At 47.2% G+C, this 144,179-nt stretch overlaps 1 long non-coding RNA gene and 1 pseudogene across 1 annotated transcript; both read right to left on the minus strand.

Annotated features, from left to right (window-relative positions):
• Positions 1–2,389: 2,389 nt before the first annotated feature.
• Positions 2,390–79,588, minus strand: LOC142295411 (uncharacterized). Its single transcript, XR_012751451.1, has 3 exons — positions 79,386–79,588; positions 44,671–44,812; positions 2,390–2,472 (listed from the first exon to the last, which is right to left on the minus strand). It is a non-coding gene; the product is annotated as an uncharacterized LOC142295411 (long non-coding RNA).
• Positions 7,705–8,617, minus strand: LOC142295410 (coatomer subunit epsilon-like; annotated as a pseudogene).
• Positions 79,589–144,179: the final 64,591 nt, after the last annotated feature.

Raw genomic sequence — 144,179 nt, forward strand, 5'->3', positions numbered from 1 at the left:
CTTCAACTCAGGGTAAAACGCGAGTGGGCACTAAAGCGAATCTGTGATCCATAATACACTGTGACTTTCTCATCCCAAGATCACATCAGGCAGCGCCACACTAGTGACACAAAGTTTATAATTTTTTTTAGCATGAAAATTTACAGTACTGTACAGTATATTAAAAAAAAGCCCTAATAAGTATGGTATTGTGGTACTAATATTGACCAGAAGAATCATATTGACAGTTCAATTTCATCACATAATGAATGCTGCAAATATGAAAACCCAAAACATTGTCAAAATTGTGTTTTTAATCTCCATTTTACCACACTTGGTATTTTTTTCTATTTTTTATTACATTATATGGTATGGTTAATAATGTGATGCAAAACTAAAACTTGTCCCACAAAAAGCAAACCCTCATTTGGCTATGTTCATGGTCAAATAAAAACGTTATGGCTTTTGGAAGAAAGAGTAAAAAGTGAAAGAGCAAACATAGAAAATGTCCCAGTCCTGAAGGTGTTAAACAAGAAATAAAATACAGTAAAAGCTGAGAGATTGAGTATGACTTCTAGTATACTCCACATATGTGTCCTTGCACATTAGCTAAGATACATGGGTGAAACATATTTTACACATCACAACAACAGAAAGAATCTTGGAAGAATTCCAGGAATGTAGAAAGGGATGTCTGCCTGTTTACATTGAAAGCTCTATAGAATAATTCACCATCTATGTTTTGCCAGCATTAGCAAAACATACATAAACCCAGAGACTGATCCAGAAACCAAAAAATATGTGACTGTGCTGATGTTGTATGGGCTTCTTTGCACATACAGAATTAAAAAAAAAGACATAATGAGAGTCACCCTTGTTTACGTCCCTCTTCCTGCGTAGGCCGCCCGTGCCTATAGGAAAATATGTATCAGCCTGGAGGCATAGCGCAAACAAGCACATCAGATTGAATAAACAGAATTCCTAGTTTTAACCTAGAGATGTTGATGCTTTTCAGCAAGACTTCTCAATCTGTCATACTACAGTATATTTCCTTGGAGTACACTCTTTGTTTAATAAAATTTGAGTGTTCTTAACCTTTTAAGGCCACGTCCACACGCTGAGTATTTGGTGAGTATTTTACCTCAGTATCTGTAAGACGAAACCAGGTGTGGAACAATCAGAGGAAAAGTAGAATAGAAACACGGCACCACTGCTGTATTTATTACCAACTCCTGGTTGTCACTTACAAACACTGAGGTAAAAAACTCCCCAAATACTCAATGTGTGACATGGCCTAAGGAGCCATTCTACTTTTGTTTTTGAGGTTTGTCTTTTCTTTTTCTTCTTCTTCCAAAAGCCATAACTTTTTTTTATTTTCTATCAATACACTGTGTGCAGAATTATTAGGCAAGTGAGAATTTTGACCATACCACCATTTTTATGCATATGCTACAACTCAAAGCTATATAAGGCCCCATTCACATGTCCTCTGAAAAAACAAACGTGTTTCACGGTCCGTTTTGTCCATCTCGGTGGCCATCCGTTTGTATCATCGATGTGCTATCCATGTGCCATCTTTGGGTCACTAGTGTGACACGTGCCAGAAAAAAAACGCATGATACTGAAATTAATGGTTTCAGAAAGCTTCAGTTGGAACCGAAACGTTGTCAGTCACATCATGGGCCAATAAAGGTTTTATTTTTCAGCTTTAATATTGGAGTGCTGCCTTCCTTCTCTTTTTTTCTAGATAGATAGATAGATAGCTTGTACAGCTATTTAGGCAGATAAATAGTTAAAGGAAAATAATGTCTTGTGATTCAGCTATTTTTGATAACCTGCTCAGGTAAAGCAACAGCTGCGGGCTGCAACTCACAGCTGTCTGCTGTACCAGCTTCATTTGTGAATATCGGTCCTTGTGCTGTGGTGATCTAGTTCTAGAGATTTAATGTGCATTATTTGGTGTTTTGTGGAAATATCCTCGTTGTTTGTTATTTGCTCACTGATTATTTATTTCCTTCTCAGCACTTATTGTCTTACCTCTGTGTATGTGTACAGTGAGTTAGAGTTTTGAGTCTGTCTATCCGTGTGGAATAACGCACTCCTGTGCTGACCGTCCTCGGGGGGTGGAGGAGAGGAGGTATAGACCAGGGCTATTCAGCAGCTGGGCTTGGGAAGGTGGCCCAAACATCGTCACCATTAGATATATCTTTGGGAACAGGGACAACTAGGGCCCCTTAGCCCCAGCACCAGTGTAAGTGCCCCTATGCCAAGTTACCTCATCACACCTCATGACAGATAATACTTGTGGGGTTGAAATTAGCTATCAGACACCGCCATTACTAACCCAGTGGATGTAAAAAGAAAAAAACACATAAACATATTTTATTTTAAAAAACACCCCTCGACTCTAATCTTCATTCACCAGTTTATTGAAAAAAAGTCATGAAGTTCCGATGTAATCCTTGGAATGCAAAGTAGTCCACAAAAGCAAACCTGAAAGACATAAAAGAGAGAATTAAAGAAATACTTGTACAAACAGGACACAGTCCCTAATTCTCCAATTTATTCCCAAAAGAACTTCCAGGCAGCTCCGATGTAATCCACATGGCCAACTCAGTCACCCAGTGTTTGGAGAACGTTCAGAGAATGAGCCACATAGGCTGGAACAGTAGCTACTGCCTGGTCTTATTTTGCCCTCTATGTGTAAAAGCAGACAACACAAGTACCAGGGACACAGATGTGTGAAGGAGGCCAAAACTTGAATCCTTATTGGATGCAGCATATAAGGTGATGTGTATTTGTGTAATGAGGGATCCTATCACCTAAAGGAGTCAACACTTTTATCAAGGTGTGCAGATATCATTATAAGAAACGAAGGGCAAACTTGGACTGTAAAAATCCGAATGCGCGCGGAATACCTAATATCTGTGCACCGACCCTGCGCCTGGAGTTTTCAGGGAAATCTGGGTAACTATACAGATCTGTCCATCAGGATAATTAAAAAAAAATACAGGGAAAAGAAAGAAAATTGGGATAACAAGGAACATTATACCTAGCGAGTCTCCTGCTCCGTTGTAACACTAATTCTGGGGCCACTCATTACCCTCATTGAATCACAGCAGTCAGACACGCTGTCACACAGAGTGGGGGCGTGGTCTGACTACAACCAATCACAGATGCTGGGACTGCCGTTGGGTAGGGGAAGCAGTGCATATGCATGAGGGTAAGGAGCGGCCCCAGAAGGAGTGTTACCGTCGCACAGGTGACTCGTTAAGTATAATGAAAAAACTTTATAACTCCAGCGGACAAATTTGAGGATGCAGATATATATTAAAAAAATTTTTGCATTTGCAAATCTTTATTTTGAAAAACTTCCATAAAATTGGAGCCACACTTCTGGGCGGTGAAGGAAAGAGATTAGGATTGGTAGCCTGCTTGGACTACGCATTTCGGCGTACAAGCGCCTTCTACATGGTCTGAGTTTGAAAGTTTTTTCATTTGGATTTCCCGTGGCTGGCTCCTGCTCTGGTTTTCCGTGCGGACTATCTTTTGGATTGATACTGGAATCCACACACAGGAGTGTACGGGTAAGCTGGCTTTGAAAACTATTTAGTTTTTTGTTAAGTATAATGCACCTGCTCTACCACCATTTTAAAGAGCATGATAGACTTATATGGGGATTGGCATCTGGGCAGATATCCAGAAGTTAATTTTGGTCTTAAATCAGGTTTTGGTTTTTTTTTTTAAATCCGGTTGGACCCTTTTATTACGGATATCTGCAGGTTTGCCCATCACTATCACTAATTATAAGTAGTTTGTTTTCCTCTGGAAGATAAAGCTGGTGTCACACACAGCGACAACGACAACGACGTCGCTGCTACGTCACCATTTTCTGTGACGTTGCAGCGACGTCCCGTCGCTGTCGCTGTGTGTGACATCCAGCAACGACCTGGCCCCTGCTGTGAGGTCGCCGGTCGTTGCTGAATGTCCAGCTTCATTTTTTGGTCGTCACTCTCCCGCTGTGACACACACATCGCTGTGTGTGACAGCGAGAGAGCGACGAAATGAAGCGAGCATGGAGCAGGAGCCGGCGTCTGGCAGCTGTCGTAAGCTGTAACCAGCGTAAACATCGGGTAACCAAGGGAAGACCTTTCCCTGGTTACCCGATATTTACCTTAGTTACCAGCCTCCGCTCTTGCTGCCAGTGCCGGCTCCTCCTGTCTGCACATGTGGCTGCAGTACACATCAGGTAATTAACCCGATGTATACTGTAGCAAGGAGAGCAAGGAGCCAGCGCTAAGCAGTGCGCGCGGCTCCCTGCTCTCTGCACTGTGACATGTAGCTGCAGCACACATCGGGTTAATTAACCCGTTGTGTACTGTACCTAGGAGAGCAAGGAGCCAGCGCTAAGCGCGGCTCCCTGCTCTCTGCCCTGTGAGGGCTCCGCCACACATCCGTGAAAACCACGTCCGTGTAAAACGGGCCGTTTTTCGGGTCCGTTTTCCGTTTTTTAGGTCCGTTTTTATGGTATGTGTGGCCTGCGTGTGTATCCCGTATGCTAGCCGTATGTGCGTGTGGAATGTCCGTGTGTGCGTGAGTGAAATAACTGACATGTGTATGCGTTGTCCGTGTGAAATGTACGTGTGTGATGCAAAATGTCGTTACTACATGTCGGAAGACAGAGTAGCGGGATGAGAATGAACTCGGGTGAACTTCACCCGACTTCATTGTCATGCCGCGGCTCTGTCTTTGTGCCGTGCACTGATTAGCAGTCACCTGTGAAGGATTCACCGGTGACCGCTAATCCCCCGAGTGACTGAAGTGTCCCCCCTCTCTCATACTCACCGATCCCCGATCAACGGCGCTGCACGGCATTCACACTGCTCCGGCGGCTTTTACTATTTTGAAAAAGCCGGCCGCTCATTAATCAATCTCGTATTCCCTGCTTTCCCCGCCCACCGGCGCCTGTGATTGGTTGCAGTCACACACGCCCACCACGCTGAGTGACAGCTGTCTAACTGTACCCAATCACAGCAGCCGGTGGGCGTGTCTATACTGTGCAGTGAAATAAATAAATAAATAATTAAAAAAAACGGCGTGCGGTCCCCCCCTATTTTAATACCAGCCAGATAAAGCCATACGGCTGAAGGCTGGTATTCTCAGGATGTGTGACTGTGCCATCTGCATGTGAACAGCGCTCTATGCAAGCCACTTGTGTGCAGTTTTATCATCTAGCATTCGCTTCCCCTCCATTCCATGGAGGTGTGTGTGTGATCTGCGTCTCCTGCACCTGTGATGCTTCCACATTAGTGGGGGTTTAGCTGTGACCTGGTAGAGCATTAGCTTTTGGCCTGGGCGATGTACACACTGCAGCCCAACTTGCTGTGAGTAATACTTAATTTTTGGAAGACATTGTCCTCTTTTTGTTGCTATTTTTATATTTAGTGTAGGGACCTACAGACATGAGGTCCCGTGACGAGGGTGTAGGCTTACGTTTTATGGCCATAAATACCAACAAAAACCTCATATTTTTTTGTTTGTACAGGATACAGCCAGGCCCCTTTCTGTTGGGCCTTGCATTGTAGAGTGTCTGTCCGTGCATGATACACAGTGGGGTACGGCTTGGCAGTCCGCCTGATCTAATAGAAGGGCGTCACCTAATAGGCTGCGGGTTTGTGACTGTGCCATCTGCATGTGAACAGCGCTCTATGCAAGCCACTTGTGTGCAGTTTTATCATCTAGCATTCGCCTCCCCTCCATTCCATGGAGGTGTGTGTGTGATCCGCTTCCAGCTCTGCTGCATGGAGGTGACAGGAGCTGCAGAATACACCGCCGCTCCGGTCACCTCCACGCAGCTAATGAGGTGAGTAGCGCGATCAGCTGCTGTCAGTCAGGTTACCCGCGGCCACGGCTGGATCCAACGGTGGCCGCGGGTAACCTCAGTGACAGCAGCTGATCGCGCTACTCATCTCATTAGCTGCGTGGAGGTGACCGGAGCGGCGGTGTATTCTGCAGCTCCTGTTACCTCCATGCAGCAGCGCTGGAAGCGACGCTGGAGTCCGTGGATTACGCCGGACATGGAGGGTTTGTCGGGGTTAATAAATTGGTAATGAGGGAATTTGTTTGTGGTTTTTATTTCTAATAAAGGATTTTTCGGGTGTGTGTGTTTTTTAACTGTCACTTACAGATTAATCATGGAGGGTGTCTCATAGACGCCTGACATGATTAATCTAGGACTTATTGGCAGCTATGGGCTGCCAATAACTCCTTATTACCCCGATTTGCCAACGCACCAGGGTAAATCGGGAAGAGCCGGGTACAGCCCCAGAACTGTAGCATCTAATGTATGCGGCAATTCTGGGCGGCTGCTGACTGATATTGTTAGGCTGGGGGGCTCCCCATAACGTGGGGCTCCCCATCCTGAGAATACCAGCCTTCAGCCGTATGGCTTTATCTGGCTGGTATTAAAATAGGGGGGGACCGCACGCCATTTTTTTTAATTATTTATTTATTTATTTCACTGCACAGTATAGACACGCCCACCGGCTGCTGTGATTGGGTACAGTTAGACAGCTGTCACTCAGCGAGGTGGGCGTGTGTGACTGCAACCAATCACAGGCGCCGGTGGGCGGGGAAAGCAGGGAATACGAGATTGATTAATGGGCGGCCGGCTTTTTCAAAATAGTAAAAGCCGCCGGAGTTTTTATAACAGCCGTGCAGCACCGCGCCGGAGATCGGGGAACGGTAAGTATGAGAGAGGGGGGGGAACTGACCGACAGACAGCTAGAGGGACAGATAAGACAGAGAGACCGACCGACAGACATAGAGCCCGACCGACGGACTGAGGGAGAGAACGAAACAGAAAAAGAAAAAAGACCGACATCACATGAAAAAAGCACAAAATGTACAGGGAGCAAACAGATATGCGTCCGTGTCACTCGGACGTGCGCACAGACCCATTGACTTTCATTGGGTCCGCGCTGCGTGTTGCGTGCAGAAAACGGACATGCTGGCGTGAGACATGGACCAAAAAACGCATCACGGAGACGGACTCACGGACATAACCAAAAACGCAATTGTAACCGCAGAGATATAGTAACATTGGTGCACGTTTGGCCGTGTCTCCAGTATACACGGAAACGGACCAAACACGCACGTGTTTCACGGATGTGTGTTTCAGGCCTGACATGTAGCTGCAGCACACATCGGGTTAATTAACCCGATGTGTACTGTACCTAGGAGAGCAAGGAGCCAGCGCTAAGCGCGGCTCCCTGCTCTCTGCACATGTAGCGACGTTATGATCGCTGCTGCGTCGCTGTGTTTGACAGCTAAGCAGCGATCATAACAGCGACTTACAAGGTCGCTGTTACGTCACCGAAAATGGTGACATAACAGCGACGTCGTTGTCGCTGTCGCTTAGTGTGAACCCAGCCTAACTGTTTTAGTGAGAATGTCCATATTAGACATAATGAACTTATGTTGAGAACATGTGAACATATCATAATGAATATTCCACTCATGAAAAACTGGCAATCCAAGAAAATCATTAAACAAGTATATTACATTCCAATACAGATGCCAGGGTGCAGGAATTTTCCCCGTTCCCCACTCTTGCATTAACTTCACTTGTTGGACTTGGAATTCTGCCTGACTTGAAACACTTATTTTCACTTGAAAAGCTATAACTTGGGTCATCGAGCAAAATATAAATGAATCAGGTCCAAGTCATGCGCTGGGAGCGTACTGCAGCACAAGGCAATCAAATTCATTCTCCTTTGCTTGAAATTCTCTGATAAACGGTGATTTCAATGATCATCCTTCAACTGAGACTGATAGGAAAACCTCCAGAAGTCACAAATCGCTATGTGTTGAGTTAATACAATGAAATGAATCAGTGTTCCTGGGTGGCTGTTGTCCTTGTCTAAAGTCTCGCTTAAGACTCCTTCATCGTCCTCCTCCCACTTGCTCTGTCCCATGTAACAAGTACACAGTGGAAAAGAATTCATCAGACATCTCGTGGAAGATACAATACCACCAATTCAGGTCTAGATATGGACCACTGGCATGAGGCAAACACCAAAAATAAAATATATAATTTTTATTAAATAGTTTAAAACAGCTGTGTCAGTGTTGTGTGCTCATCTATGTCCACCGTCTTCTTTTGTTCTTTTTGAGTTCTATTGTCTGTCTATTTCTAGAGGTACCTGGATAACTGCATTCCAGGCTGTCTCCCTGGTGAATAGGATGAAGAGCAGCATCAGCATTGCCATCATGAAAATGTATTGCAGCTGCCATTAACAGGAAAGTTGTATTGGTGACATCAATAGTTTTAGCCATCATCTTATCAAACTCAGAGTCAATAGCATCCCTGTGGCTGTCATTGGACAAATACTCTGCAAACATGCAAACAATCTGCAGCTCGGTACTGGAATTAGGACAAATTTAAACCAAAACAACTCCATTCTTCCTCTGTACTATATGTGCCCGATACTGGAACATACTGTACATCTCTCTCCACCTCTTTCTCTGGACCGGACGTCTTCACTTTCTGCACCTCATTGATGCTCTGTAGGTAGCTGCCACTATACAACTATTTTTTGACATTGAATAGTTCGTCAAACTCTTTCTGAGCATTCATTTCTAAACCAAACACATCACTTGGCAGTATTCTTGAAGTTGGTTAAATATTGGGGTGTGAGCCAGGGGCTTTGCTAGCATGATCCAGCCCTGGACTTCTTGCCCTGAGCCCCAGATCTCCTGCAACCACCACATTGAACTGTGTCAGCATCAACTTTAGGCTGATAAAGTTCAGAGCAGTGAGCCACAAGATCCCTGTTCTATCTCTATCCAACATCTAAACCATAGAACGCTTTAGGAATGCAGCTTACGAGATGCCTCTTTAAAAGCTAGAAGAGGAGCTGGAGGCTACGGTGCCTGGCATAAGGATTATGTGAGTATAATCTGTATTGTTTTTTATATTATCAGATTTTAGGGGCCATCATACCATATATAGGGGGACAGAGGGAGACTTAATGCAGTATATAAGTTAGTTTTAAGGTGAAAAACGTCCATGGAGTTCTGCTTATAACCAGACATGTAGATCCAGAAGAATGAAAAAAACCCATGAAGCACATGCTATTTGCCCTATATTAGGGGAAAAAATTCTTCCTAACTCCATATAAGACAATCAGACTTGTTCCTTGGAGAAATGTCCCATCACAGAATTTAGTGCACATAATCAGTATTATATTTTGCAAAAATGTCATCCAGCCCATACTTGAACTTTTGTAGTGAATCAACAATTACATTATGATGTAGCATTGAGTTCCATAATGTCACTGCTCTTACAGAAAAGAATTATGATTAGACCTTCTTTCCTCTAGAAAAAAGGAATGACCCATTGCTATGACTGCAGGCCCAGGTGAAAAAAATCATTAGAAAGATCTCTGTACTGTACCTTCATATATTTTTACTTTCTAATGAGATTGCCCCTAAGCCTTCATTTTATAAAAAAACAAAGTAACTCCAAGTCTGTAACCTTGGTCACTCTTTTCTGCACTAAAGGTACTGTCACACTAAGCAACATCGCTAGCAACATCGCTGCTGAGGCACAACTTGCTAGCGATGTTGCTTAGTGTGACATCCAGCAACAACCTGGCCCCTGCTGTGAGGTCGCTGGTTGTTGCTGGATGTCCTGGACCATTTTTTAGTTGTTGCTCTCCCGCTGTGAAGCACACATTGCTGTGTGTGACAGCGACAGAGCAACAACTAAATGTGCAGGCAGCAGGAGCCGGCTTCTGCGGACGCTGGTAACCACGGTAAACAGCGGGTAACCAAGAAGCCCTTACCTTGGTTACCCGATATTTACCTTCGTTACCAGCGTCCGCCGCTCTCAGCTGTCAGTGCCGGCTCCCTGCTCTCTGCACACGTAGCCGGAGTACACATCTGGTAATTAACCCGATGTGTACTGTGACTAGGAGTGCAGGGAACAGGGAGCCGGCACTGGCAGTGTGAAAGCGGCGAACGCTGGTAACGAAGGTAAATATCGGGTAACCAAGGGAAGGACTTCTTGGTTACCCGATGTTTACCGTGGTTACCAGCGTCCGCAGAAGCCAGCTCCCTGCTGCCTGCACACGTAGCAGAGTACACATCGGGTAATTAACCCAATGTGTACTGTGGCTAGGTGTGCAGGGAACCAGCGCTAAGCGGTGTGCGCTGGTAACCAAGGTAAATATTGGGTTGGTTACCCGATATTTACCTTAGTTACCAAGCGCAGCATGCTTCCACGTGTAGCGATGCTCCAGCGATCCCTGCCAGGTTAGGTTGCTGGTGGGATCGCTGGAGCGTCGCTTAGTGTGACATCTCACTAGCGACCTCCTAGCAACTTACCAGCGATCCCTATCAGGTTATATTGTTGTTGGGATCGCTGGTAAGTTGTTTAGTTTGACTGGGCCTTAACTCTAGTTCAGCTAAGAGCTTCTTATACACTAGAGTTCAAAGTTGTACACAGTATTCTAGATATGACTTCACTAGTGACTTGTATAGAGGCAAAATATGTTATTGTCATGAGCATCTATGCATGTTATAACTCATTGTATGGTTTTATTTGCCTTGGCAGCAGCTCCTTGGCACCGGTCAAAGTTGAGATTGCCATCCACCCTTAATATTTTTCAGTAACAGTTTTACCCAGTATTTTACTTTTAATACACAATTTTATATTTTATTTCCTCAGTAAGTGACCTTGAATTTATGTATGTAAAAATTAAATTGTCATTTCTCGTCCCAAGCATCCAGTTTACATAAATCCCTCTGTAATTTAAAATTTTCCTCTTATGTGTCTTTTACCTTAGAGAGAATAGTATCACCTGGAAAAATTTAATTTTACTTTGTATGCCCTTCACAAAGTCATTAATAAATATCTTAAAAAGAAGAGAGCCCAATACTGATCCCTGGGGTAGACTGTTAACTAACTGTTACAAAACCAGAGTGTGTTCTATTAACAACTAACATCTGTTTCCTATCACTGGGCCAGCTGTTAACTCAATTACAATTATTTTCCTCTAGTCAAATTGTTCTTATTATATGTTCCAACCTTTTATGTGCTACCATATTGAATGTCTTTGAAAAGTCTAAATAGAGAACATCAGCAGCTTCATCCTTGTTCAGTCTGGAACAAACCTCCTTATTGAAGTTTATTAGTTCACTTTGACTACAAATAATGATGTTCTATTAACACCAGTCTACGGCTAGACTTCACAGGAGCATTAAGTTGACTTTACCAGGGTTTTTCAACAGAACATCAGCTGTCATGGCAACCCATCAGCAACTGACAATGAGGTTGTAGGGAAAGTCAATGGGTGCCAGAATACATGTCCGATCAGTACTGTTCCAATTAAATGCTACTGTTAGTGATGACACAGCTGGGATCCACCCTATATGAAGCAGGTTCAGCTCCTCAGCCTGCTATATTCACATTGACTCACTCCAAGACTTACTACTATTAGAGATGAGTGAAATTGAACTTCAGTGTTCAGTACAAATTCAGACTTTTCCAAGAAAACAAAGTTTGGTTTTGGAGTTCGGGTGGTTTATGAATGCAAACCATGTCCACAAACATCGCTGTGCTCGGGTTTGCACAGTGGTTAGCCCAGTGCAAACCGCTTGCAGTGTTTGAATGGCTTGCACTGGGGAAAAGAACACCATGATCAGATATAGTGTGTGCAAACAAAATAAAATGGAAAAATTCACCCTCCCCTGGATGTGTTCTGTTTATGGCTGGCTGCATGTGAGCGGAGACCTGAACTGTCAATCAGTGACTTCAAATGAAGTTCGGGTCAAGTCCGGGTCTAGAACTGAACTTTATAAAAAGTTCAGCTGAACCAACAGAACCCGACCTTCTACGGGTCCGTCCGCTCATCTCTAACTATAATGTCATGAAGCAGGAAGGGGGTAAGAGAATTTTCTGCTTAGGACTCCTTTTTCATTCGAAGGGTCCCTGACAATAGACTAATCAAAAGCTGTCCCTGTATTGTAACCCTGAACAAACATCTAGAATCTCTAAAGGCCCAGTCACACTAAACAACTTACCAGCGATCCCAACAACGATACAACTTGATAGGGATCGCTGGTAAGTTGCTAGGAGGTCACTGGTGAGATGTCACACTAAGCGATGCTCCAGCGATCCCACCAGCAACCTGACCTGGCAGGGATTGCTGGAGCATCGCTACACGTGGAAGCATGCTGCGCTTGGTAACTAAGGTAAATATTGGGTAACCAACCCGATATTTACCTTGGTTACCAGCGCACACCGCTTAGCGCTGGCTCCCTGCACACCTAGCCACAGTACACATCGGGTTAATTACCAGCACTGACAGTGTGAGAGCGGCGGACGCTAGTAACGAAGGTAAATATTGGGTAACCAAGGAAAGGGCTTCTTGGTTACCCGCTGTTTACCGTGGTTACCAGCGTCCGCAGAAGCCAGCTCCTGCTGCCTGCACATTTAGTTGTTGCTCTGTCGCTGTCACACACAGCGATGTGTGCTTCACAGCGGGAGAGCAACAACTAAACAATGGTCCAGGACATTCAGCAACAACCAGCGACCTCACAGCAGGGGCCAGGTTGTTGCTGGATGTCACACTAAGCAACATTGCTAGCAAGTTGTGCCTCAGCAGCGATGTTGCTAGCGATGTTGCTTAGTGTGACGGTACCTTAAGGAAACACAAGAGCAAGATTTCCCTGCAGCAACTGCACAGTGAAAATAAAGTATTAGACAGCCAGAAATTAAAGATAATTTCATGTAATGTATAAATGTATTGGGAATATAGATTGAGATGCGTTTTGTAGCCATGCTTCACTGTGGCTAATAGATGAGTGTCTTCAACAGGTAATCCACTCTTAAACTCAAATTTTCCCACAAAAAAGTGGATATGAAAATGGATGTGAAAATGGATTTTTTTAAACCTTTAATTTAGTACTGTGCTCTTTACCAAAATTCCTATAACCATAGGACACCACCTTCATCTTAAAGTGAACCAATCACCAAGATTTTCCTATATAAGCTAAAGCCAGTGCTACACTGGCACTATCAGGCCGATTCTATACATACCTGTAGTGCTCAGCTCGGATGTATAGGTTTTGAAACCCAAGAAAGTGAAGTTTATAAAATCAGCAGCTTCTTGAGTGACAGCAGGATCAGATAATATCTGGGGAGAGGTATTCAGAGTTATCCCCTCCCCCAATTAGAATCAGCATAAGTATTATACGAATGATTCACTTTTCACTTGCAGGACCTTTGTGAGGTCATATACCCGTGTGACCAGAAAGCGCCAACAAAGCTGATACCACCAAGCTACATTTTTCCGTTGGCTGAGGTACCGCCCCTTCTGGTCACATAGGTATGACCTCACACAGGTCCTGCAAGGGAAAAAGTGAACTATTTGTATAATACTTATGCTATATCTAACAGGGGAAGGAGATAACTAAGAATACCCCCCCAGATATTATCTGATCCTCAGCTGCTGTCACTCAAGAAGCTGCCAATTTTATAAACTTTACTTTCTTGGATTTCAAATGAAAACATCTGAGCTGACCACTACAGGTATGTATAGACTCAGCATGATAGTGCCAGTATAGCACTGGCTTTAGGTTATATACGAAAATCCTGGTGATTGGTTCCCTTTAAAAGCTTCATATTATTTGCAGGTCTCTAATTGGTACTGAATGTTATAAACATTATTCATATTTCCATGAACAACATGCACGCAGCATCTCATGCACACTATTGTATGCAATAGAATCAGTCGGGATTCCATCACTGTGGCCATCATTTGACTGGAGAATACAACGTAGCATCTTGTGTGATTTTGGGAAGTATTTTTAGTAGAACCTCTTAGCAGAACCTCCAGTGCACACATGAAAAAAATGATATAAAATAATTTGATATCCGATCAGCCAAAATTTGACTTTGTTCTTGGTTTGCATTACAAGCTGGAAAGAAGAGCTGTGTTTATTTGGCGACAACAGTAGTGAACATTTCATTGCAAAAGAACACAGCATTACAAAGTTCAACCAAAGGCTACATTGACAAAAACATCGTAAGGCATCATTTCTATTATGTCCATTAATACATACAGCATGATGGCCATGTTGATGGCTGGATTAACAAATAATGCTATTTAGTAGAGCATTGATTATGCTATTTACCTCAACTACCTGGGAGATGAAACGTACATAAACAGGCTTCTCTGTAGCATATCAGGCAAAATGGTTTTAGTTTAGAGGAAGTAATAACCTTCACCTCATACAATTGTCATGTACCGCGGACTATGTGGCCTGCAGTAGTTACCACGCCACCATAGCAGTGACAAAAAGAAGAAAGCAAATAAAAAGAAAAGAGCTTGTGACACCAGGGTGCACTCAATTTACCCCTGTTCCCTGGCACTGTGGTGTAACATGGTGCACTCTGATTAGTCCAGAAAACAGGGAAGCCAGTGGAACAGCAGAAAACAACACATTTACTTGCTGTAAGTTGACATAGGTACATCAAGATGAATGATGCTGGCGTACAGGCTCATTTCTTATTTTTCATTTATCACTCCCTATGGGTCCACCTGATGGATAGCATGCAGTGCCTCTTGCAAGGTAAGAGCAAGCTGCTGTTTTCTGCGAAATTACCACATTTTTTATTCTGGGACTATTTGGCTATCAAATGTGGCACTCAGTCTCTCAAAAATTTGTTAAACAGTTCTAAGAATGGGCCTAAGACTTCACCTCCCATAGAGCTGCTCCACTCAATTGCCCAATAAATATTACCAATTTCTGCTCTGTGGACACTGGATAAAGCCTAAACATAGCCTGCATCTTTTCTCTGTAGTTTCTTAGTTCACAAACATCCCCTTATAGCTTGGGAGCCATGGTGCTCCAAAATAATATGGCATATTTAGAAGCATCACGGCTATGCTAGAAGCTCCACCGCAGTCTGGAATGTTGCATTCTCTCAGACATTTCATACAGTCTGTTATAAGTTGGTGCTGGTAATGTTTGCTTACCCTCTTCCAGGGATACTGTCCCTGTATTTGCAGCTGTGATCCCATTTTTTTGCTGCAGGAATCACTGATGCTGCACTGCATTCCAATAGCTGTTGGTAACGGTGGTGCTTGCTTTGCACAGTTCCATTGGACTCGACTGTAGTGGAGGTGAGATTTCATCATCTTTGGTGACTGTGCTGCGATTGTCTACAGCACGATTGAAAAAGGTGGGGGTTTGTTTACAGTGCTATTGTGGCGCCCTGGACTAGCCAGGTCGTCACAGATAACACTCAAACACCTCCACCCCCATTAGACAGTGACACCAGCCAAACAAGAACCCTTGTTGCCTCCTTCCAGAGTCTGATGTCCACACCAGGTGGGGCGGAGCCCCACCCACCGAGGAGTTCACAGGTCTGGAGGCGGGAAAAGTGTCAGAACAGTTTAGGAGTTTGAAGTGAGAGGAGCAAGCACTTGAGTGTCTGGGTTTGTGGCCCAGGCACTGACAGCAAGGTTGGCAGACGGTGGTGGCCGTCTGCAGGAGTGGTGAAGCAACGCGGAACCGTAGGACCGGGGTCGGGTGTTGGCCCGCCGGTACCGACCGGGGAGTGAAGTGAAGCCAGCACACACAGGCAGGGCCATCGGACCCCGACCAGGCTTGGAGCCGCCGACAATAGTCAAATCCGAGTGTGACCGGAACGCCAGGGGTTTCCTAACAACTAAAGACCCGATAGAAGGCAACCGCCCACACCGTGAGGGTATACAGCTACCGCCTAAGGCTAGAGACCCTAGGGCCAGCGCCTGCGGGCAAACGGGCTCCTCCGGCATCCATACACCGGGGAGCGGACTACTGTTGGGGATCCATAGTAGTCAACTAAGTACATCAAGATGCAGGGAAAGACAGCCGCCATCACCTGTCCGGGGAGAGACACTGCAGTCGGCTGCGGGACCCGTCCATCCAGCCGTTTGGTTTACCGAGGACTTTGTGCATCTCTTACTGAGTGAGTACACCCGTGCCATCCGGCACCGCGCCGCGCTGTCCCTGCAACCCTGCACCTCACCAACTCAGCCTCCCCGTCACATCACCGGGCCCCGGGACCACCGACCCCTACCCACGGAGGGGGAAAACAACATCCCAGCTGCTCCCTACCATCGCTCCCGGGATCCCCGTCACCAGCAGCGGTGGTGCCCATCTTCACCACGACCCGTGGGTGGCGTCACGGACTAAATCCCCCAAACCAACCACCCTTTTCACTCACGGGCGAGGAGCGCTGCTCGAGTCCCCGGATCCGGCCCACCGCTTGAGCCACCGAGCAACAGCCGCAGCAGCGCTGGACCCGAGCGTTAGCGAGCGCGCAGCGGCGACGTCCCCCTGCCCGCGACAACTTGGCGTCACGAACAGGATTGAACCCATCTACTTACCAGTAGAAGTGCGCCTTGTGATCTCCGCCAGCGGTGTCCGGCCGAAAATTTTGAAGCGCCACCATCTTGGCGCGAAAATCTCCCGCTCGAGCGTCTTCTCCGAGCAGGGAAGGCGCGAAAGCGAAGCACCGCCCCCAACAAACGGAAGTGCTGATGAGAACCAAGGGGGGATGGGAAAAAGATGTCTGCGCCCGACGGAGCTGTCGGAGGAGCGGCGGGCGCAGCCGCGGCGGCATGTAACTAGCGCTGCAGCGTGCAGGGATGCCAGGACTCTGCTGAGACACGTTCCTGGATCCAGCCGCAAGATGCGCCAGGAGCTCCAGGCCCAAGTCCACTTCATGCTGGTGAAGTGGACGTCAGAGATGAAGGGCCTGGCCACAACCGTTTGGGCATCCAAAGTGGAGGTGGTCTCAGAGGAGCGGGTAAGCGACCCACGCCCCTATGTCCCCAAGGGACCGGTCGATACGGCTGAGGGGCCCGGCCTGCTGCCGTCCACCATGCTACCTCCCTCACTGCCCATGCCCGCGGCCAACACCCCGACCGACCCGTTACCCCTGCCACCAGTAGTGGAGCCCGCAGCGTCTGTGGGAGAGGGCCCAGACCTGGGGCTCCCAGGCCTTACCTTTGTCACCGCCCTGGCACCCGTCCTGGCTTCCATCCCGGCCACGACGGAGATGACGACGGCCCAGTCAGTCCGTCCGGCCGCAACGGAGGCGACACTTGCCCAGAAGTCCAGACACCAGGCCTCAGCTGAAGCACGGCGGGGACACAGCTGCCAAGCGGCAGAGCAGGCCACGTCACAGCGGGGTCCCTCATTACTGAAGATGCCGGTCGTAGCTGGCACGGAGGGACTCCAGCTGGGCCCGTCCCCCACGCAAGCTGATCAGGAGCAAGCCACTGATCGTGGGGCCCATGGCAGTGTGAGAGGCCAGTCTTAGGGGCAGCATCAGGGCTAGGTTGCTTGGGTGGGAGAGCGGAAGACATCCGTCCATCCGTCAGTATTAAAAATGTTTTTATATGTGCAACGTTTAAGTGACCTAACAAAAATGCTTATATGTTTGAAATGTTTACATGTTATTTACGTTTTACAGTTTTGAAAAAAAAAAATAAAACCGGTGATGGACGGGCAGCCCACGGACGGTCTGCATTTCACCAAGGGGGAATGTGGCGCCCTGGACTAGCCAGGTCGTCACAGATAACACTCAAACACCCCCACCCCCATTAGACAGTGACACCAGCCAAACAAAAACCCTTGTTGCCTCCCTCCAGAGTCTGATGTCCACACCAGGTGCGGCGTAGCCAAGCGGTTGGCCCCACCCACTAGGAGTTCACAGGCCTGGAGGCGGGAAAAGTGTCAGAAAAGTTTAGGAGTTTGAAGTGAGAGGAGCAAGCACTTGAGTGTCTGGGTTTGTGGCCCAGGCACTGACAGCAAGGTTGGCAGACGGTGGTGGCCGTCTGCAGGAGTAGTGAAGCAACGCGGAACCGTAGGACCGGGGTCAGGCGTTGGCCCGCCGGTACCGACCGGGGAGCGAAGTGAAGTCAGTACACACAGGCAGGGCCATCGGACCCCGTCCATGCTTGGAGCCGCCAACAATAGTCAAATCCGAATGTGACTGGAACCCCAGGGGTTTCCTAACAACCAAAGACCCGATAGAAGGCAACCGCCCACACCGGGAGGCTATACAGCTACCGCCTAAGGCTAGAGACCCAAGGGCCAGCGCCTGCAGGCAAACGGGCTCCTCCGGCATCCATACACCGGGGAGCAGACTACCGTTGGGGATCCATAGTAGTCAACTAAGTACATCAAGGTGCAGGGAAAGACAGCCGCCATCACCTGTCCGGGGAGAGACACTGCAGCCGGCTGCGGGACCCGTCCATCCAGCCGTTTGGTTTACCGAGGACTTTGTGCATCTCTTACTGAGTGAGTACACCCGTGCCATCTGGCACCGCGCCGCGCTGTCCCTGCAACCCTGCACCTCACCAACCCAGCCTCCCCGTCACATCACCGGGCCCCCGGATCATCGACCCCTACCCACGGAGGGGGAAAACAACATCCAAGCTGCTCCCTACCATTGCTCCCGGGATCCCCGTCACCAGCAGCGGTGGTGCCCATCTTCACCACAACCCGTGGGTGGCGTCACAGACTAAATCCCCCAAACCAACCACCCTTTTCACTCACGGGCGAGGAGCGTCGCTCGAGTCCCCGGACCGGCCCACCGCTTGAGCCACCGAGCAGCAGCCGCAGCAGCGCCGGACCCGAGCGTTAGCGAGCGCGCAGCGGCGGCATCCTCCCCGCCCGCGACACTATGATCTTCCTCACTGCAGCCATAGACATATAACAGTCCAATAATTAAGCTCTGCGGTCACAACTGTCTAGGGTTCTTAGCGAACCTTTAATTTAGTAGGATGCTGTTTGTGACGCCAAAAATTGTCAGGTACCATGGGTCATGTGGTCTCTGGTAACTGCCCCTGAGGGTCTGGGTTCTTTTATATAGACTATGGCTGCTCCCTATGTGTGGTGTAATGACATTGAAATTGCCAAACTTTTGAAGCATGATCACCGAACAATCAAGCGTTTAAAGGCAAATTGCCAACAGAGTTGCAAGAAGCGTGTTGGGCAAAAAAGGCGCAAAATAACTGCCCATGAATTGAAGAAAATCAAGCCTGAAGCTGCCAAGATGCCATTTGCCACCAGTTTGGCTATATTTCAGAGCTGCAACGTTACTGGAGTATCAAAAAGCACAAGGTGTGCCATACTCAGGGACATGGGCAAGGTAAGGAAGACGGAAAAGCGACCACCTTTGAACAAGAAACATAAGATAAAACTTCAAAACTGGGCCAAGAAATATCTTAAGAATGATTTTTCAAAGGTTTCATGGACTGATGAAATGAGAGTGACTCTTGATGGGCCAGATGAATGGGCCAAAGGCTGGATCAGTAAAGGGCAGAGAGCTCCACTCCAACTCAGACGTCAGCAAGGTGGAGATCGGGTACTGGTATGGGCTGGTATCATCAAAGATGAACTTGTGGGACCTTTTCGGGTTGAGGATGGAGTGAAGCTCAACTCCCAGACCTACTGCCAGTTTCTGGAAGATAACTCCTTCAAGCAGTGGTACAGGAAGAAGTCGGTATCGTTTAAGAAAAACATGATTTTCATGCAGGACAATGCTCCATCACATGCATCCAACTACTCCACAGCGTGGCTGGCCAGTAAAGGTCTGAAGGGTGCTTTACATGCTGCGACACCGCTAGCGATCGCGTTAGCAATGTGACACGCCAGATCACAGATGCGATCTGCCGAGATCGCACATGTGGCCGGCGCTACAAAAACAACCCATGTGCGATCTCGGCAGATCGCATCTGCGATCTGGCGTGTCACATCGCTAACGAGATCGCTAGCGATGTCGCAGCGTGTAAAGCACCCTTAAAAGATGAAAAAATAATGACATGGCCCCCTTGTTCACCTGATCTGAGCCCCATAGAGAACCTGTGGTCCCTCATAAAATGTAATATCTACAGGGAGAGAAAACAGTACACCTCTCGGAACAGTGTCTGGGAGGCTATGGTGGCTGCTGCATGCAATGTTGATCGTAAACAGATCAAGCAAATGACAGAATCTATGGATGGTAGGCTGTTGAGTGTCATCATAAAGAAAGGTGGCTAAATTGGTCACTAATATTATGGGGTTTTGTTTTTGCATGTTAGAAATGTTTATTTCTAAATTTTGTGCAGTTATATTGGTTTACCTGGTGAAAATAAACAAGTGAGATGGAAATATATTTGGTTTTCATTAAGTTGCCTAATAATTCTGCACAGTAATAGTTACCTGCACAAACAGATATCCTCCTAAGATAGCCAAATCTAAAAAAAAAAAACACTCCAACTTTCAAAAAGATTAAGCTTTGATATTTAAGAGTCTTTTGGGTTGATTGAGAACATAGTTGTTGATCAATAAAAAAAAATCCTCTAAAATACAACTTGCCTAATAATTCTACACACGGTGAAAAAAAGAGGCAAGAATAAAGCAATTTTTGAAAACCAGCCTTAAGAAGTCCCATTTGTAGTTTGCAAAAAAGCTATGTAGGCATGAGCGTAACGATCGCAGTCTCAGTGACCTCGACCGGGCCCTCGGGTGCAGAGGGCCCCCCAGCCCCTGCTTCAGCTGGATGTGCATCCAAGGTTGCACATCCAGCTGAAATACAATGCAGTGCACAGACCCATCGGGTCCTTGTACTGTGATCAGGGCCGCCATCAGGATATGACAACCATGACTAGTGTATGGGGCCAGGTGAAGAGGGGGGCCCACCTCTTCACCGGAGCCTGGTCATAACAGCAGCAGAGGGCGCCGGCGCATCATCCTGCAGCCCAGTGTGCGGTAGAGTGATGATGTCATCACTCTGCGACCTCATCACATTGCTGCATGCAATGCAGAACTGCGGAGGTGGCATGGATGCAGAGTCTGGTGGGGAAAGGTAGTCACTCCGTGAGCTGAAGATCGACGGGGGTGGTTGGGGCCCACTGACCCCAGTCCCTGCCTTGCTTCAAGCTGGATGTGTATCAATGGGCACTCATCCAGCTGAAATGCATCGCTGCTCAGAGAGGACGCCGTGCGACGTGGGAGTCAGGGAGGGTGAGTAAAATGTTTTGGGGTTTTATTTTCCCCTTTTTGTGGCAGATAAATATACCAGGAGAGGTCCAGGAAGGAGACATATATACAAGAAGGATGACATATATGGAAGGAAAGGGACAAAAATCAGGATGCCGACATATATACCAGAATGTGACCAGGAGGGTGATATATATACACCAGGAGGGGGATATATACACCAGGAGGGGCCCAGGATGGGAACATACAGTGCCTACAAGTAGTATTCAACCCCCTGCAGATTTAGCAGGTTTGATAAGATGCAAATAAGTTAGAGCCTGCAAAAACTTCAAACAAGAGCAGGATTTACCCCCGGAAGAAGCCCACGCGAAACGCGCGTAGGGGTCTTGGTGGGACTCTTATCGCTGGACACACAGGGAACTATGGGTAAGTTTTCAACCATATGATGCAAACTTTGCTCTTGGTTGAATTCTATCTTTTTGCACTTTACTTCCAGCGGTGGTTGGCAGTACCTTTCTTCATTACAATTACTATATACCCTGCTGCTATATGTTGTTGCTGCTATTTGCATGTGCACTTTATACCCACCCTACTGATATATATATATGTGTCCTGCGCTATCATGTCCCCCTAATCTTGGACTCCTCTTTGAGCACCCTTTTGTTGTTGTTGTTGTTTATATTAATATGTATTTAATAAATTACAATTTTTGCATTCAATTTTTGGTGGATTTCTGACTCACTCTCTATAGGTTTATAAACCAACAAGTTATGTTGCTCAGTTAAATTTTAATAAATTTTCAACATAAAAGTGTGGGTCAATTATTATTCAACCCCTAGGTTTAATATTTTGTAGAATAACCCTTGTTTGCAATTACAGCTAATAATCGTCTTTTATAAGACCTGATCAGGCCGGCACAGGTCTCTGGAGTTATCTTGGCCCACTCCTCCATGCAGATCGTCTCCAAGTTATCTAGGTTCTTTGGGTGTCTCATGTGAACTTTAATCTTGAGCTCCTTCCACAAGTTTTCAAATGGGTTAAGGTCAGGAGACTGACTAGGCCACTGCAACACCTTGATTTTTTCCCTCTTGAACCAGGCCTTGGTTTTCTTGGCTGTGTGCTTTGGGTCGTTGTCTTGTTGGAAGATGAAATGACGACCCATCTTAAGATCCTTGATGGAGGAGCAGAGGTTCTTGGCCAAAATCTCCAGGTAGGCCGTGCTATCCATCTTCCCATGGATGCGGACCAGATGGCCAGGCCCCATGGCTGAGAAACAGCCCCACAGCATGATGCTGCCACCACCATGCTTGACTGTAGGGATGGTATTCTTGGGGTCGTATGCAGTGCCATCCAGTCTCCAAACGTCACGCGTGTGGTTGGCACCAAAGATCTCGATCTTGGTCTCATCAGACCAGAGAACCTTGAACCAGTCTGTCTCAGAGTCCTCCAAGTGATCATGAGCAAACTATAGACGAGCCTTGACATGACGTTTTGAAAGTAAAGGTACCTTACGGGCTCGTCTGGTACGGAGACCATTGCGGTGGAGTACGTTACTTATGGTATTGACTGAAACCAATGTCCCAACTGCCATGAGATCTTCCCAGAGCTCCTTCCTTGTTGTCCTTGGGTTAGCCTTGACTCTTCGGACTAGCCTGGCCTCGGCACGGGTGGAAACTTTCAAAGGCTGTCCAGGCCGTGGAAGGCTAACAGTAGTTCCATAAGCCTTCCACTTCCGGATGATGCTCCCAACAGTGGAGACAGGTAGGCCCAACTCCTTGGAAAGGGTTTTGTACCCCTTGCCAGGCTTGTGACCCTCCACGATCTTGTCTCTGATGGTCTTGGAATGCTTCTTTGTCTTTCCCATGTTGACCAAGTATGAGTGCTGTTCACAAGTTTGGGGAGGGTCTTAATTAGTCAGAAAAGGCTGGAAAAAGAGATAATTAATCCAAACATGTGAAGCTCATTGTTCTTTGTGCCTGAAATACTTCTTAATACTTTAGGGGAACCAAACAGAATTCTTGTGGTTTGAGGGGTTGAATAATAAATGACCCTCTGAATAAACTTTTCACAATTTAAAAAAAAAATAAAAAAAGAAATAACATTCTTTTTTGCTGCAGTGCATTTCACACTTCCAGGCTGATCTACAGTCCAAATGTCACAATGCCAAGTTAATTCCGAATGTGTAAACCTGCTAAATCTGCAGGGGGTTGAATACTACTTGTAGGCACTGTATACTCGTTGGCTCGAGGGGTCTCCAGACCCGGGGGTTCGCACGGTCACTCGAGTTTGAAAAGGGTGATATATACAGGGGAGTTAGAAGTTTGTGCGCTACCCACGGTGCGTGGCAAGGTGGAGTACCACCGCTGCTGTTAGTGGGGGAGCCCGCTGGCGGTGGTATGGCAGCAAGGTGTTTAACCCCTCTGTGGGTAGGGGGTTTGTGCCCCGGGGCCCGGTGGTGGTGCAGGGGGGTGCCGTTGGGAAAAGGAAGGGTCACTGCGTACTCACTCAGTCTAAGAATACTGACACCGACAGCTTGTAAACCAGAATTCTGAGCACCACTGCAGCAAGGAGCACGCTTGGATCTGTGTCCTTGGTGTTGCTTGTTAGCCTGTGACATTTTTTGTGGCAACTTCTCACTTGTTGGACCCTATAGTCTGGAACTAATCGGGTCCCGCTCACCAGTATGGCAGACGGAGTGAGCTTGCTCTCAGGGTTCACGCTTGGGATTTGGTGGACTGTACTTTGGGAAACATCCTATCCCCTCGTTGCGCTAGTACCCTAACTTTGGAGCGGGTGAGGGATGAATCCTGTAGACTTCACCCCCGTCAGGTAAATTACCAGGACGCTTGAAACTACTTCCCGGCCTAGGGTCCACGTACCCCATTGTGAACTGGCCCCTGCCCAGAGATGGCTCCAGGATGCCGGCTGCCCTCCTCGGCAAGTCCGTGCCCCTTGACACGATCCCCTGCGACCGGGGTTCCAGCTCCTCCCAGGCCCAGACCAATGTCTGCCACCTAGGATTCTACTCGGAGCCCAGCTCCTCACCCTTCGCTCTCCACTTCACACTCTGCTCCTCTTTGACACTTCTCACCTCCCCTTACTAACACCCCAAGTGGGCGGCCCTATTACCATCAGGCCCCCAATGGTGTGTCTGGTGGGTATAATGTAAAGTGTTCCTAGGGTTTTGACTGGCTCTGATCTTAGCAACACCAAAGAACAGGGATCCGTAACCAAGGAGGATGCGGATACTGTGCAGAAGGGCAGATTGCACAATACCCTGTGACGACTTGATAGGCCAGGGCGTCACATATACAAGAATGTGCCAAGGAGGAGGATATACATACACCAGGAGGGGCCAAGGATGGGGACATATATAACTGGAGGAGGACATATATGCTCGGAAGGGGACAAATAAACTAGGATGGTGACATATATACCAGGAGGAAAAATTCTCAGGCATGATTGCTTATTCAATTCAATGTATCTCTGAATTTAAATGACTTTGTTAGGCTACCCCCTTTTGACCATAGCTCCCTTTTGAATTTTAGGCCAGATACTGGCCACATTGTTACTTGTGGTTTAAATGAATATATTTGGTCTACAATATTAATTAAGTTGATACATGTAAAGGTAACAGTCACACAAATGCTAGGACCCAATGTTTTTTATTAGAGCATCATGTTACCATGTCTTCTATAGGTAAGTGACACAAATGTTCCTGATGCTCCATAGTTCAGTATTGTAGACTCTTGCAGTGGTTGGACAGAGTCAGCATATGAACTCTTACCAGTCTGCTGCTATGTAGACCTATATACAGTTAGGTCCAGAAATATTTGGACAGTGACACAATTTTCGCGAGTTGGGCTCTGCATGCCACCACATTGGATTTGAAATGAAACCTCTACAACAGAATTCAAGTGCAGATTGTAACGTTTAATTTGAAGGTTTGAACAAAAATATCTGATAGAAATTGTAGGAATTGTACACATTTCTTTACAAACACTCCACATTTTAGGAGGTCAAAAGTAATTGGACAAATAAACCAAACCCAAACAAAATATTTTTAGTTTCAATATTTTGTTGCGAATCCTTTGGAGGCAATCACTGCTTTAAGTCTGGAACCCATGGACATCACCAAACGCTGGGTTTCCTCCTTCTTAATGCTTTGCCAGGCCTTTACAGCCGCAGCCTTCAGGTCTTGCTTGTTTGTGGGTCTTTCCGTCTTAAGTCTGGATTTGAGCAAGTGAAATGCATGCTCAATTGGGTTAAGATCTGGTGATTGACTTGGCCATTGCAGAATGTTCCACTTTTTTGCACTCATGAACTCCTGGGTAGCTTTGGCTGTATGCTTGGGGTCATTGTCCATCTGTACTATGAAGCGCCATCCCATCAACTTTGCGGCATTTGGCTGAATCTGGGCTGAAAGTATATCCCGGTACACTTCATAATTCATCCGGCTACTCTTGTCTGCTGTTATCTCATCAATAAACACAAGTGACCCAGTGCCATTGAAAGCCATGCATGCCCATGCCATCACGTTGCCTCCACCATGTTTTACAGAGGATGTGGTGTGCCTTGGATCATGTGCCATTCCCTTTCTTCTCCAAACTTTTTTCTTCCCATCATTCTGGTACAGGTTGATCTTGGTCTCATCTGTCCATAGAATACTTTTCCAGAACTGAGCTGGCTTCATGAGGTGTTTTTCAGCAAATTTAACTCTGGCCTGTCTATTTTTGGAATTGATGAATGGTTTACATCTAGATGTGAACCCTTTGTATTTACTTTCATGGAGTCTTCTCTTTACTGTTGACTTAGAGACAGATACACCTACTTCACTGAGAGTGTTCTGTACTTCAGTTGATGTTGTGAACGGGTTCTTCTTCACCAAAGAAAGTGTGCGGCGATCATCCACCACTGTTGTCATCCGTGGACGCCCAGGCCTTTTTGAGTTCCCAAGCTCACCAGTCAATTCCTTTTTTCTCAGAATGTACCCGACTGTTGATTTTGCTACTCCAAGCATGTCTGCTATCTCTCTGATGGATTTTTTCTTTTTTTTCAGCCTCAGGATGTTCTGCTTCACCTCAATTGAGAGTTCCTTAGACCGCATGTTGTCTGGTCACAGCAACAGCTTCCAAATGCAAAACCACACACCTGTAATCAACCCCAGACCTTTTAACTACTTCATTGATTACAGGTTAACGAGGGAGACGCCTTCAGAGTTAATTGCAGCCCTTAGAGTCCCTTGTCCAATTACTTTTGGTCCCTTGAAAAAGAGGAGGCTATGCATTACAGAGCTATGATTCCTAAACCCTTTCTCCGATTTGGATGTGAAAACTCTCATATTGCAGCTGGGAGTGTGCACTTTCAGCCCATATTATATATATAATTGTATTTCTGAACATGTTTTTGTAAACAGCTAAAATAACAAAACTTGTGTCACTGTCCAAATATTTCTGGACCTAACTGTACATCACTGACAAAGTGAACAGTCTATAATTTTAAGGGTATGTTAAGATAGAATACTCAAAATAAAATCCAGAAAATCACATTGTATATATATATATCTATATATACATACACTGGGTGCAGACTTATTAGGCAAGTTGTATTTTAGAAGATTTTTTTTTATTATTGATCAACAACCATGTTCTCAATCAACCCAAAAGACTCATAAATATCAAAGCTTAATAATTTTGCAAGTTGGAGTGTTTTTTTAGATTTGGCTATCTTAGGAGGATATCTGTTTGTGCAGGTAACTATTAATGTGCAGAATTATTAGGCAACTTAATGAAAACCAAATATATTCCCATCTCACTTGTTTATTTTCACCAGGTAAATCAATATAACTGCACAAAATTTAGAAATAAACAATTCTGACATGCAAAACCAAACCCCCAAAAAATTAGTGACCAATATAGCCACCTTTGTTTATGATGAAACTCAACAGCTTACCATCCATAGATTCTGTCAGATTCTTGATCTGTTTAAGATCAACATTGCATGTAGCAGCCACTACAGCCTCCCAGACACTGTTCTGAGAGGTGTACTGTTTTCCCTCTCTGTAGATCTTAAATTTTATGAGGGACCACAGGTTCTCTATGGGGTTCAGCTCAGATGACCAAGGGGGCGATGTCATTATTTTTTCATCTTTTAGACCTTTACAGGCCAGCCACACTGTGGGGAAGTTGGATGTATGTGATGGAGCATTGTCCTGCATGAAAATCATGCTTTTTTGAACGATACCGATTTCTTCCTGTACCACTGCTTGAAGAAGTTGTCTTCCAGAAACTGGCAGTAGGTCTGAGAGTTGAGCTTCACTCCATCCTCAACCCAAAAAGGTCCCACAAGTTCATCTTTGATGATACCAGCTCATACCAGTACCCCACCTCCATCTTGCTGGCGTCTTAGTCGGAGTGGAGCTCTCTGCCCTTTACTGATCCAGCCTCTGGCCCATTCATCTGGCCCATCAAAAGTCACTCTCATTTGATTAGTCTATAAAACCTTTGAAAAATCATTCTTAAGATATTTCTTGGCCCAGTCTTGACGTTTTATCTTATGTTTCTTGTTCAAAGGTGGTCGCTTTTTAGCCTTCCTTACCTTGGCCATGTCCTTGAGTATGGCACACCTTGTGCTTTTTGATACTCCAGTAACATTGCAGCTCTGAAATATGGCCAAACTGGTGGCAAATGGCATCTTGGCAGCTTCACGCTTGATTTTCCTCAATTCATGGGCAGTTATTTTGCGCCTTTTTTGCCCAACACACTTCTTGCGACCCTGTTGGCTATTTGCCATGAAACGCTTGATTGTTCGTTGATCACGCTTCAAACGTTTGGCAATTTCAAGACTGCTGCATCCCTCTGCAAGACATCTCACAATTTTGGATTTTTCAGAGCCCGTCAAATCTCTCTTCTGACCCATTTTGCCAAAGGAAAGGATGTAGCCTAATAAGTATGCACCCCTTATATAGGGTGTTGGTGTCATTACACCACACCCCTTCTCATTACAGAGATGCACATCACCTTATTTACTTAATTAGTAGTTGGCTCTATACAGCTGGAGAAGCTCAACATGCATAAAAAATGTCATATGATCAAAATACTAATTTACCTACTAAGTCTGCACACAGTATTTATATATATATATATGTATATATATATTTATATATATATATGTATATATATATATATATATATATAAAAAAAAAAATATATATATATATATATATATATATATGTCTATCAGAAGCTCCCTTCCCACATGTATGAACTTCACATGTCTACTGGGGGGGAAGGTGGACGAAGGAGTACAAAGTTGATAATAAACTAGCCGACAGCCATCTTAGCCCTTTGCCAGGATGGGGGGGAGGAGTCTTGGTCAGTGGATGGGGAAGGGTAAAAAGTTACATTATAGCCCTCAGCCAAGAATAGGGGGAATGAATCTTAGCACATTGCCCTGTTTCTGTGGATTTATAAGCCAAGGAGCCCACACAAACTATCTTTCTGACCAGCAGACCACCAGGAGAGGACAATAAACACCCTTTCCCCCTGCATCTTCTTTCTATACCAAACCTTAGACCCCTGCATTAACCCTCCTACATCTTCTTGCTCTGAGACGCCAGAATTAACCCCCATAATAACCTTATCCTCCCTTGAAGAGGACCAACCACCAGGATTTTGCAATATCAACTAAAGGCAGTGCCTTACTGTCACTAAGTACCTTAATTCAGGCATACCTGTTGTAGAAAGATTTTACGCTTCATTGCAGAAATATATTTAATCAAAGGTGCAGAAATGCACTGCACTTTGATTGAAAACTGCAACGGTTGCCGGACTATGTGGGTCAGATCCTCGCTGTAAAGTCCTCCTCCAGCATCCACTGTGATGTGCCCCCCTTTTTTTATTTGAATCTCGTGCAGTGCTGCCACTGCTGTTGTTAGCAGTGTGTGCGCATTGACACAGCGATTCTGTTTTCATTAAAATGGCGCCGGAGTCTAATGCACAAACCGCAAACTCCGGAGCGGCAAGGGGGCATGCGCAGATGTAAAAAAAAAAAATCTGCTCATGCGCTTATGCCTTTGATAGTCTTCACCGCAGTGTTTTCAATAAAATGGCGCTGGAGATCCCGTTTCATGCATGTGCGGACTCCAGTGCCATTTTAATGAAGATAGAATCACTGTGTCAATGCGCAAGTGCCGCCAACAATGCCAGCACAGCACGAGATTCAAATGAAGACAAGGGGGCATGTCATAGAGGAAGCTGGAGAAGGACTTTACAGCGAGGACACGCCCCACAAAGACCAACCCCTGTTGCACTTGTTAATCAAAGTGCAGTGCATTTCTGCAACTTTGATTAAAGATATTTCTGCAACCAACCATCCGATCTTTCTACAACAGGTATGCTGGTTTCAATATCTTTGTGCCTGTATGGCGCTGCCGTTACTTCATATTGCAAAATCCTGGTGATTGGTCCTCTTTAAGGGAGGTTAAGTTTTGGTTTATGGGGGTTGACTGGTACCATATGTGTATGTGTAAAAAGAAATGTAAAAAGAAATGTAAAATATACCCAAGTGAAGACATACAAAACAACACACAGCCTAGTAAGTGACACATCCCTGAAATCACGCTCTCAGACTTAGGCCAGAGTCACACTTGCGAGAGACTCATGCGAGTCTCGCATCGCATCAGCCGATATGGCCTGCCGCCCTCCGGACAGGAGTGTCTCAGCTGCATAGAAATACATGCAGCCGACCCGCTCCTGTCAGGAGAGTGTGCGGCCGTGCCGGGTGATGTGATGCGAGACGCATGAATTTCTGGCAAGTGTGACTCCAGCCTAAATAGCAATACCTGCTGATAGTTTCCCTTTAAAATTGTTACTGCCGGAAACTGCGGTATATTATTTACTTTAAAATATAAGTAAACTATATCTAAATTATTAGAAAACAAATGTTTATTATACATGCATTAAATAAGTATATACATTGGAAATTTATGCTACTTTAATCACAGATGTAGTGTGAAATACGAACAGTATAAAAAAATGAAGAAAACAATATCACTCCCCAAAAATGTTTTCTTTGCAAAAAAAAAAATCATATATAGATTACACAGTGATAAACCCCCAAACAGTGCTGAGAAATAATAAAGTTTCTCCCATTTAAAACAAAGGCTCAATCAGCTACAAGCACACAGGTGAGTAAAGTTAGAGCCGGTGAAATGAGTGGAGGCCAAAACGCAAAAAAAATTGGTATGTTATTAAAGGGAGCCTGTCATGTGAAATAAAACTGGGTTAATCTGCAGGTTAATAGTGTTCTGACCCTGCTAATGTTCTAATGCTTTCCGGGTGTCATCAGTGCAGGGGAGCAGTTACAGACACCGCTCACTGTGCACACGGCGGTGACTAAACATATGCTATCTCTACTTATTGTAATGCCTTTTTATATACAAATGAGTTTTACTCTGGCTTCAAACAAAACATAGTAGTAGTTGTCCCAGAAAATGAAATTGTATGAGCAATTCATGAGAAGAAAGGAACAAAACATGAGAAAATTAGTGCAAGGTTATGGAGAAAAAAAACTAGAACATTTAGAGAACAATCTGCTGCTATTATTCTCTGTTGCTGTTGTTAAAAATAGATTTTGTGTTTAGTGATTATTACTATGTTTCCCAACTTATTGCCTACCAAATGTGAAGGACAAACTAGTAACTGCATAATTATCTAAATGCTATTTTCTGCTTGCCTTTGACTTCCAAATATTAGAGCGGGTACATATGTAATGTATGCAGAACTACTGGCTATGCACACCTTTGCCATCCACTGGCATTTGGCCCAAAGGATCGAAAATGAAGTTAGGGGAGAAGAAGTGGCTCATAAATGGTGAAAAAAGAAAAAAAATCTGACTGTTCCTTCTTTCAGTGTTGGAGTGTGTAGATCGATAAAGTGGTGTTAAAAAGTGTTTGACCCCCTTCCTGATTTTTTATTCTTTTGCATGTTTGTCACCAAACAAATTTAAATATTAGACAAAGATCACACAAGTAATCACAAAAAGCAGTTGATAAATGGAAGTCTTTATTATTAAGGGAAAAAGAAATCCAAACCTAAGAAGTGATTCTTGCTTCTGCTTAAAACAAATGAACTATGGTTTATCACATCTTTGGGAAGTTCAATTTCCCTAGCTTTTCCAGGCCTCATTACTGCCACACCTGTTTTCAATCAAGAAATCACTTAAATAGGACCTGCCTGACAAAGTGAAGTAGACCAAAGATCCTCAAAAGCCAGATATCATGCCATGATTCAAAGGAATTCAGGAACAAATGAAAAGCAAAGTAATTGAGATCTATCAGTCTGGAAAAGGTTATTGTCACTCTAGGTACAAGGAAGTATCAAGTGAATGGCAAAAGGGAAGCGAACCCTGTGTGTATGGAAGTGGGAAAGGTGACCCCTGACCAAGCCTGCCGCCGGTCCCTGGGTTCCCTCACCATCCTAGATAGGTTCTGCACCAATGCGCCGAGCTGGATACCTGACTCTTGGCTGACCCTGTACTGGGTCCTAGGTAGGGAGTGGATGGGATGAGCTCTTCGTCAACCCCACTAGACACTAAGAGACACACAGGCATAACAAACAAGGGAAATCAACAAACAACTTACTCTAGACGACTCAGGAAAAAGTTCAGTAAAGAGCAGCAATGATTTTACTAATGAGTGCAAGCTGCCTGCTTGCATCCCAAGCTTGTGAAGGAACTGAAAATTACCAGCACAAGTGCAGGGAAAATTAGAGTATTTAAACCCAAAGGGAAATACATCATGATTAGCAGCTGAAGTCAAGAGGATCTCCACTGGGTCCTAAAGGAAAAAGCATTTAATCCCAGAAGAAGAAATAAATCATATACTGAATACTAACAGCAGGAATAATAGAAAGTCAGGGAGCATTTTGGGCAGCGAAACGCTGTGACCTTCTATTACTGGACACCACAGGAATGTCGGTCACCTGTGACACCCTTGACAGTTATAAAGCCATTTCTAAAGCTTTGGGACTCCAGCAAACCACAGTGAGAGCTATTATCCACAAATGGAGAAAACATGGAACAAGACTCCTGTCTGCAAAGATAGGGCGATTTCCTTGGCTTGTATAGATGTAGTTAAATTTGTAATTTGGTGCATCCCGGTGTGATATCACTGCGCTATCACTATACTGTACACAGGAAACTGACTTTAACCAATCTAAATGAAATAACAGCTGCATTATTGCTTTGCTATGCTGTTACAATATAAATATCATGATTGCAGTATACCGTATGTGAACTTGTGATAAGAAGAAAAGAGGAAACATTTAAATAATTTTCCAGAATTAGCAATACTTTCAAATGCGATAGCTGCAGTGGGTGAGGCCCCGAGGCTTTCCATATACCAAGGATGACTGTGACTCATGCAAGCGTTACAGTTCACTGAATCAAAACTGACATGTAAGACACATTAGATTAACCTATTTGGCCTATTTAGTGTGACCAGTATAGGGTTTCAGTCCACTGTGATAGCCTGTTCCATAATACAATAGGACTTTCCCTTCCAGCAGCCACTCACTGATGTCTCTGAAGTTATATTATTTCATACTGTAAATCAGACATTCACCAGGAGGGACAGTCACAATACACAGCATGTATGTCTTGTCTTATATTGTCTGCTAATGGCAAGGCCTATAGCCCACAGACCAAGTCCCAACCATAAATTGAGAACTCTAAGATCCTATATCTTGCAAACCAATTGACTAGCTTTTTCATATTTATGCCTATTGATTTTCTGTTTATAAAGATGCAAATATTGCTTTAGCTTTTGTAGATTCAAGCTGCGTTCAACTAATAAATGCAACTAAAAGGCAATCAACTAATATCTGCAGACTCTTAAGGCCCTGTTACACGCAACGACATATCTAACGATATGTTGTCAGGGTGTTACGGGGGGACCGGCAGATTAGGACCAGGGGTATATATCCCAATCGCCAGTCGGGGTCCACCGCGCTCCAGATGGTAATGGAGCTGCTGGCACCCTGTGGGTTAGGCGGAGACTATAGAGCTGGATGGCTCTGAGAACTCACGGACAACAATAAATCCCCAAAACCAATCCCCTTTTCACTCACGGGCGAGGAGCGCCGCTCGAGTCCCCGGGATCCGGCCCATCGCTCGAGCCACCGAGCAGCAGAGGCCGCAGCAGCAGCGGCAGCCGGACCTGAGCAGTGGGAGAGCGCGGCGTCCCCTCCTCCGCCCGCGACAACTTGGCGTCACAAACAGGATCTTACCGCTCTGCCGTTGGGTAGAGGTGCGCCTTGTTACCGCCGGAGGTGTCCGGCCGAAAAATTTCAGAAGCCACCATCTTTGGCGCGAAAAGTTCCCGCTCGAGCGTCTTCCCGAGTAGTGGAGGCGCGAAGGCCAAAACCCCACCCCGATAGAGGAGGGGCCGGAAAGAGGCCAAGGGGAACGGAAACAAGATGTCTGCGCCCGACGGAGCCGCTGGGGGAGCGGTGGTCGCAGCCGCAGTGGCACCCGTGGATGGGAATTGGCCTGCCCAGGTCCCGGCCGCGCTGGCAGGAGGTGCCGCGGTCCCCGCTCTCGCTCAGGTAATGCCGTTCTCCTTGCCCTATGTGCCCGGAGCTACCTGGCTACCGCAGTACGATGGGAAACCTGATGCGTTACAGGTCTTCCGGAAAAAGCTTAACCCGCTCCTGGAATTGTACCCCCTGACTGATAAGCAACGTGCAGCGGTAGTGCTGGGCCAGCTAACCGGCGCGGCTGAACAGGAGGCGGAGACCTGGGCCGAGGGGGACCGGTTCTCTGTAGCCACCATCTTTGAGAAACTACAGACTGCCTTTGAGGATGCAGTTTTACCAATGCCGGCAACGGTCTGTGGATAGCATTCGGGACTACGCTTTACGTCTGCAAACCGCCCTCCGCACACTGAAGCGGGTGGACACCATCAATGAGGCGGACAGCAACAAAATGTTAGTGGAGCAATTTGTGCCGGGGATGAGGTCCTCTGAGGATCGCAAACAACTCCGGCTGTGGGCCCTGGAACACCCTGATGTAGGCTTTGCTGTGTTAAAGGAACGGGCCATTAAAGCTCTGCAACCCCCAACTTCGGAAGTCTTGGAGCCAGCCCCGTGTCCAGTTGAGACGGCCCCCATCGTGGTGGCCTCTGCTCTACCAGCCTCTCCAGTACCTACAGCTCCAAGCAGCACGATGGAAGAACTGGCTGCCCAGGTCCGCCGCATGGACGGAGACCTCGCCAAGATTCTCGCTGCACTCCAACCTCTGACCAGATCCCAACCTCCAACCAAGATACAGCTCGCCGACAGCCCTGAGGATGTTCCCTGGATGCAGCGGAGAAGTGCTAACAACTCGCGGAACAGACCTCCAACCTGCTACAGGTGCAGCAAGCCTGGCCATTACTTCCGACAGTGCCCATTAAACGAGCAACCCCTGGGGACACGGGCCAATCCTCAGGAGTAGAACCCCGTGGCCCCCCAGACTGGCGGGACCGGTATATCGGGGCCCGGCCCATCATCCCCGTGGCTGTGGATGGCATACCGGTGATGGCTCTCTTGGAAACTGGATCACAGGTAACCACCATACCATACACATTGTACCAACGGTATTGGGGGACAGACGAGCTGGCTCCCCCAGATACTAGTATAACACTGATTGCTGCTGATGGACTCCCACTGACCCAAGTGGGGTATAAACAAGTGGCCATGACAGTGGGGCGAGCTGAACTGCAACACCAGGGTATGATTGTGATCATGAATGAACCCAGTGATCATAACCCGAAGATAGTGCTGGGAACCAATGTGATGGAGCACTGTATGAGTGATGTGTTGGTCCTACTGCAGCAGCTGGCCGCCACGGCGGCGGGGAGCCGACAGAGAGCTGTGCAGCGTGAGATCAGAGCCTTGATGTACCGCCAGCATGTAAACTCAACAGGAGGAGAGATTGGTGGGGTGAGAGTGATGGATGCTGCTCCGTTGATTGTACCCCCTAGGAGTGAGATGATGATTTGGTGTAGAGCAGCAGTAGGGCCTCAGGGGCGTGACTACCCTGCCATGATATAGCCCATGCCCTCCGAGCACTGGCCCACAGTAATGGCCGCCTGAGGGGTGGTAGATGTAAAGAAGGGGAGAGTGCCCGTGAGGGTGCTGAACTGTGGGGAGGAAGAAGTCAGGCTTCCCCGGTATGCTACCCTTGCCAAGTTGCTCACCCTGGATCCCCACACCATCCTCGGGGCAGCTCCTCCAGTTTCCCCACCTGCTACCAGCACTCACCCGCCCCAAGGGGAGTTAGACGAGTGGCACCAACAGCTACACGTGGGCACTGACGATACCCCTACACATCACAAAGAAGGGGTATACAGGGTGGTACAGGAGTATGAGCAAGTTTTTAGCAAACATCCACTAGACTTCGGGCAGATCAAAGGGATCCAACACCACATCCCCACCGGTGAGCACCCCCCTATCAAAGAGAGGTACAGGCCTATTCCCCCTGCGCATTACCAATGTGCCAAAGACATGTTGAGGAACATGAAAGAGGCAGGGGTTATTAGGGACAGCTGTAGTCCCTGGGCCGCCCCGTTGGTACTGGTCAAGAAGAAGGATGGCACCATGCGGATGTGTGTGGATTACCGGAAGATTAACCAGATAACGCATAAAGATGCTTACCCACTGCCCCGTATTGAAGAGTCTTTGGCTGCACTGAGAATTACTTCTCTACCCTTGACTAGTGATGAGCGAGTATGCTTGTTACTACTCAGTACTCGCACGAGTATCAATGTACTCGGGCTACTCGGCGGGGACCGAGTAATCTCGCGATACTCGTGCTGTACTCGTGGTCTTCATGTTGGCGCTCTTTTTACAGCCATCCCTTATGCAGGGATTGGCTGGCAGACCACTGCAATGCCACAGCCCTGTTGTGGAATTGCAGTGATTGGCCAGCCCGCACAGCGTGACCGTGCCTTTAGCCCGACACTTCCCCGCTCGGCTACGGCCCCTCCCGCACTCCACTCCGCGTGTATATATATATATGCACGCTTACACACACACGCACGTTTTTTTTTTTAATTTACAGTTTTATGGTTTCTACATGCTGCCGGGGGTCATTTCAGAATAATACTCGGGTCTCCCATAGGATAACATTGGGCTCGGTGCTCGGGCCGAGTACACGAGTATTTTGAGATGCTCGGCCCGAGCCTCGAGCTCCCGAGCATTTTAGTACTCGCTCATCACTACCCTTGACCTCACCAGCGGGTACTGGCAAGTGGTGGTGGCACCGGAGGACCGGGAGAAAACTGCCTTCACCACCCCAATGGGGCTCTGTGAATTCAATAGTATGCCGTTCGGGCTGTGCAACGCCCCTGGGACCTTCCAACGGCTGATGGAGTGCTGTCTGGGGCATCTAAACTTCGAAACCGTCCTGTTATACCTGGATGATGTGATTGTGTACTCCCAGACGTATGAAGCCCATCTGGAGCACCTGGCAGAGGTGTTCGCGTGCCTTGCCAAATACGGGATGAAGCTGAAGCCCTCTAAGTGTCACTTGCTGAAACCCAGAGTGCAGTACCTGGGGCATGTGGTGGGTGCAGAAGGTGTCGCCCCCGACCCCGAGAAGATTACTGCCATCCAAGACTGGCCGAGACCAACCACAGTGAGAGAAGTAAGGCAGTTTCTGGGTCTGGTGGGGTACTACTGACGTTTCATCAAGGGGTACACGAAGATGGCTGCCCCCATGCAAGACCTCCTCGTGGGACAGACCAAAGGTGGTAGACCCATCGGAGCCCCACTGGTGTGGGAAGAAAGGCATGAGGAATCCTTCCGCCAGCTGAAAGCGGCCTTGACCGGAGAGGAGGTCCTAGCGTACCCTGATTACAGCTGCCCATTCATCCTCTACACTGATGCCAGCAATGTGGGTTTAGGGGCAGTCCTATCCCAGGTCCAGGACGGGAAGGAAAAAGTGATTGCTTATGCTAGTCGAAAGCTCCGGCCGACTGAAAGGAACCCTGAGAACTACAGCTCCTTCAAGCTCGAGCTCCTGGCACTGGTATGGGCTATCACCGAGCGGTTCCGCCACTACTTGGCCGCAGCAAAATTCACCGCTTTCACGGATAACAATCCACTGACTCACCTGGACATGGCCAAGTTGGGCGCGTTGGAGCAGCGGTGGGTGGCCAGGCTAGCCAACTATGACTTCACAATCAAATACAGGGCCGGTCGTGTCAACATTAATGCTGATGCACTCTCTCGGATGCCCCATTTGTCAGAAGAAGGGTGCGAAGATGACGACCTTAAAGAGATCGAGTTGCCTGCATTTCACCAGCCGCCAACGGAGAAGGTACATGTCCACCAACAACGGGCGAACCTGGACCCGCTGCCAAGTCAGGAGTGGCAGGAAGCTCAAAACCAGGCGCCCGCTGTCCGCCTAGTCAAGACCCTGGTGGAGCGAGGCGCTGCTGGAATAGACCCTGCCGCCCCGGCTGAAGCCCAACGCTTGTGGAAGGAACGGACCCGGCTGTGCTTACACCAAGGGAAGTTGTACCGTGAGCTGATTAACCCAAAGACTCATGAGAAAATCCACCAGTTGGTGATTCCCCAGGCTAATGTACCCACCGTTCTACAAGTATACCACGATGGTGCCGGACACTTCGGATGGAAGAAGCTGGAGATGCTGTTGAGAGAGCGGTTCTATTGGAGTGGGATGCGGGAGTCTGTGGAGGCCTGGTGTGGAGAGTGCGGTCCTTGCACGCTGAGGAGGAAGGATGAAGCTAGCCAGAATGCCCCCCTACACCCGATCGTTACACATCAGCTGCTGGAGCTGGTCGCCTTTGACCATGTAAAGCTCACCCCCAGTCGAAGTGGGTACACCTACGCTCTGACCATAGTAGATCATTATTCAAGGTTCATGGTGGTTGTTCCGGTCAAAGACCTAACCGGCCGTACCGCCACTAGAGCGTTCCAAGCTTACTTCTGTCGACCACATGGATACCCTGAGAAGGTGCTTACTGACCAAGGCCCAGCCTTTGAAGCAGACAGAGGTGTTCCATGAGTTCTGTCAGCTGTACGGCTGCAAGAAGATCCGGACCACGCCTTACCATGCCCAAACCAACGGTATGTGTGAGAAGATGAACCATTTGATCCTTGGCCTCCTCAAGACGTTGCCGCTAGAAGAGCGGAACCTGTGGCCGGAGAAGCTGCCTGACTTGGTCGATATGTATAACAATATCCCGTCCAGCTCAACGAAGTGCACTCCAGCATATCTGATGAGGGCTCGCCCCGGCCGACTGCCGGTGGACCTGGAAATGGGACTGGAAGCCCCAGAAACACTCCCCTCGACGGCTGAATGGGACACCCGGCGGAGGGTGCAGTACCGACAGATTCAGGAATATGTGGAGAAGAATTTAAGTCGGAGTCGGGAACAACAGGAGCGGCGCTTCAACCAGAAGGCATCTGCTGGCCCTTTCCAGCCTGGAGATGTGGTGTTGAAGCGGAAGAGGAAAACCCACAAGCTGGATGATCAATGGGAACAAACCCCATACGTCATACAGCCCACAGGATGGGAAGATGGGAAGGCCTACCAGATCAGTCGTGACCAAGGGGGCACTTTGGCCACGGTTTCCCGGGACCATCTGAAAAGGTGGCCACCAGCATTGAGGGCAACGGCTGAAGTACCGGTTCCTCCACCAGCAGAGAAGGCAAAAGAGGTAATCCACACCGTGATGGGTGACTTCCCAGCGGACTGGCCTACACAGAATGGTGCGGTGATTCTTCCAGTGATACTATTCCCACAACCCGTGGATGAAGAAACGATGGAGGTGGTCAACCGTGAGCCAGAACCAGTGCCAGTGCCCAGGGATGAACCTGTGCCCAGCTCCCCTATGCCTCCGCCTGCCCCACACGATAACAGGGAAGAGAGACTGATTGTTCTCTCTTCCCCGCTGCCTGTCACCACTGATACCGGACCCCGGAGGTCCACCCGTCCCAACCTAGGTAGACCCCCACTTAGGTACAGGGAAACTGTTCTTTAAAAAAAGGGGGGAGAGTGAGTATGTGTTTAAAAGTTTGCAAGTTTATGAGAAAATGAAAATGATCACCGAAGTCTCATCTGATTGTCAGCAACCGTGATAAAACCGGTCGTTGCTGGCACCGTTGTCCCCGAGGGGACCGTTTGAAGTTGCGTAAGGGACTCCTTACGGACAAGCCCGTGAACTTGCAGGGCAACCACAAACTTGTGGGATGTAAATAATAATGTTTTGTTGCAGCTTACCGTTGCCGCCTCCGGAGAGGCAGATTGGAGGGAGGGCCCGCAGTGGAGCAGGCTGGGGCCCAGCCACCACCGGAACCGGTGGCTACCCTCTGGGGGTTCCAGGGGCTCCCCATGGATGTGGGTCCCCTGGAAAGGACAGATCCCGCTCGGGTAACTTGGTGCAGGACTGGGGTCAAGGGGTGCTGCCTGTTTTCTTAGGGGCAGCATCAGGGCCAGGTTACTTGGGTGGGTGAGAGCAGAAGCCGTAACCGTTAACCGTTTGAAACCATTTGCAACGTTTAAGAAAAGTGTCTCCCGTTGTGGGATGATGTTATTTTATTTGTATTATGCTTTATCTTTTTTTTCAGAAAATAAAACCGGTGTTGGACAGGCAGCCCGCGGACGGTCTGCATTTTGCTAAGGGGGAATGTGATGCCCTGGGCAAGCCAGGGGTCACAGGTAATGACACCACCACACGCTACACCCCGGATAGGTACACCAAAGCTACACCAGAAACCTTGTTACTTTCCTCCAGGGGCTGATGTCCACACCAGGGGGTGGGCCAGGCGGCTAGCTCCGCCCACCGAGGAGATCACAGTCCTGGAGGCGGGAAAACCAGGCAGTTGCAGTTGAAGTGAGATAGAGTTTGAAGTGAGAGGGAAGTGGTAGAGGAGCAAGTGAGAGGAGTTGAAGTGAAGGAGAAAGTGACATAAGTAGAGCCTGAAGTTGGTCCGGGTGTGTGCCCCGGACTGAGACAGCAAGGTTAGCAGACAGTGGTGACCGTCTGCAGGAGAGGCTGATCGGAGGTTGCCGAAAGGACCGTGGACGGGTGGTGGCCCGACGGTACCGTACCGGTATACAAGGAGAAGCCAGCACCATTGGCAGGGGCCTTTCGGATCCCGGCAAGGCTAGGAGTCGCCGTGAATTTGCCAAATCCATCAGTGAAGGGGACCTCCGGGTCTCCAAACAACTAAGTCCCGATTGAAGGCAACAGTCCAACCGTAAGAGAGAGACACCGCCACCGCCAAGGCACCAGTTTCTCAGGGCCAGCGCCTGCGGGCACAGAGGGGCTCCTTCGGCCCATATCCAAGTCAGGGAGCGGGTTACCGGTGGGAACCCATCGCTACCAACATTACACTAGGTGCAGGGACAGAGACCGTCACTGCCAACTACCGGGGAAAAGCAACAGCAGCCGTCCGTGGGAACCGTCTTTCCAGCCGTGTGTTTTACCGAGAACTGTGTCAACGTCTCAGGCTGAGTGAGTACCACCGTGCCGTGCGGCACAGCGCTGCCCCCGCGACCCTGCACCTCACCAGGCCCCACACCTGGCCTGCCATCCATCCCTACCCCATCACCGGGCCCCGGGACAACCAACCCCCTACCCACGGAGGGGAGGAATAACAACAAAGCTGCTCCCTGTCACCGCTCTCGGGATCCACGGACAACAATAAATCCCCAAAACCAATCCCCTTTTCACTCACGGGCGAGGAGCGCCGCTCGAGTCCCCGGGATCCGGCCCATTGCTCGAGCCACCGAGCAGCAGAGGCCGCAGCAGCAGCGGCAGCCGGACCCGAGCAGTGGGAGAGCGCGGCGTCCCCTCCTCCGCCCGCGACATTAGCGTTGACCGAGAAGACCGCTACGACAGCGCCCTGTCGGCCACATGTGTAAGACACGTCAGGCCGAGCGGTCCTCCGATTAGCGTTTCTGGCCACCACTCGACTGGCCACGTGTGTAAAGGACACGTCAGACCAGGTAGTCACACCAGTAGCATTCGACTGGGAAGCCAAGGAGGATAATAGGGTTCACACACCCAATCCAGGAACACCCTGTTAACTTCACAGGGGTTCTGGGGTGCGCTGTCCGTGCGCGTAGAGGGCACTCTCGGACAGGTGACGCAACAGGTATTCTGTCCGTGTGCGTAGGAGGCACAACTGAACAGGTGATGCAGCAGCCGCAGCCCAGTTAACGCCACTGGACTGCTCTAGCACAACAGGAACGGTAGCAAGGAAGCACGGCGCCTGACCCTCATGTGCTGAGCCACGAATCTTGGCGTGACAGGCACCGTTCGCCTAGCCCTACCTATCGCTTCCAACAAGGCTTATACCACCAAGAACTCTAAATGAAGACTGCGCACCTCCATGTTGTCTCCAGCCCCTTTTATAACCTGGGTCCGCCCCAAACCCAGGGTGGAACCACCAAGGTCCAATAGCAGAGTGCCATGTCATCAGTGACGTCACGTGCGACCTATCCGGAACCGCCACATCATTGATGACCTCATGGCAGCCACGCCCCAAACACTTCACCAGTCATCGTCTGACGACCAATGGTGAGGTGCCAGATCATAGGGGTGGGCCTCTGCGAGCCAGTCCGGAGTTGACACGTCATCAGGACACCTGACACCCTCTGCCCTATCAGGGCCTGCCACCTCACGGACATGCTCAGTGAGGTCCTTACCGGACCTAGCCTCTGATGCACTAAGTGCCTGAGCATGCTCAGTAGCCTGAGCAACAGGCTCAGAAAGCAGACTATCAGTTTGAGCATGCTCAGTAGGCACATCCCAGAACTTAGACACAGCACGAAGTCCAAGTACCTGTGTAAAGAGGCTATTAGGGTTAATTGTGGGAGCATGCTCAGTAGCCTGAACTGAGGACTTAGTCTCAGACATAACACAATCAGGCTGAGCATGCTCACCAGGCAAAACACCGGGCTTAGACTCTGGCTGGGGTAAATCGGCGCACGCATGCGCACTAGCCACCTCTCCACACTTAGACGTGGTGGAAGGAGCAGCCAACTGGACGACCCGAGGCACGACAAAGAACGGCAGCCGGCGCCTGGGCGCAACAGGAACCGCAGCAGGCTGCTTGCGGCTATGGCGGCACCGGTTCGTAACACGGGGTCACGGATTTCGTGACGCACATCCGGTGTCGTTAGCTCCAAGCGAGTGTTAACGATCAAAAATACTCACCTAATCGTTGATCATTGACACGTCGTTCATTTTCAAAATCTCGCTGATCACTGTGGACACAGGTTGTTCAACGTTCCTGAGGCGGCACACATCGCTACGTGTGACATCCCGGGACCGACGAACAACAGCTTACATGCGTCCTCCAGCAACGAGGTGGGCGTGTCGTTAATGCGGCTGTTCTCCGCCCCTCCGCTTCTATTGGTCGGCAGCTGTGTGACAGCGCTGTGACGGCGCACAAACCGCTCCCTTAATGAAGAAGTTGTTCGCCACCCACAGCGACGTCGCTAGGAAGGTAAGTACGTGTGAAGGCTGTTAGCAATATTGTGCGCCACGGGCAGCAATTTGCCTGTGACGCACAAACGACAGGGGTGGGTATGCTCGCTAGCGATATCGTAGCGTGTAAAGCCCCATTTAGATTAAGGGAGTTGTATATAATGATGTAACCCACTAAAGGTGTTTATCTGTACATGAACATAAAACTAGTGTAACTGTAGAGTGGCGTGGGACGGTAGTCGTGGGTGAGGGACTGACTTCAGATGCCCCTGCATGCTACATGAAATACCTGGTCATGGTATTTCATGTAACATGCAGTAGTATTAGTGTAGACTTCTGCCGTGTGGGCTGGGAACCAATTGAGGCTGCATACTACCACTGATGTCAGCTGACATGATGACTCACCCTCACAAGGAGACCAACAGTTCACTTTAAACCACAACCAGTAACTTGGCCCGAATCTCAGTGCAACCCAGTCCAGCGTTACAGCACAAACCCTGACAGTCACGTTCCATTCCTGCAGTCCCACGTCCACTTTCCTTAGGGGATCTCATAATGACCAGAATAAAGTTTTGCACTCCCGTATGTTTAGCAGGAAATAGCTTGGTTGGTTGATTACGTTCACTCACCATTTGAGGGTAACTTGGTACCTTGAGGGATAAGGGTCAACCAAAAAAATGTCCCAGAGAAACACAAAAACACCAATAACAGTAAATATTACATCTTTATTGATAGCTACAGATTTTATTTAAAAACAAAATCACATCAGACACGTTTAAAACCATAAAACCATATGACTCCCTGAGGAAGCGTTAGTGAAACGCGCGTTGGAGTGCGTGCAGGGGAACAGCATCACACTCTGGCTCTAAACATGACATCAGGTAATTGTTAGGGATTCTCCCTGCACAGCCGATGCTTTTCTGTTATTGCAGCCACAATCATTGTGTAATACAAGGAGTATTTTTAATTGATGGGGTTGCGGTATTTTGGTCACTGAGCTGAGGAGATTAAAATATGTATAATTGAATTGATTTAACTCCTTACTTCCCCCGTTACCTTAATATGTATACATACATTTAATTGGGGGCATGAGTGTGACCTGTTCTCTTGCCATATGTTTTTATAGTTTTAAACGTGTCTGATGTAATTTTATTTTTAAATGGAATCTGTTGCTATCAATAAAGATGTAATATTTACTGTTAATGGTGTTTTGGGGTTTTTCTGGGACTTTTTTTGGTTGATCTATATACAGTGTACCTTCTGGATTGGTTATATTGAGAAATCTGGTATTCTTCTCTGATATATGGTTTTTGAGAGATAAGGGCCCCGGCCTCTAGGGTCCTGAACCAGTAGAAGTCACCTATTATCTTGATGGTTTAAGGGGTCTGGTTCCAAGGGTTCCGTCCTCCGGCTCCTTTTGTCTGGGGACATTCTGTTCTATGATTGGTCTCTAGCCACAATGCTGTTCACACCGTATGTCTTCCGACACAATTGAGGTTCATGCTTTCTTGCCTCCCATCTCCATTCCTTTGTTGCCATAAACCACTCACTGTATGCGACCTTCACAGCCAACTGACTATACGTCGGTCATGTTTGCTAACTAGTCCTTCCCTGACTCCTAGAATGAACTGTCACTTTCCCTTTCAGCTGACCCCACCCAGTGTGAACTAGTCCTAACTTTAAACTGCTTTTGACCCTGCTGTTTGTTGCTGGGCAGAACTTCCTTACAAAGCATTTTAATATAAGTGCTGTACATTATACATTACACCATCTACATTACATATTACAGGCACATATCCCAATATACCACATTACATTAGAATTCACATAACACAATATTTACAAAAGATGCAAGAATGTATTCACATTACAATACCTCACAACACATTGACGCAATTGGTGACTGTTCTAGAGCTGATGGATCAATCAGCAGAGGGTAGATAAAGTTTCAGTGAAATTTCCTGAAATTTGCAGTTTCAAACATATATTTTGAGATTCAATTAATTGTGCGCAAAAACTTCCTCAGCACCATTTCCAATACTGATGAAACATCACAGAGTGGGCTAATGTGTGCCTGCTTATAATGCCCTGCAGCTCTGACAACTAGTGGATTACCATAAACATTACCATACCTTGTACAGTGGAGGTCTGTACCTCGGCCAACACAGATCAGCATTCCCAGAGTCATTTTGCATCTCCAGATTCACTTGGTAAGTCTCTCTCTTGCATAGTGTATAAGCTCTTATGGTCAGCAGGGTTTGCTTTATCTCTCGCCTGTAAAGTGTAAGATCTTATGGTTAACAGGATTTTCTCTCTCTTCTCTCCACTATATGTATTTAACGAGCACTTACAAGCTTTCTAGATTGAGACTTTTGCTAAGAACATTTTTAGGGAAAAGTAGGTGATATTAGTGAATTTGAATTTTAAAGATGAACTCATCTTCAGTCAGTTCACGTCAGCCGAAAAATGGAATTATCCCCTTCCTGACATTAGTCAAATCGGTGCATCCTATATTGCAGTGCAAACCCGCAAATGGAAGTACTCGTTCGTCCTGGCAATTGTGCCGGCACGGGAGCTTTGCTTACATGACAGCAGAGACCCGGCTCTCACAACGATCGCAGCATTTAGGGACCTGAGAGAGAGAGTAAGTTGCCTCTCCCACCCACTCGGGATCTCCATGACAAGATCACAGGGGCCCAAACATTGCCATGTCAACCAGAGGTCAAATGATGACCTCCAGGTTAACTGGCCATGGTGGCCTATTAGACCACGCTTCTAAAGGTAGCTTTACACGCTGCGACATCGCTAGCGATGTGACACGCCAGATTGCAGATAAGGTTTGCCTAGATCGCACATAGGTCATTTTTTTTTTTTTAGCGCCGGTCACATGTGCGATCTCGGCAAATCGTATGTGCGATCTGGCGTGTTACATCGCTAACGAGATCGCTAGTGATGTCGCAGCGTGTAAAGCACCCTTTAGAGGCGATCTGTCAGTGTCACGCTGACATGTATAATGTATGGCAATGATGCTGTATTGTAAATTTGGTACATCAACTATCAAACTAATAAAACTTAATGTCCCATATAGGGAGTAGGTAAACTGCTGTTGAGTTGTTTATTTTGCCTCCCAAAGATCGCAGGCAGGCTCAGTTCAAATTTATCCCGCACTCTACGCTGAGTGTTCATGTGCTGCCCCCGTGCCAGCACCCGGGCTGCTGCTCTGATCTGGATCAACGGTGGCTCGAGGGGTCTCCGGACCTGGGGGTCGAGCGGCCACTTGATTTAAATGGGGGGTAAACTATATACAGGGGGAACTGGAAGTTCGTGACACCACCCACGGTGCGTTGTAATGTGGAATACCACCACTTCTGTTGGGGAGAGGGGAGCCCGGTGGCGATGGTGTAGCAGCAGGATGTTTAACCCCTCCGTGGGTAGGGGGTTTCTGCCCCAGGGCCCATTAGATGTCAGTGACAGGGTGCCGTTGGGAAGAGGCAAAGGGGTTTTTCAGCGTACTCACTCAGTCCAAGAATAATAACACCAACAGCTTGTAAACCAGAATTCTGAGCACCACTGCAGCATGGAGGGAGCACACCTGGATCTGTGTCCTTGGTGTTGCTGTTAGCCTGTGGCCTTTTCCGTGGCACCTTCTCACTATTGGACCCTCAAGTTTGGAACTATTCGGGTCCCGCTCACCCGTATGGCTAACGGAGTGAGCTTGCTCTCAGGGTTCACACGTATTATTTCTTTGGACTGTAGTTTGGGAAAGTCCTATCCCATCAGTGTGCTAGTACCCCGATTTTGGAGTGGGTTGGGGATGAATCTTGAAGTCTTCACCCCCGTCGGGTAAATTATCAGGACGCGTGAAGCTACTTCCTGGCCTAGGGTCCACGTACCCCGTTGTGCCCTGGCCCCTGCCCGGTGATGGCTCAAGGCCGCTGGCTGCCCTCCTCGGCAGCCAATGCCCCTTGACACGATCCCCTGCGACCGGGGTTTCAGCTCCAACCAGGCCCAGACCAATGTCCGCCACCTAGTACTCAATGAGCCCAGCTCCTAACCTGTGACCTCTCCTCTCGAGTCACCACACAACTCTCCTTTACTCCTTTTCCACCTTGTCACTTTCTCCTACCAACCCCCATATGGGCGGCCCTATTCCTTTCAGACCCCCAATGGTGTGTCTGGTGGGTGCCGTGCAAAGTGTTCCTAGGATTTTGACTGCCTAAGCTGTTAGCAACACCAAAGGACCAGGATCCGTAACCAAGGAGGAGTGGATACCGTGCAGAAGGGCAGATTGCACAATACCCTGTGATAACCTGATAGGCCAGGGCGTCACATTTACATCGGAGCTTAATTGCAAATCTTTGAAAAAAGTTATTCAGACAAAAGTCCCAATGAAAAATTTAGTGTAATGAGAGAGAAGAACTCTCGTCTGGACTGTGGTCCAGCTATGTCTTTCTTTTTACATGTCTTTTTAAGTGTGCACAAAAGTACAGTCAACAACAGTATTGTGCACCTTTCAAAAGAAGGGCACCACAGAACAGAGGCCAAGTGGAGCTCAGAGTTACTCTGCTGCCTCATTATAGTGAATTAATTCATCTGGGGTTTCACCTGAATCACATATTTTGGAGATGTAGATGAAACCCTAATGTAAGTGCTCAGCATAAAGCACAAGGAAAATGTGAACTGATCCAAAAAGTTCTGCACCCAAAATTTCCACTAATAGCATTCAACTCAAGCCACAAAAAAGTCATCCACATTACTGGTAGAACAAATTATTGAATGTTCTCAGTGAGGAACAAAATTATAATCTTGTGATACCTTTTGGTAGAACAAAGGCTCTCTCCCAAAAGGAAATCCCTTAAAATCTGCACTTTAAAATTCAAATGCCCCCCTCCCTTCTGAGCAACACAATGTGTATAAACCACAGTTAATGTCCATGTATTATTGTAGTGAGGAAAGACTGCTTAATTTTCAGGGTGTGTGTCTCCAGAAGCATGAGCTGGGTACAATACATGGACACTACAATGCACTGGGCATTACAAGGGCTTATTTGCAATTTTTAATTCTGCAGCATTCACTGTGTTTGACTCCATGTGTATTTTCCAGAGACAAAATTGTCACTACTCCCGTAGATGAATTCCCAGAGGGGTGTAATTTCTGATATGTGGTCACTTGAAGGTTCTGGAACTTAGGGGCTCTGCAATTGGAGTCTGCTATCTATTATAAGGAAATCTGTGCTTCAAAAGACAAATGGCGCTCCTTCCCTCCCGAGCCCTGTGGTGGGGCCAAACAATACTTTGTAGTCACATGTGAGTATTGCCACGTTCAGGAAAAATTGTGTAAGACATTATGGGGCCTTTTTTTACCTTTTCCCCTTGTGAGCATTAGGAATTTGGGTCTAAAACAACATTTTAGTGGTACAAATGTCATTATTCTTTCTTCACTGCCCAATAGTATAAAATTTTGTGACACACCCATGATGTCAATAAGCTCACTGCACCCCTAGATGAATTCAATTTCCACCACATATAGAGTATCAGCATACTCAAGTGAAATTACAAAACAAATGGTATGTCCATTTTCTCCTATTACCCTTGTGAATCTGCAAAATTTGGGATTAAAGTAACATTTCTTTGGGAAAAAAATACAATGTTTATTTTAATACTTCCACGTTGTTTTAGTTCCTTTAAAACACCTAAAGGGTTAATAAACTTCTTAAATGTGATTTTGAGCACTTTGAAGGGTGCAGATTTTAGAATGGTGTCACTTTTTGGTATTTTCTGTCAAATAGGCCCCTCAAAGTCACTTCAAATGTGATGTGGTGCCGAAAAAAATTGGTTGGACATTTTGTTGAAAAAATGAGAAATTGCTGATAATCTTTTAACCCTTATAAGTTCCTAACAAAAAATAATTATGTTGCAAAAATAGTGCTTATGTAATGTATAAATGTTATTTATTAACTATATTGTGTGACATAACTCTGATCTAAAGGCATAAAAATGATGTTTGGAAATTGAAAATGTTCAATATTTCACAAATAAACATAAAAAATCTACCTAAATCTACCAATAACATGATGTATATAATGTGTGATGAAAAAACAGTTACAGAATCACTGGGATCCATTGAAGCGTTCTAGAATTATTAAAACGTAAAGTGACACTGTTCAGAATTGAAAAAATGGCTCTACCAGGAAGGTGAAAGCAGGCTTCGGTGGTAAGGGGTTAAATAAAATGTACTCTCCATGTAAATTGCTCTATCTATTGGTATGTGTGTCTGTTTACATACATATGTCTTGTGGATGCCTTAAAGGGAACCTGTCAGCAGAAATTTTGCAATAAACCTAAAAGATTCCCCTTCTGCAGCTCCTGGGCTGCATTCTAGCAAGGTTCCTGTTGTTATTGTGCCCCCTTTGAGACCAAAATAAATACTTTATAAAGTCTTACCTTTTTGCATGCTAATCTTTTTTTATGTACACGGGGGCGGGCTCTCTTGCGTCCGTTATTCTCCCTCCTGCCGCTTTACGCTGTCCCCCATCGCTCATTTCCATAACTGAGGACGCCGCACAGTGCTACAGAGGTCCCCACGCATGCCCAGTGCCACTCTCGCGGGAGTGAGCACTGTGCAGTGTGACCGCTGGTGACGTGATTGCGCAGGCGTGAGATTATGGGCGGCGCTGTGATTGTCATCAGCAAGTACCCGCCCATAATCTCGTGCTCGTGCTTTTAATTCTGCCTCCACCGTTATGCTGCTCCGCTCCTCCCATCTATTTCCTGCTCCAGGGAAAGATGGGTAAGAGGTGATGTGGGTTCATCTGGCCAGCGCTTGCGCAGAACGGTGGAGGCAGAGGGGAAAGCGCGGGCACGAGATTATGGGTGGGTACTTGCTGATGACAATAACAGCGCCGCCCATAATCTCACGCCTGCGCAATCACGTCACCAGCGGTCACACTGTGCACAGTGCTCAGTCCCACAACAGTGGCACGGCGCATGCGCGAGACCTCGGGAGCACTGGGCGGCGTCCTTAGTTATGGAAATGAGCGATGTGGGACGGCGTAAAGCGGCAGGAGGGCGACTAATGGACGCAAGAGAGTCCGCCCCTGTGTACATAAAAAAAGATTAGCATACAAAAAGATAAGACTTTATAAAGTCTTTATTTTGGTCAGAAAGGGGGCACAATAACAACAGGAACCTTGCTAGAATGCAGCCCAGGAGCTGCAGAGGGGGAATCTTTTAGGTTTATTGCAAAATTTCTGCTGACAGGTTCCCTTTAAGTATAAAGACTTTTGACAGTTGATATGTTAATATGATACAATGGTACAAAGTGGTGGTTCCAGCAGTCCCATAGATAACAACTGGAGCTATAGTGTGCATGATTGACCTCCACTCCATTCTGATGGGATGTCGTTCTTAGGATTATAACATTTCATTGAAGGGGCTATATACAGCTAGTCTAAAAACAGTAAATTATTAATGGCTGATACAACAATATATTCCCATAGGTTGAATAACAACCTCCTCTGTATATGTATATCCAGGACCATAAACAAATATTATGACTTACCTTTTGATGTGGAATAAGTCAGCTATAGGTCAGGGTAAGAGGGTAAGTAGTAAGAACCGCTGCAGCAGAGTTAGATAGGCTGGGCAGCATGCTGAAAAGTGAAGATCAGTAGAAATAAGAAGGTGATTAATAGAGGGAAGGTAGTGGGGAAAGGTCAAAGGACCGGCGGTCTTTTTATTTTCTTCTTAACTTTATGTGTGGATGTTCCAGCAGCCAATCAGGGCACAGAAAACATTCACAACGTTCAGACACAAGGGCTTGTGTCATTGGCTGCCTAAGTCACATGTCCCTCTGCATATAAAATGCGGACATGGGGTGTCGGTGCCATTTTGTGACTGCTACACCTTAGGGATGGTGCTGCCGCCGTTGCTGTTGCTAAACAGATAGCTTAGCTAGTGGGTTTAATTCTAGGTAGTTGAGATAGGTAGGAGGGCAATAGTGTAGAATAAGGAAGTGCAGGGGCATGCAGTGAAGGGACTGTTGTGCATCGCAAATTGCCATTTCATTTAAATAGTGGTAATTGTGTGGTCCAGCCCGAAATTGCTATTTCATCATATAAATAGTGCAAAATCTGTGATTCATCCAAACATTGCCATTTAATCATCCAAATAGTGGTAATTGTGTGGTCCAGCCTAAAATTGATATGTCATCATCTCAATAGTGCAAAATCTGCAGTCCAGCTCAAAATTCCGTGCATAACATAAAGTGACCAGTGCTGCATGAGGATGAAAACTGTATCAAAGTCACTAGGGCACAGTTCAAATTGCTTTTGTGCAGATTAATAAAGTGACATGAGAAAAAGTTTTGTAAATCCAAATCTCTTCTCATACTTTTTCTCCAAAGAATGTATACTCCATGATATGTAGCAGCAAGTATACTGTTTCCACCTACGGACAGAAACAAATACAATCCCATTGTGATCGTGTACGATTAGAAAAAAGAGTTAAGCATTGGACCCCTCACATCATCTATTAGGGCAGATACATAGATCAGATCCTTATTTTTTGGTCACGGGTCTATGCAGGAATTTTTCAACTTTGTTATTGCCTTTAACAGAAACAAATTAGGTTTCCAATTCACCATGGAGATAGGGGGCTCAACCCCTTCATTTCTTGCCATCCTCATCACTAAGGGATGGAATGGAACCTTGTCCACCTGCACTTAGAAGAAGCCAACCTCCACCAATAGCCTCCTCAAATAGAAAAGCTATCATCTATCACCACTTAAAAGAGGTATACCAAAGGGACAATATCTCAGAACTAGAATAAACTGTGCAGGCTTACAAGATTTTTAGCAACAATCAGGAGAATTAAGGAACAGACTTGTACAAAAAGGCTAAATCGGGGCAGAACCACCCCATTGAGACCTAGACCTGAAGATGACACTGACAACTAGAGATGGGCAAACACGCAGATTTTCGGATTTGGCAGGTCCCACCGGACGTAATAAAAAGTCTTGACCGGACTTGAACCCGAAAATGAGCTCGGATTCCGACCGACATATAAGTCTATGGGGACCCGAACGTAAATGGAATAAAATGATGCTAGTAAGGGCTAGGGTGCTGTAAAGCAGGAGAATTGTGCTTACCGATTCTCCTGTGAGGCTGTCACACTTCTTCTAGGTCCACTCATTACCCATGCATATTCACTGCTTCCCCGCCCACCCTCTGTGACAATCTCTGTAATTGGTTGCAGTTAGACTGCCAGGTGACTGTGATTGGTTGTGAAGTGGAAAAATAAATAATTGGAAAAAATGGCGGATGGTCCTTAGTTTTTGATACCCAGCGCAGATAAAACAGACAGCTACAGGTCACAGCCATAGCTGTCCATGTTATCTTGGCTGTGTTTTGTGTTTATTTTATTAATAGCAGCTGTGGGCTGCTATTTTTAGGTTGTGGGGCCCAATAACCATAGGCCCCCCTGACCTGAGAATACCAGCCTCCAGCTGTTCTCTTTATCTTGGCTGGGTATCAAAATTGGGGAGGCACGGTGGCTCAGTGATTAGCACTGCAGTCTTGCAGCGCTGGGGTCCTGGGTTCAAATCCCACCAAGGACACCATCTGCAAGGAGTTTGTATGTTCTCCCTGTGTTTGCGTGGGTTTCCTCCGGGTTCTCCGGTTTCCTCCCACACTCCAAAAACATACTGATAGAGAACTTAGATTGTGAGCCCCAATGGGGACAGTGTTGCCATTGTATGTAAAGCGCTGTGGAATTAATAGCGCTATATAAATTAATAAATATTATTATTATTTTTTAAAATTATTTATTTATATAATTAAAAAGGTTGCATGGGGTCCCCATATATTTATACACAGCCAAGATATGGGCACAGCTGGGGGCTGCAGCCTGTAGCCGTCTGCTTTATCTGTACTGGTCATCAATATATGGGAACCATACGTAATTTTTTTCAATTATTTATGTTTCCACTCCACAACCAATCACAGACGCCAGTATTACGGCAATCTGACCAATCACAGACGCTGTCACAGAGGGTGGGTGGGAGAAGCAGTGACTATGCAAGAGAGGTAATGGGCGTACCCGGAAGTTGTGTGACAGCTGCACAGGAGACTCGGTAAGTATAATTCTCCTCCTTTAATCTCTATTTTGCTTCCTTTTAACGTTTTAATTTTTCTTTTATCTGGGTCACCGAACCAGGGAAGTCCGTATTCGGGGTCCATGTACGGACACTAGGTGTCCAGTATAGATCCTGAACTTTCCAGTTTGGACCATCACTACTGACAACCCAATAATGAGGGTAATAAGTACATATGACAATCAAATAAAACAATTGGTATTCATGTCCAGTAAAGTTCACCCATTTCCGTTATGGTTGAAAGAGCCTGGCTCTGAATGCACTCCGGCTCCAATTACCTTGTACCATTCTATCCGAGGGTCAATCTTTATGTCTCTCAATGTTCTCGTCTATTCTCAACTCACTACCAGGGTTTGTGCTATCTCTCGTCCAGTCTGCCTCACCTCCTGCCAATGCTCGCAGCCTCGACAGCAGCAGACTATTCGTCTGACGTTACTTTACACTAGGTCACTTTATAGCTACTACTCCCAACTACACTGTCTAGCAGGAACTGTCACCTTTTTTTTTGCTTGACCCTTCCTAACGTGGGCTGGTGCCAACATTAACAGAGGTAGGACCACAACCACCACAATCCATCCTCTTACATATACATTAGAAAATTGTCAAGGATTGAGTAAACATACTTTTTATACAGAAAAGTTTTTTCCAAGAAATCCCCATTAATAATATGTAAATGAATACTTTCTATAATTAAAGGTTTAGAATTAAGTTAAGTGTAACTACTGGTCACAGCCCGATAATGAATACAAGCATCAGGATGGATGATGTAGCAAACTAATTAACTGAGTTTCATGTATAGTCTTGGATATATTGTTTATAAATTATATAAATAAAAAAAAAGAAATAGAGACTAACATTACTGTAGTCAGTACCTTTTCCCTGGGACATACAGTATAACTTGTGCTTTTTGAATGAAATGTATTGGAAATATCTGAGCACTCTACTTGCCTTTCTCCCGCAGTTCTGTAAACAATGGAGAAGAGATGTAAGTGCACGACGTTCACGCTATTCACATGGGGCTCTACAGAGCCCGGCTCTCAGGATTGCCGATAGCCCCAGCGGTCAGTCCCTCCGTAATCAGTATATATTTACTATCAGTACGTTATCTCATAATATATGAGAAGGCTATTATATTCAAGGGTGTAGGGTTGCCAATTTAAAAAATTATTAGATTTTAGCTGAAAAAGTTGGATTAATGAAATTATTATTTCACTATGTTCTGTTAATAGGTGTCCGTAAAATTGATAGACACAAGACAATTTCTACTATGTATTATAGATACCATGAAGTATAAAACACGCCATAACCAGTGATCCACTGGTATCCTACTTTTAGTTGGTAATCCTCCTGGACTACTATGATATGATTAGTTACCAGGATTCTCCCTTCTTAAATACACATAGTGGTGCTGTGTCTGGTGTAGCAAATAAATTCTCCCATCATTCACGCAACACGTTTCCCCCCAATAGTAACTGAGGTTCATCAGGGGAAATGAACTGTGGACAGCTGTTGCATTTAAAAATTCATCCGATGCAACCTTAGAACAAATGAATGCTCGGTCACAATATCCCGTAGGGCTGATTCCCATAAGTGCAGGAGATAAGGAGTTCCCTGCTGACCCCTTGCTGGTCAGCAATAGCAGCAACAAGGAACCCCTTATTTCCTGCACTTATCTGGACCAGCCCTACGGGATATCGTGACCAGGCATTCAATTGTTTTAAGTAGCAGCACCAGCAGGGAACTCCTTATCTCCTGCACTTATGGGAATCAGCCCTACGGGATATTGTGACCGGGCATTCATTTTTTTTCTAAGGTTGCATCGCATGAATTTTTAAATGCAAGAACTGTCCACAGTTCATTTCCCCTTATGAACCCCAGTTACTAGTGGGGGGAAACGCATTGGGTGAACGATGGGAGAATTTATTTGCTACACCAGACACAGCACCACTATGTGTATTTAAGAAGGGAGAATCCTGGTAACTAATCATATCATAGTAGTCCAGGAGGATTACCAACTAAAAGTAGGATACCAGTGGATCACTGGTTATGGCGTGTTTTATACCACATGGTATCTATGATACATAGTAGAAATTGTCCTGTTGTGTCTATCAACTTTACGGACATTATAAATATTTTTTCTAACCCCTCCTACTATTGATATACGGTTAGAGGAGGTATGGTGTTTTATAAGGATATTATACCCTGTGGAGCACTGTCTATTGTCTATATTTGCTCCTTATGATATTTCTAAACACACAGTAACAACTGCTTTTGTGTGTGGATCATATATACGGACAATATAGTTGGTCCTTAGTACCGTTGCAGTGGGTGAGCAGACCCCCTGCAAAAGAAAGTTAAGATAACCCGGAATTGTAATTAATAAAAATGTTTGACTTTTATTATTGTATATGGTGATAGGGCACCCCTAGTGGCCGGGTGGGACGGCTGTCGCCACTGGGGAGGAGGAGCCGGCTGAATCACAGGGGAGTGTGTGTGTGTGTGCGAGGAGTCGGATCCGGGATGGAAGAGTGAGAACATCGAGGGGCAGAGTGTGTGAGCGAGACCAGCAGGGGGCGCCGGAGAGTAAGGAGGGGAACGTAACCTCAGGGTGTGAAGCAACTGGTGTGGGTCCGGTGTGCGTGAAACCAAAGAGTGGGAGCCCGGCGAAGTGGAGTACTCCGGGCATATCCCCACAAGAGGGTGCGTTAGGGCAGGCTGCCCCCGGCTCCACCGAAAGTGCCTGATTTTACTGCCGGATTGCTCTGTACAATAAAAGATGTCGTTTGTTACCAGCAACCTTTGCCTGAAGATCGTTTGTACATCGTCCGGCAAATGCACCATCACACTCTGCCCCCCCAAGTCAGTTCCCGACCGTGAAGTAGTGGTGAAGCCAGGGAAGAGCCTGAAGAATACAGCCACGACTACAAGGCCAGAGGCTCCCCTGGCTCATCACTTCATGTGGCGTAGTCGGCAGGATGCGAATTCCCTGCCAGGGACCCGAGAAGCCGGGGACCAAGTGGTGCCGAGTGCACCGTATCCGGGCTATGAGAGAAGATTTCCAGTCCCATGGTGGGAGGAAGAAGTGCCCAAGGCGTTGGACCGGGCACAAGATGGCGGCAAAATGGCCGCCGTCTGTGAAGCTGAGGAAGAAAGGGGGCGGAAAATTGGCGCCAAAAGAAGAGCCTGGGGCTGGCCGGTACCGAAGAAGAAGTACGGAGTACTCCGCCCAAAGAGGGGAGGCGCCAGTCCCAGGGCACGAAGAAAGAAAAAGAAGAACCACCGCGGAGGAGTCAAGATGATGTGTGAGGCTGGGGGTGGAGCATGCCCAAGAGCGGGAAACATAGGCCCGCCTCCACTTCCTCCAGTCTCAGCATCGACCCCGCCGCCATTACTAGCGACACTGCAAGATAAAGAGATGGAGACCTCCGGCCAACAGCAGGAACTCGCCACCGCCATGGCCCTGACTAGCCTAGGCCGGGAGCGTCCCAAGCACGCTGCCGCAGCAAAAGCGTCCCTGCTGGATGTTCCGACCATGCCAGGAGGCCCAGCACGTCCGGAGAAGGTGACCTGGCTGACCACCTGGGACGCGGCAACCGGAGGCACTACCACGGAGGTACGGGCAACTTATGCCACCCAGCTACCGGTGGGGAACCGGCCCCTGGGGATTACTTATTCCCCCTTGGAGACACCTCAGGCCGTCGCCACAGCCGCAGCACCATCTGTCCCCGTGCGAGAGCCGGCCGAAGTGCTTGCCGAGAGGCTGGAACAAGATCACCGGGGCTTCTTTTGGGACCCTGTAACCCCGTCTCCCATATCGTACCCAAGGGCTCCGTCTCCGGTACCAGACCCCGTCCAAGAGCGGCTGCTTGCGGAGACCATCGTCCGGGAAATGATGTCCGGTCCCGGCGGTGAAGAGCTGGCCCTGCAATTCACCACTGGTATAGTGGTGAAATTCAACCAGCAGGAAGGCTATGGGTTTATCCGGGAAGCGAGTACCGGAGATGACTATTTTTACAACCGGGTACACCTGGACGTGGAGGGTCTACCGAAGCGGCTTCACACACTTTATCCGGGTGAGAAAGTGCAGTTTTTACCCGACGCGGGAAGCCGCGGCCTTTTCGAGGTCGGAGTGACCCGGATGCCGACCGCCCGGGAAGCGGCTCAATGGCAACAGGAGCTGGAATGGGAGGAGCACCAGGAGCGGCGACAGAACCAGCCAAAACCGATGTCGACCGATGCCTCCCATTCCAGGCGCACTTTGGCGGTCACACCGGAGGTGCAGTCTGGCCCGACCGCTGACCCGGAAAAGAGTACCCCGGTGGTGGCGGTTAATCAGAGCGTTACCAATCGACCGGTAATCGTCCTGGATGTGCCGCAACCCGTGCCTCAACCACCACGGGTAGTGACTCCACCACTCCCGCTGGGAACCGAGGAGGCCACGTCATCGGAGCCCCCTTACGCTCCTGTATCTTTCCAGAGGGTACGCCGCCAACCTGGGCAGTCCCTGGGCGCCTACATCCAGGCCCAGGCGGCAGAATGAAAGCGGTCATGGCCTCCGGAGTAGATCGCCTTAGAAGGCTTTCATGAAGACCGGTATTGTTGATTGACTGGCAGAAGTTTGTGTTTCAGTTGCTAAAGCCTGGAGAGAGTTCGCTGTCAGACTGAGCCAGGAACTCCTACGCAGGGCGAAGAGTTTGCAGTGTGTTACAAGTTTTACATGCCTGTTGCTCGCCATCAAAGACCGGGAGCGCTACTAAGCCTCCGGGCACCAGCAAAGACCGGGAGCACTGTTAAGCCTCCGGGCGCCATCAAAGACCGGGAGCGCTGTTAAGCCTCCGGGCGCCAGCAAAGACCGGGAGCGCTGCTAAGCCGCCGGCCGCTGCCGAGGACCGGGCGCTGGACTGGTGCCCTTTTTCCCTGTACGGGCCGACTGTTGTGGACTGGGCTGAAGGTTATCACCCTGTGATGTTTGTTTTTACTGTTGTATGGTTATAGTTGGAGCCTTGCCGGGAGGCTCGGATTTTAAGAGGGGAGGTATGCAGTGGGTGAGCAGACCCCCTGCAAAAGAAAGTTAAGATAACCCGGAATTGTAATTAATAAAAATGTTTGACTTTTATTATTGTATATGGTGATAGGGCACCCCTAGTGGCCGGGTGGGACGGCTGTCGCCACCGGGGAGGAGGAGCCGGCTGAATCACAGGGGAGTGTGTGTGTGTGTGCGAGAAGTCGGATCCGGGATGGAAGAGTGAGAACATCGAGGGGCAGAGTGTGTGAGCAAGACCAGCAGGGGGCGCCGGAGAGTAAGGAGGGGAACGTAACCTCAGGGTGTGAAGCAACTGGTGTGGGTCCGGTGTGCGTGAAACCAAAGAGTGGGTGCCCGGCGAAGTGGAGTACCCCGGGCATATCCCCACAAGAGGGTGCGTTAGGGCAGGCTGCCCCCGGCTCCACCGAAAGTGCCTGATTTTACTGCCGGATTGATCTGTACAATAAAAGATGTCGTTTGTTACCAGCAACCTTTGCCTGAAGATCGTTTGTACATCGTCCGGCAAATGCACCATCACACTCTGCCCCCCCAAGTCAGTTCCCGACCGTGAAGTAGTGGTGAAGCCAGGGAAGAGCCTGAAGAATACAGCCACGACTACAAGGCCAGAGGCTCCCCTGGCTCATCACTTCACCGTTTACCTCTTCTACTATAGCTATTCAATACTTGAATAGGGGGGGATGCTGCCGGTACGGACTCATTGATACTGTATATTGTCCCAAAACTGGGGACATAACCATTGATCCTTCCTACATACTGTGGCTTGAAATCTTCGTTTTTTGTCTGTATAAATGTTGCTGTGTCTGGCAATAATGTGCTGATTTTATTGCACTTTGCACTTTTGTATCTTGGTGGTGGCTATTCAAGGTAGTTAGGAACAGTGAGGGCGAGCCGCCGTGGAATGGGGGCACCACAAATCTAGGGTGCTTAAAGCCCCATTGGTAGGTAGGACACAGATCAGGGACAGATATAACCCTTCCTGGTCTATATTATCAATACTTCATCTATACCACCCTCAGACCCCTCTATAAGCTTTCCTACACCTGGCCACTCAGTGTGCCCCTTCACACTACATGCACTTCTGTATGTTTGATGTTTTGGTTGATTGAAAATCTTTTAACTGATTACTAATAAAGTTATTATTTTTATGGGTATAAACGTCTGGTCTGTATAAATAGACTGATCTGTGTATGGCACAGCAATGCCACCTGGTTATTAGAACAAACTGTCGCAAAGCTGGCAAATGTGCACTTTTATACCAAGGTTCCTGATGAGAGGAAATCTGTTGGTTTATTGAGAAAACAGATTTCTGTAGTTTGCAGGTGTCAGGAGCCCAGCTGTAATACTCTGTCAATTGTTACACATGCTGTACATCTACTATCCATAGCATGCGTTACACTAGCTAATGCTTTAACTATGTTTATACTGGAAATACCAACCATTCAAGGCAAACTCTAGGGGATCTGGTTTCCTCTACATTTAACACCAAGATCTGCTGGTAACTGTATATTAAAGGAAACGTTTCCTTTTGCTGATGTTTGCCAAATAACTAAAATGATCAAAACCGAAAAACTGCGACTTGGTATGCATGTACTGTTACTATGAGAGCGGCTGTTTGCGTCTATCACTAAGAAGCAACTGGCAGAAAATCTCAGTACAAGGAAAGCTTATTTTTTAAACCTATGGGGAGAATTTATCAAAACTGGCATTTTATAAGCCAGTCTTGAACCTTGAGCTTGTGTGCCAAGACAGATTCACTCCTTTTAATAATTTGGTGTATCCTTTTGGGCCCCGGAAAAAGAAATCTATACTAGCTATCTGATTTCAGCTACAATGCACCAGTTTTCTGGCATATATTACAGTAAATTTGTTACGCGCTCACAGATTACGTTCTACTTTACTATTCCCACCTACTTTTAGAAAAGTGCTGAGGCCAATGTGACAAGGTAAAATAACACAAAATTTTGAGCACATACCAGTTGCAAAACAATTTGCAACTATTTGCTAGCAGAAAGCTGCCCTAGAAGGGATAATGCATTTCTCACTTCTTTTTAATTTTCACTTGGGAAATGTCTTGATCAAAATCATGATCTAGACCAGGGGTCTCAAACACGCATCCTATGGGCCACATGCGACCCCAGAGGCTGCTTCTTGCGGCCCGCAGCCACATTGACCCTTTGACGATTGTGGTCATAGCACGGGGCCGGTGCAGAAGGCTGCCACAGTCAGTGGTTTATTGTGGTTAAATGTTTTGCTGTCACCGCACAGAGAAGCTCTCTGCACAGTTGTACCAATGGCAATCACCGACCAATCAGAGACAAGCAGCTGACTTCATGATTGGCCAGTGGCCATGATTGATATGGTGTTGAGAGCTTCTCTGTGTGATGCTGGCAAATCATTCAAGTGCAATAAAGCACTGACATCCCTCTGCATATGTCCCCTGCTCCGGCATGGCTCATCAAGTAGACTACATGCCTGCGGGCAACAAGAAGCAATAAGGAGGACACCGAGGAAATGGAGGAGAGATGAGAAGAATATTTTGTGGTATATGTGTATGTGAAGAATGGCATAATATGGCACTATATTACAGGATGGGACATTGCTACAGGAAGGGAACTAAGAAAGGGGACATTACAACAAGAAGAGAACAAGCATGGACACATTACTACAGGATGGGGACAATGGTGGGCATATTACTACAGGATAGGGAAAAGGATGGGCCCATTACTGCTTACTACAGGATGGGGACAAAGATGGGCATATTACTACAGGATAGAGACAAGGATGGGCACATTACTACTTACTACAGGATGGGGACAGGGATGGACATAATACTACAGTCTGTGGACAAGGATGGGCACAATACTAAGGGATGGGAACAAGATAGGGCACATTACTACAAGAAGGGGACAAGGATGGACATATTACTACAGGATGGGAACTACGATGGTGCACATTACTACAAGGGGACAAGGATGGGCAAATTACAACAGGATAGGTCACATTACTACAGGACAGGGATAATCTGTTGAGTTTTCTGATGTATATTGTTTTGTGCATTGTTTAGGCTGAAAAGCTGCATTATCTGCCTGAATTACCAGAGCACTGAATGCACAGATTAACACAACACTGCACCGTGTCTCAATGTTATCTGTCCGAGTCTCTCCGATCTGGTCAGTTCACAGAGGATAACCAGAGATTTCAACAGAGCAAAATACGAAAAACAATATTTCAAACTGCGGGGTTGACTCATCAATAATGTTACAGGGTTAACACCCAATATTTATTATTATTGTCAGCTTTGACTAAATAATTAATATACAATATAAAATACACTTAATGCTATCTATTCCATTGCAAAATAAATATATATGTTACCTGCAACTACCTGAGACAAAACTGTGTAGTAATAAACAATATTTATTATACACACCCAAAAGTCTACAGTATACATATTTGCTACTAAATAGCAAACAAAAAGCACAATATTTGTAATATAAACTCACAATGACTTAATATTTCCCACACACATCACTTAAATATACACCCACACTATTATCCCACCCGCCTATCACTCGCTATCTCTATGAAAATTAAGGGGTTAATACAGGCAACAGCAGGGGTTAACACAGCAATGAAGTTGTTAGCAATGCATTGGTTAATACAGCAATGCAAGGGTAAACAACAAACTATGCAGGGGTTAATTATATTTAGCACAGCTTGATGCTTAATGCTTGATGAAGGCTGTCTTCAGAGGCTTCTTGCTGCTTATGGTCAGTTGGGGAGCAGAGAGCTGCTGGATGTGGAGAGGCCACTGATAGTGATGAAGGGACACTGAGGGACTGCTTCCTTTGGATACAAAGGAGGACAGAGAGAAGAAGAGGGGACACAGAGGACCAGGCTGAGGGACTGGTGACATGGAGAAAGCAGTGAACAAAGTAAAGAGCCAGGCGGTGATGGATGAGAGAGGGAAGGAGAGGGGACACTGAGGGAGTGACAGTAAGGATGTGGGCTAATGAGAGAGCTGAGGACATGGCTGTGCTGAGGGGTGAGTGGAAAGAGCGCGACCGAGAGAGGAGCAGGGCAGTGACAAAGAGGGGCCAAGAAAGAGCTACTGAGCACCATCCTCGCCAGGATATTTAAACCAAGCAGGGCACACTCTGTTGTCCATCCATGTCCCCTGCACATGTGTTTGCAGGAGACGAGTGCCAACATGGTGAAGCCTAGGCGGTAGGATGCTTTGAAGTGCTGCGTGCCTGTTGTGATATATAGATCACTGCAGACACCTTTTGTTTTGATATCCTGTGGACATCTTCTGACATGGTAATTGACCATGTCAGAAGATGGCCTCTTATCTGATGGACGTTTGTACATCTCTTTTGATATGTCCAGACTGATCATTACTGTATCTCTTGGCAAAAAAACCCCGTGGTTTTCTGGCAGGAGATGCAGGGCTTTGAACTCAGTCACCTCACGTGAGGTGAGGTCACTAAGTTTAATGAGGTCACCTGAGGTTAGTTTATCTGCAGTCAAAGCTTTGGTGCCATAGGAACCTCCAGCTGTGACTACACATAAACTGATATAAGCAGAAGGGTCTTCACTCACAAAAAAAATCTTTATAGTTGCAGAATTTTTTCCATATCTTTCAATCAATTTTCTTTGAAAAATTAAATGCAAGATCTTGCATTTAATTTTTGAAAGAAAAGTGGGTGTTGTTAAGAGGGTTTTCTTCACCATGGAAAAGATTCTGCGATCATGCACAATTGTTGTCTTCTGTGGACATCCAGGACTTTTTGAGTTCCCAGCTTTTGTTTTTGCAGAATGTACCAAACTATTGATTTACCCACTCCTAATATTTCTGCTATCTTTTTATTAAGCCTAATAATGGTCTGATCCTCTTTCATTGAGATCTCCTTTGACATTATGTTGTGGGCTCACAGCAAAAGCATCCAGATGCAAATGCCACACCTGGAATCAGATCCAGACCTTTCGCCTATTTCCCTGATGATGGATTAACAAGGAAATGGCCCATTTAGTCCACTAAAGAACTAAAGAGCTCTTAAGATTATTTTCTAATTACTTTTGGTCCCTTGAAAAAAAGGTAGCTACATTTTAAAGAACTGCAATTCCTAAATCCTTTTTTCAATTAGGATGTCAAATCAAATTAAAGTTGAGAGTCTGCACTTTAAGCCCATACTGATTATACAGTAATGGCTGAAAGTGTTGGCACCATCGAACTTGTTCCAGAGGGTGAAGTTTTTCTCCCAGAAAATTATTACAATTACACATTTTTGTACACATTTATTTCCTTTGTGTGTGTATTGAAACGACACAAAAAAAAAAAACCAGAAAAAAAGTCAAGTTGGACATAAGTTTACACAACCTCAAAAATAGGCAGGACAAAATTGTTGGTACCTTTTCAAAATGCTGGGTAAACAACTTTGTTTCAAGTAAGTGATGCTCATTCAGACTTACCTGTGGCAAGTAACAGGTGTGGGCAATATGTAAATTACACCTTAAACCAGATTAAAAAGGGAGAAGACTCAATCTTTGCATTGTGTGTCTGTATGTGCCACACTAAGCATGGAGAACAGAAAGAGAAAAGAATTGTCTGAGGACTTGGGAATTAATATTGTTGAAAATTATCAACCATTGCATGGTTACAAGTCCATTGCTAGAGATCTTGATATTACTTTGTCTATGGAGCTCAACATTATTAAGACATTTTCAACCCATGGCGCTGTAGTGAATCTCCCTGCCCATGGATGGCAGAGAAAAATTGATGAAAGTTGCCACACGGGATATTCCAGATGGTAGATAAGCAGCCCTAATCAATTTCCAAAGAAATTCAAGCTCTCTTGCAGGGTCAGGGTGCATCAGTGTCAGCACGAACTATCAACATTTTGAATTAAATTAAATGCTATGTCAGGAGACCCAGGAGGACCTCACTGCTGACACAGCTATGAAAAAAGTTAGACTGCAGTTTGCCAAATTGTATGTGAGGAAGCCAAAATCATTCTGTGAAAGCGCCTTGTGGAGAGATGAGGCCAAGATAGAGCTTTTTAGTAAAGCACATCATTCTACAATTTACTGAAAACAGAATGAATAATACAAAGAAATAACACAGTACCTGCAGTCAAATATGGTGGAGGTTCAGAGACGTTTGGGTTTGTTTTGCTGCCTCTGGCTCTGGGTGTCTTGACTGTGTGCAAGGTATCATGAAATCTGAAGATTACCAAAGGATTTTGGGTAGCAATATAGTACCCAGTGACAGAAAGCTGGGTTTGCGTCCTAGGTCATGGGTCTTCCAGCAGGACAATGACCCACAAACATACTTCAAGAAGAACCCAGAAATGGATAGAAACAAAGCGCTGGATAATTCTGACATGCCAGTAGAGTTGAGCGAGTACCTAACTATTCGTACTCGCTATAATCATACTAATACTCGAGTATTCGATCCGAATAGCATGTGCAATGCAAGTCAATGGGGAAAAACTTGCATGGTAATGAGTAACCTGAATGCCGTACTTTTCGTGCGAGTATTGAATAGTGCGGAATTCGGGTTACTCGTTACATTACGAGTTTTTTCCCATTGACTTGCATTGCACATGATATTCAGAACTAATACGCGAGTATTAGACAGTACTCATTATGAGTATAGCGAGTACGAATAGTTAGGTACTCACTCAACTCTAGTGGCCAGCAATGAGTCCAGGTCTAAATCACATTGAACACCTGTGGAGAGATCTTAAAATTGATGTTGGGAGAATACACCCCTCAAATATGACAGACCTGGAGCAGTTTGATTTATTAATGAAACAAATTTTATTGAACAAATTTAAGTTATTACATGTCATGACATTAACTTGCTCTTCACTCTTTTCACCTAAATGACCAGACCATTTTTTTGAAATTCAGACCAGTATCACTTTGACAGGTTATAACTCTTGAAAGCTTCAATGTATTCCAGTGATTCTGAGATTTTTTTCGTAACATATTGTACTTCATGATAATTGTAAATTTAGGCCGATAATGTTTGCGTTATTTGTGAAAATATCAGAAATTTGGCAAACATTTTCAAACTTTGAATTTTTGAAACATAATTTTTTAACCCCTTCAGCCCCCAGCCTGTTTTCACCTTAAAGACCCGGCCATTTTTTACATTTCTGACCAGTGTCACTTTGACAGGTTATAACTCTGGAACACTTCAACGGATCCTGGCGATTCTGAGATTGTTTTTTCGTGACATATTGTACTTCATGTCAGTGGTAAATTTAGGCCGATATGTTTTGCGTTTATTTGTGAAAATTTTGGAAATTTAGCGAAAATTTTGAAAATTTTGCAATTTTCAAAATTTGAAATTTTATGCCCATAAATCTGAGAGATATGTCACACAAAAAAGTTACTAAATAACATTTCCCACATGTCTACTTTACACCAGCGCAATTTTTGAAAAAAAAAAAATTTCCGTTAGGAAGTTAGAAGGGTTCAAAGTTCATCACCAATTTCTCATTTTTCCAACAAAATTTACAAAAAAAAATTGTTTAGGTACCACATCACATTTGGAGTGATTTGAGAAACCTAGGCGACAGAAAATACCCAAAAGTGACCCAATTCTAAAATCTGCACCCCTCACTCTGCTCAAAACCACATCCAAGAAGTTTATTAACCCTTTAGGAGCTTCACAGCAACCAAAGCAATGTAGACGAAAAAATGAAAATTTTACTTTTTTAACACAAAAATGTTACTTTAGCCATAAAAATTAGTATTTTCACAAGGGTATCAGGAAAAATGCATCATAAAATGTATCGTGCATTTTCTCCTGAGTACGCAGATACCCCATATGTGGTGGTAATCAAATGTTTGGGCACACAGCAGGACTCGGAAGGCAAGGAGCGCCATTTGAATTTTTGAGTGCAAAATTAGCTGCACTCATTAGCAGACGCCATGTCGGGTTTGAAGACTCCCCGAGGTGCCTAAACAATGGAGCTCCCCCACAAATGACCCCATTTTGGAAACTAGAGCCCTCAAATATTTTTTCTAGATGTTTGATGTGCACTTTGAACCCCTGGGGGCTTCACAGAAGTTTATAACGTTGAGCCGTGAAAAGAAAAAAAATTTTTTTTACCACAAAACTGTTGCTTCAACCAGGTAGCTTTTTTATCACAAGGGTATCAGGAAAAAATGCACCATAAAATTTATGGTGCATTTTCTCCTGAGTACGCAGATACCCCATATGTGGTGGAAATCAAATGTTTGGGCGCACGGCAGGACTCGGAAGGCAAGGAGCGCCATTTCACAGCAAAATTGGTTGGAATTATTAGCGGACGCCATGTTTCATTTGGAGACCCCCCTGAAGTGCCTAAACAATGGAGCTCCCCCACAATTGACCCCATTTTAGAAACTAGACCCCTCATGGAATTTATCTAGCTGTTTAGTGAGCACTTTGAACCACTGGAGGCTTCACAAACGTTTGTAATGTTCAGCCGTGAAAATATTTTATTCTTTTTTTTACCACAAAATTGTTTTTTCAAACAGGTAGCTTTTTTTATACAAGGGTATCAGGAAAAAATGCACCATAAAATGTATTGTGCAATTTCTCCTGAGTACGACGATACCTCATATGTGGTGGAAATCAATTGTTTGGGCGTACGGCGGGGCTCAGAAGAGAAGGAGCGCCATTTCACAGTAAAATTGATTGGAATTATTAGCAGACGCCATGTTTCATTTGGAGACCCCCTGAGGTGCCTAAACAATGGAGCTTCCCCACATGTGATCCCATTTTGGAAACTAGACCCCCCCCATACAAAAAAAATTAGTTTGGCGAAATAAAAAATACAGACATCAGTAAAAAAAAAAAAAAAAAAAAGAGCGCCTGCCAAGACCAGTGCCAAACGTGAGAGCAATGCACGAGTCTCGCATCGCATCATCCACTGCAGTCTGGAAGCGAGCAACTGCGCTGGATAATGCGATGCGAGAGGGCGGGGCGGCAGATGAGAAAGGGCGCAGCGGATGGAAGATGGGAAAGGGCGCAGCGGATGGAGGAGCGGCAGAGGATGGGAAAGGGCGCAGCGGATGGATGATGGGAAATGGCGCAGCGGATGGATGGGAAATGGCGCAGCGGATGGAGGAGCGGCAGAGGATGGGAAAGGGCGCAGCGGATGGATGATGGGAAATGGCGCAGCGGATGGATGGGAAATGGCGCAGCGGATGGAGGAGCGGCAGAGGATGGGGGGGTGAGATGGGGATACCTACCTTACAGGATGGATCTAGGCAGCAGGATCACAGCAGACAGAAGAGGCAGCAGATGAAGGAGGCAACAGATCGAGGAGGGTGAGAGGGGGCAGTAGATGGAAAATGGGAGAGAGCAGGCAGCAGATCGGGGAGGGGGGCAGAGTCTGATGCGAGAGAGATGGCACATGTAGGGGAAGGGAGGGGGGCTTGCAGCACATGTAGGGGGAGGGAGGGGGGCTTGCAGCACATGTAGGGGGAGGGAGGGGGGCTTGCAGCACATGTAGGGGGAGGGTGGCTGGCTTGCAGCACATGTAGGGGGAGGGTGGCTTGCAGCACATGTGCTGCAAGCCAGCCACCCTCCCCCCACATGTGCTGCAAGCCAGCCACCCTCCCCCCACATGTGCTGCAAGCCAGCCACCCTCCCCCCACATGTGCTGCAAGCCAGCCACCCTCCCCCCACATGTGCTGCAAGCCAGCCACCCTCCCCCCACGTGGGGGGAGGGTGGCTTGCAGCACATGGAGGGATAGGTGGTGTGGCGATGGAGAAGGGGCAGCCGATGAAGGATGCGGCGGCGGCGGCCGCCGCCGATCGGGGGCAGCAGCGGCTGAAAAAGGTGGGTGCGACGGCGGCGGGGACAGTGGCGAGCATGGCGGCGGGGACGGCGGTGGATCGGGAGCGGCGGCGGGGACAGCGGTGCAGCGGGAGCATGGCGGCGGGGACGGCGGTGGATCGGGAGCGGCGGCGGGGACAGCGGTGCAGCGGGAGCATGGCGGCGGGGACGGCGGTGGATCGGGAGCGGCGGCGGGGACAGCGGTGCAGCGGGAGCATGGCGGCGGAGACAGCGGTGCAGCGGGAGCATGGCGGCGGGGACGGCGGTGGATCGGGAGCGGCGGCGGGGACAGCGGTGCAGCGGGAGCATGGCGGCGGAGACAGCGGTGCAGCGGGAGCATGGCGGCGGGGACGGCGGTGGATCGGGAGCGGCGGCGGGGACAGTGGTGCAGCGGGAGCATGGCGGCGGAGACAGCGGTGCAGCGGGAGCATGGCGGCGGGGACGGCGGTGGATCGGGAGCGGCGGCGGGGACAGCGGGAGCATGGCGGCGGAGACAGCGGTGCAGCGGGAGCATGGCGGCGGGGACGGCGGTGGATCGGGAGCGGCGGCGGGGACAACGGTGGAGCGGGAGCATGGCGGCGGAGACAGCGGTGCAGCGGGAGCATGGCGGCGGGGACGGCGGTGGATCGGGAGCGGCGGCGGGGACAGCGGTGCAGCGGGAGCATGGCGGCGGAGACAGCGGTGCAGCGGGAGCATGGCGGCGGGGACGGCGGTGGATCGGGAGCGGCGACGGGGACAGCGGTGCAGCGGGAGCATGGCGGCGGAGACAGCGGTGCAGCGGGAGCATGGCGGCGGGGACGGCGGTGGATCGGGAGCGGCGGCGGGGACATCGGTGGAGCGGGAGCATGGCGGCGGAGACAGCGGTGCAGCGGGAGCATGGCGGCGGGGACGGCGGTGGATCGGGAGCGGCGGCGGGGACAGCGGTGAAGCGGGAGCAGCGGCGGGGACAGCGGTGAAGCGGGAGCAGCGGCGGGGCGATCGGGGACAGGGGCGAGCGGCGGGGCGATCGGGGACAGGGGCGGGCGGCGGGGACAACAACTTACCGCTCTCCTCGGCTTCTAGGGACGATCACAGGCCGCAGATCCACATTGATTGGAGAGAGCGGTCACAAGACCGGTCTCTCCAATCAGAGCTGGGGGCGGGTGAAGCATCGATCACCCAGCTCCAGCCAATGGCCAGTGCTACAGCAGCACTGATCAGGGCTGGATTTCAATGTTCCAGCCATTTTCAATGGCTGGAACATTACAGTGGCTGTAATTGGCTGAGCGGCGTTCGTCAGCCAATCACAGCCTCTGTAGGTTCGGGGAGGAGGCACCACCCCTCCTGAGGTCAGGCAGAGGTCCCCTCCTTCCCGAATCTACCGTTTAAGTAAATAAATTTCACTCCCCGGGGCTCCAGGACCGCGATTTCGCCATGACGTACTGAGTACGTCATGGGTCGTTTAGCACCATGTCACCATGACGTACTCAGTACGTCCAAGGTCGTTAAGGGGTTAATTGTTAGGAAGTTAGAAGGGTTCAAAGTTTATCAGCAATTTCTCATTTTTCCAACAAAATATACAAAACCTTTTTTTTGGGACCAAATCACATTTGAAGTGACTTTGAGAGGTCTAGGTGACAGAAAATACCCAAAAGTGACACAATTCTAAAAACTGCAACCCTCAAACTGCTCAAAACCACATTCAAGAAGTTTATTAACCCTTTATGTGCTTCACAGGAACTAAAGCAATGTGGAAGAAAAAATGAAATTTTACTTTTTTCCCACAAATATGTTACTTATTATTTTGTATTTTCACAAGGGTAATAAAAGAAAATGCACCATAACATTTGTTGTATAATTTCTCCTGAGCACGCCAATACCTCATATTAGGTGGAAATCAACTGTGTGGGCACATGACAGGGCTTGGAAGGGAAGGAGCTCCATTTCACTTTTTGAATGCTAAAATAGCTTCAATCGTTAGCGGATGCCATGTCGCGTTTGGAGAGCCCCTTAGGTGCCTAAACAATGCAGCTCCCCCAAAAGTGACTCCATTTTGGAAACTAGACCCCTCAAGGAATTTATCTAGATGTTTGGTGAGCACCTTGAGTCCCTGGCTGCTTCACAGAAGTTTATAACATTGAGCCATGAAAATAAAAAAAAATACATTTTCACCACAAAATTGCTACTTCAACCATATAGCTTTTTTCACAAGAGTATCAGGAAAAATGCATCCTACAATTTATTGTGCAATTACTCCTGAGTACGCTGATACCTCATATGTGGTAAAAATGAACTGTTGGGGCACACGACAGGGCTCAGAAGGGAAGGAGCGCAATTTCACTTTTTGATCGCTAACATACTGTGTTTCCCGAAAATGAGCCCTAGTCATGGTTCAATAATGAAGTGTTCATGCAGCTAAAAAAGTTAAAGAATATTGCATGATACTTCATTATAGAAAGCAAACACCCCCAAAAGAGAGAAGAAAGCAGACAAAAGACTTCTTCTGCCCTGCAAGGGAACCTGGGATGCAGTGCAGTTGAGCGTGATGACCTATAATTTTTTTTATTTTTCTGCTGATAGTCATACGAGGCTTGTTTTTTGAAGGATGAGTTGGAGTTTTTATTGGTACCATTTTTGCCCACATAATATGTTTTGATCGCTTTCTATCCCACTTTCTGTGAGGAAGAATCGAGAAGAAACAGCAACTCAGGAATAGTTTTTTGTTTGTTTTTTTTACGCTGTTCAGCATGCTGTAAAAGTGATAGGATAGTTTTACTCTTCAGGTCAGTATGATATTGAGTATGAGTATTACAGCAATACCTCATTTATATAGTTTTTTTTTTTTAGTTTTTCCACTTTTACACCATCAAACCTATTTTATACAGAGAAAAAACTGCTTTTGCATTGCAGTTTTCTGAAAGCTATAACGTTCTACATTTTTCACTGATAGAGCTGTATGGTGGCTTGTTTTTTGTCCATTTTTCTCCATTAAATGGTATTATTCAGACTTGCAATGATCTCCTCCAGCCCAGTTGGACTGAAGGCCAACCAATGTTTAGCAATTATTTTCCCGGTTTGATACAGTATTATAGAGACTGTAAAGTGTACAGCAGCAGGGCCAACCTCCTCTCCCACAACTCCCAAAACACAAAATTTCGAACTTAGGTGTAGATCAACATTGAATACTCTGTCAAATTGCCCACATTTCTCTAGAGGTCCGTTATACGACCACATGACCAGACCTGGAGCAGTTTGTAAAAGAAGAGTGGTCCAAAATCCCACTTGAGAGGTGTAAGAAGCTTAACAATGGTTATAGGAATAGGAAGCGATTCATTGCAGTTACCGGTATTTATTCCAAAAGCTGTGCAACCAAATATTAAATTGAGGGTGCCAACAATTTTGTCTGGCCCATTTTTGGGGGGTTTTGTAAAATGATGTCTAATTTGCTCTTTTTTGCTTTGTGTTTTTGTGTTGTTCCAATACACGCAATGGAAATAAACGTGTGTATGACAAAACGTGTAGTTGCAATAATTTTCTGGGAGAAATACTTCATTTTTGGAACAATTTCAATAACAACAACACCTGCTTCAAGATCAAAATAGCCATTCAAAGTGTATGTGGCCCTTGCGAGTGGAACAATCAAATAATTTTGCACTTGGATAAAAAATAAAAATAAATGTGCACCTCTGATATAAATTAATAACTGTAAACAGTGTCGAACAGTGGTGCCAAACAAAGGCCTACTGATAACATTGTCTTTGGGGGCTGTGAGGTAGCGTGGTCGGCTGCGCGGCAGAAGACACGGGATCCAAGCACCAATGGTCACAGCACACGGTTTATTGCACAAAGCAAAAGTCCAAAACAGCACACATGTCTTTCTCTGGCAGAAACTCAGGGAGTTGTGTTCACTCCCTCACACTAGGGACCCACGCCCATGTTCCTGTTTCCTTTTAACCCTCCTTTCAGCCTGTAGGAAAACAGCATTAACCCTGGAGTGGAGTTGCTTTCTATACATGGAGGGAGCACAACCGGGGCGAGACGTACCGGCCGATAGACAACCCCGGTCACAGTCTCACATACCCCCCCCCCTCAGTTCAAGCGTGCGGGGTTGAACTCCCGCCATCAAACACGCGCCGCGGGACAAGGCATCGGCGTTTCCCTGCAACCTACCGGCCCGGTGTTCAACCGTAAACCAGAAGTTCTGCAGAGAAAGGAACCACCGGGTAACCCGGGCATTCCGTTCCTTGGCGGACCTCATCCAGACCAGCGGAGAGTGATCAGTCACCAAGCGAAACTGTCGTCCCAGCAGGTAATAGCGTAGGGACTCCAAGGCCCACTTGATCGCCAGGCACTCCTTCTCCACTACGCTATAATTCCGCTCGGGAGGGGTGAGCTTCCTACTTAAGAAGGTGACGGGGTGTTCCTCCCCCTGAACCACCTGAGACAGCACTGCCCCCAGGCCGACCTCAGAGGCGTCAGTCTGTACTATGAACTCCTTCCGGAAATCAGGGTTGACAAGAACGGGCTGTCCGCACAGGACCCCCTTCAGGGCCCGGAAGGAGTCCTCGGCCTGCGGAGTCCAGCGCACCATGACGGACTTCTTGCCTTTGAGAAGGTCCGTCAAGGGGGCTGATAGTCCCGCAAAATTTTTTACAAACCTCCTGTAGTACCCCACGATACCCAGGAAGGCCCTAACCTGCTTCGTGGTCAGGTGTCTAGGCCACTTCTGGATCGCCTCCACTTTGTTAATTTGGGGCTTAATCACTCCTTGGCCTATTACGTAGCCCAAGTAGCGGGCTTCCGTGAGCCCCAACGCACATTTCTTGGGATTGGCTGTCAATCCGGCTGTTCGGAGCGCGTTCACCACCGCTTGTACCTGTTCCAAGTGGGTCTGCCACTCAGAGCTGTAAATAATGATGTCATCAAGGTACGCTGATGCATACGCCTGGTGGGGTTCCAGCACCAAGTCCATCAACCTCTGGAACGTGGCCGGAGCGTATTGTAACCCAAAAGGCAAGACAACATAGTGGAAGAGACCCTCCGGCGTAACAAAAGCAGTTTTCTCCTTGGCGGACTCCGTCAGTGGCACCTGCCAGTACCCCTTGGTCAGGTCGAGCGTGGTGAAATATCACGCCTGTCCCAGCCTATCAATCAGCTCATCCACCCGGGGCATGGGGTAGAGATCGAACTTGGATATTTCGTTCAATCTCCTAAAGTCATTGCAGAACCTTAAGGAGCCATCGGGTTTTGGTATTAGGACAATGGGACTAGCCCATTCACTCTGGGATTTTTCGATGACCCCCAGGCGTAGCATTGTCATCACTTCCTCTGATATGGCTTGTCTTCGAGCCTCTGGTACCCGGTATGGCTTCAGGCGTACCTTCAGGTGAGGCTCGGTGACAATGTCATGTCGTATCAGACTGGTCCTACCAGGCAGCTCGGAGAAGACATCGGGGTTCTGCTGAACCAGTCGTCTGGCCTCTCGCCTCTGTTGCTTGGTGAGGGCTTCTCCAATCCTTACTTCCGGTTCGTCCTCTCCGGAGGTCGCTGGAGCCGGGTTTGAACGACCCGAAGAGGAGGGAGATGGGGAAAAATCAACCATCATGCTTTCCCGTTCCTGCCAAGGTTTTAACAGGTTGACATGGTATATTTGTTCAGGTTTCCGCCTACCGGGCTGCAATACCTTATAGTTGACCACCCCGATTCTTTCCTTTATCTCGTAGGGGCCTTGCCACTGAGCCAGGAATTTACTCTCCGTCGTGGGGATCAATACCAACACCCGATCCCCGGGTTTAGAGGTCCGCACGGTGGCTTGTCTATTGTAGCGGCCGCTTTGCGCGGCCTGAGCCTCCTGTAAATGCTCCTGCACAATTGGCATGACCGCGCTTATGCGGTTCTGCATTCCTAAAATGTGTTCAATCACACTTTTATGGGGGGTGGGCTCCTGCTCCCATGTTTCCTTTGCCAGGTCCAACAATCCCCGGGGATGTCGCCCGTATAACAACTCAAAAGGCGAAAACCCCGTGGATGCCTGTGGCACCTCTCGGATGGCAAACATCAAATAGGGAAGCATCATATCCCAGTCTTTCCCGTCTTTGGAAATCACCCTTTTGAGCATGGTTTTCAGGGTTTTATTGAATCGCTCCACTAAACCGTCCATCTGAGGATGATACACAGACGTACGCAACTGCTTGATCTGGAGTAGCCGGCATAGCTCTTTGGTCACTTTAGACATGAATGGGGTCCCCTGATCCGTAAGGATCTCCTTGGGCAACCCCACCCGGCAGAACACAGCAAACAACTCCCGAGCTATAAGCTTCGCCGCAGTATGTCTGAGAGGTATCGCCTCTGGATACCGGGTGGCATAGTCAACGATCACTAGGATGTGTTGCTGCCCTCGAGCGGACTGGGGCCCCACCAGATCCATCCCTATCCGTTCAAAAGGGACTTCTATAATGGGTAACGGTACCAACGGACTGCGAAAATGGGCCAGGGGTGCGGCAAGCTGACACTCCGGGCAGGTTTTGCAGAACCGTTTTACCTCCCCAAAGACCCCGGGCCAATAGAACCTTTGCAATATTCGCTCCTGCGTTTTCTTGACCCCTAGGTGGCCACTCATCAGGTGTTTATGAGCCAAGTCGAGGACCCGCCGGCGATATGGCTGGGGCACCACCAACTGCTCTACCCCCACGCCCCGTATTTCATCTACCCGGTAGAGTAAATCCTGTTTAAGAGCGAAATGGGGGTACCTTACCTGGGCACCGGGCAGCTGTGCCACCCCGTCAACCACTGTCACCCGACTCCGGGCATGTATTAATGTAGGGTCCTGGAGTTGGGCTGTCCCAAACGTATCCGGGGACGCCTCCAACTCCGGGAGGGGCTCGACCATCTCAGCCTCTCCTGCCAATACCTCTAGGGGCGACCTATCGGGTTCACATTCTGTCCCTAAGATGGGGACCCCTACGGCAGGCGTCCCGGATTCGGGATTGTCGGGCTCAGGTCCCGGACTGTCCAATACCTGAGGGGACTTAGGAGGCCCCTTCCATAGAGTCCAAAAATACGGCAGATCCCTTCCTAGGATCACATCATAGGGAAGAGTGTTAATAAGTCCCACCTCATGTTGCACCTGACCGCAGGGTGCTGTGATGGTGACAATCCCCGTGGGATAGTCTCGGCGGTCCCCATGTATGCAAACCACCCCCACGGTACGTCCTGTGGCCTTTACTTCAGCCCTTAGGGTTGATCGCACAAGGGTCACTAAGCTTCCGGAATCCAACAAGCCTGTAACCGGACATCCATTCACCTGTATTTGGAACAAGTGGGGCTCAGTCTCCGGGGAGACAAGGTCCGCGGTACACACCGCCTGAGCATACATTGAACCCCGCCGGGTAACCCCACAATCCATGGGCTCCGTGGTGAGTGGACACTGGGCTTCCATATGTCCCACCCGCTGGCACCGCCAACATCTAATAGGGAAGGAAACCCCCTTGACGAGTTGTCGTTTAGGGTACATAGCCTTCCGGACCTCAGGGACCGCGGGCGCGGCCTCAGACGGGACGGTAGCGGACTCCCGCACCGGTGTCCGCGGTGGGTCCTTGGCCCGAGGCTTGGAGGGGCCGAACCGACGGGCGGCACGCAAAGTCTCAGTGTCCCGTATCAAGTCCTGCGTAGCCACATGCCGCTCCACCAGGCACACTAATTGGTCCAGGGTACTTGGGTCGCCCTGTCCTACCCACCGTTGAATGGTGACGGGTAAAGTGCGCACAAAGCGATCAACCACTACCCTTTCCACCATTTGCGCAGGGCTCAGAGTGTCAGGCTGCAACCACTTCTTTACCAGATGCAACAAGTCATAGGCCTGGGAGCGTACGGGATTGACTTCCTCATAGAACCACTGATTTACCCGCTGAGCCCGTACATAGGTATTCACCCCCAACCGAGCAAGTATTTCGGCTTTCAGGGTCTCATATTTTATGGCGTCCTTGGTACAGAGGTCCAGGTACGCTTTTTGGGGCTCCCCCGTCAGATAGGGCGACAATACCTCAGCCCACTGGGGGGGTCGGCAGCTTTTCCCGCTCGGCCACCTGCTCAAACACCGCCAGGAACGCTTCCACATCATCCCCCGGGGTCATCTTTTGCAACGCTTGTCTCACCGTTTTCCGGATGCTGCCGTCGTCACCCGGTCTCGGGGTTGTTGCTGCCGGTCCGGCACGGATCGACTTTGCCAGGAGAACCATCTGTTCTTGGTGCCTTTGTTCCTGCAATTGCAAGGATTGCTGCTGACGATCCAACGACCGGAGCAAGTGTGCATTGGTCTGTTGTTGCTGTGCATTAGCCTGTTGTTGCTGTGCATTAGCCTGAGCCAGCTGCTTTAGTATGTCCTCCATGGCGTCGCCGGGTTTGGGCTGTAGTATAGCCGCTCGAATCCAGGACATGCGCTGCTGGGTCACCAGGGATGGAAGCTACACCTCACCAGGCTGGCATGCCCGCTTTCTCCACCATCTGTGAGGTAGCGTGGTCGGCTGCGCGGCAGAAGACACGGGATCCAGGCACCAATGGTCACAGCACACGGTTTATTGCACAAACCAAAAGTCCAAAACAGCACACATGTCTTTCTCTAGCAGAAACTCAGGGAGTTGTGTTCACTCCCTCACACTAGGGACCCACGCCTATGTTCCTGTTTCCTTTTAACCCTCCTTTCAGCCTGTAGGGAAACAGCATTAACCCTGGAGGGGAGTTGCTTTCTATACATGGAGGGAGCACAACCGGGGCGAGACGTACCGGCCGTCATAGACAACCCCGGTCACAGTCTCACAGGGCCCAATGTTGAGCTATATACAAATACGGTATTATTCTCAGTCACAAAATTAACTATAATTATATATAATAATAAACTTGGTAGTTTGTTACAGTAAGAGGACGATCAGATGTTGCTTCTCCTTGTACATGAAGTGTACGGTTCCAGCCCTACTCCTGGGATGAGGGGCCCACTCCCGCACAGAGGCCCATTGGGGTATTCACCTTTTCCCCTGTGGCCAAGTTTGAACCTGCCTGTAAATATGAACCTGCACAATATTATGGAGGTCTACAACCATTTCTGGGACCCAAGTCAGGACTGCCCAGGCTACGACCTCCGAATACTTCCCAAGCCATCCCTTGATTTGATAATTAGTCTTTATTTTGAGTGACAGCCATTATTAGCGCCTTATTCTTGTATGCGTCAGCTGAGAGTTACCTATTCATGTCGTGCTCTATAGCTGTCATTTCTCGGCTGTTCAGGCACCATAAAGTGATTGTTTTTGTCAGATTTCTTACAACGTGTTGGCTCATTGTGGCTTTTACTAGAAATAGCTTTAAGTGAGAAAACATGTTCTTGCACACAGGTTTCGAAGCTTCCTATAGAAGTTATTATGTTGGCAATAACTCTTCGGAGAATAGAAGCTCCACAATGCTTGCTTTGCAGCAGAATCCCAGTTACCTCGTTTCACCTCTCGCATACTGTACGATCTGGGCCCCCTGCGGCTTTCTTTAAGTTGGATGAGCTGTTCTGATCTCTACAGAAGTAGGTCAGCATGTCATATAAGGTAGCGGAGCATTAATGCACAGCCAGCAGAGAACAGAAAACCTGGCAGATTATGGATGATAAGCAACCAGCTGTCTAAGATGTGCAGACATAAAATATCATTTATTATGAAGCTCACAGCAGTCATCTCCTTGCATGGGGGATTAGTTAACCCATTCTTGGCATTGTAATACAATTCAGCGCCTTCCTAAAAGGGAGAGGAGCGGCATTCTGTATAGGTATTTTTTAATCCTCTAGCCCAGATTTCTAGAGAAACCTGTTTGTCAGGTTCCAAATGCTATTTCTAGACCTGTACTGTCTAGTGAGCTCAAACATGCAGAAAATGTGTGTATTCTCTCAAAGCTGGGAGCACAAATCAGACAAACAGCATTTGGGCAGCAGACACAAATGTGGTGTAGAACAGCGCACTCTGGTGGCATTTTGTAAGTACTGAACAACCCTAAAAAGCAAAAAATAATAATTCTGGTTTCCACCAGATTGTAGTTCATCTCAACATTTTACCAACCTAACACCCCCTAACTCAATGCATATTACCAACTTTTACATTGCCCCTTCTCAACTTAGCCCGCAACCAGATGCCAGATTCACCTTCCATAACTTCCTCTGGTTTCTTAGATAAAGATTCCCTCCAGGTTCTCTGCTAGACCCCTGTCTGAATAATTGTCTGTGACCATGTCTGTGATTGAAGTCTACTAGGAAACCCCTTAGCCAATTAGACTGGAAATAAGATATGCCACGGTATGGCTATACAGTACCTATGTACATCAGATGTACACATTGAAAAATCCTTCTGATCTATAATTCTGACCTATGTCCTGAGCAGTTTCCCAGCACAACTTATATCATGTCTTATTGGTAGCCTAAAGTGAATCTGACAGTTGATCCATGATGTTCAAACCATGGAGACCATTGATCTGGTACCGGTTCTGTCATTTCAGCCAGGTATGTTTTATTCTGAAACGATCTGACAGTTAAAAGCTAGCCGGGCACAATGTTGCTTGGGAGACGAATCCAACAGGCCAGTGCCCGGTGGCTGCAATCACACACCTCACTCCCTTAGGCCCCCTTCACACGCACATGCCTCCGGTACGTGCTAGGTCCATGCCCGCATGTATTGGAGACACGGGCACACGTATACCCATTAAAATCAATGGGTATATGTGCACGCACTTGTGCAGCCATTGGCTCGTGCCTCCGTGTGGAGCAGACATGAGCCCGTGTGCTCTATACGGAGGCATGTCCGTTTTTCTCCAGCAGCACGGGTGTCACCTGGCCTGCACACGTACCACACGGATGTAGTGTGCATGCGGGCCCACGTGACACGCGCCGGAGAAACCCACGTGTCATTGTAAAAATAAAAAAAAACACATACTCACCTCCACGAGCCCTGCAGTCTCTGCCGCGGCTGTCACCTGCATCCGACCCCCAGTGAATTTGAACAACGCATCTTCTTCACTGGGGGCTGGAAGCAGCGTCAGCGGGGCGTGGCCTGTGCCGGACACTGTCATTCAGCACCACAGACAGCTCTGGAAGAAACAGGTAAGGCGGGACTTTCTGTTCTCCGTGTGTTATTACGTATAGCACACGGAGAACACGCATGTGCCCCAAACACGGCACACGGGGAGTAAACCACCCCTTTAATACGTCAGTGAAAAAACTGTACTTTTTTCACATACGTGTGAAGGGGGCCTTAGACAGGTCTAACCCTATAAACACGTGTGCAGAGATTTGTCAATCAAGGAGATCAAGGGGGGATAAGCTGCCGGAGACTAGCCTCTTGGACTTCTCATCCGAGTGGCATTGCCACCGGCTATCTTTTAAATGGATGTCTTTCTTCTGAAATGCTGGAGTATTTCAGCGTAATACATACCTACCATAAATAACGAAGCAGGACTCTGATGCCACCAGTAATTCGGGCAGCATGGATCAGCTATCAGATGATATTTAAATGTATTCCTGACATCCATCCATATGTGGCCACTCTGCTTTATGTCTTACTGTTTCACATCATGGCCTCAATTACAGTGATTGCATAAAAATGGAAACTCTTTGAATCCATATGCAAGCACACCAGCCAGAGGTATGCAAACAAAAACTGCCAACGACAATTCCTTTAAATTGTGGGTTGCCTCACGGTTCAGATACAGCGTTATTAATAAACCTATGTACTGTACATCCTCATGATATTTTGTGCAGTTCTATTGGCTGCTTACTTTGTTTCTTCACGAGCATGTCTATCACCCTTACCTGTGTTCCATGATGGCACTTCATGTGGGCCTGACACTTCATTATGGCACTTACATGTTCAGCTCTTCACTACAGTGCATACATAATAACACACTTCTCATCACGTAGTACATCCATTACTGACAGGTTACAAATGTTGTAACACATTAGACACTTGTTTTTAGGTTCTTGTTGTTCTGTCTTGATTACCCCCTCCTCTTTGATTTCTCTTCGCTGGGATCTGCTTCAGCCTGCCAAGATATTTCCTACATCTATTTCAAAACCATAACCCATGAGGGCCCCCTGCATTCCTTCTACCAAGTATTAGTCTCTTCAGGAACAGATTGTTCCCAGAGTCATCCCACAATATTCTTCTATTAAAGGGACCCATCCTGCTGGTTCTCTGCCAAGCTTTTGGAATTGTTTGCCTAATGGATTATTTATATCATAATCTAGTTTAGAATACATGGAATAGTTTTCCCCTTTCACAAACAACCGCAGAGTTCTATTCTGTGCATTCTCCGATGCCTTAGACATTTTTCTGTGTAACTCATCCTCCCTTTTAGTTTTTGCCAATACTGTTACTACATTTTGTTCCATCTGTGATAGTTTTACCTGCAGTGATTGTCATACATTATGCTGGAGTAGGAATAGTAGTCTAATCAAGGGGCGGAGGAGGAAGAGACAACTACAGAGACCCTTCATTGTCTGTAACTGCTTCCTTTTGCCCAAAAGAATAGTGCTTACTACTATTTCTTTACAGGAATCTTCGTATCTTCATGAAGGTCACTTTTTCAGGAGGTTCTTGAAGCTTGTTTCTCCACTTGTCCACATCTTGCCTATCTCTCCTCACAGCAGGCTGACTAGTTCCTAATATCTCTAAGGGGTACTTCACACACAGCGAGATCGCTACTGAGATCGCTGCTGAGTCACGGTTTTTGTAACGCAGCAGTGACCTCATTAGCGATCTCGCTGTGTGTGACACTGAGCAGCAATCTGGCCCCTGCTGTGAGATCGCTGCTCGTTACACACAGCCCTGGTTCGTTTTTTTATTGTTGCTCTCCCGCTGATAAGCACACATCGCTGTGTGTGACAGCAAGAGAGCAACAATCCTGAATGTGCAGGGAGCAGGAGCCGGCATCTGACAGCCTGCGGTAAGCTGTAACCAAGGTAACCAAGGTGGTTACCCGATATTTACCTTCGTTACCAGCCTCCGCAGCTCTCACGCTGCCAGTGCCGGCTCCTGCTCCCTGCACACGCTAAGCTAAGCGGTGTGCGCTGGTAACAAAGGTAAACATCGGGTAACCATACCCGATGTTTACCTTAGTTACCAGTGTCCGCAGCTTCCAGACGCCGGCTCCGTGCAAGCGCAGCGTCGCTTGCACGTCGCTGCTGGCTGGGGGCTGGGGGCTGGTCACTGGTCGCTGGTGAGATCTGCCTGTTTGACAGCTCACCAGCGACCATGTAGCGATGCAGCAGCGATCCTGACCAGGTCAGATCGCTGGTAGGATCGCTGCTGCGTCGCTAAAGTGTGACGGTACCCTTAAGGCCCACAACGACTTACCAGCGATCCCGAAAACGATGCGACCTGATAGGGAATAGGGATCACAGGTAAGTCGCTGAGAGGTCGCAGGTGAGATGTCACACAGTCAGATCTTACCAGCGATGCAGGAACAATACAGGACGCAGTAGCGACCTGTATAACGATCTCACCTATCACACAGTGTCATACACAGCGATGTGTCCTGCCCAGCAGGACATCGCCTTTGAAGAAAATGGCCTGGACCATTCTGCAACGACTAGAGATCTCACAGCAGGGGCCTGATCACTGGTAGGTGTCACACATAACAAGATCGCTAACGGGATCGCTACTGCGTCACAGAAACCGTGACTCAGCTGCGATCTCGCTAGCGATCTCGTTATGTGTGACAGTACCACAAGACCACAAGAGACTCACATTTCGCAACAGTGCAATAGATATGAAAGAGGATAAGTATAGTTTTAAAAGGCTATTTTATAATGTGGCCACATCTTGTTCCTGGTGATCGCATAGCTTTCAGATCTGAGTCATGGCACCAAGAAGATGTCATGGGGAGTCTTATAAAAACAGATACAGGTTTTGATATAGCATCTTAAAAAGTTTTTCTCATGTTGTCTTCAAGTCTGCACGGCTGCGCTGTGTGCTGGCTTCCTGAATTCTAGGGGCAGTGCGCTCTTAGTAATTGACAGTTCGGGCTGGCAGCATGGCTGCGGCGCTACCCTGATCTGCACACTCTCAGATGCTGATAACAGAAGCAGCTTTACCTCTGCAGCATCAGAGACGCACAGGAGCATTAGTGCTGCACAGATCTGGCCAACTTCAGAGAAGCACTTGCTCCTTACCTAGAAAACACATCACCTTTCGTAGATTGCAGTGGAGAATGGTACCTTGTAATGAGCTTTAAACTATATCATTAATAATCCCTTCTTTTATTAATAGGTGAATTTGCAAAGTTGCTTATCCTTACCAGCACTCTGCAATGTTACTTATACAGTGTGTCCACCCAAATCCCGTCCACCGCCATTAACTTGAGAACTGCAGCAGCTATAGGCATAGAAGTGGTGTCTAGGTATAGTAAAGTATCCATGCGCTAAGCAATGAAACCACCTAAAGCGTCACCTGGTGGAAAACAACGAAGGTAGCATTTTTATCTCGAAAACGGAACGAAATAGAGAAAAAAAGTGAATTACAACGTTGTAGGGTATCATCAATTCAATACGAATTGACACTTTGCATACAGAAATGCTATGATTAGAATGTGTAAAACTCATAAGGCTGCGGACGTGAGGCGATACCTCATGGAGACCTTCTAACAAGTCATTGGGTATGGTTGCTGCGTGGAGTGGCCTCCACATTCACCTGACCTGACCCCATTGGACTTCTTTCTGTGAGGTCACATCAAACAGCAGGTGTATGCGACCCCTCCACCAACATTGCAGGACCTACGATGACATATCACAGATGCTGGTGCAAACGTGTCACCTACCATATTGCACAGCGTGCAGCAAGATACAGTATGCTGTCCAGAGTCCAGATGTGCATTGCAGCGGACGGTGGCCACTTTGAGCATCAAAGTTAAATGAGCGCCATATGCGTGACCAGTATTTAATGTTTCGGGGGGTCATGGGTTTCATATCATAGCATTTCTGTATGCAAGGTGTCGATTCGTATTGAATTGATGATGCCCTACAATTTTTTAATTCACTTTTTTTCTCTTATCTCATTTAGTTTTCGAGATAAAAATGCTAACTCCGTTGTTTTCCACCAGGTGGTGCTATAGGTAGTTTCATTGCGTAGCGCATGGCTACTTTACTACACCTAGACACCACTTCTATGCCTATAGCTGCCGCCGTTCTCAAGTTAATGGTGATGGACAGGATATGGGTGGACACACTGTATAATAAGATGAGATTAAACAAGGTTGTCTGACCTTAGGCTGCAAGTGTGCAATCATTCCATGTGACTGCAAGCTTGTGAATCCTGACAATGTGCACACTGCACGCTGTGAAGATTCTTCAGTGGTTGCATCGGGAACGAGCTGTCAATTGACTGCAAGTATGCAATTTACTGTGCGCACAAAGCCTGGACAATACCTTTAAGTTTATTGTATAAGTTGAGAATTTTATACTTTCTGATTTGCACATATGATAAATATTATTGGCCAGGGTGCATTCCCTACAGTATCATAGCCTTTGTGTAACTTTCAGACTTGTATATAAATCAGCAACATTAGCAATTTTTCATACTAATTCTCAACCACACACAAAACGTGATGGAAAAAAATGCAAATAAACCAAGGAACAGTGTGATAGTGTGATATTGTGGGTTGTGTATCATTTTGTGTAGGTTTAGGTGTGATGCTCTGTGAATTCTATATATTATTTGTCCTGTCTGCAGGTTCATAACACCCTGCAGTGCTTCTGTCCCTATGTGTGAGGGAGGGTGGCCTGGAATCCACCCAAACTCTCTGCTTACATGGGAAATTAATCAGTCTGTCTGAGGACAAGAGACAAGCAGGAAGATTCATCCTATGGGGGAGAAGCTGCTGCTACAGGCAGCACCCCGGAGAGCCATTGAGAAACCCCAATTTGCCTGGAAAAGGACTGCTGGAGGATTGTGAATGATCCCTGGGACATTTATCCCATTACTGGACTACTTTACTCTCTGTGTGGTGAATTATTTTATGGACCTTCTGGATTGCATGGGATAAAGGTTCTTTGGATTGCTCACTCATCTCTCGCTCTGTTGATTGTGTGATACCGGAGAAGGACCCTGTGACATTCAGAAATTCTACAGCATCAAAACCTCAACAGAGCCTAAGGCTATGTTCACACTTTGCATTTTTGTATACAAATTTTATACAAATGAAAAGCTGCTTTTTCAGTACTAGTAAAACCTATGAGATTCCAGAAATATCATACACACACATCTGCTTTTTTTTTTCCTGACTGAAATGGAAAACTGCTGCGTTTTTTTCAAGAAGCCACATGTCAATACTTTCAGTGTTTTAGCAGAGTTTTTTCACCACTGGAAGCAATGGAAGAGGAGGCCATAGTTTAGCAACGGAGAGGTGCAGAAATAAAAAACCTGGAGAAAAATCAGTACATGAGACCAGGTAAAAAATGACATACAGTGACTACAAGTAGTATTCAACCCCCTGCAGATTTAGCAGGTTTGATAAGATGTAAATAAGTTAGAGCCTGCAAACTTCAAACAAGAGCAGGATTTATTAACAGATGCATAAATCTTACAAACCAACAAGTTATGTTGCTGAGTTAAATTTTTAATAAATTTTCAACATAAAAGTGTGGGTCAATTATTATTCAACCCCTAGGTTTAATATTTTGTGGAATAACCCTTGTTTGCAATTACAGCTAATAATCGTCTTTTATAAGACCTGATCAGGCCGGCACAGGTCTCTGGAGTTATCTTGGCCCACTCCTCCATGCAGATCTTCTCCAAGTTATCTAGGTTCTTTGGGTGTCTCATGTGGACTTTAATCTTGAGCTACTTCCACAAGTTTTCAATTGGGTTAAGGTCAGGAGACTGACTAGGCCACTGCAACACCTTGATTTTTTCCCTCTTGAACCAGGCCTTGGTTTTCTTGGCTGTGTGCTTTGGGTCGTTGTCTTGTTGGAAGATGAAATGACGACCCATCTTAAGATCCTTGATGGAGGAGCGGAGGTTCTTGGCCAAAATCTCCAGGTAGGCCATGCTATCCATCTTCCCATGGAGAAACAGCCCCACAGCATGATGCTGCTACCACCATGCTTGACTGTAGGGATGGTATTCTTGGGGTCGTATGCAGTGCCATCCAGTCTGCAAACGTCACGTGTGTGGTTGGCACTAAAGATCTCGATCTTGGTCTCATCAGACCAGAGAACCTTGAACCAGTCTGGCTCAGAGTCCTCCAAGTGATCATGAGCAAACTGTAGACGAGCCTTGACATGACGCTTTGAAAGTAAAGGTACCTTACGGGCTCGTCTGGAACGGAGACCATTGCGGTGGAGTACGTTACTTATGGTATTGACTGAAACCAATGTCCCCACTGCCATGAGATCTTCCCGGAGCTCCTTCCTTGTTGTCCTTGGGTTAGCCTTGACTCTTCAGACAAGCCTGGCCTCGGCACGGGAGGAAACTTTCAAAGGCTGTCCAGGCCGTGGAAGGCTAACAGTAGTTCCATAAGCCTTCCACTTCCGGATGATGCTCCCAACAGTGGAGACAGGTAGGCCCAACTCCTTGGAAAGGGTTTTGTACCCCTTGCCAGCCTTGTGACCCTCCACGATCTTGTCTCTGATGGTCTTGGAATGCTCCTTTGTCTTTCCCATGTTGACCATGTATGAGTGCTGTTCACAAGTTTGGGGAGGGTATTAATTAGTCAGAAAAGGCTGGAAAAAGACATAATTAATCCAAACATGTGAAGCTCATTGTTCTTTGTGCCTGAAATACTTCTTAATACTTTAGGGGAACCAAACAGAATTCTAGTGGTTTGAGGGGTTGAATAATAAATGACCCTCTGAATAAACTTTTCTCAATTTAAAAAAAAAAAAAAAAAAAGAAATAACATTCTTTTTTGCTGCAGTGCATTTCACACTTCCAGGCTGATCTACAGTCCAAATGTCACAATGCCAAGTTAATTCCGAATGTGTAAACCTGCTAAATCTGCAGGGGGTTGAATACTACTTGTAGGCACTGTATCTATGATAAGTGACAGGTCCTCTTTAAGAGAGAACGTAGTAGCACCTAGGATGGTTGCCAAATTGGTTACATTTCCGCCTGGCTTCCAAGCAGTATTCTCCAGTCCTCTCCTCTAAATTACCCTCTCTGAACCTTTATAGACATGTTATACTATCAAAGAGAGATAAATGAAGCTGGCATAAGTAAACCTGATTTAGTAATTCAGTGTGTTACTGTCCAGAAGTGAGCGGATTAACATGATCGGCAGCAGCAGGCTTCAGATGCTATTTTTCGCTGTGCCCAGTCTTCTTGCGGATCTGTCTGCATGAGTCATCCCTCGGCCCAGCGCTTGCTCACTGACATTATGAACACAATGTTTTTCTCTTTTCAGCTATCCAACCAAGCGTTTGCAGACACACACAGGAATTCCTTGGTTGTGTTCCAAGTGTTTACTTATATTCCGCCACTTACCAGGAACAAAAAAACAACAGTGCTTTTGTAGAATTTGTACATTCTTTAAAGAAATAGTAATGTTTAAAGCCGTAAAGGCGTAATAATATCTAAGGTGCGTAAAAGAGAATTGTACATAAAGAGAAAAACGCTTTTTACAATAAACTAAACCTGCTCCACATATCAAATTGTCACCCGTTTCTAACAGATCCAGTATTTTAAAAAATCTGTATCCGCTACAGAGGAAAAAATGGATGAACACTTTGGTTTCTGTTCTGCATCCAATTTCTTTGTAATTGTAACGGATCCGTTTTCCTAGAGATGTCTCTGAATATCTCTAGTGTTCTGCTCAAAACACTGATCCGTTATCAGATGACCATTCCTTATTGTGTTTCTCATACTCTTCCATATTAAAAAACATCATTGGATTCAGTTGCTATCCGTTTTTGCTTTTTTTTGCTGGTACAAAAAGTTGAGCAGACCATTTTTTTAATTCAACTTAACACAAATTGCAGTCAAAAGGAAGACCTACGACATTTCTTACAAATGAGTGGATCCTTTAGTGGATCGCATTATATTTGCTTGTGTCATCCGAAAATGGATCCAAAAATGGAAATAACTAATGGACAAGTGAACAGAGCTTTCGCCATATGCGTAAATAAAGTAAAATTATATATATATACTGGATTAAAAAATGTAAATTATCCTACTAATTAATGTAATAAATAAGTGTAAAATTGGTTGTATTTACGAAAAGTTATCAATGTCAGAACGGTGACTGTCTGATGCTCATTTTCCCCTTCCCGAATAATTTCTCCCATCAGATGTCCAATTTTACCACTTATGAGAAAAACCTACCTACTTTTTGGATCAGACTTTCAGACTGTGGTCTAAATGCCACCAATTTTTTTTTAGTACAAGGAGAAAATAAAAGTTTCTCCATTCTGAGAGACCGTGAAAATTGGACCCATTTGAATGCCATCCGAGTGCAATCTAATTTTTTGCCTTGAAGATGGTTGCTGGTAATTTCCATCCATGTCGTATTGGCTCTGCAAAGTTTTTTCTGAACCACTATTTTAGTTAAATTTTTATCAAATTGTTGCCTTCATGTTATTTTTGGAGGAGCAAGGAGACCTACAGCATTTAATTGGTAAGACCGAAGTCCTGGTCTTAGCTTCAAAAACCCTTGTACAAGGACAAGTGTGCCGTCCTTGGTAGACCTCTGATGTCATGGTGGTAGGTCCGAGTGTAATTGGGGGTTTAAAAATAATGTTAAAAAGGGGGAAAGAAAATTAAAATAATTAGATAGAGATCATGATGCCAGTTTTGATGTTCGGCTTTGGTATGGCCGGGCACTGCTGGAGCTCCCCAGGAGTTAGGAAGAGATGCACAGTGCCTGAGGGTTGTCCTCTTGCCCCCCCAACTAGGGCTGGTTCCTGGGGATGTTGAGGTAGGGATGGCGCAGCAGAGAATAATTTAGCCAAAGAGAGGGCAGGGAGCTTTTACCTTTTACTGGAGCTCTGCAGAACCTTCCAGAATGTTTCTCACAGCTGTTAACAATGATGGTGGTTCTTCCTACCGTAATGAGAGTTTGGCCTCTCTGCTGTGTGGTGGTAGGGTGTTCCTCCTGTCACTACTATTTCCCTTCCTGGGAATAGGTATCTTGGTATCCCTGGATTTTCTGGAAGACAAGAGAACTCTGGATTTGTAATCCCTTCAGGCAAGCAGGCGACTTGAATCCTGAAGGAAAATTCACTATTCTAGAAGTTTCCAGACTCAAACGTGTCACTGTGCTCCTAGGCAATTTACTGCTCCTTATAGAAAGGTTAATAGCAGTCTCTCAGTTTGCCAATACACTTGAAAGTGATGGTGGCCTAGGGACTGATAACCTGCCAATGTGTAGCTGGCCCCTCCAGAGGTTTTAGCAGTCCCCTCAGGACAGGACCGCCTCGCAATTACACTCCTCACTTCACCACACAAATGCACCCAGGCTGCAACTCCAACTCTAACTGAATTTACCTGAGCTCCTCCCCTATCTCATTCTAGGGTTCAGACTCAGGCGTTAGTTTTATCTCACGTGAACAGCCCCAGTAAGGGAGTGTGGGCAAATGTGTGTTTGTATGTAGTGAACAGCAGATAAAACTTCTCATTAAAGCTAGCAATACATTTTAACAAATTGAAATACACATGTAATTATTATTTGTGGTGACTAGTCACAGGGCGCCACACAAGCAAAAGGGTAACAATGTTTTGAAGTTTTGATTTTCAGGCACTACAGCTTTGAAAATGAGATTATCTTCATTTTATAGATAATCATCTTGTCTATCTCATACATAAATTTGACTTTACCATTTAGCTTATGATTAGTTATGCATATTTTTCTCATGTCACTGCATTATTACAGTTTTGCTCCTGGTAGTGGAAAAATCTTTTTTTTTTTATCTGTATACTACAAATTACAACCTGTTCTCACATTCCCTAATAGCTCAGGTTGATTCCCAAGTGAAAGATCACAGGGTTGTATTGAGGAGCAGCCATGAAGAAGATTTTCCAGGAAAAGAGAAACAGCATCATCCAGCTCATCAATAGTAGTCTTTCGGCTAAGAGAATTGGCAAACTGCATCATGTGAGTGTCATGACAGTTGCAAGAATACGAAATGAAGTCTGTCCATACATTCACAAGACAACAGGTAGATGTCCAGGCAAAATATCAACAAGAAGGCTCATCACAAGGTCTATCAGTTCTAGCACAACAAAGAAGTCAGTGGAGGTGGCTTGTATGCTTCATAATAGTGAGATCACAGACGTCCATTCAAGCACTGTGTCATGCACGTTACACAAGTCTGGAATGGTGGCGCAAAAACAGCTCAAGAAGCCTCAACTTCAATATAGCCATAAGATGTCTCTCCTCGAGTTTGCAGAAAAGTAAACAGTATAATATTGGAAACAGATCATTTGGAGCAAAGAGACAAAAGGCAATAGATTAGACTCTGATAGGTGAAAATGGGTTTGGAAGAGACAATAGAAAAAGGGGCTAACAGATCGAAAAATTAAAGGACTTGTCAAGTTTGGTGGAGGAAGCCTCATGATATGAGGTTGTTTCATAACCCAAGGCAATGGATACTTGACCAGGATCAATAGTGATCTCAATGCTGACCTATACAGTGGGTACGGAAAGTATTCAGACCCCTTTACATTTTTCACTCTTTGTTTCGTTGCAGACATTTTGTAAATTCAAAAAAGTTCATTTTTTTCTCATTAATGTACACTCTGCACCCCATCTTGACAGAAAAAAAACAGAAATGTAGACATTTTTGCTAATTTTTTAAACAATTAAAACGGAAATATCACATGGTCATAAGTATTCAGACCCTTTGCTCAGACACTCATATTTAAGTCACATGCTGTCCATTTCCTTGTGATCCTCCTTGAGATGGTTCTACTCCTTAATTGGAGTCCAACTGTGTTTAATTAAACTGATAGGACTTGATTTGGAAAGGCACTCACCTGTCTATATAAGACCTCACAGCTCATTGTACATGTCACACCATATGAGAATCATGAGGTCAAAGGAACTGCCCAAGGAGCTCAGAGATAGAATTGTGACAAGGCACAGATCTGGCCAAGATTACAAAAGAATTTCTGCAGTACTCAAGGTCCCTAAGAGCACAGTGGCCTCCATAATCCTTAAATGGAAGATGTTTGGGACCACCAGAACTCTTCCTTGACCTGGCCCTCCAGCTAAACTGAGCAATCGGGGGAGAAGAGCCTTGGTGAGAGAGGTAAAGAAGAACCCCAAGATCACTGTGGCTGAGTTCCAAAGATGCAGTAGGGAGATTAAAGAAAGATGCACAAAGTAAACTATCACTGCAGCCCTCCACCAGTTGGGCCTTTATAGCAGAGTGGCTGATGAAAGCCTCTCCGCAGTGCAAGACATATAAAAGCCCACATAGAGTTTGTAAAAAACACATAAAGGACTCCCAGACTAGGAGAAATAAGATTCTCTGGTCTGATGAGACAAAAGTAGAACTTTTTGGTGATAATTCTAAGCGGTATGTTTGGAGAAAACCATGTACTTCCTCACAGTGAAACGTGGTGGTGGCAGCATCATGCCAGTGGGGTATTTTTCAGCTATAGGGACAGAACAACTGGTTGCAATTGAAGGAAAGATGAATGTGGCCAAGTACAGAGATATCCTGGAAGAAAACCTCTTCCAGAGTGATCTGGACCTCAGACTTGGCCAAAGGTTCACTTTCAACAAGACAATGACCCTAAGCACACAAAGGATTGGCTTCAGAACAACTCTGTGACCATTTTTGACCGGCACAGCCAGAGCCCTGACCTAAACCCAATTGAGCATCTCTGGAGAGATCTGAAAATGGCTGTCCACCAACGCTCACCATCCAACCTGACGAAACTGGAGAGGAACTGCAAGGAAGAATGGCAGAGGATCCCCAAATCCAGGTGTGAAAAATTTGTTGAATCATTCCCAAGAAGACTCATGGCGCTACTAGCTCAAAAGGGTGCTTCTACTCAATACTAAGCAAAGGATCTGAATACTTATGACCACGTGATATTTCAGTTTTTATTTTTTATAAAGTTTGCAAAAATGTTTACATTTCTGTTTTTTTTCTGTCAAGATGGAGTGCAGTGAGGAAAAAAAATGAACTTTTTTGAATTTACCAAATGGCTGCAATGAAACAAAGAATGAAAAATTTAAAGGGGTCTGAATACTTTCCGTACCCACTGTATGTGAGTATCCTACAAGAAAAGTTATTTCATACACTCAAGTCTTATGGGTATGACAGAGATGACATAATGTTCCAGCATGACAAGAATCCAAACCATACGTCGAGATTGGCGAATAAATGTTTCAATGACAATATAGTAGAGGTGTTGGATTGGTCCCCACAGTCCCCAGACCTCAACCCAATTGAATACTTGTAGATAGAATCGAAGAAAAGACTGTGCACATACCCAAGTGAGGTGATCAGTATGCACCAACACTATGAACATGTAGAAAAGACCTAGGATCAGACTTTGGTCAAGACATACTTGAATCTCATCAAGAGCATGCATAGAAGAATTCAGGCAGTGTTGAAAGCCAAGGAGGATTTACAAAATAATAAAATAATAAAAATTAAAATGTCTATTTTTAGAAGCAAAACAGTAACAATGCAGGGACATGACTAGAATCTGCATAACTAATCATATTCTACATAGTTGCAGGTCAAATTTATAATTGAGATAGCCAAGATGATTGTCTATAGAATGAATGTACTCTTACGTTCAAAGCTGTTGTGGATGGTGAGATATTTAGCCTGATATTCAAAAGTTCAAAACATTGTTATCCTTTTGCTCGTCAGTGTAAGTATGATTAATGGGATTGTGGTTGTAAAGGAGATTTTGTTCCAGGCACCGGTCTTGAAATACGTCTCCAATTAGTATCCTTTCCATCAGTGGAAAGCCCAGAAGAACTGGCACGTCCAGGCACTACATGAATGGCCCACTGATTCCAACGGGTGTCATGCCATGTTTACTTTCCAAACTAGAGAACCCTTTAACTAGGAAAAATAAGTTTTACAGATTCAGGCTGCAAATTCTACAACCATTTAATTAACTTTGTTTCAAATTGTTCTGTCACCACATTAAACATATATGTGATTGCATAAGCCCAAATAAGTAGGTCGTCTTGTTATATTACTCAACTGCTTTTCTTTAATTGCTATCAAAACCGAAAATCTGTGGCATTTCACATATACAGAATTGGGACAGACAAAAGTAAATGATGACATTCAGATAACCTTTCATGTACATATGGATATGTAGATTCTGCATGGCTAAGATCACACGGTTATTAGTAAGGACGAAATTCACCTATGTAATATATAAATCTTTATCTGAATTTAACGTATTTCTAAACTGAAAACAAGAAGGCTGCAGAATCAGCTATGTATTTCCATTACCTAGCAACACACATGTAAAATACTGATGATTTGTCACAAAAAAAATCACAAAACTGTCAATTTCAAATGTCACCAGGAAATAAGGTTAATAGTCAAAATGGTAAAGCACAGGATATAACCACAATACATTCTTGTTAAGGAAAATGAGGAACTGTACAAAAAAAGTAAAAGAGCTAATCTGAGCAACTGTCTGAATCATGCAACTTATGGATTTACAAGAAAACGAGATTTGATCCAGCACTAAACTCATTAAAATAAAACTATTAAAACAAGTCCATAAAATCCAGACAACAGCAGCATTATTAAAAAAAATCATACAGCAGTTACATCAAATATGGAAAAACATGCTTTAGTCAACATGTTTCTGATGACAATCCATAATAATGATGTCCTAACGCCTGAATGGCACACCCTGTACCTGAGTGATTATTTATACTACTTTTTTTAATTAAAATACAATAATTGCAAAGTTTCCAAAAACAATCTAACAGATAATAGCTGTAGATCAATTAATAATAATTTTTTATAATAATAATTTTTATTTATTCAGCGCCAACATATTCCACAGCACTTTACAAATTCAGAGGGGACATGTACAGACAATATGAGACTTTATAAAATAACAAAATTCAGATACCAGGAGGAGTGAGGTCCCTGCTTGTCGCGGGCGGCAGGGCGCTGCGCTCACCACGCTCGGGTTCGGCGCTGCTGCTCGGTGGCTCGAGCGGTGGACCGGATCCGGGAACTCGAGCGGCACTCCTCGCCCGTGAGTGAAAGGGGTGGTTTGTTGGTGTTTGGGATGTCGGTTTGTGACGCCACCCACGGTGTGTGGTGAGGTTGGGGCACCACCGCTGCTCTGTACGGGGATCCCGGGAGCCATGGCAGGGAGCAGCTGAGATGTTTCTCTCCCCTCTGTGGGTAGCGGGATTTTGGTAGTCCGGGGGCCCGGAGTTGTTGTCTGTTTGGTGGATTGCGGGGCCTGGCCAGGTGCAGGGTTGCGGGGCAGCGCAGTGCCAGATGGCACGGTGGTACTTACTCAGCCAGTAACGCACACGGAGTCTCTGGTAAAACAAACGGCTGGATGGACGAGTCCCACAGACGGCTGCGACGGTCACTCCCGGTCGGTTGGCGGTTACTGTCTCTCCCTGCACCTGTGTTATGTTCTCGGCCCCGATGGCTTCCCACCGGTAACCTGCTTCCCAGCGGTAGGTTGGCTAAGGGAGCCCCTGTTTGCCCGCAGGCTCTGGCCCTGGGAGCTCTAGCTCTTGCGGTAGCTTTCTCTCCCTCATGGTTTGGACGGTTGCCTTCAGTCGGGTCTTTGCTGCTGGGAAACCCCGGAGGTTCCCATCGCTGACGGATTTGATCGGTTTAACGGCGACTCCTAGGCTGGTCGGGGTCCGTAGGCCCTGCCGAATGGTGCTGGCTTCTCTTCGCTCCCCGATCCGGTACCGGCGGGCCACCGCCTGTCCCCAGTCCTTACGGTTGTGCGTCAATCGGCCTCTCCTGCAGACGGTCACCACCGTCTGCCAACCTTGCTATCAGGTGCCCGGGCCACATACCCGGACACGGCCAGTCAGTTCCTCCACTACCACTTCCTTACTTCACTCCTCCACTTCCCTAACTCTCAACTCAACTGCCTTCCTTTTCCCGCCTCCTGGACTGTGAACTCCTTGGTGGGAGGAGCCAACTGCCTGGCTCCGCCCCACCTGGTGTGGACATCAGCCCCTGGAGGGAGGCAACAAGGATTTGTGTCTGACATTGATGTTCCTAACCGGGGTGTGGGGTGTGTTGTTGCAGTACCTGTGAAGTCCTGGCTTGTCCAGGGCGCCACATTCCCCCTTGGTTAAACGCAGACCGTCTGCGGGCTGCTCGTCCATCACCGGTTTTATTTTCACAACTGAAAAAAGATAGAAAATGGTAAAACATGTAAAATCACAAACATTTTATAACGGTACGGCTTCCGCTCTCCCCCCGCCCAAACAACCTGGCCCTGATGCTGCACCTAAGAAGTGGGCAGCACCCCTTGCCCCAGTCCAGAACCAAATTGCCTGAGCGGGTACGGTCCCCCGGAGGATTGCCACCGGTTACGGTAGTGGCGGGCCTGGGCCATCCCTTTCCTTCAGAACCATCCTCCCAAATCAGCCTCTCCGGTCACGGTATCAAGTCAACATTTATTTACATGCCACAAGTTTGTGGTTGCCCTGCGAATTCTCGGGCTTGTCCATAAGTAGTTCCTTACGCACGGTGCAGAAAGTCCTAACGGGGACTAGTTGCCGGCAACGGCCGGTTCAATCACGGTGCTAATCTGGTCACAGTTTGATTGATTGCTTCTTCTTATCATTCGGTTACATTCAACAACATACGAAAACATCACACGACGGTGACTGTGGTCCCAACGGGGACACTTGCAGCGGAGTCCGCTGACTCACTTCAAATCCACAGTGTCGGCCGGAGGAGGGGGCTGGGCTAGTACTTGGGCCTCCTGGCTGCCCCTTAGCTTAGCATCCAGGGCAAACCAGCCCCTCTACCCGCAATGTCTAGTGTACTGGACCAAATCCCCTGGCATCAGGTTGCGGCCCGGGTGGTCCTCCGGCAAGTGGGCATTAACATCTCGTCGGGCTATAAAGACTTCGGCCTCCAGGCCCGGCTCATATATGAACCCGTATCCCCGACGGACATCAAATCTTCTTACTTGCCCCTCATGGATCGGGCCCCATACTCGGAAGGTGGCCCTGCGGAGGCTTTCTTTTTCTCTAATGGTGCGGGCTACCAGCTCCGCCTTCCTCTTCTCCTTCTCCGCAATCTCCTGGCCCAGCGGGGTCGGCTCCCTGTCCCAGTAAGGGGCTGCTGCAAGCCCCTGCGCGCGGGGGCGGGCCCTGCGAGACCTCCATTACGCTGCTCACTACTGGCATTCTGGGCGGAAGGTCCCGCGGCGTCATGGCCTAGGGTGCTGCCTCACAGCGGCGACCCGGCGCAGCCTCAGCCGAGGCGTGGGGGATGGGCACAGGGATCCTCTTCCGCTTGACCTCCGCCTCCTCCTGCACGGGAGGGGCTGCCGGGGTCGGTCCCGGACTGGGCACGTTCACTGCAAGTGCCTCCGGTGCATCCCCGCTGACGGGCACGGTTTTCGGTAGCTTCCAGGGAAGCAGTTCAGGACGGTCATGGGCTTCTGCTGCAGGTCGGTCCGCCTGGGCGGATTGGCAGGGTACCGCTACCGGTTGCGGTGGTAGTGGGCCTAGTGGCGGGGCAGCAGCAGCCAACACGGGCAGCGGGGGAGGCAGCAGGGCGAGCGGGCGCAGACCGGGCTCCTCAGCCACGATGGCCGACCCTATAGGGCTACAGGGGCGTGGGTCGCTTACCCGCTCTTCCAATTCTTCCTCCACCTCGCATCTCCGTATGGCCGCCACCACGTCCACCATGTCGGCCTCCCACTCCTCCAAGAGGAGCTGCACTCGGATCTGCAGTCGGCTATGCAGCTGAGCGGTCCGGACCTCCACCCACGCCGCGGTGCCGGGGGCAGGGGTTACGGTGTTGCTCGTCGGACGATGCATCGCTGCGGCGGCCTCTTCCAGGAACCAAAAGATGGCCGCAGGGTCCTGGCATCCCTGCTTTTATAGCCGCGGTCTACATGCAGCCAGACGCCATCTGTGCCCCCTCGGTGTCTATCTCGCACCTCCTCTTCAAGGGCGGGGCTTCGGCTTTTGCGCCTCCACTGCTCGAGAAGACGCTCAAGCGGGGACCTCTCGCGCACAATATGGCGGCTCTCGAAAATTTTCGGCCAGACACCTCCGGCGGGACACAAGGCGCCCTTCCACCAGGCGGTAGAACGGTAGGATCCTGTTCGTGACGCCAAGTTGTTGTGGGCGGCGGGGCGCTGCGCTCACCACGCTCGGGTCCGGCGCTGCTGCTGCTGCTCGGTGGCTCGAGTGGTGGGCCGGATCCGGGGACTCGAGCGGCACTCCTCGCCCGTGAGTGAAAGGGGTGGTTTGTTGGTGTTTGGGATGTCGGTTTGTGACGCCACCCACGGTGTGTGGTGAGGTTGGGGCACCACCGCTGCTCTGTACGGGGATCCCGGGAGCGATGGCAGGGAGCATCTGAGATGTTTCTCTCCCCTCTGTGGGTAGGGGGATTTTGGTAGTCCCGGGGCCGGGAGTTGTTGTCTGTTTGGTGGATTGCGGGGCCTGGCCAGGTGCAGGGTCGCGGGGCAGCACAGTGCCAGACGGCACGGTGGTACTTACTCAGCCAGTAACGCACACGGAGTTTCTGGTAAAACAAACGGCTTGATGGACTAGTCCCACAGACGGCTGCGACGGTCACTCCCGGTCGGTTGGCGGTAACTGTCTCTCCCTGCACCTGTGTTATGTTCTCGGCCCCGATGGCTTCCCACCGGTAACCCGCTTCCCAGCGGTAGGTTGGCTAAGGGAGCCCCTGTTTGCCCGCAGGCTCTGGCCCTGGGAGCTCTAGCTCTGGCGGTAGCTTTCTCTCCCTCACGGTTTGGACGGTTGCCTTCAGTCGGGTCTTTGCTGCTAGGAAACCCCGGAGGTTCCCGTCGCTGACGGATTTGACTGGTTTAACGGTGACTCCTAGCCTGGTCGGGGTCCGTAGGCCCTGCCGAATGGTGCTGGCTTCTCTTCGCTCCCCGATCCGGTACCAGCGGGCCACCGCCCATCCCCGGTTCTTACGGTTGTGCGTCAATCGGCCTCTCCTGCAGACGGTCACCACCGTCTGCCAACCTTGCTGTCAGGTGCCTGGGCCACGTACCCGGACACGGCCAGTCAGTTCCTCCACTACCACTTCCTTACTTCACTCTTCCACTTCCCTAACTCTCAATTCAACTGCCTTCCTTTTCCCGCCTCCAGGACTGTGAACTCCTCGGTGGGAGGAGCCAACCACCTGGCTCCGCCCCACCTGGTGTGGACATAAGCCCCTGGAGGGAGGCAACAAGGATTTGTGTCTGACATTGATGTTCCTAACCGGGGTGTGCGGTGTGTTGTTGCAGTACCTGTGACTTCCTGGCTTGTCCAGGGCGCCACACTGGTCGTAAACTTACAGTCTATGACAAAATAGGGGAGGCACAAAAGGTGACTGGGGGGGAGGAAAGCTTTTCATATATAGTCCAGCCATCGATTTAATAGGGGATTCAAAACCAGCTGCATGGACCGTCATCGGCCAGAATTTATGCATGCAGAGAGTAAAAAAGTAAATGAAGAGGAATGCAATCAGAAGATACAGAGGACAAAAATTAGAAGTAAATTTTATGAAGCGCAGAATGGGACTAGATCAGATGAAGGAGGTGAGGTGATAGGTAGTGATGGGCGAACCCCCAGATGTTCGTGTTCGGGAGACTCACCCGAACGTTTTGTAAAGTTCTTGTTCTGGTTAAGAGATAACGCAAACCTGCGTCCAAACACCAAACTTGGAATTTACCATATGTGATGGGGTGGAGGGGGCTGTAAAATAAAAAATATCATTGATAATAAACATTATCATTATACTTATAGGTCCCGCGACACGTCCTGCAGACTCTGTCTCCCGCCGCTTCTGCTTCCTAGTCCGATCATGGCTGTGTCCTCCCGGTAACCACCGCTGCCAATAGGACCTTGCATGACGTCATAACCATGTGACCAGTCACGTGTGAATGTTGTATTATCTCATTGGCTCACAGACTGCTCACATGACTATGACGTCATGCAAGGTCCCGTGCTGTCAGTGGATAGGGATGGACAAGCATGCTCGCCGGTACTCGGTGCTCGCCTGAGCATCTGAGTACTTGGTATACTCGGCGCTCTCCGAGTACCGGCGAGATGCTAGGGCACATACTCTGCTCCCCCTCCCTGCATGTTGGCGCTCTTTTCAGAGTCACCCCACATGCAGGGATTGGCTGCCAGACACTGCAATGCCACAGCCAGTGATTAGCGGCGCCAGGAATCAGGTGATAGGAGACCACCGTTCCTATAGTAACCCGCTTGTTAGGTTACTATGGCAATGGTGCCAATGGTGACGTCACCACTTACCAACCAGCAGCCATTGCTCACTCATTTAATGATTAGACAGCACAGGGAGCAGCAGCGTTCTTCCTCCCCCGTGCTTTGTGATATAGCGGAGCTACATGGGTTGAAGAAGACAGAAGACCAGGATCGTGGAGGGGGGACAGGCAATAATTAAGATGGAGTCCATAATTGTGTCTGTGTATTTATTTCTAATAAAGTATTTTTTCTCTGTGTGGTGTCTTTTTTTAACCCTTTATTGGAGATTCTTAATGGCCGGGTCAAACTTGGCCTGACATTAAAAATCTCGGGCTTAATACCAGCTGGTAAAACAAAGCTGGTATTAACTTCTTATTACCAAGTGTGCCACCTGCTACCAGGAGTGGAGTTGTGTACAGCACCAGAAGATGGCGCTTCTATGAGATGCGGATTCCAATCCCCAGCTGCCTAGTTGTACCTGGCTGGACACAAAAATTGGGCGAAACTACTGACAACATGTCTCCAAATTTCCAAGCAATACATTTTGGTTTTTTTTCTGAAAATAGTAGTTTATAGAATAAAACAACAATTTACATTTTACTCAAAAATATACCTATAAAGGAGGAAAATCTGAAAAACTGAACATTTTGCAGTGGTCTCTTCATTTTTGCCAGAGCTGTGTGTGTATAATATATACAGTTAGGTCCAGAAATATTTGGACAGTGACACAATTTTCGCGAGTTGGGCTCTGCATGCCACCACATTGGATTTGAAATGAAACCTCTACAACAGAATTCAAGTGCAGATTGTAACGTTTAATTTGAAGGTTTGAACAAATATATCTGATAGAAATTGTAGGAATTGTACACATTTCTTTACAAACACTCCACATTTTAGGAGGTCAAAAGTAATTGGACAAATAAACCAAACCCAAACAAAATATTTTTATTTTCAATATTTTGTTGCGAATCCTTTGGAGGCAATCACTGCCTTAAGTCTGGAACCCATGGACATCACCAAACGCTGGGTTTCCTCCTTCTTAATGCTTTGCCAGGCCTTTACAGCCGCAGCCTTCAGGTCTTGCTTGTTTGTGGGTCTTTCCGTCTTAAGTCTGGATTTGAGCAAGTGAAATGCATGCTCAATTGGGTTAAGATCTGGTGATTGACTTGGCCATTGCAGAATGTTCCACTTTTTTGCACTCATGAACTCCTGGGTAGCTTTGGCTGTATGCTTGGGGTCATTGTCCATCTGTACTATGAAGCGCCGTCCGATCAACTTTGCGGCATTTAGCTGAATCTGGGCTGAAAGTATATCCCTGTACACTTCAGAATTCATCCGGCTACTCTTGTCTGCTGTTATGTCATCAATAAACACAAGTGACCCAGTGCCATTGAAAGCCATGCATGCCCATGCCATCACATTGCCTCCACAATGTTTTACAGAGGATGTGGTGTGCCTTGGATCATGTGCCGTTCCCTTTCTTCTCCAAACTTTTTTCTTCCCATCATTCTGGCACAGGTTGATCTTTGTCTCATCTGTCCATAGAATACTTTTCCAGAACTGAGCTGGCTTCATGAGGTGTTTTTCAGCAAATTTAACTCTGGCCTGTCTATTTTTGGAATTGATGAATGGTTTGCATCTAAATGTGAACCCTTTGTATTTACTTTCATGGAGTCTTCTCTTTACTGTTGACTTAGAGACAGATACAACTACTTCACTGAGAGTGTTCTGGACTTCAGTTGATGTTGTGAACGGGTTCTTCTTCACCAAAGAAAGTATGCGGCGATCATCCACCACTGTTGTCATCCGTGGACGCCCAGGCCTTTTTGAGTTCCCAAGCTCACCAGTCAATTCCTTTTTTCTCAGAATGTACCCGACTGTTGATTTTGCTACTCCAAGCATGTCTGCTATCTCTCTGATCAATTTTTTCTTTTTTTTCAGCCTCAGGATGTTCTGCTTCACCTCAATTGAGAGTTCCTTAGACCGCATGTTGTCTGGTCACAGCAACAGCTTCCAAATGCAAAACCACACACCTGTAATCAACCCCAGACCTTTTAACTACTTCATTGATTACAGGTTAACGAGGGAGACGCCTTCAGAGTTAATTGCAGCCCTTAGAGTCCCTTGTCCAATTACTTTTGGTCCCTTGAAAAAGAGGAGGCTATGCATTACAGAGCTATGATTCCTAAACCCTTTCTCCGATTTGGCTGTGAAAACTCTCATATTGCAGCTGGGAGTGTGCACTTTCAGCCCATATTATATATATAATTATATTTCTGAACATGTTTTTGTAAACAGCTAAAATAACAAAACTTGTGTCACTGTCCAAATATTTCTGGCCCTGACTGTATATATATATATATATATATATATATATATATATAGTTGTATAAAAATAAATAATTAAAATAAATGATGTAGCGCTCCACGGTACTTTTGATTCTCAGCGCAGATAAAGCAGACGGCTCCGGGCTTTCACCCCCACCCCCAGCTGCCTGGCTTTACCTGACTAAATGTGGGGAGCTAAGGACATATTCCTCTCCCTTGTTAATTGGCCCTGAAAAACTGCTGGATCCTTGCAAGGGTGGCAGTTAACGGGGTGGCCATAGGTGATAAGCCTCCGATCATCCCTGTCCTCTTCTTGGGATGGTATGCCAACATTTCAATAATCTTTGCCCTTTTGGTGGTGAGGACAGCATCAGAGGCTCCCATCTATACACCTCCCCTTGATTTACTCCCCTAGACTTGGCAGCCACACTGCAGAAAAGTACTAAGTAGCTAAGGAGTTGTCCGTGAGTTTGGCTTCCACAAATTCCTTACAAGCTATCTCCCCCCAGTCAATGGCCTTAGTCTGGTTATTTGGTTATTTGTACTTGTGGCACCCCTGAGGCTTCAGTTGCCACAGGGTACTGCACCTCACTTAAGGTGCGGTACTTATCCCAGGTAAGGAAGAGGTTAATTGCTAGTGTTTCTCACATTCACAAACCACACACGATCAGGTGCTTTCCCTCTGGGATTGGCCTAGGATAGACGGGGGGTGGCCATCACGAGGCATGAGACTTTCCACTGGGACAAAAACTGGGGGGTGAGCACCACTTGGGGAAAAGTAAGGAGCATCTTCACACGTAGTTAGGTAGCCCAGCTTGGGGTGAGGAGCACATTTGGGACTTCGGTCCAGGCATATTCTCTTTATCTTCACACTTCTGGGAGCACTACAAGACCCGTGGCTTGGAGCAGGCAGCTCAGCCCGGGTTCTCTACAGCTACTGGGGATTCCAGCATCTGCGACGAGTGCAGGAAACACCCGCAGCCCGTTCCACATTCCATCCACTGGATTGGAGGGACCCCGACCAGAAAGGACACACAGTGGGAACACCGGCAGTGACATCCAAATTATCCGGGATTAGCTGGGGCCCCTGACAGCGGAGACCGCTATCCTGAGGGCAGCACTTGAACTTGAACACCTGTTATTGCCGGCGCCGGCGCTTCGGTGCCAACGGCCATTACAGTTCTCATCATCCTCCCCAGGGCCCGCTTCACCTGTGGGGATCAGAACTATCCTTGCTGCAACACCACCAGCCCCGGAGGACATCACTCACAGCGGAGGCTAATTCCTGGCGGCGTACCACAGGTGACGTCACGAGACAACCACAACTCCCAACCTCCTCAATCTCCGTCATCCCACCATCATCCCATCCTCCATCCTCCTTCCTTTTATTGTACGCCTCGGGGCACCGAAGCCGGGCAGGACCACCCGTGACGTCCCAGACCCGACATCACCGGCCCGGCGACGAGTAAATTTAATCCCTGCCCCGTGGGAGCTACAAAATTACTGTAGTCAGATCAGAAGGGGGTGATGGAGGCTGAGAATGTCAGTTATCCTCGAAAGAATTGTTAGAGTGATCCGCATAAAGGTACAGCTTGGCTTGGTTGTAGATGATAGCTATTACAACTGGCTGGATAGTTTTTCTCCTGTCATTCCCCTGACTGGGTAGATCACTTCCTCCACTGCTGGAGAATCCCAGGGATAACATCCTTCAGACCCCAATTACTTGTGTAGGCAGACATTGACCAGCTGGACCATCAGGCAGGCTCCAGGCTTTGGGCTATGGAGGTTGGCTGGGGTAGTGTGTCAAATCGGTTAGATCATTTCCTTCGCTGCTGGTGTAGCCTGGAAGTAGCATCCCTCAGAGCCCAATGGTTTGTCTAGGCAGTCGTTAACCAGCTGGTCTGGCAGACGGGCTTCTGGCATGGAGCTCCGGCTTTGGAGACAATCTTTCTCCACATGTCCAAGGCGCCCACACATATAACAGTGCAGGAGATTGGGCAAGTCAGAGGCCCTATTTTTTAACTTTTGTTCTGGTGGGGCTTTTACTGGGTATTGGGATAGTCCTACTTAAGTAGCTGGTAGTAGGCAAACTGGAACTCCAAAAACTGATTGCAGAACACCAGCCCTCTCCTTGCTTTAGGCTTTGGGCCTAATTGTGATCAACATCTCATAGATTCTGGATGCTTGGGATTGGGTTGTTGTTTGCAGACTACCATGGGATCCTTGATCTGGCATGCAGTTTACTTTTTCTATGTCATCCTCGTCAAGGTCTTTATCGTTTTCCATGACATTCTTGGCATCCCAATGGACCAATTCCTGAACATATCTGACCAGGTGTCTGTGGCCCTGTATTCAATCTGACGAAACTGGCACCACTCCGGTCCTTTGAAAAAAAAGAAACCATGCTTTGCTCACTTTATCCAGGTCTGCTATTGTCTGCAGCCCTGATGTCACATCACAATGACAGTGCTGCAACCAAAGAACTCAGCAGCTAGATGGCTACAATGCTGTTGATTATACACACCAGCAGTTTGTATTTTTTTATAACAAAAAGGACGCATTAGACATTAAGAAGACATGAGCAGCCAGCCTCATGTAAGGGTTACTTACATGAATACATCACCACATACAAGTTTTGAGTATTTGAGGATAATTTTGAGAGTTTCTTCTCAGTTTCTGTGCCAAAATAAAGTGTAAATCCTGATTTATACTGCATATTTGGAGGAGAAACTGAACAGAATCTTGCCATATTTTCCTCATAATCTCAAAACTTTCAGTTTTGAGGATTTTTAAGTTTTAACATGGCCATGAAGCTTGTTTTGGATTGCTAAATGTGTACAAGATCAGAACCATCATCCATCAGTACATGAATGCAGCGTCAAACCCACTGTCAGTACACGAATAAATCACTAAGATTAGCCCCATGTTGTATTGTATCACATGACCCTACAACTCCCAGTATGTCTTTAACAATTGTAAAGAGATACTAGGAGTTGTTGTTATCAGTCATCATAAGACTGCAGACCATACAGGAACCACAGTACTGATGAGATACAGGCAGGGTCACAAATAAATATTTACATTCAGGTACCTTATAGGTGACATAGTCTCTGATTGGAGTCGATCCCATGTCTTTTGTCTCCATGATATACAGGCATCATGATACGATTGCATATCCACAGTTCCTTTTTGCAGACTTCCCTCTTCTCCATCTTTAGCAGTATGTCCCAACACAGTGCCCTTAAAATTAAGAGTATCATTATACTTCCCCGTAAATATAAATATCTTCCATGCTGTGCACCTCAATACATAATTGCTGTGTTTTTTCACAAATATCCCCATCTACACACACTGCCCTTGTCCCATATATCCACATCACACTGCTCCTTTGCAAACTATTCCTCCACACTGCTTCTCTCCATAATATTCTTCCTACACTGCCTCTCTCCAGAATATTTCCCCCACTGCCCCTCTTCATAAAATGTGGTGCCCCTGACTGTCAGGTGCCACAGGGTACTACATCCAACCTCGGTTTCCTGGAAGACCAGTGCTGGTAAATCACCACAACACACACACAAACCGCTCCCATATCCCCAGACTGGGTAACAGGCTAGAGATGGACTTGACGGGTGGTCACTATAGTCTGGGACGCATCCAATCCACTAGTCAGAGACCTGGGAGCAGGAGGGGCTAGTCAGTGGAGGAAACAGACGACGGACATCTTGTCAGTTAGAGAGTTGAATAGTAACCAGCATCAAGTCAGTCAGAAGTTAATGTGCTGACCGGAAAGTGTGATGTTCCCGGATTACAGAGATATACCTTGCCGTTGGTCTCCGGGCTTACATGCATTGGCCGATACATAAACTAAATATCTCTCTTTTGCAGTAATGCAGTGCCATATTTTCCCTGGTAAATTTTTGGCTTTTTTCAGTGTGCAACTGTTTGCATTTATAGTTACTATGTTTTTTTCAGTTAGCACCTGTTCACATTTGTTGGATGTGCGGGTCAGTTTTTTGATATTTCTAGTGAGTCTTTTTCTGACTGAGCTCTCCGCCCTAAGACCTGGCTGTGTTCATAACCATTGTAACAGGAGCCTAGCAGCCCATACATGGAGGTTTGTAGTCCAAATAGTGGCATTTTGCCCAGATAAGGATGTTTTTAACCTAGATAGTGGCATTTAAGTTAGGTTCCCGGATTACAGAGATATACCTTGCCGTTGGTCTCCGGGCTTACATGCATTGACCAATACATAAACTAAATATCTCTCTTTTGCAGTAATGCAGTGCCATATTTTCCCTGGTAAATTTTTGGCTTTTTTCAGTGTGCAACTGTTTGCATTTATAGTTACTATGTTTTTTTCAGTTAGCACCTGTTCACATTTGTTGGATGTGCGGGTCAGTTTTTTGATATTTCTAGTGAGTCTTTTTCTGACTGAGCTCTCCGCCCTAAGACCTGGCTGTGTTCATAACCATTGTAACAGGAGCCTAGCAGCCCATACATGGAGGTTTGTAGTCCAAATAGTGGCATTTTGCCCAGATAAGGATGTTTTTAACCTAGATAGTGGCATTTAAGTTAGGTTCCCGGATTACAGAGATATACATTGCCGTTGGTCTCCGGGCTTACATACATTGGCCAATACATAAACTAAATATCTCTCTTTTTGCAGTAATGCAGTGCCATATTTTCCCTGGTACATTTTTGGCTTTTTTCAGTGTGCAACTGTTTGCATTTATAGTTACTATGTTTTTTCAGTTAGCACCTGTTCACATTTGTTGGATGTGCGGGTCAGTTTTTTGATATTTCTAGTGAGTCTTTTTCTGAGTGAGCACTCCGCCCTAAGACCTGGCTGTGTTCATAACCATTGTAGCAGGAGCCTAGCAGCCCATACATGGAGGTTTGTAGTCCAAATAGTGGCATTTTGCCTAGATAAGGATGTTTTTAACCTAGATAGTGGCATTTAAGTTAGGTTCGCAGATTACAGAGATATACCTTGCCGTTGGTCTCCGGGCTTACATACATTGGCCAATACATAAACTAAATATCTCTCTTTTGCAGTAATGCAGTGCCATATTTTCCCTGGTAAATTTTTGGCTTTTTTCAGTGTGCAACTGTTTGCATTTATAGTTACTATGTTTTTTCAGTTAGCACCTGTTCACATTTGTTGGATATGCGGGTCAGTTTTTTGATATTTCTAGTGAGTCTTTTTCTGAGTGAGCACTCCGCCCTAAGACCTGGCTGTGTTCATAACCATTGTAGCAGGAGCCTAGCAGCCCATACATGGAGGTTTGTAGTCCAAATAGTGGCATTTTGCCCAGATAAGGATGTTTTTAACCTAGATAGTGGCATTTAAGTTAGGTTCCCGGATTACAGAGATATACCTTGCTGTTGGTCTCCGGGCTTACATGCATTGGCCAATACATAAACTAAATATCTCTCTTTTGCAGTAATGCAGTGCCATATTTTCCCTGGTAAATTTTTGGCTTTTTTCAGTGTGCAACTGTTTGGATTTATAGTTACTATGTTTTTTCAGTTAGCACCTGTTCACATTTGTTGGATGTGCGGGTCAGTTTTTTGATATTTCTGGTGAGTCTTTTTCTGACTGAGCACTCCGCCCTAAGACCTCGCTGTGTTCATAACTATTGTAGCAGGAGCCTAGCAGCCCATACATGGAGGTTTGTAGTCCAAATAGTGTCATTTTGCCCAGATAAGGATGTTTTTAACCTAGATAGTGGCATTTAAGTTAGGTTCCCGGATTACAGAGATATACCTTGCCGTTGGTCTCCGGGCTTACATGCATTGGCCAATACATAAACTAAATATCTCTCTTTTGCAGTAATGCAGTGCCATATTTTCCCTGGTAAATTTTTGGCTTTTTTCAGTGTGCAACTGTTTGCATTTATATTTAACAATTGTAAAGAGATACTAGGAGTTGTTGTTGTCAGTCATCATAAGACTGCAGACCATACAGGAACCACAGTACTGATGAGATACAGGCAGCATCACAAATAAATATATACATTCAGGTACCTTATAGGTGACATAGTCTCTGATTGGAGTCGATCCCATCTCTTTTGTCTCCATGATATACAGGCATCATGATACGATTGCATATCCACAGTTCCTCTTTGCAGACTTCCCTCTTCTCCATCTTCAGCAGTATGTCCCAACACAGTGCCCTTAAAATAAAGAGTATCATTATACTTCCCCATAAATATAAATATCTTCCATGCTGCGCACCTCAATACATAATTGCTGTGTTTTTTCACAAATATCCCCATCTACACACACTGCCCTTGTCCCATATATCCCCATCACACTGCTCCTTTGCAAACTATTCCTCCACACTGCCCCTCTCCATAATATTCTTCCTACACTGCCTCTCTCCAGAATATTTCCCCCACTGCCCCTCTTCATAAAATGTGGTGCCCCTGACTGTCAGGTGCCACAGGGTACTACATCCAACCTCGCTTTACTGGAAGACCAGTGCTGGTAAATCACCACAACACACACACAAACCGCTCCCATATCCCCAGACTGGGTAACAGGCTAGAGATGGACTTGACGGGTGGTCACTATAGGCTGGGACGCATCCAATCCACTAGTCAGAGACCTGGGAGCAGGAGGGGCTAGTCAGTGGAGGAGACAGACGACGGACATCTTGTCAGTTAGAGAGTTGAATAGTAACCAGCATCAAGTCAGTCAGAAGTTAATGTGCTGACCGGAAAGTGTGATGTGACTACTGAGTAAAAAGGGAGTACAGTTGCCAGGGAGAGTACGAAGAAGTACTCACTGGACCGAGCACCGACGGGGTACAGAGCCCTATTTCAGGTAGACGCTTTAGGCTCACCTGATGACAATGTGCCCAATGAGGGGACCATCAAGGACCTCACCGACGTTAGTGTCCGGGGCCGGGTGTTACGTCACCGCCGGAGTCTGCTCCAGCGACTTCTGCTCCGATCGCCAGGCGACACCGTGTTCCTGCCGTGGATGGTGCTGGTGATGGGAGAGGAGTCGATGCCAGCAGCACCGGTGGGCGCAGGCTCCGATCATCCATTGGGCTGGGTTATCTTGGGATCTGCAGTACCGCTGGCTGACTGTGGGTGGCATGTGTCTTCCAGCTGAAGTTACCAGCGTTCAGCTACAGCCAATGGGAAGACACCACACCCTTCTTATTCCCCCTCCTGTCACATGACCACTGCCAGAGATAGTTCTGATTTTCCTGGCTCCTATTATGTTTGGTTATTCCTGTGTGCTGACTTCTGTGTGTTTTCTGACTACCCTCCTGCCTACTGTTTTTGTACCTCGCTGCCCGATCTGGATTTGACCTCTGCTACGTTTGCTGAGTACGTCATTGCCTGCCGATTCTGTCCCTGTTCCGCAATTTCTGGTTTGACCCTGCCTGACTACTACTCTCATCGGACTGCAGCCATCCACAGGTAGTGATCACCAGGGTGTAATTCCAAATCCCTGTATAGGGGTTAAAGGGTTTCAGGGTTCTGATTGTCCTGCTTGGTGAGTGGCTTCCCTCTAGCCTCCCCATTACAGCCCATCTGAGTCTGTGGATCCAGGCAGGCGTTACATTGGGCCGGTTCCCAGGTACAGCCTTCCCCACCAGCACCAGTCACCCTCATTCCACCAGGTGGCAGTAGAGGTGCAAGAGATCAGTGCACCCAAACCAGGAAGACGGCTGAACCGGATTCCCAGTTACAAAGTTCCCGGTAGCTGAGACCTGTTGCTACCAGAGTGTTTTATATGCTGACTTTTTCTGATGTTGATGATGTTGACTTTGTATAAGGTTTGATAAAAAAATGGACCACCAGTTACTGGACTGGTAGTAGCAAAAACTTGCCTTGTAAATAGTTGCACCAGTTGTGCACACTACCAGAGTAATACTGCAGCAAAGTCTTTCGAAGAGGACCTGTGTTCTGCAACAAAGTCTTTTGAAGAGGACCTATATTCTACAGGAAAGTCCTTCGAAGAGTACCCTTGTTTTGAAAAAAAGTTTTGGGAGAGGAAAGGTCCCAGGAAGGGTCCGCGGCAGACGCAGCCGAGACCCGGTCGTCATAGCAACCGGCGACATACCTCCCAGGGACCCCGGGTGGTGGGTGGCAAAAGGGGTGCCTTATGTACATATGTTTCAGTTACAGAAACATTTAAGCAAAATGCCTCCCTTGCATGGGAAGAAAAAGTTCTAAAATTTTTCTGGAAATTAAAAAAACGTATAATTTGTTGTTTAGCTTGAAGCCCGAGAACGTGCTGGCATTTACCAAGGGGGAATGTGGTGCCCCTGACTGTCAGGTGTCACGGGGTAATACATCCAACCTTGGTTTCCTGAAAGACCAGTGCTGGTAAAACACCACAACACACACACACAAACCATGCCCATATCCCCAGACTGGCTAACAGGCTAGAGATGGACTTGATAGTTGGTCACCTAAAGGCTGGGATGCATCCAATCCACTAGTCAGAGAGGCCTAGGAGGAGGAGGGGCTAGTTAGTGGAGTGGACGGACGATTGACATCTTGTCAATTAGAGAGTTGAATAGTAACCAGACATCAAGTCAGTCAGAAGTTAACGTGCTGACCGGAAAGTATGAAGGGACTACTGAGTAAAAAGGGAGTACAGTTGCCAGGGAGAGTACGGAGAAGTACTCACTGGACCGAGCACCGACGGGGTGCAGGGCCCTAGTTCAGGAAATGCTTTAAGCTCACCTTATAGCAATCTGCCCGATGAGGGGACCATCAAGGACCTCACCAATTTTAGTGTCCGGGGCACAGGAGCAGAGAGGGAACCTGGGAACGGGGACAGAGGTCCGACCTACGAGAGGTTCAAGCTGCCTTGCATATGGGCCAAGATGGAATGGAGATGTAGCGCCCCTGAGTACATCAGGGTGCTACAGGTAACTGCATCCTTTTTCCCCAGGGTGCAGGACCTACCCCCCATGGTTTCAGGTTCCCAGAAACCGGTATCACCTCCATCAGCACCACAAATCCCATCCCACACCTCACACCATGACCTGTCAGACACACCAGTGGGTTGGTCTAGCTGGAACAGGGCCACCCACCTAGGGGTCAGGCAGACTGGTGGGAGGGAATAAGACAGAGAAGTAGTGACAGCTCTCAAAGTGAGACGAGCTGGAGTGTTAGCTCCTGGGGGAGCTAATAAGGCAGAAGTTGGATCGCAGACAGTGGTCCAGGACCAGAGGAGTCGGTGACCGGGTTCAGAGACTGACAGAACTGACCGGTACCGAGCACGACGGGGTACAGGACCTTCGGTCAGGAGCCGATTCAACGTCCTGGCAATTAACCTGCAGCGGAAGGGGGCTTTCAGGAACCTTCTTAGAGCTCAGAGACTGAGGGCATCAGCACAACACGGAGGACATGGTTTTACAGACAAAGCAACCCACTGAGGTCCCAAGTGCAGCCCTTAGGAGCAAGACTTCACTTCAAACTGAACAACTGGCCCTTACAGCTTCAAGCTATAGGGACCCACACAGACAACAAACAGTGCACGGAGGCAGGTTCTGGACTACTAGTGACACTCTTGGTACCGGAGACCTGGACGTGCTCCAGGCAGTGGCAGCTGTACACAGAGACTTGGTTAAGAACATTGTCTGCCTCAGTTTATCTCCGCCTAAACAGTGCATCAACCTCTGCAATGAGTACGTCTGCCCCTGCACCCTGCCTTTTATATCTCCCCATCACCCAAGCTCCGGGGCCTTCCCAACCTGCGGAGGGACTGTCGCGTTGCTGCTCCACACCATCTGCCCCAGTCCTCAATTGCAGCAGCGGCGGTACTCCCATTACCGCACCCCGCAGCTGGCGTCACAAACACTTCCCTTGTAAATAACCCCTTCTCCAGTTTTGGAGACCGGGTCCGGACCCCTCGAGCCACGACCACCCTGGTCGTCACCAGGGTGGCACAGAGACAACAGGAGGGGACCCCAAAACTGCTTCAAGCCACGGGGACCCACCGACTACTACAGGGTGTATGGAGGTAAAGCTCACCAGTTCACTACACCGGCACTGGAAAAAAGGGAATGCCAGATTGGTAAAGACCAGCACAAACCGGGTGGCATCAACTCCAAACCAGCGAGTAAAGCGCAAGTTAAACCGCAGCCACTGTGTTGTCTGAATTCTTCCTACACCTCTGCACCCATAGACTACAACCAGCATCATCCTCCCCTGGGGCCTAGCTCTACTTGCAGAGAGCCATTACACCTAAGCTGCCCAATAACACCAGCCCCAGCAGCGAGAGACTTAGCAGCGGCAGTTCTCTCCATATAACCAGACACCACAAGTGGCATCACGAAAAACTATTTTTATTTTATTATTTTTCCCTTGTACAAATTCCCCTTTTAAGCGACCCCCAGGGTCACGGAACCGGGCAACGGCCACCCAGTGAACTGTCCCAGTAAATATATTGCCCGGGACTGAGTACTCCCCAGCCGTGGGGTGCGTCAGCATTTCCAGAATGCTACTCCTTTCCATAATGTTCTCCTACACTGCCCCTCTGCAAAAAATCCCCACACACTGCCCCTCACAATAATATTCCCCTCCTGCTGCACCTCTCCAAAATGTCCCTCACACTGCTCCTGAAAATAATATTCCCCTCACACTGCCCCGCTCCATAATATTCCCTCCACACTACCCCTCTGCAAAATACTCCCTATTATACTGCCCCTTTCCAAAATATTCTCCCACATTGTCCCTCTGCAAAATATCCACCCCTTACACTGCCACTCTGAATAAAGTACCCCCACTGCCTCTTGCAAAACCGTGCCCCCTTTCACAATTGTTCTCCCATTATGTGCTCCAACCCTCTCTCTCCCACTCATTCACATTAATAAAACATTTCATTTTTCACTCCTTGATGGAGCGCTTACTGGTGCCAGACGTGTCTCTGTGGAGCTAGCAACAGTGTAATGATTTCAGCAATGTCCTGATCTCATCACGCTGCTGCACGTTGGGCTGGGGCTGACTAGTGCTCCTCTCCTTTGCCCCAGTTCCATTGCCACACTGTTCAAATATTTTTGCATCTGAAAGATGCAAATTTGATTAGGACGAAGGAAGCGGTGTCTCCCAGACATCTTCACAGGCCTGATGTAGAGACTCAATTTACCATCGTCACTACTCTCTCTACAGCAGCATGCATGCCAGGCAGCATTGCCTTGCGTTGCACACACAATCGTGCTGCACAACTAAACTCAGCAGGACGATGCGGAGGTATAAACCAGTACAGCACGACGTTCCCTGATCCTGCTGGTTTCAGCTGTGCAGCATGATCGTATGCTCAAGGAAAGCTAATGCTGACTGGCGTGCATGCTGCTGAAGAGAGAGAAGGTGACAATGGATCGAGTGGCCCACACAAGGACCTGCCCATCTGGTATTTGACAGAAATGCAGCCCTGCATCCCAATACTGTCAGCTTTGTTTCACTGTCCCATAGATTTGCATTGCCGATTTTGATCCGATACTCGAATCAATACTGGACAAGTTCTCAAGATTTTGCAAGGACCACTCAGTCTGAGGAAAAATCTGATGTGAACAGTCACATAGAAAATCATAGGTACCAATGCGATCCGTGAAAAAAAACGGATAGTATTCATAGGTGAAAAACTGACGTAAGAATAAGCCCTTGATTGTAATCCATAACAAGCATAACATTTCCTTGCTACGTAGGAATGTGAAGTAGATACAAAGAAAAGGCACCGGCAAGTATAGCGTAGTGCAACCAACATCACAGGCGTTAACCATAGATGTAACTTTACTATAGAAGGCTTTATCTATTTTTCAGTTCCTCTGCCAAGAGCAGAGAATATATTGTTCCTGCTATGAATGAGTTAATATGTGGGCACAAATAAAGCACAAGATTTTTTGACATTTGCTATTTCTGCAGAGAAAAGAGAGATAGTGCCAGTTGCCGCCTCTGTTATTTAGCTTCAGCACCAGAGATTGTTGTTATTTGTTTAGCTTAATGCCACTGTTGGCTGTCACAGATGGTGGCATTCCACCCAGCCATCTGATACCCATAGAAAAGCTGGCATCTCACATTAACCCTGTTGTTGCCTGAATGGCTGCCAGTAAAATGGGTAATAGAGATGTGATCATCCTGCCTGTGTGGCATTAGGTATCTCCTATTACTTACAATGATATTCAACATTTACATATTTTTTCTTAACAAATGTAAAACATTTACTTTGAAAATGTAACAAGTATCTTGCTATTTACCATCATTCAATGAAAACCATTTCCAAGAAAATCTTGCTGCTATCCATATAGCTGTCTACATGAAAACACAGGTACGACCGGGCAAAGTGAACATTTCTCTGGAAGGCTATATAAAAAGTCTTAAGGGTACTTTACACGCTGCAACATTGCTAACGATTTATCGTTGGGGTCACGATGTTTGTGACGCACATCCGGCGTCGTTAGCGACATCGCAGCGTGTGACAGGCTGGAGCGACCTTAAACGATCGCAAAAGAGGCAAATATCGTTTGTCTTGGAGAGGTCGTTTAATAACCAAAAAATCGTTGTCTGTTCAGTAGCGATGTTGTTCCTCGTTCCTGCGGCAGCACACATCGCTATGTGTGACACCACAGGAACGACGAACATCTCCTTACCTCCGTCCCGCCGGCAATGAGGAAGGAAGGAGGTGGGCGACATGTTCCAGCCACTCATCTCCACCCCTCCTCTGCTATTGGACAGCTGCCGTGTGATGTCGCTGTGACGCCGCACGAACCGTCCAATTAGAAAGGAGGCGGTTCGCCGGCAACCGCGATGTTGGAAGGAAGGTAAGTAGTGTGAAGGGTGTTAGCGATGTTGTGCACCATGGGCATCGATTTGCCCGTGACGCACAACCGACGGGGGCGGATACGCTCGCTAGCGATATCGGTACCGATATCGCAGCATGTAAAGTACCCTTTAGCTTTTCATTGTGAATAGGACAGTTGAAATGCTGTAAAATACCACCTCGGTCTTTTCATGTCGGAGGGGCAGGAAAGAAATTGGCAAAGGACAACGCAACTGATCTCACCTTGATGCCAACCTCATACACAATGGGCTAAATATACAGTGCATTTAGGCACTATGGCATATGTATCAGTAAATATTCCAAATGTATACATCTAATGTAACCATAGTCTTATTTCTTCACTGGCATATGCCAAAACAGGTTACGTTTCACTTCTGCATTTGGGCAGAAAACGTTAGTATATACAGTATTTGCCTATAGTGTTTACCAAAGCACAGCCACTATAACTGTATGTGTTCCTGCACAATCTGTTCTCCGAGTTGCAGATATTTATGCCTGTTTCCCTGATTCCATTGTCTTATTAACACATGATACACAGACAATATACATATTGCTGCAACTGTGACTAGCTGATATAAATATTAGCTTGTTGTCACTGTGCCCACCAGTCACACAATTGGGAGGTAATGGCAGCTCTTAGAGCATCCAGGTTGTAACAGCCTCTCTAATTACTGGAGGCCTCATTTCGTAAATCCTGTATTGGACAAGACATAGAAATTATGCTTTCAATTTAGTTACAGTAAGCTCCTGGCAGTCCACTTAGAGTGCACCCATTACACGCCATGGGGCCGATTCATTGAAACTTGCACTAGCCTTTAAGAAAACTGCTGGGGTAAGATTTTACAGATTATGGAGGAGTAAAGGGATTATTCAACCTTTTAAACTCTTAAAGAAATATAGCATATAGGTACATCAGCTTTGGAGTGACATTGTTTGGAGGGGGATTAGGAGCTTATCTCCGATATATAGATGTCAGCTATATTACATTCCCGGCATCTGTGTCAGAGCAACGGCCAGAGCTGAGCTTAGACCACTGGTCCATTTAAGTGCGGCTCTCAATCTCTGACAATGGACATTGAATGGAGAGTTACTAGTGATGAGTGAGAGTACTATACTTCTATGAGACCCAGGGTGCAATGTTTGGCAGACTGAACTTCAGAAACAGTACGCAGTGTGCAGAATTATTAGGCAAGTTGTATTTTAGAGGATTTTTTTATTATTGATCAACAACCATGTTCTCAATCAACACAAAAGACTCATAAATATCAAAGCTTAATATTTTTGGAAGTTGGAGTGTTTTTTTTTTAGATTTGGCTATCTTATGAGGATATCTGTTTGTGCAGGTAACTATTACTGTGCAGAATTATTAGGCAACTTAATAAAAACCAAATATATTCCCATCTCACTTATTTATGTTCACCAGGTAAACCAATATAACTGCACAAAATTTAGAAATAAACATTTCTGACATGCAAAAGCAAAACCCCCAAAAATTAGTGACCAATATAGCCACCTCTCTTTATGATGACACTCAACAGCCTACCATCCATAGATTCTGTCAGTTGCTTGATCTGTTTACGATCAACATTGCGTGCAGCAGCCACCACAGCTTCCCAGACACTGTTCCGAGAGGTGTACTGTTTTCCCTCCCTGTAGATCTTACATTTTATGAGGGACCACAGGTTCTCTATGGGGTTCAGATCAGGTGAACAAGGGGGCCATGTCATTACTTTTTCATCTTTTAGACCTTTACTGGCCACGCTGTGGAGTAGTTGGATTCATGTGATGGAGCATTGTCCGGCATGAAAATCATGTTTTTCTTGAACAATACCGACTTCTTCCTGTACCACTGCTTGAAGAAGTTGTCTTCCAGAAACTGGCAGTAGGTCTGGGAGTTAAGCTTCACTCCATCCTCAACCCGAAAAGGTCCCACAAGTTAATCTTTGATGATACCAACCTATACCAGTACCCCACCTCCACCTTGCTGGAGTCTGAGTTGGAGTGGAGCTCTCTGCCCTTTACTGATCCAGCCTCTGGCCCATCCATCTGGGCCATCAAGAGTTACTCTCATTTCATCAGTCCATAAAACCTTTGAAAAATCATTCTTAAGATATTTCTTGGCCCAGTCCTGATGTTATATCTTATGTTTCTTGTTTAAAGGTGGTAGTTTTTCAGCCTTCCTTACCTTGGCCATGTCCCCGAGTATGGCACACCTTGTGCTTTTTGATACTCCAGTAACGTTGCAGCTCTGAAATATGGCCAAACTGGTGGCAAATGGGATCTTGGCAGCTTCACGCTTGATTTTCCTCAATTCATAGACAGTTATTTTGTGCCTTTTTTGCTCAACATGCTTCTTGCGTTCCTGTTGGCTATTTGCCATGAAATGCTTGATTGTTCGGTGATCACGCTTCAAATGTTTAGCAATTTGCATCCCTCTGCAAGGCATCTCACAATTTTGGACTTTTCAGAGCCCGTCAAATCTCTCTTCTAACCCATTTTGCCAAAGGAAAGGAAGTTGCCTAATAATGAAGCACACCTTGAATAGGGTGTTGATGTCATTACACCACACCCCTCCTGATTACAGAGATGCACATCATCTGATTTACTTAATTGGTAGTTGGCTCTCAAGCCTATACAGCCTGGAGTAGGACAACATGTATAAAAAGCATCATGTGATCAAAATACTCATTTGCCTAATAATTCTGCGCACAGTGTAGCTGTATAAGAGACAGCTTAGATTAGAGCGGGTATATAGGCAGGGTTTTACACTTGCACCCTTTAGTGCCTTTCATGTGGCACTAAAGAGTGTTTTTAGCCTGGCTTCATTTAATAAATATATAAATAAATAAATAGTCTGAAAAAAACAGCATGGTGTTCCCCCTATTTTTGATTATCAGCCAAGGCAAAGCAAACAGCTTTGGGCTGGTATTATCAGGCTGGTAAGGTCTTTGGTTATTTGGACCTTCCCAGCATAAAAATAGCAGTCCACAGCAGCCCCAGAAGTGGCACATTCATTAGTTGCACCAATTCTGGTGCTTTGCTTTTTCTCTTTCCGATTGGCCTGGCGCAGTGGAATTCGAGGTAACACTGTCAGTTGTGTAATATCAGGTAGCATCAAGCCCACGGGTTAGTAAAGGAGAGGCATTTATCAGACACTAGCATTACTATCCCAGTCAGTGTAAAGTTAAAAACACACACATACAAGAAAAATAGTATATGTTAATAAAGACTCCCCCACACTATTCCTCATTCACCAATTTATTTAAAAAAAAACCTAAACCATGAAGAGCTGACAAAATTCATTGTGTAGTGGTTCCATGACATCCCCTGAATCCATTCCCCAACCTATGTAATCTCATTCAGTGAATGAGTGTCCATAAGTCAATCCCAGTCATCGGAAATGACTAGCAGTAATCTATGGAGCCATAGGTTGGAGTACAGATTTGGGGGACATTGTGGGACCACTACACAATGGAATACGTAGGATCTTCATGATTTTTTTTTAAATAAATTGGTGAACGAGGAATAGTGTGGGGGACTTTGTTCAAATTAACTATTTTTTTCCTGTGTGTGTGTGTGTGTGTGTGTGTGTTTTTTTTAACTTTTCACTTACTGGGTAAGTAATATGTCTGATAAAGCCCTCTCCATTACTAACCCCTGGGCTTGATGTCAGTTGACAATTCAGTTGACATCAACCCCAAAAAATATTACACCACTTTCCAAAGCAACAAGGAAATCAGGAAGATCTGTGGCAAAGCGTTAGAATTGACTAATCTAATGTGATGCACCAATTCTGAGGCAGCTGTGGGCTGCTATTTTTATGCTAGGAAGGGCCAAATAACCAAGTGCCTTCCTAGCCTGATAACACCAACGTGCATCAGTCTATTTTACCTTGGCTGGTGATCAAAAACAGGGAGGACCCACATACTGTTTTTTTATTTATTTAAATGGTTAAACCAGGCTGAACACTGTTTAGCCTGGTTTAACCTAGTAGATACATAATTTAAAAAAATGGCGTTGCGTCATTGCTATTTTGATCACCAGCCAAGGTAAACCAGACAACCGTGGGCTGGTATTATCAGGCTTGGAAGACTCATGGTTATTTGGGCCTTCCCAGCCTAAAAATATTAGCCCTGGCTCTTCCTGATTGCCCTGGTCCATTGGCAATCGGGGAAATATTTTTGGGGGTGGATGTCAGCTGGCATCAAGCCCAGGGAATAGTAATAGAGAAGCATCTATCAAACACCTCCATTACAAACCCAGTAAGTGTAAAGTTAAAAACACACGCCAGGGAAAAAATAGCTTATTTGAATAAAGACTGACTCACACTTTCCTTTATGCTCCAATTTATTATGAAAATGTTCCCATGAAGCTTTGACATGATCAGCAATCTACGACTGCAACTTCGGCAACTGTTGGTAGCAGTAAAGCACAGCTATTCACAGATGGCAGGTACGATGACAACACTCATCAGAGCTGCCTCCTCAATGCTGCAATCAGCAAGACCCAGCAGCTCTTATGAGAGTTTTCACCACCTGGCATCTGTGAATAGCTGTACTTTGATACTCACAGTGGCCAGATCAATCCCTTTAAGCTATGCTGATTGCCAATGCATCAGGGCAATCAGGAATAGCCGGGACAAAGCGCCAGAATTGGGCACATCTAATGGATGCGCCAGTTATGGGTTCTGGGGCAGCTGCGGGCTGCTATTTTTAGATTGGGAAGGGCCAAATAACCATCAACCTTCCAAGACGGACAATAAAAGCTCACAGCTGTCTGCTTTACCTTGGCTGGTTATCAAAAATTGGGGAACCTCAAACGTATTATTTTTTTTTTTTACTTCCCAGCAGCAAGTTGGGAGTCAGAGATGCGTCCAGGTATCTTCCCCATGCTTCTTTTTAGCCTCCCCAGCCCTCTAATGAGTTGTGCTGGAAAAATGCTAAACTTCCCTGTAAGACTTCCATTATATTTGTTACTCGAATCGAGCAGGTCTAAGCGTCCAACCCCCTTGATTCGAGTAATGAGTGCTTGAGCACGGTGGCTTAGTGGTTAGCGCTGCAGTCTTGCAGTGCTGGGGTCATGGGTTCAAATCCCAGCAAGGACACTATCTGAAAGGAGTTTGTATGTTCTCCCTGTGTTTGTGTGGGTTTCCTCTGCATACTCCAGTTTCCTCCCACACTCCAAAAAACATACTAATAGGGCCTCTAGAGTGTGAGCCCCACTGAGGACAGTGCTGCCATTGTATGTAATCTGCTGTGGAATTACCAGCGCTATATAAATTAATAAATATTATTCTTATTCATTGGTCGCTCATTAATAGATGTTACCAATGCTCATGTGCGATGGCAGGCATTAGCCTCCTGCAGTGTAATCATGGTGCGTCAATGGTGTAAGGCCTTGGATTTGATCTGGCAGTCTCCTGTGCTATGGTCAGTTTCCCTCTCCACAGAGGGTCATCATACTGTGCTGGTGGAGGGTTCTGTGGAGGAATTCCCTTGGGGGGTATTTGTGGGGCACTTTTGTTGCCATCATATTTTATGGCTGCAATGAAAGGAGAATCTACAGTAGAGGCTTTCATAGGAGAAAAATTCCTTGGTAAGGGGTGTAAAGTTGTGAAATATGCTCTTCTGTGACCCAGCAGGATATTAATTTATTTATTTATTTATTTTGGGGGGGGGGTACCAATTAGAAATCCTGCTACGGGGCCCAATGATTTCTATGTACGTCCTTGAATGTTGGAGCTTATGTCCAAACCCTCAGCAAAATGGGATTCGGACATATGCGCTGACAGGGTCATTGACTACAAAAGGTGCAGACGAGGTCACTGTGTGCTCTGTCATGCACTATTTTCGTGCAATTTAAAATTGCAAATAAGCCCTTGTAGTGTACATTGCAGTGCCCGTGCATTGTACCCACTTTGTGTTTCTGGAGTCACACACTATAAGTTAAGTGGGTTTTCCTCACTACAACTATGCCAAAAATGTGGACATTAACTGTGGTTAAGCAAATTGTAATGCTCAGAAAGAAAAATGGCATTTGAATTTGGACATTTTTTTGAAAATTGTTGTTACAGTGTACATTGTAAGGTAAAAATTACCTGGTATCTTGATTTTACACATCAGTTCATCACGGCGATAACCAAATTTGTTATTACGGGGGGACTGGCGGATTAGGATAAAGGTTGTGAATATCCCAATCGTCAGTCGGGGTCTACCGTGCTCACAGATGGTAAAGGAGCTGTGGGCAACCCGTAGGTCAGGCTGATGATACAGAGCTTGGTGGCTCCGAAATAATGAGCCTGATCCAAGTTAAAACGTCACTTGGATTAGTACTATTGTGAACCCTATTAACCTCACAGGGTCCACACACCTGCTAACACAACAGGGATCCTGGGGTACACTGTCCATGTGCGTAAGGGGCATACCAAGGACAGTCGCCACAGCCCAGCTAACTCAACTGGGCTGCTACAACAGGACTGGAGCGACAGGAGGGGAAGCGCAGCGCCTGAGCCTATTGTGCTGAGCCACGAATCTTGGTGTGATAGGCACCGGACGCCTAACCCTACCTACCGCTTCCAGAACTAGTGGGTGTAGGCCGCAATGTGGCTCAAAAATGTGCAAAGAGCAAGTGCATGTGAAGACTGCGCACCATGGTGCGCAGTCTCCACGCCTTTTTATCACCTAGGGTCTGCCCCAAACCCAGGGTGAGCCACAATGGCGCCTCCAGGGGCCAGTAGCGGTGTGCCACATCATTGTTGATGTCACCAGCGGCCTTTCCGGAACCGCCATGTCACTGATGACACAATGGCAGCACCGCCCCAAACACCCTACCAGTCATCGTCTGATAACCAATGGTGGGATACCAGGTCATAGGGGCGGGCCTCCGCGAGCCTGTCCGGAGTAGCCACATCATCAGGACACCTGACGCTGTCCAGCTTATCAGGGCCTGCCACCTCACGGACATGCCCAGTTAAGTTACCAGACTTAGTCTCTGATGCACTAAGTGCCTGAGCATGCTCAGTAGCTTGACCAACCGACAGTCTCAGAAATCAGACTATCAGCCTGAGCATGCTCAGTGGGCACAACACAGGACTTTGACACAGAACGAAGTCCAAGTACCTGAGCAAAGAGGCTTTTCGCACTAAGTGTGGGAGCATGATCAGTAGCCTGGACTGAGCCTCAGTAATGGAACTAACAGGCTGAGCATGCTCACTAGGTGAAACACTGGACTTAGGCTCTGGCTGGGGCAAATTTACACGGACATGCTCCCTAGTCCTCTCCACACTTAGACGTAGAGGAAGAAGCAGCCAGCTGGAAGACCCGAGGCACGGCCAAATATGGCAGCCGGCGCATGGGCGTAGCAGGAACCGCAGCAGGCTGCTTGCAGCTATGGCGGCGCTGATTTGTAACATTTGACCAGGTTTTTTTTATTATTTTAATGGTGGAAAAAAATTAGTACTTTGTAAAAAAAAAATAAAATTAATTGTTTCACTATTAGAGATGGGCGAGCACCAAAATGCTCAGGTGCTGGTTACTAGAACCAAGCAGGTCAGATGCTCTGCATGGGCTCAACTCGAGTAACCAGTATTATGGATGCTCAATTGAGTATTAAGCAGTGGCGAGCATGCGCACTCATCATTAGGCACCATTTTCCGAGACTCGCAACATTGTAATTTTCAGTTAACTGAGATGTGTGAGGCTTATGTTTCATTTTCATTGATAACGTTTTGTGGTAGATGCAATTTTTTAATGACTTCTTACTACATGTTGTTTAATGGATGCAACAATACCAAATATGTGTATTTTTTTCTATCTATTTTTAATGAAGGAAAAAGGGTTGATTTGAAGCATGTTAATGAAAATCATGATTGTGCAGGAACACAATATAGGTATCTTAGGGAGCAGCTAACTTATAAATTGGACAGATAAGATGAATTGAGAAGAAGGTGTGAAGTGGTTGTGTTCTGCTGTCACAAAGCAAAGTCCCTGTGTGCCTGAGTGGTTGCAGAAAACCTGAAACTCCTACTTATGTATCCTGATTGAGTGATTGCAGATTACTTACAGATTGGTGAAAATTGTATCAGCCTCACCACTGGGTGTGACCAAAGATAGAGTGTACCATACCCTGAGTGGTTGCCAATTTATTTACTGTGACTTGACTTGCATTTTCCAAGTTGTGTACCAAAGAGAGGCATATTTGTCACTAAGCACCTGAGGTAGCAGTCTTTAAAATTAATCTGTAAGAATATTTTTGCTTTGTAATCTGATCACAGCATGCTGTAGGGGTTTAAACACAGATTTCAGCCATGCCTCTCTTATCAAAGTCTGTGCTGTTGTTTACTAGCAATGTTTGTTTTAGCTTCAGAAGATTATCAATGCTGGACTAGGTTAGCTAGTCTGTCACGCCCCCTGCTGTGAGTAGCTGTGATCTCTATAGAAATTTTACATACACAGTAAGTGACGCACATCCGGCCTCATAATGTACATTGTAGTGTGTGACAGGTACGTGCGATTGCGATTGAACGTTAAAACATTCATCGCATACATATCGTTGAATCCTGACGAATTGCACGTCGGGTTATTCAATGTTCCCGAGGCAGCACACATCGCAGTGTGTGACACCCCGTGAACATTGAACAGATCTTACCTGCGTCCCGCGGCTCCCGCCGGCAATGCGAAAGGAAGGAGGTGGGCGGGATGTTTACATCCCGCTCATCTCCACCCCTCCGCTTCTATTGGCCGGCTGCTGCGTGACGTCGATATGACGCCGAACGTCCCTCCCACTCCAGGAAGTGGACGTTCGCCGCCCACATCGAGGTCGTATGGAAGGTAAGTAAGTACGTGTGACGGGGCTTAATCGTTTGTGCGGCACATTTAACAAATTGAACGTGCCGCACATACTATGGGGGCGGTTATGATCGCATACGATATCGTATGCGAAATCGTAACATGTAAAGCAGGCTTAAGTTATACATCATTAGATTCAGGGTCTCTTTCCTACATCATGCTGATCTCAGATGGGATTGCGAAAACCAACTGACAGATTCCCTTTAAGCGACAGCACTTTAATGAGAATATTTATTTTTTTATCATCCCAAGCATTTTATTTTTAAATTCGGCAGCATGTGAGTTGGAGGTAGGGGTATTCTCATTGTGCACAAGGTGGTGAACTTGACAAGTAGCAAGCAGCTATAGAAATCTTTTGCAATGCTCTGTTCTGCTGGAGCAGAAAACAGGCTAATGATCATTCTAAAGTAAACCATTTACTCATTCCCTAGTCTCCTGTACGGCTTACAGTCTCTCCTACTTGTCTTGCCACCTTCCTCTTTAGGGTTAGGAGGTAGTCACATGACTGCTGAAACCAATCAGAAAGAGCTAGGAGCAGGCGTCACACGAGACGAGCTATCGTGCAATGCATTGTTGGCGTCACGGTTTTCGTGACGCACATCCGGCATCGTTTGCGACGTCGTTTCGTGTGACACCTCCGAGGGACGTTGAATCGGTCACAAATCGTGAGTCGTATACACGTCGCTTATTTTTAAACAATCGTTTATTTTTCATGGCGCCGGTTGTTCATCGTACCCGGGGCAGCACACATTGCTCTGTGTGACACCCCGGGAACGATGAACACAGCTTACCTGTGTCCCATGGCACCTGCCGGCTATGCGGAAGGAAGGAAGTGGGCGGGATGTTTACTTCCTGCTCATCTCCGCCCCTCCACTTCTATTGGCCGGCGGCTGTGTGACGTCGCTGTGACACCGAACATCCCTCCCCCTTCAGGAAGAGGATGTTCGCCGCCCACAGTGAGGCCACTCAGCAGGTAAGTACATGTGACGGCAGTTTAATGACTTTGTGCGACTTGGACAGCGATTTTTCCCGTGACACACAAACGACGGGGGCGGGTACGATCGCTCGTGCGATCGCACGATAGATTGTACCGTGTGATGCCCGCATTTGGGCTTGGACAGAACCTAACTCTTCAAGCCAATATGTTATTGCTGATTGACTGCAGCAGTCAATAAACACCCCAATGAAAAAGAGGAAGCCAGAAGACAATCGGGGTACATGGGCAGCAGTAGGGAGGTGGCGATAGATCCAGTAGGTATGTAGGTTTTTATGTTATGAACATTGTGGGCCCATTTTTAGTCTAAGTAAAATTAGTAGACATTCCCTTAAAACTGTATGATGGTAAGAAAAGAATTCTCATTATTGTGAGCTCTAGCAGTAGCTTAGGCCCTGTTAACATGTTTACAACAAACAGACAAAAGTAGGATTAGTTGCATTCCCATTTAAAATACAAGTAGAAGGGCCTCATTGATTTATATGGGATCTGTCAGGCTTTGCTTTGTTATTTATTTTTAGAACAGAAAAAAGTTTTGCATATAGGATTTGTTCTGCTGTTCTCAAACACTGACACAAAATGGAAACCAGACAGTTCCCATGTAAATTAATGGGGCTACATCGGGTTCCGTTTTAAACAGATCCTGTTATTAACAGAACAGCTGAACTGAAAGATAAACAGACATGTGAACAGAACCTTAAGGTGCATGGCATCCAGCGGCCTGGAAATGAGTTGAAAAACAGCTCCTGGTACACTTTGGAGAAACCATGCTAAATACTGTAAAGGTTACACTGACTTAAAGCGATTGCCAGGAATTTAACATCGATGACCTATCCTTATGATTGGTCATCAATGTCTGATTAGTGGGGGTGCGACACAAGGTACCTCTGCCAATCAGTTATTTTTGGTGACAGTGTGACGCCCTGACAAAATCAGGGTGTCACAGATGACTGCACCCCTCTTCCAGGTGCAGGATTCCCTCCTCCTTGGCCTTCCAACACAACCCCACACAGGTACATACACCAGCCACAAAAGCGTAGTCACCCCCCCAGGACAATAGGGACACACCAGTGGGCGGGGCCAGGCAGATGGTGACGCCCACCTAGGGGTTCTCACGTGTCAAGGGGAGGGAACAACAGTCGAGGAGAGGAGAGTGGAGCAGAGGAGAGTTGAGAGGAGACAGTGAAAGTGAGAGGAGTGAAGTGGTAGTCGGGGGTTGTAGCTCCTGGACTACTGGACTGCTTGAGCTGACTGGGTGGCAGATGGCAGAGCAGGGCCATAGGCGACGGAGATCCTTAAGGAGACCTTAAGTGGACCGGGGCAGGGTTGTAGCCCGCCGGTGCTGACAGCGGGAATCCGGTCCGGAGGCCGTGCACAGTCAGGGTACCGGGACCCTAGGGCGAGGACTGATGCAAGCACCTTTCCAATTAGCCAGCAGGGGACAAGATTCCTAGTCTTGTCCCACTAACAGCCCAGATAGAGCAAGACGGAAGCCCAACGAGGGGGATAGGGCATCTGCAAGTGCCTGTAAAAATGCCAAGGGTCAGATCTCGTGGGCCACAGCTCCCACAGAAAAGTCACCAGGAGCAGACTTCCCCGTTTCATGTGGACTAGTCAACACACAAGACACCAACCTATAGTGCAGGAGGAAGGGCCCCTGTTTTGTCCACTGGTGTGTGGGACCCAAGCACACCCCTCCGGAGGCTACCGGTTACCGGCAGTTGGTTTACTATCTGGACTCTGTGTGACTTTATTCAAAACAGTGAGTACACCGGTACCATCCAGTCCATCCCCGCAGACTGTGCCCGATCACTCTATCTCACTGACACCTGGGCCCTGGGACAACACCTCCCCTATCCGTGGAGGGGATACCATCCTGCTGCCCCGCTCCTTCAGCCCTGGGCACCCCATACCAAGGCAGTGGCGGTGTCACCAACAATCACCGCAACCCACGGGTGGCGTCACTGACAAAACCTTCCCTATATAACAAATCCACTTGTGGGCAACGGACGGCTGCTCAGGCCCGGGTCCGGCTTCCCCTCAAGCCACCGCCACAACCCAGGATCCAAGTGTCTCGAGCAGCCCCCCTGCCGTGGTCTGTCCCCTGCCTGCAACAACAGCTGCGGCCAGAACTGCTAAGATGCGGAAATATACAGCACAGCTCTATACTACATAGTGGTGGTGGCCCAGTACTGCACATCCACTCTTTATTGATACAAGTAAGGAGAGGATATGCAGTACCCATCTGTGGCCATTACACAGTTGACATAGATGTGCTGTGCAGCTGTCACAAGTGTCTCTCGTCATTAGGAGACTTGAGACAGGTTTGGAACCGGAATATCACATTGCCTTGTGAAACTCTGGATTTTAAATGTGATTTGCTTTCTGTTGGTTCAGCAGGGGTTAATGTAATTTTCCTTGCTAGCAGCCCCTGGTTAGTTCACCTTGTGTGCAGCCGGTTTATCTCCTTTAAACAGTCATATGATACATCACCTGATGCGAGTAATAGAATTCATTCTTTTTCTGACTGCCTTGGAGGGAGGAAGTTCTCCAAGAGCTCTTGGTGACCCACTGCTGGAACTTCTGCAGTACTACTATTTGGAGCCGTGTCTTCTGCAGCTTTGGTGTCTGGCTGCAACCATGAAGTTTGTTGGTATATCTTTTTGTCTGTGTCATAAATAAAAAAAACCCTTAAAAACAATTTTTATTTGGATAATTTAAAATCTCAACCAACTGTGATATTATGTGCACAGAAAAGGGAGAATTTCTAGCCCTATAATGGTTTCTCCCTCCTGTGCCCTACCTACCAGCGGAGGTCGGCAGCCTAATTAGGCTTATGGCGCCCCCACTCACCGTAGGCTCATCCTATCTAGCCCTGTATGCCCCTCCCGAATAAAGTGCAGTGCCTCTAAAAGTGCCTAGTGTGATATGTTAAAGTACACAGTGCTTAAATAAATTAATATCGGCAGATACAGGGTAGATATAACTGTAGGGTACTTATCACTCTCCAACTAGATATTTATAATGGGTTAAAGGTTTTGAGCCTCTCATGGACAAGAAACCTCAAGACGTTTCCCCTTCTTTTTGGTTCATCAGGAGGTTGATGAAACTGTCCTATTTTATGGGCTAATCGCCATGAAAACACCTGGATGTAAAATAAACACTTCTTAGTACTTCCTGACAGCAGAAAAGTTTCAAGGTAACCACCAAATTATAAACATATTATTCCTACTCAGTATAGAGAGTCTTCTGTAAGAGCCAGCTTCTAGCATACTAGCCAGAGATATGTCAGGCTCCCAGCACAATGGTTAATGTCAGATGGATGTGATATCATTGGTATTGGTGAGCTATCCCCACACTTATGTACTGACCCCGTGTCAGAGGCCGAGTCGCTCGGATCTGGAACTGCGGTGGCTCAAGGGGGTCTCCGGACCCGGGTGTTGGGGGTCTCGCGGACACTCGAATTGAAAAGGGGGAAAGATATGTACAGGGGGATTGGAAGTTCGTGATGCCACCCACGTGCGTGGTAAGATGGTGTACCACCACTGCTGTTGGGAGCACCCGGTGGCGGTGGTATGGCAGCAAGGTGTTTAACCACTCCGTGGGTAGGGTGTTTTGCCCTGGGAGCCCAGTGATGGTGGTGAAGGGGTGCTGTTGGGGAGGAAAGGGTTTCTGCGTACTCACTCAGTCCAAGAATACTGACACCGACAGCTTGTAAACCAGAATTCTGAGCACCGCTGCAGCAAGAAGGGAGCACACTTGGATCCGTGCCCTTGGTGTTGCTTGTTAGCCTGTGACCTTTTCTGTGGCACCTTCTTCACTATTTGGATCCTGTAGTTGGAACTAGTCGGGTCCCGCTCACCTGTATGGCTAACGGAGTGAGCTTGCTCTCAGGGTTCACGCTTGGGATTTTCTGGACTGAGTTTGGGAAAGTCCTATCCCATCGTTGCGCTAGTACCACGATTTTGGAGCGGGTGAGGGATGAATCTTAAAGACATCACCCACGTCGGGTAAATTACCAGGATGCTTGAAGCTACTTCCCGGCCTAGGGTCCACGTACCCTGTCGTGCCCTGGCCCCTGCTCGGAGATGGCTCAAGGCCGCCAGCTGCCCTCTTCGGCAGATCCATGCCCCTTGGCACGATCCCCTGCGACCGGGGTTCCAGCTCCTACCAGGCCCAGACCAACGTCTGCCATCTAGTATTCTACAAGGAGCTTTGCTCCTGACCTCCTTTCTCTCCTCTTCACTTCTCTCCTTCCAACTGACACTTCTCACTTTCCCTCAACCAACCCCCCAAGGGGGTAGCCCTATTCCCTTCAGGCCCCCCAATGGTGTGTCTGATGGGCGTGGTGCAAAGTGTTCCTAGGGTTTTGACTGGCTCTGATCTTAGCAACACCAAAGGACAGGGATCTGTAACCAAGGAGGATGCGGATACTGTGCAGTAGGGCAGATTGCACAATACCCTGTGACGACCTGATAGGCCAGGACGTCACATTCCCCCTTGGTTAAACGTAGCTCATCCCCGAGCTACAGGACGCCAAAGGTTTATTTTGTTTCAACTGCAGAAAAAGGGAAAAGTAAAAATTGTAAACATTTATTAACAGGTTCATCCCACACAGGGCAGCCACTTTTTCTTAAACGTTACTAACTTATAAAGAGTTCATCGTCCAACAGTGGGACGCTACCGGTTTTAATGGTAACGGAGGCTCAACCTACTCCCTTGCAGCCCCTTCCTGCTACAGTCCAGTCCCAACGTCCCGGACCCAACAACCCGCCACCAAAACAACCTGATCCCCTGGAAACCTATCCGCGGGTCCGTGACCAGGTTAAGGTTGCGCGTGTTGTCTTTAGACAACTCTGGTTGGCACAGGAGGTGCAACTATTTATAATGCACAAGTTTGTGTTGGTCACGCCTGTGACCGTGGTCCATGTTTACTTATATATACCTATAAAATATAACGAAGTCCATGTACCGGGTGTACACACTGAAAAGGAATTTGGTTGTTAATCAGGTAACTTCTTGGTTCATTTTCAATTATTTACTCAAACTTTCATTTGCTGATAGCTATATGAAAAACAACAAACTGTGAAAAACAATAAACAAAAACACCGATACCTAACAGTTCTATGGCATCGTAAAAACCACTGGCATTATAACATTTTTCAACATTCTTGGTGCCGCTCACTGAGAGGCAGGTAGTCAACTGCGCCAGATGACACAACCTGCTCATTCACCATAGCGAGCCATTTCACATCAAGGGCGTACCAGCCCCGCTCGCTCCAATGTCTGGTATAAGTGACTACCTCCCCTGGCTCCAGATTCCGGCCCGGGTGATCCCTCGGGAGATGCTGCTCAACATCTCTTCGAGCCACAAACACCTCCTCAGGGAGACTCACTTCCCAGAGGAAACCCCATCCCTTCTCAGGGTTGAAACACCGCACGAGGCCCCTTCTTGGTGGGCCCCGAACATGAAAGTTAGCTTTCCTCAGATTCTCCTTTTCTCTTTGCGTACGGGCAACAATCTCCTGCTGCCGTTGATCTGGAGGGGTCGTCGCTGGTATCAGTGGACGCTGGTGTCGTTCCCAGTAGGGACGTCAGCGTCCGGCCTCAGCTCCCTAGCTGGTTCTGTCTTTATCTGGACTCATGCGGCCCCAACAGCTGTCGGGATGCCACACGGTAGTAGAACCGGTGGTTCTGCAGGCTCTGCTTCCGTAGCTGTAAGTAGAAAGACTGACTGCTCCGCAGCCAGGGTTGCAGGGTCCGAGTCCTCCGCCTCTGAGGACAGGCCCGGGGAGGCGGCCAGGTCTGGTCTGGCCGGTGTCTGGATGACCGCTGCCGTGACTGGAGTGAGGGTCATAGTTGAGATCTCCACAGCTGGAGCTTCTTGTAGAGGCACCAAAGGTTCCGCTGCCGGGGTTGGTATGGGCAGCTCGGCGTCCGCCGAGGACGGGGTAGGTGATGGTGGGGTGCTTACCGCGAACGGGGGCGGTCCGGATCCCTCAGCCGCTGTGGCCGGATTTGGACAATCAGTAGGGACTGGGTAACCGCTTAACCTCTCTTCACGTTGGATTTCAATCTCACGGGCTCGCACCGCCACCACCGGGCTCCTCATCTCTTCCCTCCAGGGGTTCAGTATAAACAGGAATTGTGTCCGCATTCTCCTGCACAGCTGCTCCGTCTCCCCCTCTATCCATGTTGCGGTCCCAGGGACAGCACGTTCTGGAGACCAGTCTCGCTCTGCCATCTTACCACTGTGTCGTCCAGGAACATTATGGCAGAGTCCTGGCGTCCCTGCTCCACTTCCGCTGTTGTTACATTCCAGCATGCCCACGTCTTTTCTCAGCACCCTTTCGCGCGCTGTGGCCTTCTGGGATCTTTCGGTTCCGGCCTCACATGCAAGATGAAGGGCAGGGCTTAGGCTTAGCGAGCTTTCTCAGGGAAGACAGCGTTTTGGCGCGAAAAGATGGTGGACAATGGCGGAATTGGCGGGAAAAGGACTCTTGACTTGCGGTTTTCGGCTTTCAAGGTGCACGTCACCCAGGTAAGTGGGTCCTGCTCGTATCCTGTTCGTGACGCCAGGTTTTTCGAGGTGTACCGCCCCCGTGACAGTGACCGAGCCGCTTGGATCCGGAACTGCGGTGGCTCGAGGGGTCTCCGGACCCGGGTGTTGGGGGTCGCGCGGACACTCGAATTGAAAAGGGGGGAAGATATGTACAGGGGGATTGGAAGTTCGTGACACCACCCACGGTGCGTGGTAAGATGGTGTACCATCGCTGCTGTTGGGAGCGCCCGGTGGCGGTGGTATGGCAGCAAGGTGTTTAACCCCTCCGTGGGTAGGGGGTTTTGCCCGACGATATCGCAGTAGCGATGTCACAACATGCAAAGTACCCCTTACAGTCACATGGTAACGAGCTTCTCTTAATAATTCTCTCAATGTTCAATGAGAATCATATGAAGAAAAGCTAATTGTCACATGTACCATATTTTTCGGACCATAAGACGCACTTTTTTCCCCTCAAATGTTGGGGGAAAGTTGGGGGTGCGTCTTATGGTCTGACTGTGGCTGCAGGGAATGAGGTGCTGCGGTGGAGCGGGTCATCGGGGGCACGAGCAGGCTGTAGCAGCCTGCTGTGACCACGTGTGCCCGCTCATTACATATGCACGCCCATCCTCCCGCCAATTTCTCAGCGCAGAAGTCGGCGCTGACAGGTGGGCGGGAGGATGAGCGGGGACGCGCGCATAGTAAAGAGCCGGTCCACATGATCACCCCTGGCAATTACAGCCTGGAGTGATCATGTGCGGCTGTGTTCACTGCCCCCCACGCGTCATCATCAGTGCGGGGTGCAGTGAACCAGTACACTCACGCCGTTCCCCCCGCAGCACGCGATGTCTTCCTGTCTGTGCCGGTCAGCTGATCTGTGCTGGTCAGCTGATCGGCACAGACAGGAAGACATCGCGTGCTGCAGGGGAACGGCTCCACACACACACACACACACACAGGTCAGTGGTGCAGAGAGGAAGATGATCGGCTGCAGGGAGTGAGGAAAAGGTGAGTATAAACGTTTGTTTTTTTTTCTCTGTGCTATAGGATACAGGCCATATACCAGGATGGTATATGAGCACGATGGGGGCATACAGCAGGATGGGAGTATATGAGCAGGATGGATGGGGGGTATATGAACAGGATGGGGGTATATGAACAGGATGGGAGTATATGAACAGGACGGATGGGGGGTATATGAACAGGATGGGGGGTATATGAACAGGATGGGGGGTATATGAACAGGATGGGGGTATAGAACAGGATGGGAGTATATGAGCAGGATGGATGGGGGGTATAAGAACAGGATGGGAGTATATGAGCAGGATGGATGGGGGGTATATGAACAGGATGGGGGTATATGAACAGGATGGGAGTATATGAGCAGGATGGGGGAATATGAACAGGATGGGGGTATATGAACAGGATGGGGTATATGAATAGGATGGGGGAATATGAGCAGGATGCTGGTATATAAGCAGGATGGGGGTATATGAGCAGGATGGGGGTTTATAGCAGGATCATATACAAGGCAGGAGGATCAATACCATGATGGGGTACCTTAGTAGAGAATTTGGGGACATTACCCCCATAACAGTGTCAGCAGCAGATCCTCGCCCCATAACAGTGTGTCATGACCACATTTTTTTGCTTAAAGTTTTATTTTCCTATTTTCCTCCTCTAAAACCAGGGTGCGTCTTATAGTCCGGTGCATCTTATAGTCCGAAAAATACGGTAAGTATGAAAATCACATATGAGTGGAGTGGCCATGTGGTGACCAGCGAGCAGAACTGAATTGTGACAGTGGGTATATTACACGCTGTTAGAACTGAGGATACTACACTGCTTAATTTTGTAATTAAAGGGGTTGTCCAGATTAGAGATGAAAGTCTGCAGTGACTCTATTTGTGGCTTCAGTCTTCTTAATTCTTTAAATGCATGCTCTGCACACTTTTACAATTCTCCATTGCCAGTGACGAGAGTGGATGATCATGTGAACACAAGTATGAGATTTGTATACTTCTGGCCACTTTCTGGTTTGATGTGTCTAGCCTCAGTCAATTCATTTTCATTGAGCATGTCTGTTCAGCATGTGACCACATCTATGTAAATCGCATACTTGCAGCTTCGTAACCTCCCATTGTCACTGCCGACATCAGAGAATCCTGACAGTGTGCGCACTGTGAGAATTCAGAAGTCTGCAGCCACATAGAGTGACACATGGAGTGACTGCAGGCTCATCACAAACTTGGACAACCCTTTTAATGCTTCTAACAACATAAATAAAAAAATAGTAACCCTTAACTTGTCAGACGGCACAACACTATATTATAGAGATTGTCCACTACTTTAACACTGAAGGCCTTTCCTTAGGATAAATCACCAATGTCTGATTGGTCGGGGTTCGGCACCTGGCACGCCAGCCGATCGCCTGTTCTTGGTGCTGTGCCGGTGGTGGCAAGTGGTCGGAAGTGCTCAATTCTGGATCTGCTCCGTCTTCTGATAGTGGCAGCAGGTTCCTATTAAAATCAATGAGGTGGATGTGCAGTACCCGGCCGCAGACACTCATAGAACGAAGCAGATCCAGAAATAAGCGTTTCAGACCACTTGCACCAAGAACAGCTGATCAGTGGGGGCCCCATTGCGCTGACTTCAGAAGCAATGTGCAAGTGGGACCAAGGCCTAATGATGAGACATCGTTAGTGTCACAAATAAACATTTAGATTCAGGTACCTTATAGATGATGTTGTCTCTGAGTCGTTTCTTTCTATTCGTCACCTTGTCCTGACGCCATGATGACTTTTCACATTCACATCTCGTCTCTGCAGATTTCCATCTTCTCCGGTCTTCTGCAGCACATCCCAACACGGGATCCTGTCTCTCCTCATACACCACCCCACATCCTGTCTCTCCCCATACATCACCCTGCATCCTGTCTCTCCCCATACATCACCTCTCACCCTCCCTCTCCCCATACATCACCCCTCACCCTCCCTCTCCCCATACGTCACCCTTCACCCCCCCTCACCCCATACATCACCCCTCACCCTCCCTCTCCCCATACATCACCCCTCACCCTCCCTCTCCCCATACGTCACCCTTCACCCCCCCTCACCCCATACATCACCCCTCACCCTCCCTCTCCCCATACATCACCCCTCAGCCTCCCTCTCCCCATACATCACCCCTCACCCTCTCTTTCCCCATACATCACCCTGCATCCTCCCTCTCCCCATACATCACCCTGCATCCTCCCTCTCCCCATACATCACCCCGCATCCTCCCTCTCCCCATCAGTCACCCCGCATCCTCCCTCTCCCCGCATCCTCCCTCTCCCCATACATCACCTTGCATCCTGTCTCTCCCCATACATCACCTCTCACCCTCCCTCTCCCCATACATCACCCCTCACCCTCCCTCTCCCCATACGTCACCCTTCACCCCCCCTCACCCCATACATCACCCCTCACTCTCCTTCTCCCCATACATCACCCCTCAGCCTCCCTCTCCCCATACATCACCCCTCACCCTCTCTTTCCCCATACATCACCCTGCATCCTCCCTCTCCCCATACATCACGCCGCATCCTCCCTCTCCCCATACATCACCCTGCATCCTCCCTCTCCCCATACATCACCCTGCATCCTCCCTCTCCCCATCAATCACCCCGCATCCTCCCTCTCCCCGCATCCTCCCTCTCCCCATACATCACCCCGCAACCTCCATCTCCCCATACATCACCCCGCATCCTCCCTCTCCACATACATCACCCCGCATCCTCCCTCTCCCCATACTTCACCCGTATCCTCCCTCTCCCCATACATCACCCAGCATCCTCCCTCTCCCCATACATCACCCCTCATCATGTCTCTCCCCATACATCACCCCTCATCCTGTCTATCTCCATACATGACCCCTCATTCTCCCTCTCACCATACATCACTCCTCATCCTCCCTCTCCCATACATCACCCCGCATCCTGTCTCTCCCCATACATCACCCTGCATCCTCCCTCTCCCCATACATCACCCCGCATCCTCCCTCTCCCCATACATCACGCCTCATCCTCCCTCTCCCCATACATCACCCCTCAACCTGTCTCTCCCCATACATCACCCCTCATCCTCGCTCGACCCATACTGTGTACAAAGATGCTTCTCCCTCCCCATCCTCTCTTCCCACCATACTGTGTCCAAAGATAGTTCCATCTCACCCCTACTGTGTCTATAGATACTGCTCCCTCCCCATCCTCTCTCCTCCATACTGTCTTTAGATACTGCCCCCTCTATCCCCTCATACTGTGTCCACTAATAGTTCCCTCTCCCCACCCTCTGTCCCTCCATTCTGTGTGCATAGATACCTCCCCCCTCCCCCCATAATGTTCCTTTTCCGTGTCTTCAGCTCCACACTGGAGCACTTATCAGCGCTCTCTTCCGCCTGTGTGCTGCGGCCCTGACTTCCGGGTCAGCAGTGTGATCAGCTGACCTGATCACATTACAGCCGTCGCTCTGACCTGGAAGCCAGCGCCGGCGTCACTGCTCAAATTGTCCTCATGTCTGACAGATACAAGGACAATTGAGCAGTGGGAGTCACGCGCTGCAGATTTTATGAGTGCGGCTGTCAGCACGACAGCTGCGCTCAGAGAATAGCCGGCTCCCACTACAGAGCAGCAAACGCAGGGAGACTTTCACAGCGCAGCATCAGGCAATCTGACAACGCCCCCCTGACAGCTGCGCCCGGGGCAGATGCCCCGCCAGCCCCCCCCTAGATACGCCTCTGTATGGGAGTAGCTAAATCCTCCCATCATTCAAGATAGTTATGGTCACCAGTTCAGGATCATCCACCCCAGTTTCTATTTGCAGGCTTAATAAGGTAGACTCATGGCGGCATAGATTATATAGCCATGTGTGTGATCGCGCTAGACGCCGCTATTATACATTGCACGCTAACTTGGCGTCTAGGATGGGCGCCGCCATCTTAAGATGACGCATTTCCAATTATGCGCCCTGATTCAGACAAAAAGATGGGTGCCGCCATCTTAGGATGGCACATTTCTGGTTGCGCGTCACCAAGGAGCGTCAGATCAGAGCCTCCCTATTGCGGTGACGTACTTCCGGTTATGCACCGATTTCCGGTCACACACTATGGGCACCGCCATATTGGAATGAGATACTTCCGGTCCGACTTCTAATGCTGCCGCATTAATTATATCATGTAAACAGGATGGTTTGAGTACTCCATAGGGAGGCGCTTGCCTCCCAATATACAGTACAGACCAAAAGTTTATACACGCCTTCTCATTCAAAGAGTTTTCTTTATTTTCATGACTCTGCAAATTGTAGATTCACATTGAAGGCATCAAAACTATGAATTAACATATGTGGAATGAAATATTTAACAAAAAAGGTTGAAACAACAGAAAATATGTCTTATATTCTAGGTTCTTCAAAGTAGCCACCTTTTGCTTTGATTACTACTTTGCACACTCTTGGCATTCTCTTGATGAGCTTCAAGAGCTAGTCACCGGAAATGGTTTTCACTTTACAGGTGTGCCCTGTCAGGTTTAATAAGTGGGATTTCTTGCCTTATAAATGGGGTGGGACCATCAGTTGTGTTGTGCAGAAGTCTGGTGGATGCACAGCTGATAGTCCTATTGAATAGACTGTTAGAATTTGTATTATGGCAAGAAAAAAGCAGCTAAGTAAAGAAAAACGAGTGGCCATCATTACTTTAAGAAATAAAGGTCAGTCAGTCTGAAAAATTGGGAAAACTTTGAAAGTGTCCCCAAGTGCAGTGGCAAAAACCATCAAACGCTACAAAGAAACTGGCTCACATGAGGACTGGCCCAGAAAAGGAAGACCCAGAGTTACCTCTGCTGCGGAGGATAGGTTTATCCGAGTCACCAGCCTCAGAAATCGCAGGTTAACAGCAGCTCAGATTAGAGACCAGGTCAATGCCACACAGTTCTAGCAGCACATCTCTAGAACAACTATTAAGAGGAGACTTTGTGCAGCAGGCCTTCATGGTAAAATAGCTGCTAAGAAACCACTGCAAAGGACAGGCAACAAGCAGAAGAGACTTGTTTGGGCTAACGAACACAAGGAATGGACCAGTGGAAATCTGTGCTTTCATCTGATGAGTCTAAATTTGAGATCTTTGGATCCAGCCACCATGTCTTTGTGCGACGCAGAAAAGGTGAATGGATGGACTCTACATGCCTGGTTCCCACCGTGAAGCATGGAGGAGGTATGATGGTGTTGGGGGATTTTGCTGGTGACACTGTTGGGGATTTATTGAAAATTGAAAGCATACTGAACCAGCATGGCTACCACAGCATCTTGCAGCGGCATGCTATTCCATCCGGTTTGCGTTTAGTTGGACCATCATTTATTTTTCAACAGGACAATGACCCCAAACACACCTCCAGGCTGTGTAAGGGCTATTTGACTAAGAAGGAGAGTTATGGGGCGCTACGCCAGATGACCTGGCCTCCACAGTCACCGGACCGGAACCCAATCGAGATGGTTTGGAGTGAGTTGGACCGTAGTGAAGGCAAAAGGGCCAACAAGTGCTAAGTATCTCTGGGAACTCCTTCAAGACAGTTGGAAGACCATATCCGCATTTCCGGTGACTACCTCTTGAAGCTGACCAAGAGTGTGCAAAGCAGTAATCAAAGCAAAAGGTGGCTACTTTGAAGAACCTAGAATATAAGACATATTTTCAGTTGTTTCACACTTTTTTGTTACGTATTTCATTCCACATGTGTTAATTCATAGTTTTGAGGCCTTCAATGTGAATCTACAATTTTCAGAGTCATGAAAATAAAGAAAACTTTTGAATGAGAAGGTGTGTCCAAACTTTTGGTCTGTACTGTACCTGGTGGCATAGATCCTGGACTTTAACCTCTGCCATTCAAAGCGTTACCTTGACAGCCTCCAAAAAAACCTCAATATACAATTCCTGTTTTTAATAAACACGGTTCCTGGGGAGTTAACATAAAAGGTATATAACCACATGGTTAAATCAAATCCTGCGTGCATTTTAATGATCAAGATATAGATAATATTAAGACTTCTGATCCTTGACTCACTATATGATAAAGTCAGGTGACTAGAGATTAAAGGAATTATGGGGGATATTAAATAAAGTGTTCCTTTAATTTCGGAACTGATAATAGAATCCAGTTAGCACCAGATAGATAACCCTAAATCTAGAGTTTGGTTTAGAGTTACAAAAAACAGGCATAGGATAGTTATTCATTAAGGCCTTTAGGGCTCACTGAGTCAAGTATGAAAATCCATTCACATTCCCTCTGCAAAATCCTTCTATTGTGGTCTCCTCCCCTCACTCTAGGTTGGACCACCTCTATAACAACGAAAGAGACTTGGCGAACATCTCCACCATGTTGGTCATTAATATGTCTTGCTAGGGGGGTATCACGTTTATGATGGATATCTCCAATTTGCTCGCCAACTCTCCTCCGGAGCTCCCTCTTTGTCTTTCCCACATAACTACAACCACAAGTAACCACATAGATAACTCCTGTGCTTTTGCAATTGGCAAAGTCCCTTAAAAAGAAACATTTGCCATTCGCCGCATTGCTGATAGACTTGTGGGTTTTCATATATTGACAAAAATTGCAGTCCCCACATCGGTAAAAGCCACAAGTTCTTCTATCTAGCCAAGATCCTCCTATTTTTGGTCTTTGATACATACTATGTACCAATCGATCCCTAAGTGAGGGACCCTTCCGGTATGTGATACTATGCCATGGGGAAATCGAGTTCCTCTAATCAGGATTCGCTAGGAGGACACCCAGGGTCGGTCTGGCCCGGCAGGGTAGAGGGGAATCTCCCGGTAGGCCCCGGGCCCTCAGTGGGCCCCTGTGCCTTACATAGTGCGGGGCAGTGTATAGCGCCGTGGGGCTGCCGGTTTTTCGGGGCCGGCGTTATGTGCGGCAGACTGGGTAGGGCCCTGACGCTGTGATGGCCACCCCTCCCACGCTCTGAGGGCCCCAAGCTTTTCAATCACAAACTGCAGCGATAGCACAAGGTCAGTACTATCGCTGCAGTTTGCACGGCTGCAGAAGGACCTGTGGTGACATCACAGTCATGTGATATCACCGTAGGTCCTGCACTGCGGAAGTCCCAGACCTGTCCGTCCTGGAGACCGCGCTGCTATTCAAATGTACGCGCATCTTTCAGACGTGCGTACATCTGAACAGTGCGGCCGGTGCTGGTGACAGGACTGAGGTGGAGGAGCTGCTCAGCCCTGCACCGACATAGCGGCCGTCATCAGACTGTCACCTGTCCTCCTCCGTTTCCACGGTGCTCCAGACGGCAGGACACAGCCCCCTCGGTGATCCCGTCCTCTGCACGGAGCCGTCGCTGCAGTTGACTTCATGGCTTTACTGTAGTTAAATGCTTTACAGCACCGCAAAGCATTTAACTGCAGTAAAGCCATGATGGCATCCTGCGGCGGAGGCTCAGTGCAGAGAAAGGGATCACCGAGGGGTGTATGAGCCTGCGGACTGATAATGTAAGGACTCCGCAGGAACAGAGGACAGGTGAGAATAACGTGTGTGTGTGTGTGTGTGAACAATAGCATAATAGTGGACAGGAAGGGGGGCCCATTTATACACTGCACAAGGCTGGGGGGCCCATTCATACACTGCACAAGGCTGGAGGGCCCATTTATACACTGCACAAGGCTGGGGGGCCCATTCATGCACTGCACAAGGCTGGGGGGTCCATAATACACTGCACAAGGCTGGGGGGCCCATTCATACACTGCACAAGGCTGGGGGGGCATTCATACACTGCACAAGGCTCGGCGGCCCATTCATACACTGCACAAGGCTGGGGGGCCCATTCATACACTGCACAAGGCTGGGGGGCCCATTTATACACTGCACAAGGCTGGGAAGCCCATTCATACACAGCACAAGGCTGGGGGCCCATTCATACACTGCACAAGGCTGGGGGGCCCATTCATACACTGCACAAGGCTGGGGGGGCCCATTCATACACTGCACAAGGCTGGGGGGCCCATTTATACTCTGCACAAGGATGGGGGGGCTCATTCATACACTGCACAAGGCTGGGGGGTCCATTCATACACTGCAAAAGGCTGGAGGGCCCATTCATACACTGCACAAGGCTGGGGGGCCCATTCATACACTGCACAAGGCTGGGGGGCCCATTCATACACAGCACAAGGCTGGGGGGCCCATTCATACACTGCACAAGGCTGGGGGGCCCATTCATACACTGCACAAGGCTGGGGGCCCATTCATACACTGCACAAAGCTGGGGGGCCCATTCATACACTGCACAAGTGTGGGGGGCCCATTCATACACTGCACAAAGCTGGGGGCCCATTCATACACTGCACAAGGATGGGGGGCCCATTCATACACTACACAAGGATGAGGGGCCTATTCATACACTGCACAAGGATGGGGAGCCCATTCATACACTGCACAAGGATGGGGGGCCCATTTATACACTGCAGAAGGATGAGTGGCCCATTCATACACTGCACAAGGATGGGGAGCCCATTCATATACTGCACAAGGATGGGGAGCCCATTCATACAGTGCACAAGGATGGGGGCCCATTCACACACTGCACAAGGATGGGGGGCCATTCATACACTGCACAAGGATGGGGAGCCCATTCATACACTGCAAAAGGATGGGGAGCCCATTCATACACTGCACAAGGATGGGGGACCATTGCTACACTGCACAAGGATGGGGAGCCCATTCATACACTGCACAAGGAGGGGGGACCATTGCTACACTGCACAAGGATGGGGGGCCCGTTGCTACACTGCACAAGGATGGGGGGCCCGTTGGTACACTGCACAAGGATGGGGGGCCAGTTGGTACACGGCACAAGGATGGGGGCCCCGTTGGTACACGGCACAAGGATTGGGGGCCCGTTGGTACACGGCACAAGGATGGGGGGGCCCGTTGCTACATGGCACAAGGCTGTGGGGCCCGTTGCTATACAGCACAAGGATGGGGTTAGTATGTGGCCTAAGCATGTGATAACTTATTCATCAGTGGGGTCTGATTGCTGGGACCCGAACTGATCGGCAAAATGTGCAACTTCTATCCCCCATTACACTGGAGCTCATGTCCGACTCGACCCCTGATCCATTCATTCCCTCAGTGGCTGCGAGCACTGCGCTTGTTTTTATCTGACTGCCCCATTTGGATGAATGGAGCTGCGGTCACACATCCCACCGACCGCCGCTGCATTGTATAATGGGCATATAAGTGCCCTGTCAGGGATAAAAGTTCCTCATTCTTCCGATCGGTGCGGTTTCCACTGGTCTGGTTCCACTGATCAATAAGGTATCACCTACAAAATCTGTGGATCCTGTGGATCAGTGATAACTTGTCACCAAAGATCCCCCTTACTGCAAACTTCTGTAATTGTACATTAGTTATTGTGTGTGCACAGGAGATGTGCAGGAGCCGCCTGTGCTTTACAGTCAGTGCACCACAATAATGGGGATAGTGGCTAATAGATATTTGCATGTAGCTGTAGGGTGGGCCCCTAGAGTTATTTCCCCTGGTGGGCCCCAGACACCCCAGTCCGACCCTGAGGACACCCCAGTGTTTTCTCAGGATATTTCGTATTTGATAGTTCTGATTATCAAATGTACCTATTAATCTTATCGTCCCTTCACTGTTGTTATTTTTTGGCTTGGGAGTAAAGCGGGCTTTATACACTACAATTTATCTAACGATGTGTCGGCGGGGTCACGTCGTAAGTGACGCACATCCGGCATCGTTAGTTACATTGTAGCGTGTTATACCTCCGTGCGATTGCGATTGAACGTTAAAATGTTGATCGCAAGCACGTCGTTCAATTACTAAAAATTGAACGTCAGGTTGTTCAATGTTCCTGAGGCAGCACACATCGCAGTGTGTGACACCCCGGGAACGATGAACATCTCCTTACCTGCGTCCCACGGCTCCCGCCGGCAATGCGGAAGAAAGGAGGTGGGCGGGATGTTTACGTCCCGCTCATCTCCGCCCCTCCGCTGCTATTGGCCGGCTGCCGCATGACGTCGCTGTGACGCCGGACGTCCCTCCCACTCCAGGAAGTGGATGTTTGCCACCCACATCGAGGTCGTATGGAAGGGTAAGTACATGTGACGGGAAATAATCGTTTGTGCGACACGGTTAACAAATTGAACGTGACGCACATACGATGGGGGCGGGTCACATTGCATACGATATCGTATGTGAAATTGTATGGTGTAAAGCAGCCTTAAGGAGGGTATCTCTATTTTCTGTTTCCACATGTCTAAAGGCTTGTGATAAAATCATCTGTGGATACCCCCTATCCATGAATCTTTTGGTCATCTCCTTATCTTTTTCAGTGGTACAGTTTCTCTTAATGTGGAAAAGGAAGGTTTTCAGCTTACCTTTTTCCTTTCCTGTTTAACAGTTTCTCTTAAGCCTTAGGGGGACTTTACACGTTGCGACATCGCTACTGATATATCATCCGGGTCACGACGTTAGTGCCACACATCGGGCGCTGGTAGTGATATTGCAATGTGTAAAGCCTAGGTGTGACGATGAACGAGCGCAAAAGTGACAAAAATCGCTGATTTGTGTCACGTCGTTCATTTTCATAATGTCGCTCCTGCTGCAGATACGATGTTGTTTGTCGTTCCTGCGGCACCACACATCGCTGTGTGTAAACCCGCAGGAACGACAAACATCTCCTTACCTGCGTCCACCAGCTATGTGGAAGGAAGGAGGTGGGCGGGATGTTATGTCCCGCTCATCTCCGCCCCTCCGCTCCTATTGGCCAGCCGTTTGGTGATGTCGCTTTGACACCGAACGCACCTCCCCCTTGAAGGAGTGATTGTTTGGCAGTCACAGCGACGTCGAAGGTATGAGCGTGTGAAGCTGCCGTAGCGATAATGTTCGCTACGGCAGCAAACACCATATATCGCATGTATGATGGGGGCGTGTGCTATCGCGCTGGACATCGCTAACCGATGCTAGCGATGTCGCAGTGTGTAAAGCCCTCCTTAGAAATTGACTACTCGGTATCCCTCGTCTCAATGGAAGCAGGTGGTGGCTTCCCCAGTGCAAGATGTTGTTGGTGTCTGTTGGTTTTCTGTATGTCCTTGTGTTCAAGAGACCATTTTCTGCCTTGCTCATCAGGACATCCAAGAACGGAAGCTCCCCCCTACTAATCTCAGATGTAAATCTCAATCCAATCTCGTTTTTATTGAGATCCCCAATAAAGTTGGTAAAATCCGACTCATTATCAGTCCACAGAACAAACACATCATCTAGAAACCATTATAGGTCTAGCAATTCTCCCTTTTCTGTGCACCTATAATAAGGTATTCACCTAATATCACACTTGGTTGAGATTTTAAATTATCCAAATAAAAATTGTTTTAAGGGTTTTTTGTGATTTATGACACATGCTTTTGTACCACCCCTCCTCTATGAGAGAGAGATAAGAATATATCTTTTTGTCTACCTACTCCTGTTTGTTCTCCTTCCCTTGTGTGTCGTTACTTTAGTGGTGATGTCTAGTGTATTAACTGGCCTTGTCACTATACAGGGTGAGTGGAGGGACTGTAAGATACTAGGCACGTTTCGGCAATGAGGGGAAGTACTCGTATAGGGACATTAGAAGAGCTTAGGGACCAGACACAGGTTAGTGTCAAGAGATGTCCTATTCCCCATTGACTACCGTCAGGGTCCTCCTCTTCTATACCTTCCCTGTTGAAATCAGTGTATTTCGCTGTGCATCAGACAGTCATTGGACCGTGCGCATCTGTCACGCCGTGTTTTGGACACTTGCAAGTCTGAGTGTGACAGCAGCTCCACAACTGAGTTCCATCTGTCATCGGTGGCACTGAGAACAGCTGATCGGCAGGGGTGCCAGGTGTCACACATTGATGACCTATTCAAGGGGATAAATCATGGACAACACCTTTAAAAAGGAACTGTCAACATGTCAAAAGTGGCCACTTTTTGCTATTATATTCTCATTATTCTCCAAAGTATTATGTTTTTTGGTTTTTTTTTTAAGTCCACCATTCAGTTCTGGAGGTATGGACCTTTTTAGTTTGTGCTAATTTGTATGGTATTTCGTAAGGTAGCGATCCCAAGGTGATAATGCATCCTAAAGACATACACCAGAGAATCCTGTAAGCCACGCCCTCGGAAAAGACAATAGATATTAGCACTGAAAAAATAGGACCATGTCTCAGAAACAGTGGATTTTGAAAAGTAAAAAAAAAACATATTCAGAGAAGTAGCTGGAGCAAGTACTTTGTTTTTTGGACCTGGTGGCAGATCCTATTTAAACTCTGAAGACCAAACTATTTGAAATATCAAGCTTATCCCATGTATATTATACCACAACAATGGACAGCTACCTTCATTATCCCGAAGAAAATGCTCCGTGGTTATTCATCCCCTGATACGATGAATTATTGTGTCTACAAATTACTGGCTATGATGAGAATAATCTTAGGGATTTAATAAAATAAAACTTGGCATGATAGAGAAGCATCGTTCTTGTTTGATGAGTTATGTGCCAGTTCCTTTATTATTATTTAATGACTTTAATAAACTAGCTTCATAAATCACCGAGAGTGTTACGAAGAACTTTTTGGGCCCAGTAATAATTGACCAGTCATAAAAATTGATAACCTGTCAATCATTGCTTTGGATAACATTTATACAAACTCCCACTAGTAGCATCTTTAAAGAGGATAAGTCAGGTGATTGATGGTACCCGATCCACAGGCAGCATGAAACAGGGACAGACTCCATTATTGCTGACGACTACGTCAGAGGAGACAGATTAAACGGCGGCTGGGAACTAATCATCAGGCAAGTCCCAGTGGCTTCAGTCGCCCCCTAGTCTGCTATATTACCATTGACAAGTCTCCACCTATACACATACAGAAAAATAAGCTGTCAATCAAAAAAAAAAACTGGCTTGGATCTAAAACTCAATGTGAGGTGCAAAAATATGGGTACATGGATTGTGAGTAGAGATGAGCGAACAGTAAAGTTTGGTGTTCGTACCAAACATGGACTTCACAAACATATCAGTGTTCAAGTTTGGGTACTATCCACTCGCGTGAGCATCGCTGTGCTCGGGTATGCTCAGTGCTTGGCCCAGTGAGAGCGCTTGCAGTGTATGAATGGCTTGAACTGGGGGTAAAATCAGCATTAGCAGATGCAGTGTGCACACAATAAAAAAAAAAACCCTGCCCACCCTCCCCTGGAAGGGCTCAGTTTATGGCTGTCTGCATGTGGTCGGGGACCTGAACTGCCCATTCAGTAATGTCCAATGGGGGTCAGGTTAAGTCAAGGACACAAGCAACTTTATCCAAATTCTGGCTGAACCCGCTGAATTCGAACTTCAACGGGTCCACTCATCTCAAATTGAGTCCGATATTCATAGAAGGATATGTGAATACAGGATTTTACATAGACAAAATCCAACAATTCTATCCTGGCTTCATCTCTCCTGGTTTATTATTTTGGATGGGAGATCAGATGAGTACTGTAGCCAATCAGCAGTCGCTGATTGACTGCAGCATTCACTTGATCCTTGTCCAGAAGAAGCCAGGAGATTGGCAGATGGAGGTGTCAGTTGACCAATCAGAGGAAGCCAGGAGACTAGC

Source organism: Anomaloglossus baeobatrachus, chromosome 3 (assembly GCF_048569485.1).
Source record: "Anomaloglossus baeobatrachus isolate aAnoBae1 chromosome 3, aAnoBae1.hap1, whole genome shotgun sequence".
NCBI classification, from domain to species: Eukaryota; Metazoa; Chordata; class Amphibia; order Anura; family Aromobatidae; genus Anomaloglossus; species Anomaloglossus baeobatrachus.